Source organism: Tenrec ecaudatus, chromosome 14, assembly GCF_050624435.1.
Source record: "Tenrec ecaudatus isolate mTenEca1 chromosome 14, mTenEca1.hap1, whole genome shotgun sequence".
Lineage (NCBI taxonomy): Eukaryota > Metazoa > Chordata > Mammalia > Afrosoricida > Tenrecidae > Tenrec > Tenrec ecaudatus.
In genome coordinates, this window is record NC_134543.1 from 82,362,910 (window position 1) to 82,494,013 (window position 131,104).

At 53.5% G+C, this 131,104-nt stretch overlaps 16 protein-coding genes across 38 annotated transcripts in view; 8 read left to right on the forward strand and 8 right to left on the reverse strand.

Annotated features, from left to right (window-relative positions):
* TGM1 (transglutaminase 1) overlaps window positions 1-2,147 on the forward strand; it is a 13,854-nt gene extending 11,707 nt beyond the window's left edge. Inside the window, exon 14 of the mRNA XM_075531182.1 lies at window positions 1,808-2,147. Coding sequence (XP_075387297.1) covers window positions 1,808-2,033 — 226 coding nt within the window. The 3' untranslated portion in view covers window positions 2,034-2,147. The remainder of the gene's footprint in view (window positions 1-1,807) is intronic.
* Window positions 2,148-10,939: 8,792 nt separating this feature from the next.
* TINF2 (TERF1 interacting nuclear factor 2) lies at window positions 10,940-13,611 on the forward strand. Of its 2 annotated transcripts, XM_075531714.1 has the most exons (9): window positions 10,940-11,398; window positions 11,555-11,659; window positions 11,772-11,873; window positions 11,946-12,053; window positions 12,140-12,236; window positions 12,405-12,861; window positions 12,951-13,018; window positions 13,117-13,208; window positions 13,335-13,611. In XM_075531714.1, the coding sequence occupies exons 1-9, from the start codon at window positions 11,207-11,209 to the stop codon at window positions 13,467-13,469; spliced, it is 1,356 nt and encodes a 451-aa protein (XP_075387829.1). In that variant the 5' UTR covers window positions 10,940-11,206; the 3' UTR covers window positions 13,470-13,611. The 2 variants fall into 2 exon arrangements, with proteins under 2 accessions (XP_075387829.1, XP_075387830.1); XM_075531715.1 differs by lacking the exons at window positions 11,772-11,873; window positions 11,946-12,053.
* A 413-nt stretch (window positions 13,612-14,024) lies between these two features.
* On the reverse strand, window positions 14,025-20,265 carry GMPR2 (guanosine monophosphate reductase 2). Its single transcript, XM_075531723.1, has 10 exons — window positions 19,827-20,265; window positions 19,354-19,474; window positions 19,103-19,222; window positions 16,847-16,930; window positions 16,553-16,726; window positions 15,758-15,839; window positions 15,569-15,675; window positions 15,436-15,478; window positions 14,743-14,902; window positions 14,025-14,567 (listed from the first exon to the last, which is right to left on the reverse strand). The coding sequence occupies exons 2-10, from the start codon at window positions 19,438-19,440 to the stop codon at window positions 14,378-14,380; spliced, it is 1,047 nt and encodes a 348-aa protein (XP_075387838.1). The 5' UTR covers window positions 19,441-19,474; window positions 19,827-20,265; the 3' UTR covers window positions 14,025-14,377.
* Window positions 20,129-29,834, forward strand: NEDD8 (NEDD8 ubiquitin like modifier). Its single transcript, XM_075531724.1, has 4 exons — window positions 20,129-20,423; window positions 28,509-28,556; window positions 28,724-28,806; window positions 29,454-29,834. Exons 1-4 carry the CDS (start codon window positions 20,406-20,408, stop codon window positions 29,551-29,553), a joined length of 249 nt encoding a protein of 82 aa, XP_075387839.1. The 5' UTR covers window positions 20,129-20,405; the 3' UTR covers window positions 29,554-29,834.
* Window positions 29,835-30,642: 808 nt separating this feature from the next.
* On the forward strand, window positions 30,643-35,965 carry LOC142426252 (magnesium-dependent phosphatase 1-like). 8 transcript variants are annotated; one of them, XM_075531720.1, is made up of 10 exons: window positions 30,662-30,727; window positions 30,838-30,898; window positions 30,967-31,077; window positions 31,329-31,436; window positions 31,532-31,617; window positions 31,856-31,935; window positions 32,442-32,560; window positions 34,848-34,962; window positions 35,128-35,263; window positions 35,585-35,965. In XM_075531720.1, the coding sequence occupies exons 1-10, from the start codon at window positions 30,691-30,693 to the stop codon at window positions 35,641-35,643; spliced, it is 912 nt and encodes a 303-aa protein (XP_075387835.1). In that variant the 5' UTR covers window positions 30,662-30,690; the 3' UTR covers window positions 35,644-35,965. The 8 variants fall into 8 exon arrangements, 6 of the variants coding, with proteins under 6 accessions (XP_075387836.1, XP_075387835.1, XP_075387831.1 ...); XM_075531716.1 differs by having other exon boundaries at window positions 30,676-30,727; window positions 30,947-31,077; window positions 31,202-31,436; XM_075531719.1 differs by having other exon boundaries at window positions 30,676-30,727; window positions 30,964-31,077.
* Window positions 35,966-36,648: 683 nt separating this feature from the next.
* On the reverse strand, window positions 36,649-46,186 carry TSSK4 (testis specific serine kinase 4). Of its 2 annotated transcripts, XM_075532010.1 has the most exons (4): window positions 38,846-46,186; window positions 38,258-38,472; window positions 37,504-37,912; window positions 36,649-37,094 (listed from the first exon to the last, which is right to left on the reverse strand). In XM_075532010.1, the coding sequence occupies exons 1-4, from the start codon at window positions 39,068-39,070 to the stop codon at window positions 36,891-36,893; spliced, it is 1,053 nt and encodes a 350-aa protein (XP_075388125.1). In that variant the 5' UTR covers window positions 39,071-46,186; the 3' UTR covers window positions 36,649-36,890. The 2 variants fall into 2 exon arrangements, 1 of the variants encoding a protein (XP_075388125.1); XR_012779750.1 differs by lacking the exon at window positions 38,258-38,472 and having other exon boundaries at window positions 36,971-37,094; window positions 37,450-37,610; window positions 45,852-46,186.
* A 116-nt stretch (window positions 46,187-46,302) lies between these two features.
* TM9SF1 (transmembrane 9 superfamily member 1) lies at window positions 46,303-51,601 on the forward strand. Its single transcript, XM_075532007.1, has 6 exons — window positions 46,303-46,624; window positions 46,908-47,269; window positions 47,932-48,553; window positions 48,767-48,952; window positions 49,735-50,008; window positions 50,963-51,601. Exons 2-6 carry the CDS (start codon window positions 46,925-46,927, stop codon window positions 51,354-51,356), a joined length of 1,821 nt encoding a protein of 606 aa, XP_075388122.1. The 5' UTR covers window positions 46,303-46,624; window positions 46,908-46,924; the 3' UTR covers window positions 51,357-51,601.
* A 203-nt stretch (window positions 51,602-51,804) lies between these two features.
* IPO4 (importin 4) lies at window positions 51,805-59,523 on the forward strand. 2 transcript variants are annotated; one of them, XM_075532005.1, is made up of 30 exons: window positions 51,805-51,963; window positions 52,044-52,130; window positions 52,210-52,289; window positions 52,376-52,417; window positions 52,787-52,916; window positions 52,996-53,175; window positions 53,431-53,496; window positions 53,592-53,693; window positions 53,779-53,862; window positions 54,069-54,233; window positions 54,335-54,388; window positions 54,533-54,642; window positions 54,813-54,921; window positions 55,019-55,148; window positions 55,287-55,400; window positions 55,495-55,608; window positions 55,742-55,862; window positions 56,030-56,141; window positions 56,237-56,358; window positions 56,441-56,518; window positions 56,591-56,648; window positions 56,741-56,846; window positions 56,932-57,125; window positions 57,211-57,258; window positions 57,548-57,673; window positions 57,764-57,972; window positions 58,074-58,206; window positions 58,294-58,398; window positions 58,946-59,015; window positions 59,110-59,523. In XM_075532005.1, the coding sequence occupies exons 1-30, from the start codon at window positions 51,895-51,897 to the stop codon at window positions 59,238-59,240; spliced, it is 3,249 nt and encodes a 1,082-aa protein (XP_075388120.1). In that variant the 5' UTR covers window positions 51,805-51,894; the 3' UTR covers window positions 59,241-59,523. The 2 variants fall into 2 exon arrangements, with proteins under 2 accessions (XP_075388120.1, XP_075388121.1); XM_075532006.1 differs by lacking the exon at window positions 58,294-58,398.
* Window positions 59,524-59,574: 51 nt separating this feature from the next.
* On the reverse strand, window positions 59,575-65,447 carry REC8 (REC8 meiotic recombination protein). The gene is made up of 19 exons (XM_075532008.1): window positions 65,392-65,447; window positions 65,228-65,296; window positions 64,973-65,106; window positions 64,816-64,891; window positions 64,587-64,707; window positions 63,299-63,371; window positions 62,860-62,939; window positions 62,534-62,645; window positions 62,337-62,409; window positions 62,167-62,258; window positions 61,997-62,046; window positions 61,582-61,734; window positions 60,907-60,973; window positions 60,681-60,826; window positions 60,486-60,534; window positions 60,202-60,268; window positions 59,967-60,098; window positions 59,782-59,888; window positions 59,575-59,666 (listed from the first exon to the last, which is right to left on the reverse strand). The coding sequence occupies exons 1-19, from the start codon at window positions 65,445-65,447 to the stop codon at window positions 59,575-59,577; spliced, it is 1,749 nt and encodes a 582-aa protein (XP_075388123.1).
* Window positions 65,448-71,040: 5,593 nt separating this feature from the next.
* On the reverse strand, window positions 71,041-75,856 carry IRF9 (interferon regulatory factor 9). Its single transcript, XM_075530501.1, has 9 exons — window positions 75,751-75,856; window positions 74,937-75,117; window positions 74,432-74,615; window positions 74,071-74,216; window positions 73,882-73,972; window positions 73,697-73,768; window positions 72,499-72,840; window positions 71,675-71,790; window positions 71,041-71,522 (listed from the first exon to the last, which is right to left on the reverse strand). Exons 2-9 carry the CDS (start codon window positions 75,114-75,116, stop codon window positions 71,337-71,339), a joined length of 1,317 nt encoding a protein of 438 aa, XP_075386616.1. The 5' UTR covers window position 75,117; window positions 75,751-75,856; the 3' UTR covers window positions 71,041-71,336.
* Window positions 75,857-76,307: 451 nt separating this feature from the next.
* Window positions 76,308-86,047, reverse strand: RNF31 (ring finger protein 31). Its single transcript, XM_075530500.1, has 22 exons — window positions 85,929-86,047; window positions 85,101-85,458; window positions 84,884-85,030; window positions 84,595-84,750; window positions 84,330-84,389; window positions 84,173-84,248; window positions 83,532-83,709; window positions 82,723-83,110; window positions 82,295-82,582; window positions 81,824-82,072; window positions 81,531-81,716; window positions 81,207-81,413; window positions 80,007-80,180; window positions 79,824-79,922; window positions 79,647-79,736; window positions 78,470-78,584; window positions 78,265-78,383; window positions 77,944-78,057; window positions 77,743-77,800; window positions 76,968-77,064; window positions 76,521-76,689; window positions 76,308-76,436 (listed from the first exon to the last, which is right to left on the reverse strand). Exons 2-22 carry the CDS (start codon window positions 85,290-85,292, stop codon window positions 76,383-76,385), a joined length of 3,216 nt encoding a protein of 1,071 aa, XP_075386615.1. The 5' UTR covers window positions 85,293-85,458; window positions 85,929-86,047; the 3' UTR covers window positions 76,308-76,382.
* PSME2 (proteasome activator subunit 2) lies at window positions 86,038-89,467 on the forward strand. Its single transcript, XM_075530502.1, has 11 exons — window positions 86,038-86,402; window positions 86,709-86,741; window positions 87,178-87,240; window positions 87,463-87,549; window positions 87,656-87,686; window positions 87,774-87,871; window positions 88,408-88,476; window positions 88,603-88,670; window positions 88,820-88,874; window positions 89,162-89,248; window positions 89,341-89,467. Exons 1-11 carry the CDS (start codon window positions 86,355-86,357, stop codon window positions 89,419-89,421), a joined length of 720 nt encoding a protein of 239 aa, XP_075386617.1. The 5' UTR covers window positions 86,038-86,354; the 3' UTR covers window positions 89,422-89,467.
* A 1,237-nt stretch (window positions 89,468-90,704) lies between these two features.
* Window positions 90,705-93,340, forward strand: EMC9 (ER membrane protein complex subunit 9). Of its 3 annotated transcripts, none has more exons than XM_075531397.1 (6): window positions 90,705-90,844; window positions 90,959-91,168; window positions 91,286-91,362; window positions 92,696-92,765; window positions 92,862-92,956; window positions 93,108-93,340. In XM_075531397.1, the coding sequence occupies exons 2-6, from the start codon at window positions 90,971-90,973 to the stop codon at window positions 93,286-93,288; spliced, it is 621 nt and encodes a 206-aa protein (XP_075387512.1). In that variant the 5' UTR covers window positions 90,705-90,844; window positions 90,959-90,970; the 3' UTR covers window positions 93,289-93,340. The 3 variants fall into 3 exon arrangements, with proteins under 3 accessions (XP_075387512.1, XP_075387513.1, XP_075387511.1); XM_075531398.1 differs by having other exon boundaries at window positions 90,716-90,848; XM_075531396.1 differs by lacking the exon at window positions 90,705-90,844 and having other exon boundaries at window positions 90,856-91,168.
* Window positions 93,337-96,117, reverse strand: PSME1 (proteasome activator subunit 1). Its single transcript, XM_075531395.1, has 11 exons — window positions 95,955-96,117; window positions 95,295-95,327; window positions 95,084-95,146; window positions 94,843-94,953; window positions 94,704-94,749; window positions 94,526-94,623; window positions 94,228-94,296; window positions 94,080-94,147; window positions 93,915-93,969; window positions 93,742-93,828; window positions 93,337-93,557 (listed from the first exon to the last, which is right to left on the reverse strand). Exons 1-11 carry the CDS (start codon window positions 95,991-95,993, stop codon window positions 93,477-93,479), a joined length of 750 nt encoding a protein of 249 aa, XP_075387510.1. The 5' UTR covers window positions 95,994-96,117; the 3' UTR covers window positions 93,337-93,476.
* Window positions 96,118-99,462: 3,345 nt separating this feature from the next.
* On the reverse strand, window positions 99,463-101,157 carry FITM1 (fat storage inducing transmembrane protein 1). The gene is made up of 2 exons (XM_075531435.1): window positions 100,476-101,157; window positions 99,463-100,075 (listed from the first exon to the last, which is right to left on the reverse strand). The coding sequence occupies exons 1-2, from the start codon at window positions 100,733-100,735 to the stop codon at window positions 99,463-99,465; spliced, it is 873 nt and encodes a 290-aa protein (XP_075387550.1). The 5' UTR covers window positions 100,736-101,157.
* Window positions 101,158-102,805: 1,648 nt separating this feature from the next.
* On the reverse strand, window positions 102,806-114,859 carry DCAF11 (DDB1 and CUL4 associated factor 11). Of its 11 annotated transcripts, none has more exons than XR_012779678.1 (17): window positions 114,718-114,859; window positions 114,040-114,236; window positions 113,193-113,366; window positions 108,924-109,051; window positions 108,547-108,683; window positions 108,263-108,327; window positions 107,905-108,005; window positions 107,539-107,685; window positions 107,316-107,370; window positions 106,910-106,978; window positions 106,545-106,602; window positions 106,261-106,446; window positions 105,668-105,821; window positions 104,754-104,906; window positions 103,680-103,786; window positions 103,409-103,593; window positions 102,806-103,372 (listed from the first exon to the last, which is right to left on the reverse strand). XR_012779678.1 is itself a non-coding variant. In XM_075530762.1 (16 exons), exons 3-16 carry the CDS (start codon window positions 113,339-113,341, stop codon window positions 103,459-103,461), a joined length of 1,644 nt encoding a protein of 547 aa, XP_075386877.1. In that variant the 5' UTR covers window positions 113,342-113,366; window positions 114,003-114,236; window positions 114,718-114,859; the 3' UTR covers window positions 102,806-103,458. The 11 variants fall into 11 exon arrangements, 1 of the variants encoding a protein (XP_075386877.1); XR_012779677.1 differs by having other exon boundaries at window positions 113,193-113,393; XR_012779681.1 differs by having other exon boundaries at window positions 108,924-108,996; window positions 113,216-113,366; window positions 114,003-114,236.
* Between the last annotated feature and the right edge of the window lie 16,245 nt (window positions 114,860-131,104).

Genomic DNA, 131,104 nt, shown 5'->3' on the forward strand with positions numbered 1-131,104 from the left:
ATCAGGGGGTAGAGAAAGAGACACGGAGTGGTCAGGGAAGCAGGCTCTAAGCCAAATGCTGTGCCCAGACAAGAGCCCCTGAGTACTATGGTATTTGCCTGCCACCTGGCAGCAAAGGGCCCCCAGGTAGGTTGGGGCCAAACAGGCGGCTGGAAATGAGCATTTAGTCCGAGACAGGAGAGGCCAGACTCTGACGAGGAAGCGCATTTGCAGTGAACGTAATCGTGCTGGGAGCATAGAGTGTGGGCAGTGCTGCGGGAGGTGCGCTTCTTTTTCCTGGGGCAGGGATGCTTAGGGAAGGCTTGAATGGGGAGCAGGCCCACAGAGGGCGCCTGGGCTGTCTCCTGGGAGGGAGCACTGGGGGCAGACGGTCAGGATGAACAATGGAGGGAGGGCTCCGTGGGGCGGGAGGCAGAGGCGTGGTGAGGATGGAGGGGCTGAGTTAGAGAGCCCTCTTCAGAAGCACCAGGGAAGACAAACCTGTGAAGGATCCGTTGACCTCTGACGGGAGGAGATGGGGGAATGAGACGGGCGGCAAGGCGGGCAGTTAAAGTCCAGTGAATGGTTATTCCCAGCGAGCAGTTAGGGACAGATGGTCAGAGGTCTACAAAAGAACGGGAGAGGTGGCAAAGAGACTGGGGGGCGGGGTTGGTATGTGCGTGTGTGCTGGCATGAGTCTCCCTTTCTGCCTCGGGGTCTCTCACAAACACTAGTTTTTAAAACTTTTACGGGTGAAGGTTTGCAGAGTGGATGATCAATTTACACATTCTGTTTGTCTCAGTCCTTACAATCCCCGGGGTTGGACCACCCAGCCCACCTCCTGTTTCCTGGCTCTCCTCCTCGTCCTTGCCTCCCCACTTTGGACTGGTGTACTTGAGTGCATGCTGTCACCTGGATCCCCAATGACTCTAGGGTGTCTGCCCCCTCAGTCACAGCACTGTTCCCTTGGTAGACTCTTGTTTGGCTCTGGATTGAGCTGAGTTCAGTTCCAGATGGCCGGTGATCGAGGGCCAGAGTCTCAGGAGTTCTGCCACCCTTTCCGACCAGCAAGTCTGATCTCTCTCAGATTTTGAGTTTTGGTCCCACACTGTCCAGGACCTTCTCCTACTGTGACCCCCTTCAGGGCAATCACACACACACACACACACATACATACACACACATGCGCACACACACACATATGCGAGCACACACACACATATGCGAACACACACAGACTCACACAAACACACACAGACTCACACACACATACATACACACATAGATACACACAACACACACATATATACACACACAGACTCACACACACACACAATTGAAGTTGCCATGCCATGTATTCTTGGGAAGAACTTGCCTTCTCTTCTGAGATAATCTGTTAAAATGTGGGTGCATTACAATGCTTTCTGCTTTGGAATGATGAGCAGCGCAGAGGATAATTAAGTTTCTTAAACTTGCTTTCCTGTGTTGACACTACTGTGTGGGGCCCCGTCTGGTTTGGGTGGCTCCTGCGTCTTGGCAGGCCCCAGGTGAGGTGGACGAGGCTCCCTGGGGTGGCGTCCACCGTCTTCGTGCAGGTGGAATGGGAGCAGCGAGGGAGGATGCCAGGAGACAGGGAGGACCCAGTTCAGGCAGCTGAGTGGGTGGCTGGCTCTGCGAGACTGCCCTGGACTCGGAGTTTTTCCTGGTTGTGGGTGTGGCCATGCCGGGGAGCCCAGAAATACCTGCTCCCTCCTTCCTGGCCGCCCTGGATCGTCCTGCCCTCCCCTCTCCAGTTACTGCTGAACCATGACCCTGTCTCTGCCCTCAGGGACATCGGGGGCAACGAGACGGTGACGCTGCGCCAGACGTTCGTGCCTGTGCGGCCAGGCCCCCGCCAACTCATCGCCAGCTTGGACAGCCCTCAGCTATCCCAGGTGCACGGCGTCATCCAGGTGGACGTGGCCCCGGCCTCTGGAGGCAGGGGCATCTCGGACGGCGGAGGGGACAGTCACTCAGGGGAAAATATCCCTATGGCATCTCGAGGTGGGGCTTAGCACTGGGCCAGGGGCCAAGGAACTGGCGTCAGATGAACAAGGACACTGCCCCACGGGCGGGCTTCCCACGGAGTGGCTCCTCCTCTGGGGGGTTCAGGCGGGGAGGCCCTGGGACCCGGGAGGGGGCTGGTCTTCACTTACATTTGGTGACACTGACACTAATAAACCGCTTTTTTTAAAAAATAAAAAAAAAACAAAGCCTCTCTTCTGTCCATCTGCCAGTCCGTGCCATGAAAAGGAATGTGGGTCCATGGGCTGTCCTAGGGACGGACATGGCACTTCTGCCGCCCCTGGCGTGGCTGGCAGTCTCAGCAGGTGCTGGCTCAGCAGGTCCTCGGGGTTGACGTCCGCACCAGTGCAGCCTCCTTCTGGTTTTTGTTTTTTAAATCTACTTTTAATAGATGATCCCAAGTTATGCATGCATCTATCACTGCTGTGAGTAGCAGTCAGTTAAACACAGACCTAGAACCCTCACTGCTGTCTGTCATCAGCCGCAGGACCCAGCCTTCAACAGCCTGTAATCTTCGCCTGGCCCAGGGGCTGCTGTTGACCCAAGCCTTCCTGAAGCCACGCCCCACCTTCCGGGCCATCCAATGGGAGGCAAGGGCCGAGACTCCTTTTTGTAGGCCTGTGTTAAGGCAGAAACAGCAAAAGCCACCTTCCAGTATTTTCATCCAAGTTTTTTTTTATTTAATAAAAGTAATATATCTTTAGTGTTGAAAATATAGACGATGGAAAAGAAAATAGAAGTAACCTTCCACCACCACCATCCAGAGATAACATTGTTTTATAGCAGTTTCCTACATTAAAACATTTTTGAAAACATCTTCTTTTTGAGCTTTTTAGTGTGAATTGGGCGGCGGTGCACAGAGATCTTCGGTTTTACACTCAGTGGTTCACACACATTTGCTTTCCACTCCTCCCCTGCAATCTCTCCGTGCAGTCCCCACCGAACCTACTTCCTCCTGTTTCCTGCTTTCCACCTCTCCTTTGTTCTGACCACCCTGGGTTTTGTTCTTGGGTAAATGCTGCCCCTTTGATCTTAAATGGATGATGATTCTACCACAGGTGAGTTCACTTCCAGACTGGGGGACCGGAGTTTGGGGGTTCTACCAGTCTTATGGTTTGAGTTGTGTTCCACCTTTTTCTCTTATCCAAATCAAAGCAAGTCAAACCAAACTCACTGCCAGCAAGTTGGTTCTGACTCATCACCCCTAGAGGACAGGGGAGACCTGCCCTGTGGGACCTTCAAATATCCTTTTCAGAGTGCTTGGCAGTGGTAGGTGGGCACCACCTAATTCTGGTCTTGGATCGTGGAGGCTGATGCTTGTCCCCCGAGACTATGGTCCCGATCCCCCAGGTCTAACAAGCTCATTTCCTCAAGGTGTTTGGCCTGAGTGTTCATAACTTTGCCCCTTGTGTATGCTACCTTATTTATTCGTGCATCGATGAAAACATGCTTTTTCACGATTAGATCATAGTTGGCTTCCTGGCCACCTCTCCTCTGGCTCTCCTCAGATCTCCCCCTCGTCAGCCTCCTGGGCTGGCACTGCCTCCTCGGTTCGTTCCCAGAGTGCTCAGTGTCAGTAATTCCTCCCGAGGTTCATTTTCTCAACCAACTTCACTCTTGCTGGATGATCTCATCCAGGCTCAAGGACCACTGGCTTCTCCAAAACAGATTTTTTTTTTTAATAAAAAAAAGTTGCTGTCACGTCTGTCCTGACTGGTGGTGACCCGTGTGTGTCAGAGTAGGGCTGTGTTCCACAGGGTCTCCAATGGCTGTGTTTCAGAAGTGGTTCACCAGGCCTTTCTTCCAAGGGGCCTCTGAGTGGACTCCACCTTTCTGTGAATAACCCAGCACTCAGCTATTTGTGCACCAGCTCTGATTTTTTCCCTTGCATTTCAAACTTGGATCTCCATCTGCTCCCCATCTCTGCTGGACTTCTGATAGATGTCCTAACCCCAGAGCAGCACGGCCTCCAACACTGACCTCCCGCCAGTGGGTCCTGCTTCAGCCTCCCCATCTCGGTAAATAGCAACGCCATCGGCCCAGTGGTCTCAGAGTCCTTCTTGCTTTCCCGCTCATCCCATGTCCGATCTGCTAGCAAATCTCGATGGCCCTATCTTTCCCCTCCATGCCCCACATCTGCCCGTCGCCTACACGCCATCGCCTCCAGCACCCTGCTCAACCACAGCTGCTGCTGTCCTTCCTGACCTGCACGATCACACTTCCTCCTCAGTTCTCCTGCTTCCCGCCTTGCTTGATGCGCTGGATGATCAGATAAATCGGATCGGGTCCACCTTCTCAAACCTTAGGGCCGTCCCAAGAGCCCAGAGCCTCACAAGAGCCTGTTACCTGTGTCCGTACCTAGTTCTCTCCTCCAGGTTAAGTCCATTCCAGGCCCCTGGCCCCGGGCTTCCTTGGCCAGAACCAGGGTGTATTTCAGCTTCTGGGCCTCAGCACGGCTGAGCCCTTGGCCTGGGAAGCTCTCTCCACACTGTCTCTACGGCTGCTCCCTCATTCCTTTCAGTCTTTGCTTCAGTAGCACATTTCAAGCTTTACACCTGCGATACCTTCCACACGCCCTGTCTCTCATGGGTGCTTTATTGCTCTCCACAGAGCATATTAGCACCTAATAGTTTATATATGAAATTTTTGTATTATTTTTCTACTTAAAAAGGTATTTCTTCTTTTGGAGATTACCCCTAGCAGGGCAAGCTGGTATGCCACTTCAACAAGGTCTACATGAACAACCCCCCAGCATCAATCACATTCATTGAGCTGGGCAATCATTCTCTCCCACCCTCACCCGGTAACATAAGCTTGTCACTCCTGACGCTTCCGATGTAATTTTCTGGAGTTGTTGTCATTTTGATCCCACATAAAACCAAACTCGTTGCCATGAAATCAATGCTGACTCCCGGTGGGTGTCTGAGACTGCATTTATGGGAGTAGAAAGACCAGGCTTCCCCCCAATGGGGCTGCTGGTGGTTTCGAACTGCCGACCTTATGGATCACAGCCCACCGTGTAACCACATCACCTCCGGGGCTCAAGGCAGACGTTCATCCGTCACTAATTAAGCACAGCTGTTACTATGAGGATGCTGCAGGAGCAGGTGGTGGTTCGTTCAGCTGTGCATAGACAGGGCCGCGCGGTGGGCTGAAAGTGTATGACTTGAGATTATCTCCAAGTGATGGTTTCAGAGGTCCCTCCAGCCCCGTGTCTCCGGGACATCTGGCCTCCGGGAAGAGGTGAGGTTCCGTTCTGCATTTCCCCCCTTTGCATCAGGAGTCCTTGCTGTCATACCCTCTAGGAGCGTGATCTCCTAGTCAACTCTCTCTACTTCCGTCCCCGTCAAGAGTCGCTCTTCTCTCGCTGCGGTTGGATTCGAGCATGAACTTTCTCCTTTCCCCTCCCCCTGCCCAGGCCACTTGGCCGTCAGTGTGTGCATGCTTGTAAATGTCAGTCAGATCATGTCCCCGCACTGCTGGCCACCTCGTGGGCAGCATCCATTCCCTACCCTTGAGGCCTGCAGACACTAGTCTATTGATATAGACATCGTTTAGTCTTTACTTCTTAAGGTAGGCTGGGGTCTTCTTTTGAAAACAGTTTTATTAGCACTTCATCCACGTCATACAATTCAATAAGTCAATCATATCAAGAAGAGTCGCACAATCGATTGTCACCATATTCAGTTCTAGAGCATCTTCTTCCTTGCACTCATTGGTAATCATGTAATTATCTTTCCCCCTAATTTTGGCAAAAACACAACAAAACACTCTCTAGTTCCACAGCTTCTACATGTACAATCAGTGCCTTGGTCATACACTTCGTGTTGCGCATTCATTATTGACATGTAGGCTGTATTCGTACAGCTACTTTTGCTGATGAGAAACACTGAGGCAAAGGAATTAAGAGACATCTAAAATCACACAGCTGTTTCGAATACGATGGAAACCCAGAGGATCTGCCTGTCCGTTCATTCTCAAACTGCGTGCCGTCCCCGGGAGCTCTTACTCCCACTCCCAAGCCGTTGGTACCCTGTTTTCCATTTCAGTGTTACTCTGATGGCCCAGGGAAACCCAGGGGTGCTTTCCCCCTGGGAAAAAGGTGAGGCTGTGAGCTCCATTAAGATTTACAGCCTTGGAAACCCGATACAGGGTCACCCTGGGTCAGAATCAACTGGATAGTCTATGATGGATGACTCAGCTGCTCAAGCCCCCATTAACCTATAAATCACTCCGCTTCTCCTTTCTCATGCCCGGCAATGTCCAACCCCTCCCAAATCTTATCATCTCTACCATGCATATAACCGTGTGTGTGTGTGTGTGTGTGTGTGTGTGTGTGTGTGTCTCCATCCTCTCTGTCTACTGCCACCGTAGCCTTGGCCTGAGAACTGCCAGAGCCTCCTGGTGGGTTTTCACCCTTGTTCTTAAATCAAAACAAAACCCACTGCCATCCATGGGATCAAGTCCAACTCATAGCAGGCCCATAGGACAGAGTAGCTCTTCCCTGTGGCTCTCAATCTCTAGGAGAGCGGACAGCCTCCTCTGTCCCCAGTGGCTTGGTGGGTTGGGTTAGAAGCCAACACAACCGATTCTGCCACCAGGATTCCAATCGCTACACAGGGATACTTGAAATCATAGGACCAATTCCAGCACATCCCTGCTTAAAATCATCCCATGCATTTCACATACCCTTGGAATAATCCAGACGTCTACCTTGACCGTCATTTGCCATCAGGTTCACTTGGACTTACCGTGACCCCCCTGTGTGTCAGAGAAGGAGATCGCCAGGCTTTTCTTCTGAGGCACCTCTAAGTCAACCTTTGGGGAAGCAGCCAAGCACATGAACTATTTGCATCATCCCACCCAGGACTCTCCTGGCCTGCCTGGTCCCTAACTTACCTGACCCTTGCCCACTCCAATCTCATCTGCACACACACCCTGGCTCCCTCTACTTCTTAAACTTACAACCGGTCCTAGAGAGATGCTGTTGTCTGCCTCAAGACTGTCCCTGCTGGTCCCCCTGCCTGGAAAACTTCTCCCCCAAGTTGCATGACAGGTGCTCTGCTATTCAGCTCTGAGCTCAAATGCCACCTGCTCTGGGACAACTCTCCTGGCATTCAAGCTGATTAGGGTCCTGCCTCTGATCTCATGAAGCATTTTCCTTTGTGTCCTACGTAGTAGTTAGGTTTAACATTAGCACGTTTATTAAATTCTGTTCCCTCTAAAACATGAGCTCATTCAAGATGAGACCTTTCCTGTCTTAGCCGTTACTCATGTGTGTCCCCAATGCCTAGCACATACATGTCCAATACACGTTTACTGATGACACATTGTAAAGCTGAGACGTGATTTATAATTTTCTCAGCTTCATGAACTGGACTCCAGTGGTGGCACTTCATTTTTATAACAAATGAGCAAACTTTGTCTTATGCGTGTGACATGGTTTATTTACCTAATTCTCCATTCTCAGAATGTAACTTTTCCCAGTGTTTTGCTACTAGAAATAAGGCTGTGATATTCATCCTATACCAAAATGCAAATCTTTGTGCTCGTCTTTCTTTTTTTTTACTTAAAAAAAACTTGTGAATTAGGTGGAGGTTTATATTTCAGATCGTCATTTTTGTACTCAGCAATTTAAACAAATTGCCAAGCCTCCCAGGAGCTTACCCTGCTCCCTCCGTTTTTCCTCCCTCTAGTAGATTATCGTCCCCTTCACTCTGCTTAACACCAGTCTGCTGTCTAGCCCACTGCGTCCCCTCTCTCCATCCCCTGCCCATCCTGGTAACTATCAAAGTGTGTTGCTTTGGGTATGGAAACCTGTTGTCTTGATCCCCCCCCCCCATTTATAACACTGGTGCCACATAATAGTTATTCTTTTATGATTGAGTAACTTTACTCAGGGTCCTCCAAATCCATTCACGTCATGAGGTGTTCCACAGTTTGCTTTCCGAAGATCAACTTCTAAAGTAGAATTATTATTAGATAAAGGGCAATGAGCATGGCTCAGGCTATTGATGCCTTTTGTTAAGTGACTTTCGAGAAAGACTGAACAGCCACACAGCAGTATCCGGTGTCACTGACCATCTAGGGGACAATTGCTCTTGTGCTCACACGACCTTGCTTCGCTTTCCTTCATTTTACTCTGATCCCTGCATTTCTTCAAGTTCAAAAATGCTTGAAACACTCAAAAACAAAACAAGCTAGCAAAATCCCCTGGGACACAATGTTGCTAGCAAACAGCTGGAGAGAAGTGAACATATTTATATGTTGAGCTTCTCTGTACCTTTCACTTAAACTTGTTGCCTTCTGTGGATCCTCTCTTTTAGTTTCCTAGGCTGGGCACTTTGATCCCTGCTTCCCCAAGGTTCGTCTGTCCCCAACCCAGGTCTCTACACTAGAATGTACCTTCCGTGAGGACAGCTACTTTCTCTCTTCCTTATAGAGGCTGTCTATGGCACAGAGTAACCCAAGCCCAAAGGAGTTGGCACCAAGCAGATTCCACCACATAGCGACTCCCTAAGGTTCAGGCTAGGAATGCTCTGTCTTAAGGCTGCGTTCTCTAGAGGAGCAAAACCGGTGAAATTTACATATGATGGTATACGCTGAGAAATCTTTCATCAGAAAAATGGCTTGTAGGGTTATGGAAGCAGAGAAATTCAAGCCATGCCAGATGTCAGATGAGAGGCTGATCTTGACTGGTTTAGCTGCAGGGTCTGAGGATCTCAAGGCTTCTGACTGCAGGGGCAACTGAATTTAAGGTAGGCGGGCTGTTGGTGACTCCTAGAATTCACAGGCAATATGGTAGGGCGCTGAGTCAAATCCAACGAAGCAGAGGTGGGAGCATGAGCCAGAATGGAGGATCCAGACCCAGCAAAAAAGCACGCAGCTTTTCCATAGCGTACACATATATTGGAAGGAGTCCACAGCCCCGAGAAACTTCCTTTCAGCTGACTGGATCAGCGCTGCTGGCTGAGGAAGGGTCTTGCATCCCCAATCTTACGATTGGTGGGCTGCTTATGGCAGATGCCATTATGGAAGTGATTACATTGTATTAGATGACATCATGGGTGATTACCAGGTCTTAACTGCCAGACCACTAAGAATCTTGGTCCAAGTAAGTTGGCACAAGACCTTCACTATCACAGATGCTGAGGTGCTGAGATCATGACTCTGCCTAGCCTTCGGACGAGCTATGAAAGATGAAAGTCCAGCCCCAAAGAAATAGGGCAGAGGACTCTCCAGTAAGTGTGAAGCCCAGAAATGCGAGACAACAGTGTAACTGGAAATGCAAACAGTTTGACCAGGACTGACATACAGGTGAATAATGGGGCAAAGGCGAAAGGAACAGGGCCGCAGTGGTAAGCGTGAGACAAGTCATTCAACATCGACCTTGTCTACGAGATTAGACTTCCTTCTAAAAGTAAGGGGAAGAAGCTATGACAGAGCTTTTGTTGGGGGATCAGGTTTGCAAATGACCCGAGTCATAATGAGGAGGACACGGAAATGGAATAAGGGGGTGAGCTAGAGGTAGAGAGACCTTCCCGAGAGACAGGAAAACCTAAAATAGAAGCAGTGTGAATGAAAGTGGGGTTGCGTTAGAGGGTTCTATCAGAAATAAAACTGATCAGATTTGATGATGGATTTGGAGAGAGAAGGCAAAGGTGAATAGAAATCCCATGTACCACCACCACCAGCCCAATTTTTTTAAAGGTAAGATACCTAGACTTTGCTTCTTTTAAGAGAACGTTGAGGCCTGAAGGAGATATCTATCCTACAGGCGGGTGGATTTGTGTGGAGACCAGCTCAGAACACTCATCTGAGTAGACTGGGGCCATGGAGCCATTGTCTGGGAACAGAGAGGACCCAAGTCATGTCAGGTTCATTCAGCCCCTGTGAGGTTGACTACCGAGGGTCATGAAGATGGTTTCTTGTTCCTCATCTATAAAGTGGCCATGAGTCGCAGCCCACTGGGCTCTACCACAACTGACAACAAAGCAGGCAGAGCCAGAGACTAATTCAGCGGATTAATTCCAGCATTCATTCATTCATTCATTCAAGAATGTGCATTGTGTGCCAAATTCCGTCCTTGGTGATGGAAACAAAGAGGGGCATCATAGAGGGCAAGCCAAGCCAGTTACATTTGGGAGTAAACGAACAAAAGAAACTTGAAACAAAAACATTTTTTAAAGTTTTATAACTAAATGCTTCAGGAAAGAACAAAACAGTGAAATGTATAAGATTATAATCCCCCCACTGGAGGTGTAGGAGTAACAGAACTGTAGGTGAACGGATACACTGGATGGTGTAAGATACGGTAAAACAACAATAATGATAATAAATAATAAAATAACAAGGGTTCCTGGGGGATAGGGTGGGGATAAAGAGGAGCTCATACCCAAAAATTCAAGTAACTGTTTTGAAACCGATGGTGGCAGCAATTGTACAAGTGCGCTTGGTCCAAATGAATTATGGCTTGTTGTATTTTGTGAGAGGCCTCAATAAAATGATTTAACAAAAGAGAACGATGATCCTCCACCACGCGGAGGAAGGCGGGTAGCGGCTCAGCTAGGTGTCTACAAAGTCTGTTTTGGAGGCGGGCGCCCTCTTCGGTTGGGTTGAACGCTGACAGGACGCGGCGGGCTGCCCGAGAGACGCTACGAAGACGCGGCTGGGCACTGCGTGTCCGGAGCCGCGCACGAGGCCGAGCCGTGGAGAAAGTGCGGGCCCGCGGAGCAAGTCCGAGCCCCGCGGCGGCCTGCGGACCACCGGGGACCCCCGCGGACGGCGGGAGCAGCGCGGGCACCGCCGGGGGGGCGCGGCTCCTGGCGTGACGTCACAGGCGCGCCGGCGGCCCATTGGCTGTTACCGCTCTTCCGGCGGCGGGAAACTAGTAACGGAACCGGAAGTGGCAGAGCACTCCGTCCGGAGAGCCGAGTGGCGCTTAAAACCGAGGGCCCTGAGGCCATCGGGGCCGGCTGCCTTTCCCCTTCAGGCTCCGGCCCAAGGTAGAAGATCCCCCAGATCCTGGCGGCCTGCGGCAGCGAGATGGCTCGGACGCCGGGGACCCCGCGCACGCCCGTCTAACGGCGCGCTGGAGCGGTTGGAGCCTCACTTTGGGGGAAGGGCCGCCCAAGGACCGCCCCCGGGGCCGAGCCCGCCGCCCATGGCCACACCCCCGGGAGCCAGTCCCGCCTCCCTCCGTTTCGTGGCCGCAGCCTGCTGGCGAGTAGTCCGTGGGCGCCAAGTGGACCTCTTTCCGCGAGTGCTGGATTTCCTGGGATCGCTGCGCTCCGCTGCCCCCGGCTTAGTGCACTACCGGCACCACGAGCGCCTGTGTTTGGGCCTAAAGGCCAAGGTACTGGCGCTGTAGCACCAGGGTGGGGTGCGGGGGACGGGACGCGAGGTGGGCGATGGGAGTACCTGACGAGAGACGACTTGGAAGTGGGATCGGGACAAAGAGGGCGTTGCTGGAAGTGGGGCCTCTGAGCTGGGACCGTACATTCGGCCCTAGGTGGTGGTGGAGATGATCCTGCAGGGCAAGCCTTGGGCCCACGTCCTGAACGCCTTAAGTTTCCACTTCCCAGAATCTGCCCCTCAAGTGAGGGACCCCAAAGTGGTAAGTGACCCCTGCCTGGGGCCAACTGCGCCTCTGGTTGACTTTGATGCCCCTCGCCCCCAGCCACAGACCGCGAGGCCCCTAACTTGTCTGCCTTCCTCACCCTCCGCAGACGGAGCAAGATTTGAGGAGGACTTTGGAAGCACAGAGAACCTTTTGCCAGCAGGTTAAGCAGCTGGCAGAGACGCCTGGGGATTTGACCAAACAGCTGCAGGTGCGACCGGTTGCTCTGAAGGCCTTCGTGTGGAGCCCATCTTCATTGTCCTAACCGCCCTTTCTCCCCCAGGAACTTGACCGAGAGTATGGGGAACCCTTTGTGACTGCCTTGGAGAAGCTCTTTTTCGAGTACCTGTGTCGACTGGAAAAAGCATTGCCTCCAGCACAGGCACAGCAGGTCCCGTTGGGGTCAGACACCTAAGTGCCCAGTGCAGGGGGTTGTCCCAAGGCCTGTGGTCCTCATCGCTCTCTCCCTGCCCACAGCTTCAGGATGTGTTGAGTTGGATGCAGCCTGGGGCTTCTCTGACCTCTTCGTTTGCCTTGAGCCAATATGGAGTGGATATGGAGTGGCCACTTCCAGGTACCAACCATCTGGGGGAACCAGGAATTGGACCGAGGGTGTTATTGTAGCATGAGGTTTTCCAGGGCAGCCCACTGGAGTGGCTGCCTGGGCCTGAGGTGAAAGCCAGGCTTGGGTTCCTATGTTACTGTCTGTTCTCTTGACAAGGAGCCTCACTTTGTCTTCCAGAGTGCCCTGTTACAAACTCAGTGACCATGACTGAGCCAGTGGAGCGGAGTTCTCCTCAGCAACCAAGAGGCTCACTTGGCAAGTCTCAGCCAAAAGCTAAGGCCAGCCCATGCCTCCCTCAGAAGCCAGCCTCAAGGAAGCACCCAGAACCCTTATTGAGTGGCCAGCATTTCAATTTGGCCCCAATAGGCCAGCGAAGAGTCCAGTCTCGATGGCAGTCCACTAGAGGAGCCCAGAAGGAACGCCCCACAGTCTTGCTGTTCCCCTTCAGGAACCTGGGCTTATCAGCCCACGTTGTGTCTAAGCCTGAGAACAGGACGCACACAACAGATCTAGCAGAGGCTGTGGGCTCAAAGGCAGTGGCTGTCGGGAAGCCCAAGAGTCTGTTCCAAGGCCTGGAGGAAAGTGCCCTAATGGAGAAGCCAGCTGTTGTCTCCTCTGCCTCCGAGCCAAAGGAGTGAGTAGAATAGTCACAGCTCCCTACTGGGGCCACGTTGCCTGTCTACTTGCCCTTCTCTCCAACTTCTCTGCTTTTTCTTCCCTCAGAAATTGCTTGGACTGTGCCCTGGACCCCCTGAGACTGTCACTGTCTCCTCCTAGAACCAAGCAGCCAGGTAGGGATGGGGACTTACAAGATTGGCTCACACTGCCACCTCTCTTAAGGCCTGTGTTCGCAACAAGCAGTAGTTTAACCCTGCTTATCCTCCTACAGCTAGCTTGCTGGGTCTGTTCAGCCCTGTCATTACTGTGGGGGACCTGGTTCTGGACTCTGATGATGAAGAGACTGGCCAGAGGGAAGGGAAGGTGAGTTGAACAGAAAGGTGGAGCAGGGGATAGGCAGAACCTAGACGGAGAAGTTTACTAGCTCCACAACATGGAGGACTCAGGAAATAGGATGATGATCGGCTCTCCCTGCTGCCTTCCCTGCAGGAGTCTTTGGGAAACTATCAGAAGACAAAGTTTGACACCCTGATCCCCACCTTCTGTGAATATCTCTCCCCTTCTGGGCCACGCACCATACCGAGCCCTTCCCATGACCATATAGACACACCTAGACCCCGATGATGGGGCTTGCCCCCTGCGCATTCAAGCCAGATTAAGCACTTGAGCGGGGATGAAAGGGAAACCCAGGATTGGATGACTTGACGACATTGCTCCCTTCATAATTAAATGCTCCCTTCGTAATTAAATTCTGAATTTGTTCAAACATTGTCTTGATGTGAGGGAAGGAAAATAAGGACTTCCAAGTGGTCAGTGGAAGTCAGTCCTTAGTAGCAGAACCGGCCGCTAGGGCTTTGCTTTTCCCTTCCCTGCGGAAATGTTCACATGTGCCCAGAAGTGCTACCAGACCAAGAGTCTGGAAGTCAGAGGGCCTTTGGTGATGCCCAGAACCTGTATACCGGAATGAACTTTGGAAATTCTCATGCTGCCATATTCTCTGGGGGTAGTGGCAGTAGAACAAGGATACTGCCCTGCACCCCATGGCAAATGGTCTGTGCCATCGCTACCTCGCTGCTGCACCTAGATGCCTGCATCTTTTATGGGAAGCTCCTGTACGTTTGGGGGATCTCTTTACCGCGTATTTCAAATAACAAACGCTGTAACTGAGCAGCAAAGGTCTGAGTAGTCAAGTCTCATTTAATGAAACCGATGACCAAATCATGATTCTACAAAAAAACCTGCCTCGTCCAGACCAAGGTCATTATAACTCAGCGTCTTTTCCTGTCAGTAATCCTCTGGCTGCCACCACCCCAGCTTGCCATTTGATTATTTTCATTTCCTCAGAGCCTCGTCACCCCTTGCTTTGTCCCCAGGGAGCACCCTTGGAGTTGCATGTGTAGGCAGAGATGTGCGGAGCTGTTGCAGACGCCTTTGGGAGTGGGAGGACGAGAAACGGCTCACCGCGAGTAGCAGGAGGGACTGGAACTGGGGAGGGATCCTGGTGTCTTGGGAGGGTGGGCAGAACTCCAGGTCTAGCGCTCTTCACTAAAGATTGGATTCACCTGCTGGGTGACGCGGATGAAAGTAGTTCTCCGGCTCAACTCCTTCAGCTTCTCCGCTCCCACATAGGTACACGTCGAGCGGACCCCTCCAAGGATGTCTCGGATGGTGTACTCCACGTCCCCTTTAAAGGGGACCTCCACTGTCTTGCCCTCTGAAGCCCTTGGGAGTAGGAAAACAGGATTGACCCCTTCTTTGCAGATACCTTAAATGTAGTACCACATCCCCAGGATCTAGTACCTGTTCACTCCTTGCCCCCAAGAGTTGTACCATCTGTTTCCCACCCTGCTCGGTCACGCTGCCCAAGACCCCTCAGCTCCTAGGCCTCCATACAGACCTGTATTCGGCCACACCCCCAGCGTACTTCTTCATGGCCAGTTCAGAACTCATTCCATAGAAAAGCTTGTATTTCTTGCCATTCCTCTCGATGAGCTCGCCACCTGACTCGGTGTGCCCTGCCAGCATGCCACCCAGCATCACAAAGTCAGCCCCGGCCCCTGTTGGCATCAGCCAGGGAAAGAAAGAGATGTTATTCCGATCCCCACCTTCAGAAGTCAGACCTCAAATGCTCAGCCCTCAGGGAGCTAGGCTGCTTCCTGGTTCTGTTTTCCTGCTGGCCCAGAACCCACTCAAGCATCTTGCTTTGGTTTCCAGCCCTCAACAGACCTAATTTCCCCATGTACAGGGAGCTCCTGGAAGCTTACCACCGGTTCGTGTTCTCACTGGGGCAGCTTTTTGTGTGACCCAGAAGCAAAGCCACTTTAGTGCAAGGATCACTTCGGAAGCAAGTTGGTTTCTGCCCCGTTCCCTGACGGCCTCGGGGACTGCAGTTCAATAATTTAGGGACAGTGTGGTGGTCCTGGCCTCCACATGGAGAATTCTGTTGGCTTGTCCCAGGTGACACACCACAGTTTTCAGGGGGCTGAGTGGGCTATCTGAGCCTGCCCTAGCCTCACCTCGCCTCAGCCCCGGAAAGGTGATTTATCCCTGTCTACAGGATCCTACTCGTGTGTCTTTCTAACCCCCTTACCAAAAGCCTTGGCCACGTCTCCAGGACAGCTGCAGCCGCCATCCTGCAAAGAGACAGAGTATGAGAGAGAGCCTCCGTACCCAGCAGAACCCAGCTGTGTGGCAGCCACACACCCGCCCTCCATGGGCCTTACTGAAATGATGTGGCCCTTAAGGCCGTGAGCGGCATCCGCACACTCCATCACCGCACTGAGCTGCGGATACCCCACTCCCGTTTTCTTCCGGGTGGTACACACCGAACCTGGGGAGGGCGTGCAAAGACTGAGTCTGAGGGGCTCCACAGGGGCTGGCCACAGATGGCATGCCACACAGAAACCGCTTACCTGGCCCAATGCCCACTTTGACAATGTCGGCCCCGGCGAGGATCAGTTCTTCCACCATCTCTCCCGTTACCACGTTCCCTGCCTGTGACAAAGCAATCCAACAGCATGCTTAGGGTTCCCAATGGAGAGGCTGTGGGTTACTGCACACTGTGCCTGGACCAGGACCTCCCAGCATTGCACTATAAACGGGTCCCTGGGACCCTCTGACCCTGCTCCCCACCTCCAGCTTCCCTGAGGAGGGCGGGTGAGAGGCAGAGGTCCACGATGCCTTTGACTGCACTCAGGCAGCAAGGTCTGTGAGCAAAGGCAACATGGGAGATGAGTTTTAGGGCCCAAGCTCAGGCTCCTCTGCTAGCAAGCCCAAAGGTGTCCAAACCATTCTAATACAGAGCTGCTCTGGCTTCAGAGGAGGAGGTGGGAGGCATGCGGGCTTCCCACTGGTTTGCCTAGTTACATCTGCCTTTTGCAGGATGGACAGTACAAGGAGAGAAGCTTCAATGCTAGGGATGAAAGGAGACCTTGTCATCAGACTCAAACTTGTTCATTTCCTCAGGCAGTTGTTTATGTAAAAGGTGTGTGTGGTGCGCCGAGTGTAGTAGCAGAATCTGCTGCGTGATGTCTGAGGCATTGGGTTTGCAAGGGTTTAAAGAGGCCACGCAAATCAATAAACATACGTTAAGCAAGAAAAACCTTCCCCAGGACAAGATGAAGTGGACTAGAATTATCCAGGCAGCAGGGAAGAAATGAAGTGATGTAACAAAATGGAAGTGGGAGGCCACGAGTGTGGAAACATACCATGATGGTGTGTTGGGGGAAGCGCTTCCGCACGTCCTTCACAAATTCAACAAAGTGTTCTGAGTAGCCATTTGCCACATCCAGGCAGATATATTTCACCTGGGGGACAGCATCCAGGATCTGTTCCAGCTGTTCAAAGTCGGAGGAGCCTGTGCCTGAGCTGGCAGCCAGGTGCTGGAGGGAAAAACCAGCGTTGACGGAGGGGGTGCTGGGCGGGACGTGGAGGTGAGGCTTGGTCCCCAAGAAGTTCTTGGAAGGAGACAGGAATAGAAGTAGGGTAGGCCCAGTAATTACCTCAAGACAGTCAGGATTCTGAATGGCGAACTCTTCCCACTGCTGCAGGCTGTAGTGCTTATGGACAGCAGTGAAGAGGGAGAACTGGAGAGGGCGGAGCAACGGAAAAGAAGAGAATGTCTTTAAGGGGTTTTCCCTAAAAACAGACCCCCAAGCTATCCTGTTTGGGAGCTGGAGAAGAGAGGGGTCTGTTTGGAAAAAGCAAGTGTAAGTCAGAGTCTGCTGAGGTTCAACTCAAAGCTTCTCCCTACAATGCCCACGAAAGCCTTTCACTGTACACTAGGACTTGTCAACAGACTCCCACCACAGAGTACTGCATCTTCTGGGTTGGATTTCACTTGGCCAGCACATAACGCTGTTTCCTAAAGCGACATGGGGTAAACAGGCTGAAGGGAGCCGGTGTTGGCCCGCACAGACTCGGCCCCGCACAGAATGGACCCCTCGTTCTGAACCAACCTTTTGTTGTATTTTTCCGGTCCCTTTACCAGCAGCAATTCAGTGAGTCCAGCTACTTAGAAAAGGTAAGGCTTTCAGGGTGATGGACTCAAAGTACTACCCAATCCTTCCTTGAATATTTCCCTGGACCATGCTGTAATCATTTCATTCCGCCTATCTTATTTTCAGAACAGACATTTATTGAACTACTTGATGCAAGGCACTGCGCTAGACCTGGAAAGGGAGTAGTGGGGTCGCCCTGTCCCCACTATTTTAATCCACCAAATTCAAGAATAGTGACTCGTCAGATCACATTCACAAGCTCAATAAATAAGCAGCATTCCTGTATTTTAAGACAAGCACTCAAACCTTGCTGTCAATGCCAGAATTTGTGTTTCTAGAGTGCACACAAGCAAATAGACAAAGGACATCAGTTGGCTGAGTGCTCGTGTTGCAACTGACAAACTCAAGACACATTCGCCTAATCAGCCAAAACAGAGTGCTGTGCTCAGTCATCAGCCTACCTACTTATGAGTGGGAACACTGCGTTTGGGAAGCCACCCTGTAAGTCCATCTTGGAGCTTGACTGGCACAGTAACATGCTGAGCACATTTGAATACATACCAAGCTAGATCTCTAAAAAGTTTGCATCGTCATTTTATTATCAATGAGATTCTCAAGATACTGAAGGGAAGCGCCATTCTCAGCATGTGTCAAGACAGGGTCCCCAACAAGAACCAGCCCGGTATATCTGGTAGCACCGGTTAAAAGTCACCATTCCACAACTGGACAAGACAGGTGGACAATGGCAGGATTCTTAAGCAGTTAGTAAATGGAAACCGCAGTAAACTCCACTGAAGCAGCATAACCATCAACCTCAGAAAAGTGACAGCACATTCCACAGAGGCAGCAAGCAAAAAGACACGAAGGTAGATGAAGTCCTCTACAGTAACAGCCACAAATGTTAGCGGGATACACCAACCAGGGCTACATTGTTAGAGCAGCGTGCGTATGTCTCAGGGTGCCTGGGTAACTGTCTACCTTCTCAGCTACAAAGACAGAGCCAGGTAGTAACACAGAGAGGAGCAGCTTCTTCCATTTTGAAAGCGAACAACCTGTATATGAGAAAAGCAATTTTGAGCACACCCCACAAACCTAGGACTAGAGATGGGGGAAAATCACTGGCTGGCAGCCAAAAAGAACAATATGGAAGCTGCTGCTCCCTAGTATCTTCTAGTTTGGAATGTTTAATGCCCCAAGTGTATACAGTTTTGGGACTAAAACAATAATCACTTGGTCTGATGCAAAAAGTTGGCAGTGTGGATGAACTGCTGGGTAGGGCACAGGGAAAATAGGGTCAAGCTTAGACTTGAATTTCACATATGCACAGGGTTCTGTGATTAACTTTTAATGTAGAGATTCTTACACACATTTGTATATGCACTAGATATTTGAAGGAGCTATCAGTTGGTTTTGACTCAGCAGTCCCATGTGACAGGAGCAGGCCTGCTTGGGGCGGGGGGAGGGGGGGGTTGGTGTTCTTGGCTGTAATCTGAAGCAGATCACCATGTCTGTCTCCCACAGAGCTGCTCCTGGCCCTCACAGCACCCACCTTTTGATTAACAGTTGAGTGCTTAACCATTTGCGCTACCACAGCTGCTTTCTCATGGCCATTTGAACCTCTGGGATAAAGGAACTTTAGTAGTGAACCATATTATAAATTGCCTGCCGAAGGCCAGAGAGCTAAGGGGTGGGTGTGGGAATGCAAACACCTGGGGCAAATGGGTACCACGGAGAAGGGGTTGACTAGGGAAGCCCTACCTTACAAAGAATTTTGGCCATCTCAAAGGTGCCCACGGTGTCCATATTGGCAGCAATGATGGGAACCCCTGTGTACATCTGTTTTGAATTCCGAAATTCAAAGGATCTTGTGAGGTCCACCTGCAGGTAACAAAAGGAAACAGCAATTCATTCAAGCAGAAAAACGTGCTGCAGGAACCAGGTACTTTAGTGCGGCCTGGCCCTCCAGGAGGTTGGGGCGTCTGACAAAACATGGAAAGGAGCAGGCTCACTTCACTTCGAGACTTTAGGGTGCTGCGCTTGGGCCTCAGCAGGACATCCTTGAAGTCCAGCTTCACATCGTTGTCGATGTGAGGCATGGTGAGGGTCTCAGGACAGCGATGAGTCTGAGGGCTGGAAGGTAGGCAGTGTCAGGAGGCGACGGAACCAGTCTCCCCCTGCGCCTAGAAGCCGGCAGGGCGGGAACAGCGCTGGTCCCCCTTCCTCCTGTTAAGTTGAAGGTCCGGGCATGGGTCGAGGTGTGGTTCCTGAAACTTGTCACCTCTGCCCGGGCCGGTGGTTGCGGTGACTCTCCGTGGAGATCTCCGTACCAAGTACCTGCTTGTGAGGGAGAATTGGGAAGCGGTTGCGAGAGAAGCTACGAGGGCACATTCCCTAGCCAGCAGTGAGTAAATTTAGGGTAAGAGCTGTGGTGTACCCAGGACAGGGGAGTCCTAAAGCCAGTTTCCGGAAGAGGGGTACTCACTTCCTGTTGCCGGGGCCCAGGTGGCCGTTGATCCAAGTGCCCTTTGCCTAGCAACCGCCCTCGAGCAGGCTCTCTCAGCCCGCTGCGCCAAGCCGCCGGAGTCCGCAGCTGGAGCGCGAGAACGCCACTAACTGGGGGGGGGGGGGGGATTTCCAGCCGCGCGAAGCCTTCTGGGAAACAGAGTCCACCCAGCGCCGCGGCCATTGGACCCGAGGGCCAGGAGACTACATCTCCCAGGTGCGGCGGGAGGAAGGGCCTTGTGGCACATTGGGAGACCCAGTCCGCCCCGCCCCTCCCTAAACGCTCCCGAGGTTCCGTAAGACCCCCGGGGCCGCGGGGGCGTCCGCCTGTGCTGTCACGAAGCCGGCCTCCTACTTCATTACCACGCCGCTCAAACGAAGCGTGGGCAAACTCCCGAACCTTTTCGGGACGCCCCCTAAAGGAAGAGGGGTGGAGCCTAGCCGTGGTGACCCGGAAGCAGAAGTGGTTTTCCACGGGCGGAGCGCTGGGGAGCGGCAGCAGCGGTCACAGCGGTAGAAACAGCAGTGTATCCGTGTGCAGCCCCAAACTGGGACGAAGATGCTAATTAAAGTGAAGGTGGGAGCGTCTCCGGCCTGGCCCGGACGCGGGGGTACTCGGGCCGGCCGCGGCGCCTCGTACGGGAGCAGGGGGACCCACAGCCACGCCTTTCGCGGGCTCGGAGGGCGCTGACAGCCTCAGGGCTCCGCGCGAGGTCTGATGGGAAGTGTGGGCGCCCCTGGGGGTTGCAGAGCTTGGGGTGGACGCTGTGAGAAGGGCCCAGGCCTCTCCTGCCAACCCGGGACCCTGGCCCAGAAGGTGGCCGCCTTAGTCTGGGGGTGTATGGGCGCCTCAGTGGTTAGAGAGGAGGTTAAGCATCAACTTGAACCCCACCGACACCGGGCTCAGACTCTGCCCTCCATCCTTCAAGACCAGACGGACTTCTCCCAGCCCCCAACGCTGGCCCTCCCGGAGCTCAGTGCCGGACGTTAGCAGGGGGGAAGCGGGGGGTGGGGTGGGGTGGGGGGCACTCGACCGCGAGCGTTTGCAGAGACAGTGTCGCAGCGGGGCTTACTTCAGGGACCCAGGCTGAGAGGGTTCGTTCAATCGTATGTACCTACGTTTCTGAGTCGAGCTGCTTGGAATTTGACCGAAGCCGTTTTCTTATCGGTGCCCGAGTCCTTGAGACTAGCATCCGACTTCGGAGGTGTTTCCTTCATCTCCACTTCTCAACTTGAGTTTCTCTTCATTTCCTTCACCTCGTTCTATTTTTTAAAATAGTTTTATTAGGGGCTCATACAATTCTTACCACAATTCCATATATACATCAGTTGTGTAAAGCACATCTGTACATTTATTGCCCTCCTCCTCAAAACATTTGCTTTCCACTTAAGCCCCTGGCATCAGGTCCTCATTTCCCCCCTCCCTCCCTGCTATCCCCTCATGAGCCTTTGATAATTCACAAATTGTTATTTTGTCATATCTTGCCCTGTCTGACATCTCCCTTTACCCATTTTACTGTTGTCTGTCCCCCAGGGAGGAGGTCACATGTAGATCCTTGTAATCTGTTCCCCCTTTCTTTTCTTTTTTTAAATCATTTTATTGGGGGCTCGTACAATTCGTATCACAATCCATACATACATCCAATGTGTCAAGAACATATGTACATTTGTTGCCGTCATCATTCTCAAAACATTTGCCTTCTACTTGAGCCCTTAATACCCGCTGCTCATTTTCCCCTACCTCCTATTTCACTCCCCCCTACCTCCTGAACTCTTCATAATTCATAAATTATTATTTTGTCATATATTACACTGTCTAATGTCTCCCCCCTCTCCGCCTTCTCTGCTGACCCTCCCCCAGGGAGGAGGCTATATGTAGATTCTTGTAATCAGTTCCCCCTTTCTTTTCTACCCCACATTCTCTCCACCCTTCAGGCAGCGCCACTCTTACCACTGGTCCTGGAGGAGTCATCTACCCTGGATTCCTGTTTACAGTTGCTATCTGTACCAATGTACATCCTCTGGTCTAGCCAGATTTGTAAGGTAGAATTGGGATCATGATAGTGGGGGGGAGGATCTGTTCCCCCTTTCCAACCCACCTTCCCTCAACCCTCCCAGTATCACCACTCTCACCCCTGGTCTTGAAGGGATCATCTGCCTGGATTCCCTGTGTTTCCAGTTCCTATCTGTACCAGTGTACATCCTCTGGTCTAGCCAGACTTGCAAGGTAGAATTGGGATCATGATAGTGGGGGGAAGAAAGTTGTATGTTTCATCATTGCTACGTTGCACCCTGACTGGCTCATCTCCTCCCCAAGACCCTTCTGTAAGGGGATGTCCAGTTGCCTACAAATGGGCTTTGGGTCTCCACTCCGCACTTCCCCCTTGATTCACTATAAGATTTTTGTTCTGATGATGCCTGATCCCTTCTACACCTCGTGATCGCACAGACTGGTGTGCTTTGTTGCTTCTGAGCTGGATGATGCTTGTTTACCTTCACTTCTTTTTTTTAAAATCATTTTATTGGGGGCTCGTACAGTTCTTATCACAATCCATACATCCATCCATTGTGTCATTACCTTCAATTCTTCACCTATTTCCAGCCTTCATTCTTTTGTTTGCAGTTTCCTCTTTTGCACCGGCTTCACTCACTCACTCACTCACTGCCATCAAGTTGATACCAACTCATAGCGACCGTGTTGGACAGGGTAGAACTATCCCCGTGAGTTTCTCAAACTCACTGTTTACGGGAATAGAGAGTAGCCCAGTCTTTTGCCCTTGTATCTGCATAGAGGGAGGCAAAAACAAAAAAAAAACCAAGGTCAAGTCTACTCTTACGTCTATTGTATTTCCCCAGAGTTCGCTTATGTATCAGTCATCCTTAACTTTCCCCTGATTCTCCTTAACCTATCTCTTGACTAAGGAATGAAGTCATACAACTCGTTATAGACCATAATTTTTCAGATTTTGAATGGTAACCTATAAAAGTTGTGAAATCAATATGTCTGCATCACAACCAACATTAAAAAGAAACAAATAGAAAATATCAGGGTATGATGCTGGTAAAGGTAAGTGTACATTGTAGAGATTTTTTTCATTTTATCTGCGTTTTACATGAATACGTGTTAACAGGTCTTTTGTATTAATAATGTAGGCCAGTGTAAAAAGTGTTTGAAAAGCACTACCAGATAAGTGAGTATATCTTCTCAATGCATGTGGTTCCACATGTCCTAACCCAAAAGAAAGTACTTTCCCTGTGTGTGGGGGGGGATGGAGGTCAGACACTTACAGACATCCTCCCAGAGGGCAGTTAGTCACCAGAAGACAGGGTAGGCCTCTAGGGCACTTAGTCACCAGACTACAGGGTAGGCCTTGCTCCCCACTACTGGGGACAATAAACTATTTCTCCCTGAGGCCTGCGGCCAAGCGTTCACACCCTACCAGTAATGGTCTCTATCAGTTGAGCCAGGGGACAGGCCAGACTGGCTCTGTGACAGCCAAAGTTAAATTGCCATCCTAAATCTAGGATCCAACTATCTTGTCACATGTATGTCCCCAATCCCTCCTCTCCCTATTGCATGTCTGTCCCTAGACCACCCCCTCTCATTACTGTATTACCTATAGCACAACCCCTTCCCGTGACGTATGTCCTCACCTGTAATTAGGGGGCTTGCATGTCCCCAGAGAATATAAAAGCCTGGGCTAGCATTAACGCTCTCTCTCTCCTCCCACGTGGACCATCCAGCGGGGTTGAGGTGAGCATGCTACCATGAATCGTGTCTGACTCAATTTAATTCAATATTTCTCTTCTATCTCTCATGCTCTCTATAACTTTACTATGATCTTTACTTATTATCGCTGTACAATTGTGCCTGCCGGACCCGTAATGATGTGTTAGGGCTGGCTTCCCCTGACACCTGTGTTCAGTGTTACTTGTTTTTTTAGTTTTTATTTCAACCCACAGGATCCAAGTATATTCACAACAAACCTACCTTTACTCTGTGTGATAGCTTCTGATATTTTCCGTTCATTTCTCCGTTGACTTGGTGACCCGCTGATGAGGGGAAACCTGCAGTTTTAAAATACTGTGTGCAAGAGGAGATCTTAGTGAATGCTGTTTCTGATTCAGCGAAGCTGAGTGAGACCCAAGAGCCTGCCTTCCTGACACGCTCGCTCTTAGATAATGCTGATGCATCTTGTCGAGGGTTCACAGGTTTCCTTCTGCCCTTAGAAGCTCTGAGCCTGTTTTATTTAGGATTTCTCTAAAATTGCCAGTCTCCTTCCCTCTGCCCCCACAACACTTGGCTTTTTGTCTTTATATAGGTCTTCCTTCCTTCCTTCCTTATCTCTCTCTGTCCTCTCTCATTTGCGACACTTAAATATACATATAATGTATTATTTCCTTATATAATTTATACATATATAATATTACAATGACTTAATTATAGAGATGATGAGTTTTATTAGCTGAGTTCCTCTGTGATTTATTTAGTCTTTCACTGTTGTCTCTGTGTAGCCAACTTCTTCCATATCTCCCTCTGTGACCCTTTACAACGACATGCCCACTGAGTGACATCTTCTCCTGCTATCTCAATCTCCGTGGCCCAGAACTTCATTGCATCATGTCATCATCTTCCCACTACCTGTCTCAAATCAATTACCAGGGATCTAGAACCCAGTTCCTGAGAGTCATCACCCTTCTTTGATAGAACATAGCTTTTCTTTTTCATTTGCTTTTTCTTTCCGTTACCTTACCCTTCATTCATCATTTTATATCTTTATTTCGTTGTGATACCAGAGTTTTCTTGCTGGCCTTCTAAACTTTAGAGTCTAAACCAAGGCATACTGTGTAAGATCAGACAGATCTTTCTTCAACATCTTTTCATCGTTGTATTTTTTAGTTGGTCCGAAGGTTTGGGTTATTGTTAAACTGTTTGGCATTGTATTTTTTAACTTCAGATTCTGCATTGATTTCTCTTTCCAGAGCATCATTACTCTGGGCTGCTTTCTTAGAAAACAGTAAGGATATTGTTATGTCCACACCAAGACTCTCTGTTCCTCAGCCTCTGAGCCATGTAGTCCCTTGGCCTCTAGTCTTATGGGCCAGGAGACTGCTGCTCTGCCTTAGCACTGCTCCTCTGCTCTGATTCTTGCTTTCCTCACCCTGGCTTCTGGTCTCAACGTGGCCTAGCCTCTGTTACCCTCTGGCCTCCACCACTTCGAGGGGAAGGGATCTGAATTGTGTTCCACTAGCAGTGATTCTTCCTTAGTCCCTTTGTACACTGCTTTGTTCTATTAATTTTTTATCTAGCTGTGTGTCGATTGGTTGGTGAAGGCTGGATCACATTTTAAGTCCCCACAGTTGCCTCGAGCAGTTGTTGTACTTAATTATACTTATATACTTGATAAATAGCCTGGGATGAATTGTCAGGTCACAGTAACAAGATTTGAAGGGGGCGTACTCAGGGTATCATGATATATCTAGGCATTTTTAAAATTATTCAAGAAAATTTTTTGTAAAAGTTTTAAATGCTTAATTGTGGGAAATATTAAACATTTAATAGCAGTAAGTAAAGTATGATGTATTTTTCACCCAGCTTCGAAAATTATCTCAGAAAAAAATTATCTCATACCCAATTTCCATTGACACCCACCAAAGCTCCCTAACTGAGGTTCTTAAGGCAAATTTCAGACAGTCGACCATATTGTCCCTACATAACTAAAAGGGGAAAACTTTTTTCCTGATGTAATCATAATGTCAAGGTGCCTTGGCACAGGTGGTTTGCACTTGACTGCTAACCTAAAGGTTCGTGGTTCGAACCTACCCTATAGTTTTGTAGAAGCAAAGACCTGGCAATCTGCTTCTGTTAACTGGCACAGTCTGCTCTGTCACACTGAGTCAGGTCGGCTCGATGTCACCAACAGCAACAACCCAGGGTCCCTCCTCTTTCCAGCTGTGCTACTTCGCACAGATGACCAGTGCTTTCAGAGATGGAGACTTCTGTCTTTTCAAGTGCATTGTGTGCTACATGTGTGCTTGTGGGCCATTGATTGTTATGTAATTACAGAATTGTGCCTTCTTGCTACCTTTCCGTGTTCATGTATACCCTGTTGCGTAATGTACCCCACCGAGTAGTACATGGCCTCAACTGGAGGGAGTGACAGCGCAGCTGCAGCCATGGGCTCAGGCATAAGGACTGCTGGGATGATGGTTCAGGACCGGGCGGTGTTTCCTGGTGCCGGGCAAGACTCGGTGGCCCCTAACCCACCAACAGCATGATGCACTATAGGGTCATAATCTATTAGTGGACGTTCAGGCTGCCTCCAGTTCTGTTTTTAATAAACAGTGTTACAGTATATCTTGCATACCTGTTCCTCTTTGGATATATGCCCAGTGTTTTTCTCCCAAGTTAGTTACCTAGAAATGGAATTGCCTACTTAAGAACCTTGGCCTTGTACACTGTTAAGATCAGATTCAAACAGATGGCTGGACACCAATGTATATAGGAGCACTATTCACAGTTGCCAAAAGGTGGAAATACAAAAATATTCAGGAGCAGATGAAAGAAGCAAAAGATGATATACACATAAAATGGAATATTATATCGTCATGTAGTTCTGATAGATAGTCCAACAGAGATGAACAAATAGCAAATTCACAGAGACAAACAGGACAACAGGGACTGTCGGGGAAGGACAAGATGGTGTTCATGGGTAATAGGCATAGCATTTCTATGTGAGATGGTAAAGATATGGAAATAGAATAGTCATGACAAACATACTAATACACTGAATTGTACACTTGAAAATGGTTAAACTAATAAATGTTATATATATTTTAACACAAAAACCTAAGATCAACAAAGTCAACTAATTGTGTACAACAGAATCAAAAACTTTCACTTCGTCAGATCAAGTCCAAGTCCGCTACAGGTCGTAGCTTCTGACTGCAGGGCAGAATAGAAAGGCTCTCCGGGTCTCCAGGCTGGCACCGGGTGGAAGCAGACCGCCACATCTTCCGCAGAGCAGCTGGAGAGCGTCCAGAATTGGCCATCATTTCCTGAAGGGACAGCTGAATACTGGAGTTGGTAGAAATCTCACTGTTGTCAGTATTTTCCTTGTGCTGCCACAGGCTGGAAAGTGTCTCGCAGGCAGGCGCGGTCTGTAGTGGTAACTTGAGAATCGCTGTTGTAATTCTTCTGGGTCTACGTAGAAGTTGCGTCTGTGTTTTTGGAAACATAGTGAACCATATTCTTATGGTCAGGAAATTTCCTGAATACTTCATTCATTCATTCTCGAGCCCCAGAGATAGAACCACCTGCTGTTTTGTGACCTGCCGCAGGTGTACTCGCTGGCCCACTTCTAGACCAGGCAGATCTGGTCAGTGCAGAGTAAAGAGCTGAGGGGATAGTCTGGGACTGAAGAATCTAGGCTGGCGCTGCTCTGCTTCTGACGTGGCAGGCATGCTACTTAACCTGCCCAAACCCCATTTTCCTCATGTGTAATGGAGAGAACAGTAAATAGAGGGACTTGCAAGGATGAACGATTGATGCATGTAAAGTCCTCAACATAGTTTCTGACTATGGGAAAACAGGTCAGTCAGTCAAGGTGGGCTGGGATGATTGCGTGATCATCCAGGTATTTCACCCTGCCACAAAGATTGACAGTTGACATGACACACCTCTCTGTTTGGGATTAAGTTAATGAATAAAGCTCTTGGGAAGCTGGGATGGGCATAAAGGAATAGGAATAAAGGGGAGGTACTCAATTGCATTGGGAGCGAGATTCGTAGTCCTTGGGAAGTACTGACAGTTCTATGCTCAGCGGCTCAGTGCGAGACTGGGAGGTTCTGGCCCCTCCACAGGCCCCTCTGAAGACAGGCCTGGCCATCTGTTCCCCCCAATCAGCCACTGAGAGGCAGCCTGGTGGCGCGCAGTTCTGCTCTGACCTTAGGGCATCTCCTTGAGTTGGAATCAACGACAGTTTTATTTTGTGAAGCTTTATTGACATGTCAGTTCTATACCATACAGTTCAATAGCTTAAATATTGAATTGTGCATTCACCAGAGTCCCCTTGCCAGCACCCTAAGAAACTACTAATGCAGTTACTACCTCGATCGATTTAGCAGCTGTGTGTTTGGAGGGTTGGAGGAAAGTTGGAGGTGCTCCTAACTTAGACCACTGTGGTGTGTCACTGCCTGGGCCATTGTGAAACGTGGTGTGGCCAGGGTTTGAGAAAGGGGAGAGCGGACAGGGTGGAGCACAAGATAAAATGATTGTAAATCAGTGGGCCCATACACTCTTATCACAATCCACACATTGAAGAAGTTTTTCTGGCTGGGATGTAGCCTTGCCTGGAGGCACCTCTCCCTACAGTTGTACCCAAAGGGATGCCTGTTATTCTTACTCATTTCAGAAAGGGCTGGGCATGGGGTGAAGATGATTACATGGTTCAGTTTTTTCCTACAGTGTTGTCCACAGACTAACATGTTTGATGAATCGATGGGGGCAAAGCCTTCTGATTCTTCAAAACAATTTTCCTGAGAATGTGCTTCTCTCAGAAGGCACTAGAGCCCCACATAGCCAGAGAGAATGTTCTAGGGAGCAGGCAATTTAGAAAGTGCAGTGTGCTCTGGGACTCAGGAAAACCCTTGCCTGTTTCAGACGCTGACCGGAAAGGAGATTGAAATTGACATTGAACCCACGGACAAGGTGATGTATTTATTCTCAGCACCTCTGTATGCCTTTCACCCTGCCATGGACATTTCTTATGAGCGTGGTCCTTGCCCTTGCTGCCTGCATGCCCTTGCTCTTCCCACTTCCACAGCCCACCCTGCCGCAGCAGTCCCTGACCACTTTGACCACTTGTTCTCCTGAAGGTGGAGCGAATTAAGGAGCGCGTGGAAGAGAAAGAGGGGATCCCCCCACAGCAGCAGCGCCTCATCTACAGTGGCAAACAGATGTAAGTAAGGGGAGGCTGGGACTGAGGCGGGCGATCTGTGCCGATGCGGAGGGTGCCTCGGTCCAGGCCTGCCTGTGTTTGGGTGCACTGGGGCTTTGGGCCGCTTGGCGAAACCTGTGTACCCATTTTCAGGAAGGTTTTTACAGTCATAAAACACTTGTTTCCATGAAGAAAACGAATTACTATTGAAATACAAAGGGGCTTCCAAAAGTTTGTGGGTAAATTGAATTTGTAAGAGAAAGGATTTTTCTCCATGAGCTTTTTGAAGCCTCAATTCTCAAAAGACAATAACAGCAATTTTGTGATAAAGTAATATATGTGCTTTATTAATGCATCAAATAAGATTTAATGGCGGGCTTATTAACTTCCACAATTTGAAATAGTTTCAAAATACTGCAATATGATATGAAAAAATTGGAGTCTTGGTAGCAATTTATCCATCTTGCTAATATTCTGTGCTATTTGCTTATGTTCAAGATTAAGTGTTCTATGAGTATTTTTAGTTAGGAGGTTAATAAAAATGAGGGTATAATTTTTCTTCCATCTAAGTTTACAGACACCAACTCCCGCCCCCTCAGAAGAGTCATGATGGAGGTTTAAAATGCCTGCGGTTGATGGGGTTTTCATTCTTTCTTTGCCCCCTGCAGGAATGACGAGAAGACAGCAGCCGACTACAAGATCTTAGGTGGCTCCGTCCTGCACTTGGTGTTGGCTCTGAGAGGAGGAGGTGGTCGTCGAGGGCAGTGATGGACCCTGTTACCTCCTTCCTCACCCTGTCACTGGTCACAAGGCACCATAGATCCTCTCATTCTCTGGGACCCCAGAGCCACTGGCCCCTCCCCTGGATGCCCAGTCCTGTGTATCTACTGGGGGTGGGAGTGGGGGGGGGGGCGTGAGGATCCCAGGATGCAGTGTTTCTGGCCCAAAGGGCCCTTGCCGGCTATTGGGTTTTAGTTGGCGTTCCTGTGTGCTCCCCTCTCACGGCCCTGTCCCTGGTTGTCAATAAAATGTTTCCTGGCCTCCTAAAATCTTCCTTGTGTCACAAAAATGCATCTGGTGCTCACCCACTTTCCTGGGCAGAAGGAGAAGGGTGGTGGGAGGCAGCGTGCTTTATTTAGAGGGACTGTCTCAGGAAAGCCTGCTCAGGGATGTGCTCGGCCCAGCGTGTTACCTGTCACCATGGTCCTTTATTGGCATCTTTTCTCAACTCCACAGCAAATGTCTTTTTTGTTGGTGTCCTGAAATTGGGGTCGGTGGGAGAACAGACAGATTGGTAACCACTGCAAATCAGTCCTTGCCACAGGTTGGGCAGCTATCCAGATGGTCAGCAGTTTGAAACCACCAGCTTGCTCCTTCAGGGCTGCGGGGAGTGGGCATTCTACTGTAGCAGGCCCCACAGTGTTACCATGGGTAGGCAGCAACTCGGTGGCGGCAAGTTGTGTTTGGTTTTGGTAACTGGGGACATCTGGCCGGGGTTTGGAGAATGGCTTCCAGGGCTTTGCCGGAAGGAGCTGCTGAGGCCTGGTATGGACAAAGATCGAGAGCAGTGACTAGCTCTGAGAGATGACTTCCACAAGCCAAACTGCCAACTCCTGGTGACCTTCCCGATAGGATAGGGTAGTTAGACCTAACACCGCGGAAGTCAAAGCCTAGCCATCTCCCTGGAGCGGCACTCATCACCAAGGCTCCATCTCAATAGAGGGGAGTGTCAGCAGAAAGCTTGCTTCCATTCCCTTCCCTGCGAGTGCACCCTAGTGAGGCTGCCTGGCGGGACGGTTAAGCCAGGGACGGGCACGCGCGGCGCCCTAGGGCCCTTTCTCTGCGCGGGCACGGGACCGCAGCGGGCTCAGGCTCCGCCTCCGCGCGCGGCCCGCGGCTCCGGAAATGGCGCGGCTTCCCAGCCTGGCCGTGTTTGACCTGGGTGAGAGGCCGCCGGGAGTTTGTAGTGTCTCCCCTTTCCAAATCCCCCTCGGAGTCCTCCGAGGCCTTGCGCTCACCGAAGCTGAAGCTCCCCGCCCCTCTGTCTCACAGATTACACGCTGTGGCCGTTCTGGGTCGACACGCACGTAGACCCCCCGTTCCACCGGAGCAGGTGAGGCCGGGGCGGGTGGGGCAGGGCCGGGGACGGCGGCCAGCTCAGTGCACTCTCGCCCGCAGCAGCGATGGAACTGTACGAGACAGCCGGGGCCGCACCATCCGACTGTACCCAGACGTGCCGGAGATCCTGGGACGACTGCGGGACCTGGGGGTGCCTGTCGCGGCCGCTTCCCGGTAAGAGAGACCGACCAAAAAAAAAGGTCAGGTGCGGAGTGATGCGTGAGAAATCTTTTCGTGGAGGTATTTGCACGTCCCCCTGATTTTTAACCCTCTCCCGTTCCTTGTGTTTAATAAACAGCATTTTGTCCGCCTAAAGGAATAAGGAGTTACATAAGGGTCGAGATGGTGTACCCATCCCGGGAGAACAGCAAGTTGACCCCCCGCTCCGTGCTACTCCCGATGCCATCTTTTACATCTGCTTGCAGGACAGGGGAGGTGGAAGGGGCCAACCAGCTGCTGGAGCTCTTTGACCTAGTCAAATACTTCGTTCATCGGGAAATCTACCCGGGCTGCAAGGTCACGCATTTTCAGAGGTACGCAGAGCTAAGGGCCGGGGCTGGGAGAGAGCATGTCCAGCAGCGGGGCAACGCAGATGCCAGCCCGGTTCCCTCTGCCCCGCCCCGCGCAGGTTGCAGCGGCAGACGGGCGTTCCTTTCTCCCGGATGGTCTTCTTTGATGACGAGAAGCGGAATATTGTCGATGTCGGCACACTGGGTACTGAATGAGGAGCAAGGTTCCTCAGGAAAGAGACGTTAGGGAGATACGAGGGGGACTGGGAAAAGTATGTGCAAAGTTGGAATTAAAGATTATGGGGTTTCTTCCAGCTTGCTGAAGCCCCCTTATGTACTTTGGGGGTGGGGGGATGGTTGGCGCGACAGGCGCTCCTCACAGAAGGGAAGTGCAGAGTGGAGAGCCCCGAATGACTGGTGAATGTGACTTTTTTTCCTCTTAGGTGTTACCTGTGTTCACGTCCCGAATGGAATGAATCTGGCAACCCTAATGCAAGGACTAGAGACATTTGCAAAAGCCCAGGTTGGGGGCCCGGGGGCCCAACCCTGTGGATAATTCTCAGTGGGGACATCAAGAAGGCAGGCATTTTCACGTGTACTTGTAAACTATTAAAGCGTATGTGTGTGAGACCGAGGAGATCCCAGCCACAAGGTGGGCTGTGTCATTTTGCTGATGTTGGCAGACCGTCCAGGCGATGTGCTTCAGAGAGAGCACATCCTTCAAGCCCCATGGCGTTCGACTGGGCACTCATGAGGTCACTGCGAGCCCAAAGGACTCAAATGGCACTGCAGGGTGGGAAGGGATAACGGGGTGCAGAACTCTTCCACTGGCCCCGTTACCTGGGGTGCCATTGCCCTGCACGTCGCCTCCGGGGTACAGACTGATACTCCGAGGTTGGCTGGGAGAACAGGCCGGTAGCAAAGGTGAAGGCGAAGCGGTCACTTTAAGAAGCACGCCGGGCGTTGTAGTACCGCAGGTTCGGTCACGTGGTAGCAGTGGCCGCGTGTTGATGACGTCTCACCGCGCAGGGTGATTGGCCGGAGCGGAGGCCCCGCCCTCCGCGGAAGCGTGGCAGACGCCGTGGGGCGGAGGCCGGCGGGCGAGAGGAGAGGCGCGATGAGTGGTCTCGGACGGCTCTTCGGGAGGGGTGAGCCGGGGACACGCGTGCTCGCGGAGGTGCGGGCACCTGGGGGCGGAGCACGGGGCCCTGCCGCAGCCCCGGGCCGGGAAGCGCTCCGAAAGGCTGCCGAGGGCCGTGCGAGGCCCGTCTTCGGAGCACGGAGACCTTGCTCGGGTCTGCCCGCCCTCTCCCGGTGGTGAGGGAAGACGCCAGTCGAGGGAGTGGAGGGCGCGGCCCATGGTGGCGGCGCTCAGAACACAGCTTGGGGGACAAGTCTCCACCTGTCCCAATCCAGTCTTTTGCTGAGCACCGATGCTGGCCGAGTCGGGCCCCGCGTCCTTCCAGCGCCTGTGGTGGTGGTGGTGGGGGGGGGGGGAAGAAGTCTAACAGGATTTACCGTGTAGTAGAGCAGTCCCTGGACCATGCACTCACTTGTAAGGTAGAGCTTCAAGGCCACCCAGAGGTGCCTCAAGAATGGCGGGCTGGCTATTTCAGAAAAACCAGCCACAGGAGATTCAATGGACACACCGACACATATGGGTTTGCCATGGGCCATGTCCAGGCGAAGGCCTCTGGTCATGGTAGTAACTCAGTGGTGCGGTGTTGGTAAATCCCCAGGGTACATAAAGGAGCCAATGGAGCCGTGGTCCAGATGGTTCCCAGAAACCTAGGCAGTTGAGGTGTTTCAGGAAGTAGGAAGAGTGTGCACGGGCCAGAGAGGAAAGTACTCAGGGAGAGGGGAGTGCTGGCTTGCTGGGCAAATGTGGATGGAGAGGCCAACAAGAAGAGCCTCGCTCTGGAGGACCAAAGGCATCTTGCTAACAAAGGTTTGCGTTTTACCCTATAGGTAATGGAGAGTGGCCGGGTTTTATGCAGACAAGGGTTATTTCTTGGGGTGGGGCGGGGCAGGTATAACTGTAGAAGGTGGAGAAGGAATGTCCTCTTTTTCTCTCGTCCCTGTAGGCCATTGAGTGTGCTTCTGTGTAGTCACTATCTGAGCAGCTAGGACCACCATGGGGCACTGAATAGCAAACGAACTGTCTCTATAGGAATCCATTTGCCATCCGCCACTTGAAAGATACACCTTAGGGGGCAGTGAGTATATGAACGAGGAAGGAGGGACATTTCAGAAAAACAGCGTGACAGTGGTTGCCCAGTTTGAAAACTGCAATCAGTGGCATGAATTGTACATGCAGAAATTGGTATATGGTTTGTGTACATTCTCAACAACGTGGATTTTTCTTGAAAGGGATAAAAAAATGGCTGGAAGTGACTCAAAAGGCAGCTTGAAATAGCTCAAAGAATTCTGGCTTTGGAAAGCCACACTGCCCTGTTTTGATTCCTACTGAATCTCAGACTAGTTAGGATTCTGGACCCCAAAATTAACATCGGTGAGCCTGTTTCCACATTTGTAAAGTGAAGAGAGTGCACTCATTGTAATGGAGTCCCTGAGGAATTAACAGTAACACGGTATACCGCGTCCAGCACTTTCTGTGCACTCAGTGATTGGTACACGCAATGTTTTGCCTTCACACAATATGGCTCCATTGGATTCTTCAGGGAAGAAAGAGAAGGGGCCAAGCCCTGAAGAGGCAATACAGAAACTAAAGGAGACGGAAAAAATACTGATCAAGAAACAGGAGTTTTTGGAGCAGAAGATCCAACAGGAGCTACAGACCGCCAAGAAGCATGGAACCAAGAATAAGAGAGGTAATGGTGGGGAGGGGGGCCACTAGGGAGGGCCCAGGTGGGAAGCAAGTGGTTCTGGCTGTGATGTTCAGAGTTTGGAATGGGTCAGCTGCCCTACAGGCTTTGCGGAGGAAAAAACGATTGGAACAGCAGCTGGCACAAACCGACGGGACTTTATCCACCTTGGAGTTCCAACGTGAAGCCATCGAGAATGCCACCACCAACACAGAAGTGCTTCGGACCATGGAGCTTGCTGCCCAAGGCATGAAGAAGGCCTACCAGGACATGTGGGTACGGGGGGAGGAGAGCTACAGGCTGGGGAGAATAGCTTGGGCTCATGCCTTGACCCTGAAAGCCTCTCAGAATGAATCTATAGGGACTACGCCTCAGCGCTTCCTTGCTGGCTGTGATGTTCAAGGGAGGAGTGATTTATCTGATTCGTAAAGATCCTTCAGGGAAGGGAGTGCAATGTATCCTCAAGTGTGCTTTCTTTCCATTTCTCAGCCGTTACTAAACCTTTTTACAGTTTTCCAAAGATGTCTTCTACCTGGCAGCCACAGGCTTCCTTCACTGCAAGATGAGTACCAGGGATTGGTGTCTGATTTCTTGGCTATCTTGTTCTCAGGGACATTGACAAAGTGGATGAACTGATGGCTGACATCACAGAACAGCAGGAGTTGGCCCAGCAAATCTCAGATGCCATTTCACGGCCCGTGGGGTTTGGAGATGATGTGGATGAGGTGATTGGGAATGAGGAACCTAGGAGTATCAGAAAGCCTGGAGCACCCAGAAGCAGTGCCTCACCGAGGCCCTCAGGGCAGAGTTTGGGAGGGAGCTTTGGAAGCAGTGAGCTCTGGGAAGCTTTCATGATCTTGACCGGTCTTGTGGTCCGGTCCTGTGCCTAGGATGAACTGTTGGCGGAGCTCGAGGAGCTGGAGCAGGAAGAATTGGCCCGGGAGTTGTTAAATGTGGGCGACGAGGAGGAGGAACCCCCAGGCGGATTGCCCAGCGTACCCTCCACACACCTGCCTGCGGTGCCAGGTACTCGGGTGTTTTGTGGTCCACAGGGTGGAGAGGGTGGGAGCAAGGCAGAGGCGGCTACTGCTGCAGTTGTGCAGGCTATGGGCAGTGAGGGCTCCCGGGGAGTGCTGCTGTTCTCTCACAGAGCTCTGCACGCTGGTTTAGGGCCGGAGAATGGAAGGAGAAAGCTGCCCTTTATCCAACTTGCACAGGAGTACATGGGCATTAGCAGCACATGGAGGCCCGTCTCCAGGGTCTTTGCTAGGCTCGGAGTTGTATGGCAGGGATGACTGGAAAGATGCCGAGTGCTGAACCGTCCTCCCTCTGGTTATCTCCCCAAAGGTCTCGACACTGCCGAAGACGCCGCGGCACTAAAGCAGTTGGCAGACTGGGTATCCTGATGTGTCTGGATAACCTTCCTGGCTTTCTTTTCCTCAAGTGCCAACTGCTGAGTTAAAGGAGCATGGCCTTTGTAGGAGGGCCTGCTGAGGGCCACAGTGTAGCCCTGGCTCAAGTCGGCAGAGAGATCTGGGTGTGGGAGCTAGAGCAGTACTGGGCCCTTGTTTCCAGTAAAACTGGGCAGCTAGAAAGAAGCCTGGTGTCTGTACCGCCTTGTCTACACTGTAGTCCTTGGAGCCTTGTTTCGAGCATTTGATAAAGAGTGACGAAGGCAGGGTTGGAACATGAAATAAACAAATGAGCTTTCCCCATTTCTTTTACCTATTTTAAGGCAGGTGTGTTTTGTCTTTCAAATTGGTTTGCCCTACAGTTGCCCAGTGCTGGGGTTAAGAATGCCAGTTATCTGATTTTCATGTTCCCCCTCCCTAGTCATGCCCTGGCAGCACAGCCCATAATTTTCCTTTGGGAAAACACATTCGGGAGACAGAGGGATGGCATTCTATTATGCAGACTCCTTAGCTCAACGTAGTGTGCACCATGCCAGGGCTGGGTGGGAACGCTGCCACTGCAGCCGAGAGTAACAGTGTGAGGGCCGCAATTCCCTGGGCTGGTGCCAACAGTGGTTAAGGGAGCATGCAGAGGGAAAAGAAAACAAGGTTTTGCCATACACTCTGGTGCCCATCCCTCTGAAAGGGGGATGGGTGGCATTCCTTTGGCCTATAGACAGCCACAGCCCAAGGGCCTTTGTCTCACTGTTTGAACCTGTAGAGAGCAGACATGTGACAAGCATGTGCTCAGACTGATGAAGCTTGCCGACTCTGACCCTAAAGGACAGGCTGAAACTGCCCCTGGGAGATTCTGAGGCTGCTTTCACTCTTGACTGGAGTAGGAAGCTCCATCTTTCTCCCACAGAGTGGTTTCAAGCTGCTGACCCTGAAGTTAGCAGCTCAATGGATAGTTAACCATTAACCCAGCAGGGCTCCTGAAGCTTCCCAAAGTTGGTGTTAATGTGAACTCACCATCCCTATCCTCCATGTGAGCTACATGTGAACTGCGGTGTCCACAGAGAACCAAGATGACTGGGGTGCAGGGGCTGGAAAAAAAGCCACTTAACCTCAGCAGACGTCCTTGCTAAAGTTCCCCTGAAGAAAGGCGGTCATTGATTCCCGATGATGAAACTAAATCAGAAGTAGATTTATTTTTCTTGTAAAAAATTTTAGCCCTAAGCCCTCCTCCTGCCGCTCCTCTCTCATCCTCCTCCCTCAGCCGTTCTAGCCTTGACTTCCAAAGATGAGTGGCGATTACTGTTAGTGGGAGGCTGGCACATGGTCTCAAGCAACTTGATCTCATGGGTGGGTAGCTCAGGCTGGAACTTCAGTACCCAGGGATCCTTGATGATATCCAGGATGGTGGCACGCTTGGTAGCTTGGCGTAGCATCTGGAGGATCAGGTTCTAGGACAGGGAGCGAGAAGCCTTGGCTGGGGTGCCACACAGGCAATGAGCAGCAATAGGGTAGGTAACCCATCGCACCCCTCTAGTGAAAGGGGCCTGATCCTGGCTCACCCTGCAGAGCCAGGCTTTGGTGTGCCACAGGAAGGGAAGGGACAGGACCATGGGAGTAGTCCCTTACACAAGCTATGTAAGTTTTAAAAGGGTAGAATTCCTGTCATTCACATTTAAGAACTGGAGCCCAGTGATTGGTCCTGTTTACCCCCTTTTACTCTACCCCCCCCCCCAATACAGACCGGGACTGGAGCACAAGATGGATCTGCTGCGGGAAGGACCTCCCCCCAGGTTGGGTATTCACCCCTCTCCCTGCGGGTCATCCATGAGGCCTCAGCCTTTCCAGGGGAGCCACCACCTTGCAGTCCTGGGAGATGCTGTAGTTCGATGGGAAAGTGACCTCCTTCTGAGTCTCTCTCAGCAGCTTCTTGAGATTGGTGTCATCAAAGGGCAGACGGGCGACCACTAGGGTGTAGAGGATGACCCCCATGCTCCAGGTGTCTGACAGGAAAGGGTTATAGGGCAAGCCTAGCAAGATCTCGGGGCAGGCATAAGCAAAGCTGCCACAGTAGGTCTGGCTGAGGTGGCCAAAGCAGCTCATTTGGCGGAAAGAAGAGCTACTGCGTGCAGTAAGCTGGTTGGGAATCACCATCTTGGAGAAGCCAAAGTCCGATATCTTCACGTTCTCCCGCTTGTCCAGCAGCAGGTTCTCCAACTTTAAGTCCCTACCAGCAGCAGAAAGGCTGGGCGTCAGGTTGAGGAGAGGGCTTAGTATGAGACCTGGAGCTGAAGGGTCAGAGGTTAGAGGAGGAAAAGCAAAGTGGCGGGGAGACACCATTATGAGGACAGGGCAGAGAGGAAGGAGGGCCATGGAGTTGTAAGCTGACCCAAAGGGAGCTCACTAATAGTCCCTGAGGACCACCACTGGATAGTCAACCATGGATTTCAGACAGGGTTTTGCCCCAACGGGTACTTCAATGTTTTTGACCAGATGACTGAGAGAGTAGGTAGATGATTGGGCCTAGATAGGGGAAAAGAGGCTAAAAAAAGGTGGGGGGGAGACATGCACAACCGCCCTTGAGAGGCCCTAGGTCCGGTGGCAGTGCCCTCACCGGTGCACAATACCCTTGCTGTGCAGGTAGGCGATGCCCAGGCTCAGCTGGGAGAACCATTTGCCAGCAAGGGGCTCAGAGCAGGCCCCGTAGCGCTGGATCCACTCAAGGACATCGCCACCCTGAGCCAGCTCCAGGATGATGTACACTCGGGATGTGGTCTCAATGGCCTGGTAGAAGTTGATGAGGTTCTTGTGCCGCAGGACCTTCATGACCTGGCCCAGGAAGAGGGGCTCCTCAATCCCCCGAAGGGAGAATGCTGGCTGCACTACCAGCCCTCTCCCCACTCCCACTGCTGCTTAACTCTGAGAGCATGTTCATGAGCCATGCTGAGCTAACAGCCAAGTGCCGGGTAGCCTACAGGTAAACTTAGGTTTCGCAATTTGTTCTATTTGAGGGGCTGGAGCTGAATGGGTGGGTAAGTGGGTCAATTGAAATCGGGGATTTTCCTAGCTAACTGGTGAGTTGGTCTGTTCTAAGAATCCCTGGCCCTACCTACCTGCTCCTAGCCATAGCCTTCTCCTGAGAGAAACCTCAAGTAATTTGGTACAAGGCTCCAGTTCCCGCTCTCTCCAGCCCCTTTCTAACCTGTATCTCCCGAGGTAGAAACTTGTTAAGGTAGTCTTCAGAGGCCTTCTTCTTTGAGATGATTTTGACAGCCACCATGACCTTCTGCTTTGTGTAGTAAGCCTCATACACTGTCCCATAGGAGCCATTGCCAATGACCTTGCCTACCTCATAACCATACTCCTCCATGACGGAGCGGTAGGCTGAGGTAGGGGGTGCCCCCTCCAAGGTGTCTCCCTTCCCCATGATGTTGGATTGCGGAAAGTTTTGTCACCCGAGAGAGAGCCTCCTGTCACTTTAAGCCACGGAGGGATAGGGCACCCGAAATGAAGCAAATCTTTGAATGCTGGCCTGTAAAGCACCACCCAAGACTGGAATGCTGGGCTCTGCTCTCCAATAGGAACTTTGAGAGGGAAGAATGGGAGGTGTTCTTGTTTCCACTGGCTGTTGTTAATTCTTACTCCTGGTTACGGAATTCCCCAAGGACCGACATTCTACACATCACAATCCACCTCCTACTCCCCGTTGGTAACACAGCTGGAGAACCAAGTGCAGTTTGGAATATATTCATTCCTGCAGGCATCGTCCACCGGCTGGTAAGATTCCCACCCCATAAGAGACCAAGCGCACTCGTGCATCGGTGTACCGGACGCGTGCTCTGTGCCAGGCAGTGTGCAGAGTACTAGGATAAAAACAACAGGCCACTAGAGACCTGGATTTTATCTCCCTGTTGTTTCTAGTCCAGCATGAGACACACAACGTGTGCGTGTCGGCGTTACAGCGCATTTGGAGATGAACTTGGAAGCATGTTCTAACTTGACTCCCATGGCTCTCAATTCTCTAGTTTTCCTCCTTTACCTCTGGCCATTCCTGTTTTCATTGGAGGCTCATCTTCTACCACCCAACCCTTAATCCTGTCCCTTTCACAGGTCCTCTTTCCTCATAACTTCAAATCCTCCCTTCTGGAGCTCATCCATCGAAGGCTTCAGCTACCACATGTGTGTTGTGTTGTTCCTAATCTCCATCTTGGTCCCAGCTAGCTTTAGAGTTCCACAGCTAGCAGCCAAAGCTCCATGAACATCCCATGGATGTGTCTCGCTCACAGTTGCTGCTTTAAACTTTCCCTAAAACAGAACTACTTATTTTCTCCCCCCTAAGAACTTTCTGTAAATTCTATACCAATACCAACTGGCCTCCATTTAGATATCAGTGTCATCTCAGACCCCTTCTTTTGTCTCATTCCAAATTCAATCTGCGACCAAATCCTGTCTCATCTCTTTACCAAGTACATTAAGAGTTCTCTAAGCCCACTTTGAGGACTCAGGTGCACCTGACCCAAACCTCCTATGCATATGAAAGCTGGACAATGAATGAGGAGGACCACGGAAGAACTGATGTACCGGAGGGGGAAGGGGGCAGCTGTTAGCACTGATAACTGAACAACCCCACTTGAGAATCGTATGTGAGTGGATAAACTGGAAGGTGTAAGAGTAGAAATAATACCAGTAATAAGGGTCTCGGGGGTGGGGGTAAGACAGGGAAGGGGGAGATAAAGTGGAGCTGTTATCAAGGAGTTCAAGAAGAAAGAAAATGTTTTGAAACTGACTGCTTGATGTGATTGAACTGTGCAATGTTATGATATCTTTAAGAGCTCCCAATTAAAAAAAAAGCTCCCGATACAATGATTAAAAAAAAGAAAGAATTGGTTCACCTGAAGTATGGTACTGGTGAATCATACTGAATATACTACAATCTCCCAGAAGAACAAGCAAATCTGCCTTGGAGGAAGTGCTCCTTAGAAGCAAGAATGGCAAAAAAAAAAAAGAAGCAAGAATGGCAAGACTTCATCTCCCAAGAACCTGTGTAAGCAGAGATTAGCAGATAAGGACCCTAAGAAAGAGGTCACTGAAAAAGAAGAACCTCAACGGAATGGACTGATAGTGTGACTGTCACTTGAGGATGGCACAGGACCAGTGCTACACTGTGCTGGGGCCACAATGGCTCTGAACCCTCTCAAGAGCACCTCAACGAGCCCACTGCTACTGCTGTGTCAGTCTGGGCACACTAAAGAAATGGATCCACAGAAACGCTTGTGCATGAGTGAGTTGTAGATCAAGGAACACCCCAACCCAGTGCTGCCCAAGCCCACAAGTCCAACATTAACCCATATTTCCGACACCAATCCACAAAGTCCTCCATCTCACAAAACACACACTATGATGCAGGAGGTTTTCCACACGGCTGCTCCAGCACCCAGGGCTGCATCAGGGTAGGTCCATGTGGCTTCTCCTCAGGGATGTCTTGCAGGAAGTTAGCCTTGACAGCTGAAGCAGGGAACTGGCTACGGCAGCTGCACTCTGGACCATTGGAAAGGAAGAGACCTAAGAACTAGAAAGGTGAGGCTCACCAAGCCAAATTATCTCAATCTCACATGTGTTTTATCGGCCAGGTTGGCACAATAAACATCAATTATGTCAAGTACCTTCGGTCAAGCCTCCTCTGGCAAGCTGTCTGCTCCCTTCCAGTCCATTCACCTTGAAGTCCAAAGGCTTCAACCTGATTTTATTCCCATTTAAAACAATTCAAAGTTTTCTATTCTTCAGATGACAATGTACATAACACCCCACCACCCCTACCCCCATCCCCTGCAGCCAAACGGGAATTGCTTCTCTTTGTTCCCTGTTTGTCTCTGTTCTGTTGGCAAATTCCTACTGATCCTTGAGGGCTTAGTTTAACAAGTATTTCAAAGAAGCCTTTAGTGATCGCTCAAGCCCAACTTCTGTTTTCCCCTCCCAGCTGCTCCCACAGTCTCCATACTTTCTGTTACAAGACGAGGAACATAGTGCTTGTGACTGCTTCCCTTACTTGCATCTCCTGCACGGCTGTCATCAGGAGAGAACAATTGCCAGAAGATGCAGAGGTTTGAGAATGGAAGAGAGATTTAGAAACAGCACCATCAGTGGGGTTGAGGTTGGAGGCTACAATTACAGACACAAAATCTTAGTAATGATATTTTCTTAACACCTGGGTTAGAGATGCTTACGTTTTGAGGCTTGAATTGACCCCAAATTAGGTTTTTGCTAGGTGGCATCAAACAACTGGAGATATCAAGAACATCAAAAAATAAATGTTAGTATGAGCTTACCCATAACCACAATCCCTGCTCTCAACAGTTCTTGTGGGATGGCCCTGCTCAACACTCACCTTCATGACATAATCACTGAGGCTATGGACACTACAGCCAGGTGTGGGGATGAAATCAGGTGGTGCCTGGCTAGCTGAAAGAATAGCGTCTGGGGTCTTAAAACAAGCAGCCATCTACGTGAGCTTTCTGCCAAGTATACACAGAAGGAGCACACTAACCCACGAGTATCCAAGGACGGAATAATAAAATCCAAAACCACGGGGCAGTTATATTAGTTTAAATTCTGCAAACCTGGTTTGCAGGTTACAGAGGACAGTGAAAGCTCACAACCCATTTGCAGTATTCACATGGATGAAGGCTCCACTGAACTCCCTGACCAACGGTGCGGATAGTCTTGTCCTCAAACAGTACGCATTGGAAAGTAGACTACTGCAGATATAGTTAAGATTCAACATTTTGCCATTTTTGACCCATTTATATCTTATTCTATTTTTATTTTGTTATTGTTAGAAGTCTTGATTGGTAAATCTACAGTGAGTAACTAAGCTCTTTAAGGTTAGGGTAGATAATATAATGAAGTAACTTAACATTGATTACGGCGGTTGCCCAAGTGTGTTGAAACATATTTAAACCATTGAATTGTTTGGTACCTGATTACATGCCAATAAAAGTTAGGGGTTTTTTTGTGGTTGGAATGTGGGATCTATACTGGGTAGATAAGGGAAAATAAGCTAAAAAGAGGCCAAGGAGAAGAAAGGATCCAGTCTCAGTGGATTGTTAAGTACAAGTTTGATAGATGTGAGAGGGAAAAGGAAAGGAGGGTGTGGTCAGAGAGGGAGTCTTCCTTTCTGTACAGTGCATAGAACAAGGGGAGGATGCAACCCTTATTCTTGTATTTCTCATATTGCCACTCACTGTTATTGTTAGGTACTCTCAAGCTGGCGCTGGCTCCACCTCAGAGACCCTGTGTGCACCGGCGTGAAACACCACTCATAACCACTGACAAGTTCGAGCCCATCATGGCAGCCATGGTGTCAATCCTCTTGTTAACGGTCTCCTTTTCACTGCCAGTCTACTTTGCCAATGTTGATGTCCTTGCTGATGACACGACCCAAGTAGAGCAGATGAAGCCTTGCCCACCTTACTTCTAAGGAGCATTCTGCCTGTCCTTCCAAGGCCGATTTGTTCTCCTGGCAGTCCGACAGTCTTTGCCCAACCCTAACTCACACCCACCCACCATGTCCGCTCTCAAAATACAACAAAAGTGCTAAGATTATACTAGCTACCAGCAAATTCCCATGTATGACAGTACTGGTAGCATGGTTTCAAAGTCTTAATGTAAAACATCAGATCTATACTCTCAAATCTAGCAAGATGGGCAGTGGTCCAGGGCACATCGTGGTAAGATGTCCAGTCAGTTATGGCCAAATCCTACTCCCATACTCTGGCCCTTACAGATAAGTATCCAGGTAGCATTTCTGTAGTAATCACGTATGTGGGGTGTGTGTGTGTGTAACCAGCTCATTCGATGAACCTGTATTTAACTGCCAATTATATATAAAACACTGCCAAGTTCCAAACACACAAGAGGAATAAATTACGCTCTGTGAGCAGTTAGCAGATATCTAGATTGAACTGTGTCCCCCTAAAATGTGTGTTGTAAATCCTATTCTCTCTATGCCTGTGGCTTAAAGAACCACTGGGCTTGCTAACCACAAGGTCAGCAGTTCAAACTACCAGCTGCTTAGATGCTTGGAGATACAGATGAGGTTTTCTATTCCTGTAAAGATGTACTGCCTCAGAAACCCAATAGGGCACCTCTAACCTGTTCCATAAGGTCACTGAGTTGTAACCCACTGAGTTTGTCAAATGCCACCTGGGAATGTGTTGTCTGTGTTAACGATAATTATGCAAGATTAGTAGAAAGTGGTTTTTGCATCCATCTCTTCTGAGTGATAAAAAGGCTACACATAAGCTAGCACAGAGAAAGGACGCGCACACGGCGACAGCTCAGGGGCAGAGGCTCAGATGAGACCGGGCCCTTCCTTCAGAGGGAGCACAGTGAGAAAGCCCTGCAATTTCCCCATCAGGTTGGACCTCTAGCCTCCCAATGGGAAGACAATGCATGTGTGTGTTGTACAGTTTCCCACTCATGGTATTTATGTTTTAGCAGCACTAGATAACTAGACAGCAAAGGAGGCACCAAGATATTGCTGTACATTGGAAAAATAGGATATCAACAAAACTTTGAATGAGATGTAAGGGGAGGCTTCAGAGAGAACATGACATCTGCACTGTGTCAAAAGAAGGCATTGTCTAGGCAAGTAAGAATGGCAGATTGGGCAGTCTGGGCAGAAAGAACAATAGGATCATAAATGAGAGAATATGACATCCAGGTAACTTCAAGATTCTAATTTGAATACAGGTGCTTCCTGAAGGGGAATGTACATGGAGACGTAATTAGGAGCCTGGTTTGAACCGCTTCATACACCAAGCTATTTTGACTTCCATCTTTATACTCATGGTCAGAACTTCTGGGTGTATCCAAATGAGGATTGCTTAAAAAGATAACCCTGAGGTTCAGGCATCTCCTCTCCCAAGAGCTTAACGTGGAAGAACCTAAGTGTTTTTATTATAAACTTTTCGCTGAATCTGATGGATACCAGTTCAAGAACTGCTGCAGACAACAGAAAAGCTTTTGGATTAAAAAAAAATTAATAACTCCTTCCAGCAGCAGGATATAAATAAACCCATGGGAGAAAGTGACCAGAAGATGAAACACGGTAGCTGAGACAGAATTTTGGCGCCTGAACCAAGTGAGGGGTAGAGGCCAGACATTTGAAGAATAATAAATAAGTGGATGGGGGCTTGGTGACATTGAGTAGATGCCCACAACGAAGCCATTTCTGGATTTCGGAGCCAGGTGGCTATCAGAGATGATTTCAAAGCCATTTTAAGTCATTTTTCTAATGGCAAAATTCATTGTTTAAAAAATGCAACTTCTGACATATTTTTGCATACAGAAAGGCTAGGCCAGGAAAGCAGAAATCATAGGTGTGGTGGGGGTAGAGACCAAAACAGCCATTTGGTCAATTTTTTTTGGGAGGGGTGTCAATTGGAACTCAGGACACACGGGCTTCGGGCACTGGACCTTTTTCCTTGGAAGGGCCCTAGTGGCACAGTGGTTACATGTTGGGTTGCTAACTGAAAGGTCAGCAGTTCAAAACCACCACGGGGTCTCAGCATCCACTAGATGGCAGTGAGTTTGTTTTTGTTTTTCTTCCTTTGGAGAGGAAAAGCTAAGTACAACGTCACCATGCCTAAACCCACCATGCCTAAAGTGGCCCTCAAGGACTGGGTACAATTTGTCCATTGGATTTCCAAGACTTAAGTCATTAGGAAGCAAGCTGCCCCTATGAAGTGGCTGGTGGGTTCCTAGCTGCTGTAACACCTGGGCTCCTTCCCTTGGGACGAGAACCTCCCATGGGCTTCCTGACCCCAGGGAAGTCATCTCCTTGATGGCAGGTTCCCCCCCCCCTACCACCACCCCAAAATTAACAAATAACAGAACAATCTTCAAACTAATCTGCAACACGTAATTCAGCCAGATACACACAAAAAGCACTAAAGAAATAAATGGTGAATGATGGCAACAAATGTACAGATGTGCTTGACAACAAATGTGCTTGACACAATGGGTGGATGTACGGGCCCCCAATAAAATGATTAAAGAAAATAAAAAAACGGATTTTTACCCCCAAAATGAACGTAATTAATAGTTTGTATGTATATATATAATTGCAAATGTATAATAAATGAAATTAAAATGTTCTCCACAACAACAAAAAAAGGAAAGCAAAAATGGCCGGCAAGATTCTTTACCTCCGCCTTGCAGTTCCCCCGTCCGCGGCCCACTCCCGGGAACACGGCGGAAACCCGGTCTCGGCAGCCTTCAGCTCCAGACCGGCCTCCCTTGCCGCCCGCCAGGCAACGAACCGGGCACGGGATTCGGCGGCCCCCGGGCAGCCGCGGGCGGGCACTTTTACTCGCGTGTGTCTCGGGGAGGCATCCGTGACGGGGGAGCGCGTGCGCCCGAGGCTCGGACGCGCGTGTCCGGCACCGCGAGCCCGCGCGAGCCCCGCAGGGCCCGGCCCGGCAGCCCGGGCGTCACTCCCCCGCGGGCGTGGGTGCCCTGCGGCCAGGCCTCGGCGGCAGCCCCGCCCCACGCCCCGCGCCCCGCGCCGGAGGCCCGGCGCCACCCAGGCTCCAGGAAGCTCGCCGCCGGCTGAGGGCCCGCCGAGGAGGGCGGAAGTGGTCAGACCGACGTGTCTCGGGCTGTCCCCCGCGCGCCCGCAGGAGGAGTCTCCGCCGGAGCCGGGACGGCCGAGCTCGCGGGGCTCCGGAGGCGCACCGGGCCGCCGGCCGCAGAGGGCGTCCTCGGAGAGCACCTGGCCGGGCAGAGGACGGCGTCTTGTGGGGGCGGCCGCAGCCGCTGCCGTCAGGCACCGCGGCGGACAGCCCAGCGGCGGCCGGTCGTCGGGTCCTCGCAACCCGCCGCTGCCGCGCCGCTCTCGGGAAGACCCCGGCCGGAGCCCGAGGGCAGCTACGGGGTCCCAAAGGCCGCTGGCGCCGCCCCGGCCCGCCCTCCCCGCGCGGTGAGGACCCCGGGGCGGGGGCGCCCGGCGGCGTGCCGTTGCTGTGGGAACGGGCGGGGCCTGCACTCGCGGGCCCGGGGGGGGGGGGTCGCAGGAAGTTGGAGCCCGGGGCGGAGGGGAGAAACCCGACGTGCAGGGAGCCGGGATGTGCCTCTGGAGGGCAGGTCGCAGAGGCCAGTGGGAGGACGTGCAGTCCGTGGTGGCAGCGCGGTGCACCTGACGTGGGTCGTCCGGAGTTGGTTCTGGTTTCCGTAACCGCTGCACTCCCCGTCCGCCCCAACAGGTCTCGCTGCTTTCAGGATGGCCGTCTCAAGGCACCCTCGAGGTTGGCGCTGTCCATGGTTGCCAGTCCTGCTGCTGCTGCTGGGCACTGGCCGTGGGCCAGGCGTGGAAGGCGTGACTCACTACAAGGCTGGCGACCCCGTCATTCTCTATGTGAACAAAGTGGGACCCTACCACAACCCGCAGGAGACTTACCACTACTATCAGCTTCCAGTCTGCTCCCCTGAGAAGATTCGTCACAAAAGCCTGAGCCTGGGTGAAGTCCTGGACGGGGATCGCATGGCGGAGTCTTTGTACAAGATCCGATTTCGGGAGAACGTGGAGAAGCGGATTCTGTGCCATCTGCAGCTCACTTCTGCACAGGTCAGCCTTCCCCCAGGGACAGTGCTGTACCGTCTCACAGGGTAGTTACGGTTTTCAGGCCACCTTGGTGGGAATTCTCTGAGTTGACCCTACTAGTACAACATTGAGTGTCTGGGAGGTCTGGCAGGATTACTCAAGATGACTGGATAAAGAAACTGAGTTGTGGTAGCTTGGTTAAGATTACAGGGATAGTGAGTTGCAGAGATAAAAGAGCGCAGGGCTCCTCACTCCAAGGTCCCTCCCCTGGGCCCTTCCATACCCACCTCTTGACTTTCTTAACTGGGTACTTCTCTCTACTGAACCTGCCTCAGCCCTACTTTCTCTAGGAGAGTGTCCGTTAGCTTTAGTTCACAGCAGATTTTCTTAAACACCTTACTTTGCTTGCTTGTTTTTTTAAAGAACCGACACACCGGACCAGGTATGATATGATAATGCAATGGTCAAGAGGGAAAACTTTACCGCCCAATGGATATTTGACAAGATCTAGAAACATCTTTGTGACACAGGAGGGTGCGGGGCCAAGGCCAGGGTTGCTGCATCCTACAATACACAGGGCAGTTCCCACAGCAAAGGATTCCCTGGCCCAAGAGGGGCGGTAGTGCAGCAGTAGAGAAACCTCTCCCTGGGGAGGCCTTGTCTGACGCCTGACTTACTCTTTGTAGGTAGAACAGCTGCGCCAGGCCATTGAGGAACTCTACTACTTTGAATTTGTGGTTGACGACTTGCCAATCCGTGGCTTTGTGGGCTACATGGAGGAGAGCGGCTTCCTGCCACACAGCCACAAGATAGGACTCTGGACCCATTTGGACTTCCACCTGGAATTCCACAGGGATCAAATTATATTCGCCAATGTCTCCGTGCGGGATGTCAAGCCCCACAGCTTGGACGGGTTACGGACCGATGAGTTCCTAGGCCTCACCCACACTTACAGTGTGCACTGGTCTGAGACCTCTGTGGAGCATCGGAGTGACAGGCGCCGTGGGGATGATGCGGGCTTCTTTCCTCGAACACTGGAAATCCACTGGTTGTCCATCATCAACTCCATGGTGCTGGTATTTCTGCTGGTGGGTTTTGTGGCAGTCATTCTCATGCGTGTGCTTCGTAACGATCTGGCTCGATACAACCTGGATGAAGAGACCAGCTCTGGAGGCTCTGGCGATGACTTTGACCAGGGTGACAATGGCTGGAAAATTATCCATACAGATGTCTTCCGCTTCCCACCATACCGTGGCCTGCTCTGTGCTGTGCTTGGCGTGGGTGCCCAGTTCCTGGCCCTTGGCACTGGTGAGGTGATAAGAATTAACCAGGGATTTTTCTCAAGGGAAATTATTAGGTAGGTAGCCTATTCAGAAAAGGCCTGTGGATCTTCTCTTCTACCCAAGAGGAGGGGCAGACCTGAGGAGTGGGATTTTCTGGTTGAGTTGGGGGAACCGGCTTTGCTAGAAGCCGTGCGTTGGGGAGGAAGGGAGGACCTAACCTTCCACTACCACCCTGCAGGTATTATTGTCATGGCGCTGCTGGGCATGTTCAACGTGCACCGACACGGGGCCATTAACTCAGCAGCCATCTTGTTGTACGCCCTGACCTGTTGCATCTCCGGCTACGTGTCCAGTCACTTCTACCGGCAGATCGGAGGCGAGCGTTGGGTGTGGAACATCATTCTCACCACTAGCCTCTTCTCTGGTGAGGACTTCCCTCTTTCCTGGGTGGGTCACCTGGACTTAGGAACTTGGAGCATATCTTGTAACCCAAAGTAGAGGGAGGCTTTAAGGGAATGCATGAAGCTAGGTCAAAGAATACATCCAAAAGACAAGGAGGTATTCAGTTTAAATAGTTGAAAATTACTAAACCCTTGAAATGACCTAGGCATTGTATTGAACTTCAGACAGCCAAGGGGCTTACCTAAGATCATACTTCAGGTTTCAGACCCAGAACTTGTGTTCTCCACCACTATATTGAAATACTAAGCAGCTCTCTTGAATTTACTGATTTATCCTCCACTTTTATTTTGTAGTAGGGCAATCCCACTGCAGTCTTCTAAGCCAGCTTGCCTTTTCAAAGGCAGTAGTAGTCTACATCTAGAACCGTTGTTTTCAATTCTAAGTGTCTAATTTATATCCCATTAGGTTATATGTGAACCAGGACCTTCGGAAAACAGGCCCTTAATGCACAGGAATGTCTCAGGCTAGGAATTACAGGTCCCTGGGACCAGGTGTCACTCTTAGATCATCAGGTAGAAGCTGCATTGCTCCTGAATGACATGGGGTAGAGGAAGGGGTGTTGGTAAGATAAGAAACAGTAGGACATGAGTGGGAGCAGCTGAGGGCAGTGGGATCTGCCTGGCCATCCAGGAGCACCGATTGGCAGGTTGCTTCACCCCTGCTCCCTTCCAGTTCAGTCAGAGAGGGTGGTCCTAGGAAGTAGTTCTCAGTGCTGACCCTCCCTCCGGGGACACATCCCTGCAGTGCCCTTCTTCCTGACGTGGAGTGTGGTGAACTCAGTGCATTGGGCCAATGGTTCAACACAGGCGCTGCCGGCCACCACCATCCTGCTGCTGCTGACGGTGTGGCTGCTGGTGGGCTTTCCCCTCACGGTCATTGGCGGCATCTTTGGGAAGAACAACGCTAGCCCCTTTGACGCACCTTGTCGCACCAAGAACATCGCCCGAGAGATCCCACCCCAGCCCTGGTACAAGTCTACTCTCATCCACATGACCGTGGGGGGCTTCCTGCCTTTCAGGTATGCCCCTTTATTACACAGCATCACTCTCGGGCTGCTGCCTTCTTTTCTACCCTGAACCCTAACCCAATTCAGTGACAATGTCTGGTTCAGCTGTGACATTAAGGGGTCCTGGTAATTACATGGTTCCCTCTAGCCCCAGGCAGGACTGAGCTGGGATTGACTCAGATATGGGAGTGGTTCACTTTTAAAGCTCTCTAGAGCTACTGCTCCCTTCTCCGTCTCTCTGGTTTGACTCTTCGATCTGTAAACATCATAGGTGGGTGGGTGGGTGGTTTAAAGCAAATTATTCATTGGTGCCTCAACTTGTTTGTACCAGACATAAAAATCCAAACCAAACTCACTGCCATCGAACCGATTCCTCCTTTACCCCATAGGGCAGAGAACTGCCCTGGTGGGTTTGAAATTGTAAATCTTTACAGGAGTTGAAAGCCTCATCTTTCTCCCTTGGAGTGACCGATGGTTTTAAACTGCTGACCTTGTAGTTAGCAGCCCAATGCCTAACCCAGTATGCCATCAGGGCTCGTACCAGACAGGTCGGACAGTGGAAAATGAGACAAGATCCCTGCTCTTAATCCAGCTCATAGGGCCCTGAACTTATTTGGTCTCCCATTCCTTTTCAGGAAAAAAAAAATTACTCAGTACCCCAATATTTTTTTTTAAACTTTTGCATTGTAGTCCATAATCCAGGATAAGGTGTAAGTATCTGCTCGTTGGCAGTCCCTGGATCATTCCAGCATCCCTAAGGGCCGCATCAACCACTTTGGGAACATTGATCCAACTCCTATTTGGAAATACTAGGCAAAGGAATCCCCTATAAAGCCAGGAAATTAGGGCAGGGAATGGACTTTCTTTCCCCAGCGACCCCGCACACACACACGAGGAGGCTGCGCTTGCTGGCTTGCCAGCCACGCCCAGCCGTCTTAACGCGGTGCACGTTTCTTGTGCCGGCAGCGCCATCTCCGTGGAGCTGTACTACATCTTCGCCACGGTCTGGGGCCGGGAGCAGTACACGCTGTACGGCGTCCTCTTCCTTGTCTTCGCCATCCTGCTGAGCGTGGGCGCCTGCATCGCCATTGCGCTCACCTACTTCCAGTTGTCCGGGGAAGACTACCGCTGGTGGTGGCGGTCCGTGCTGAGCGTCGGCTCCACCGGACTCTTCATCTTCCTCTACTCCGTTTTCTACTATGCCCGTCGCTCCAACATGTCGGGCGCGGTGCAGACCGTGGAGTTCTTCGGCTACTCCTTGCTCACGGGTTACGTCTTCTTCCTCATGCTGGGCACCATCTCCTTCTTTTCGTCCCTGAAGTTCATCCGTTACATCTACGTTAACCTGAAGATGGACTGAGTCCCGAGTGCGCGAACTGCTGTTCCTCGGCCCTTTCTGCCATGCCCCACTGGTCTCTGCCCAGCGTCTCCTGTCCAGTGGCGGCACTGTGTGATGGCCCGTCGCCTTCCCCTTCGTCCCTAGAGGGCCAGCAAAAAAAGTCCGGATTATCTGCCGACGATGTAGTCGGACTTCTAATTGCCATTAGGTTCGGTCCCTATTTTTCTTTTTACATATATCAAAATAAAATTTATTAAGAAAAAGGATCCTGTCGTTGGAGGGTTTGGTCGCGATCGAGGCACTGGGAGCCCTGCCTAGCAAGCACGGGGTGTGGGAACTAATCGCACGCGGAACCGACATTGTCAGGGCCCCGTTTCCGCGGCTAAACGGCAGCGCCTCACGGAAGTGCAGGAACCGGAACCCTGTGGGACGCGAACTGAGTTACCCGGGCGACGGGAGGAACGCAGAGCAAAGCCCTTTCCGCCGGAAGTCGGTGTCAGCGCCTCCACGTGCAGTGCCGGCTCCCTCCCGGCCCGGTAGGGGTGGCTCCACTGCTGCCATGGCGCCCACCGGCCTGGAGCAGATCCTGCGGGAGCTACTCCTGCCAGACACCCAGCGCATCCGGCGGGTACGGGGCAGGAAGGACCGGGCCGGGGCGGGCGGGAGGGGGCGGGGAAGGCCCGCCTCTGACCCTCAGCCTTCCCCCAGGCCACCGAGCAGCTTCAGATCGCTCTAAGGGACCCTGCCGCCCTGCCCGCGCTCTGCGACCTGCTGGCCTCGGCGACCGACCCCCAGGTGAGCGCGCCCCAGCGCGCCCCAGCGCCCGCCGCCTGCTCCTCGTGCCCCGAGCCTCACACTTGTTTCCCCCGCGTAGATCAGGCAGTTCGCGGCAGTGCTAACCCGCAGACGGCTGAGCACCCGCTGGCGGCGCCTGGCGACGGAGCCTCGGGAGAGGTGGGCGGGGCCTGAGGGGCGGGGCCGGGGCAGGCGGTACACTCCTAGGCCCACCTGTCCTCAACACCCGCCCCTTCGTCTTCCAGCCTCAAGTCCCTGGTCTTGACGTCCCTGCAGAGAGAGACGGAGTAAGTGCGTCTGCCTTCTGTCTGGATCCTGCCCGACTCCGGGCTGAGAGCAGTGACTGGGGGGGTGGTGGTAACAACATCAGTTCAAGACCAAGGGTAGAGGGAGGACCCATCTCAAAGCTGTATTGAAATAGAAAGTTCTTGAGGTTGGTCTGTGGTGACAGACCAAATGCGAGTCAGATGAATGGGATGGAAATACAACCTGAGAGTGAGCTCACCGGCTTAAAATCCCACTCACCCCAGCCTGCACCCCACTCTCTCATATGCCTGAACTTGGCAAAGACCCCGTGCCCACACCTCCTGAGCGGCCTTGCAGCATGTGCGGAGATTGTGATTGGAGGGTGATACGGGGATCGCTCCTGTTTGCAGGCATTCTGTGACCCTCAGCCTGGCCCAGCTGACAGCCACCATTTTCCGGAAGGAAGGCCTGGAGTCCTGGCCTCAGCTCATGCGGCTCCTTCAGCACAGCACCCAGAGCCCTCATCTCCCCGAGAGAGAGGTGCTTGCACGGTTGGCGGGAGGGAGGGACTGAAGGCTGGATAAACCAGGTAAGCTTCTCCCTTTTGGCTCCTGGGCAGAAGGGGCTTTTGTTGCTGAGTGTGGTGGTGGCCTCCCGGCCTGAAGCTTTCCAGCCCCACCACCGGGAGCTGCTTCGCCTTCTGAATGAGACCCTGGGTGCCGTGGGCTCCCCAGAGGTGCTCTTCTACTCCCTGCGCACCCTGACAGCCATGGCCCCCTACCTCGGCAGTGAGGATGTGGTGAGCCATGAACCCCTGCTTTCCCCATTTCACCATCCTTGGGCTGTCACACCCTCCCCCGGCAGGCTACAGAGCGGTGTGGTCATTTCCCTGCCTTTGAGGCTAGGCTATTGAGAGGGGAGATGGGGAGGCTGGTCTAGGTAGGGTGCCCGACCTCCTCCCCCCAAGTTCAGGCTGTGAGGAAGCTGCCAGCTTCCAGGACCTGAGGTTAGGTGGCACCGTGGTGTCTGATTCAGCTCATCCTGTGCCCTCCAGCCTCTCGCTCGGACATTGGTGCCCAAGCTCCTTGTGGCTGTGCAGACTCTGATTCCTGTAGACGAGGTGAGGACAGGTGGGCAGGGCTCTGTTGGGAGGAGTGCCCCTGCTGGAAAGGAAGCACCCAGCTCAATTTACAACGTCTTCCTTCCATCTGTCAGGCAAAGGCCTGTGAGGCCCTAGAGGCCCTTGATGAGCTACTGGAGTCAGAGGTGCCCATCATCACCCCCCACCTCTCTGAGGTCCTCACGTTCTGCCTGGCGGTGAGCCTGGGGTGGGCTTGCTCCTACTGTATACTCTGCTAGGTGTTTGCTTGCCTGTTTCTGATTCCCCTGAGTCTCTGGCCAGGTGGCAGGGAACGGAGCCTTGGGCAATGCCATACGCGTGCGGATTCTCTGCTGCCTCACTTTCTTGGTCAAAGTCAAGAGCAAGGTGAGAGCATGTCCTTGACCTCCATCCTCCACTACCATCACCATCGTGTCTCCAGGTCTCGTCTCACAGCTGGGCCTTTCTGTCCACTGTGGTTGTCCAAGCCTTGACCGGGAATCACTCTTGTGGCCTGGATGGCTGGATAGATTTAGTGTGAGCCCATCTTGGCAGCCGTCTCCTAGGGTCAGTCTTCCGCCCTCCCTCTCCAGGCCTTACTGAAGAACCGACTGCTGCCATCCTTGCTGCACACCCTGTTCCCCATTATGGCTGCCGAGCCGCAGTCGGGCCAGCTGGATCCTGAGGACCAGGATTCAGAAGAGGAAGAGCTGGAGCTTGGGCTGGTGGGAGAGACACCCAAGCACTTTGCCGTTCAGGTGGGACATGCCCCGGGGCCAGTATGGGAGGGGTTAGATTGCTGGGGCAAGTTGTGACATGCAGAGACGAGTCAGGCAAAACCTCCCCTCCACTCCCTCAGGTCGTGGACATGCTGGCACTACACCTGCCCCCCGAGAAGCTCTGTCCCCAGCTGGTAAGTGCCGCTCTGCCTTGTGGCACCCTCATTAGCAAGCCAGCCTTGTCCCAAGGTTTGGGCCCAGTTGGTGTGAAGGGCCTGTTGCTACCAGACTGGCAACCTCTGGGTGGCGCTTCAGGAGAGGGCTTTGTGCCTCCTCAGATGCCCATGCTGGAAGCGGCCTTGCAGAGTGGCAGCCCATACCAGCGCAAGGCCGGGCTGCTGGTACTGGCTGTGCTGTCTGACGGAGCTGGCGACCATATCAGGCAGAGGTACGGGCTGCACCTGTTCCTGGCAGCGCTCAGCCGGTGATTAGCAGTGTCCTCCACGCTCTCGCACGTCCTGGGTTGGAGGACAGGGGTTGGCTCTCACCCTCAGAGGGAGAGCAAGCCAGCCAGGGCGCTCGGGTCTGACTCCACCCCCTGCTGCTGCCCCCATCCAGACTGCTGTACCCGCTGCTGCAGGTCGTCTGCAAGGGCCTGGAGGACCCGTCCCAAGTCGTGCGCAACGCTGCACTGTTTGCCCTGGGCCAGTTCTCTGAAAACCTGCAGGTCAGCCAGGCCGAGCAGGGCAGTCCCCAGCCAGCGTTCGGCTTGCTGTGCCTGCAGCCGAGCCTGACGCGCGTGCACCTCCTTTTCTGCCTCCCAGCCCCACATCAGCAGCTACTCAGGGGAGGTGATGCCACTGCTCCTTGCCTACCTGAAGTCGGTGCCACTGGGGCACACGCACCATCTAGCCAAGGCCTGCTATGCCCTGGAAAACTTCGTGGAGAACCTAGGTAGTGATGGAAGGCGTGCCGTGGAGGCTGGGAGCTGCCAGGGGTGCCGCTGCTCCTCTAGCCCCTGCCTGTGTGGGACGGGCAGGGCTGGTGGGGAGCCCTGCTGTGGCGGTGAGGAGGGAGCACTCTTTCTCACAGGGTCCAAGGTGCAGCCCTACCTTCCGGAGCTCATGGATTGCATGCTGCAGCCTCTGCGGAACCCCAACAGCCCTCGGGCCAAGGAACTGGCAGTGAGCGCCCTCGGGGCCATCGGTGAGGACAAGGAGGCTGGGGCACAGGGTTTGTCCAGACAGCCTGTGTAGGCCCCGGGCCCTGGCCAACCCCGGTTCTTCCCCTCCCCCTGCAGCCACGGCTGCCCAGGCCTCTGTGCTGCCCTACTTCCCTGCAATCATGGAGTGCCTGCGGGAATTCCTCCTGACGGGCCAGGAGGACCTTCAGCCTGTGCAGATCCAGAGCCTGGGTGAGTGAGGGGCCAGGGGAGGGGCGCTCCCTTGGCGATCCGCAGGCACCTTCCTTCCCTGGGCCCTGCAGCTGCCCTGCCCACCTCCCGCTCAGCCACATGCCCCAGTGCTAACCAAGCCCTTGCCTCCCAGAGACACTTGGGGTGCTGGCGCGAGCCGTAGGGGAGCCCATGAGGCCCCTGGCTGAGGAGTGCTGCCAGCTGGGGCTGGGCCTGTGCGACCAGGTAGACGACCCTGATTTGCGGCGCTGCACGTGAGTGACCTGACTCCTCCCATGTGCCCGCCCACTGGGCCCCCCTTCCCAACCCTCCCCATCGCCCACCCCACACCCTGTTTCTCTGGTTCGGGGCCCTCGCCGGCATTCCCCCACCCTGCCCAGCTATGGCACCCAGAACTGCAGTCTTCACCTGCCTCCACCAGGTACAGCCTGTTTGCAGCCTTATCCGGGCTCATGGGGGAGGGCATGGCCCCCCACCTGCCCCAAATCACCACGCTCATGCTGGTGTCGCTGCGCTCCACCGAGGGCATCGTGGTGAGTCAGGGACTGAGCTGCAGGTGGGACAGGGCCAGCCTGGGTGAGCCGCCCCCAGCCCAGCTGAGCGGCTGCCCGGTGCGTCCTGCACGCAGCCCCAGTACGACGGCAGCAGCTCCTTCCTGCTGTTTGACGAGGAGAGTGACGGCGAGGAGGAGGAGGAACTCATGGACGAAGATGGGGATGCGGACGCAGACTCGGACTCGGAGATCTCAGGGTACGAGGGCTACTGCTCGTTTCTGGTCGGGGATGCGACCCAATGCCGGTGCCTGATAGTTGCCGCCGCCTCCTCCCTGTAGGTACAGCGTGGAGAACGCCTTCTTTGACGAGAAGGAGGACACGTGTGCCGCCCTCGGGGAGATCGCGGTGAACGCCAGGTGAGTGGCGCCCCTCTTCTGGCCTAGGGCACCTACCTGCGAGCCCTTCTCCATGGCTGTGTTTGCCCACAGCGTGGCCTTTCTTCCCTACATGGAGAGCGTCTTTGAGGAAGTGTTCCAGCTGTTGGAGGTGAGTGGCCTGGTCCAGGGCAGGGATGCTGGGGGCCGCACCTAGGGGGCCTGGGTTCGCGGTGTACAGGCCCTGACCCCCTCGCCCCACAGTGCCCTCACCTGAGTGTGCGGAAATCGGCACATGAGGCCCTGGGTCAGTTCTGCTGTGCGCTGCACAAGGCCTGCCAAAGCTGCCCCTCGGAACCCAACCATGCTGGTGAGGTGGGCAGGCTGGGTCTGGGCAGGGCAGGAGGCAGTGGGCTGGCTGAGCCGGCCCAGGCCTCAGCCGGTGGTGTCTGCAGCGCTGCAGGCGGCCCTGGCCCGGGTGGTGCCCTCCTACATGCAGGCGGTCAGCAGGGAGCGGGAGCGCCAGGTGGTCATGGCTGTGCTGGAGGCCCTGACGGGGGTGCTGCACCGCTGCGGGAGCACCGCTCTGCAGCCCCCCGGGCGCCTTGCCGAGCTCTGCAGCACGCTCAAGGCTGTGCTGCAGCGGAAGGTGAGTGGGGCGCAAGGGCCCCTTCATCCCCATGGGAAGGGGCAGGCAGGCGAGCAGGGCCGAGCTGAGCTGCTTCTGCCCACAGACGGCCTGCCAGGACACGGAGGAGGAGGATGAGGACGATGACGACCAGGTGAGCACTTCAGTGGCCAAGTTTGTCCTAGAGGGCGTGGGGCCACAGCCCCTTTGGCTGAGCCTCGGGGAGTCGGAGCTGCTACAAGAGCGGGGTGAGGCCCGAGAGTGACTCCGCTGGATCCCACCAGGCCTGTGGGAGTTCAGAGGTTTCCTGGAGCTGGGGGCCTGGAGTGATGATGGGCATGGGTGGGCGGGAGGTGAGATGTGAGAGAGCTCAGGCTAGCCCCCTGTGGCCTGAGGCAGCAGGTAGTCAGGAGGTGAGCTTGGACCCCACCCTGGCCCCGCAGGCCGAGTACGACGCCATGTTGCTGGAGCACGCGGGAGAGGCTATCCCCGCCCTGGCCGCTGCGGCGGGGGGAGACGCCTTCGCCCCCTTCTTTGCTGGCTTCTTGCCATTACTGCTCTGCAAGACGGTGAGTGCTCCAAGGCCCACTGACCTTAAGCCCTGCCCCATGCCCGCCATGTGTGCCCTGCTCACCCACCTCCCCACGCCCCCCCTCCAGAAGCAGGGCTGCTCAGTGGCGGAGAAGTCGTTTGCGGTGGGGACGCTGGCAGAGTCTATTCAGGGCCTGGGGGCCGCCTCGGCCCAGTTTGTCTCCCGGCTGCTCCCTGTGCTGCTGAGCACCGCCAGGGAGGCCGACCCCGAGGTGCGGAGCAACGCCATCTTTGGGCTGGGTGTGCTGGCGGAACACGGGGGCCGCCCCGCTCAGGAGTATCCTCTGTGTCCAGGATGGGCCTTGGGGGGTGGTGGGCCCCAGGGCAGGAACAGCCCGGCCTGTGTGCACACTACTTGGCTCCTTGACTGTCTCCCAGACACTTCCCCAAGCTCCTGGGGCTTTTGTTGCCCCTCTTAGCGCGTGAGCGCCATGACCGCGTCCGAGACAACATCTGTGGGGCGCTCGCCCGCCTGCTGATGGCCAGTCCCACAAGGACACCGGAGCCCCAGGTCAGGGAGGACTGGGGGTAGTGGGCAGGGGTTAAGAAGCTGAGGAGCAGGCAGGGCAAGTGGACCTGAGGCCTAGACTCTGTCCAGGTGCTGGCTGCCCTGCTGCATGCCCTGCCGCTGAAGGAGGACTTAGAGGAGTGGGTGACCATGGGGCACCTCTTCAGCTTTCTCTACCAGAGCAGCCCTGACCAGGTAACGGTGGTTCAGGTGGGCTTCTGGGCCCACTGAGACTGGGGCTGAGGCTCAGCTGGCGTCGTTGATAGCTGACTGTGACACTTGCCGCACCCACCTGTGTCCTCATTGTTCACCTGCACAGGTGGGCAGCCCGCCCTGTGCTTCCTGTCCTGACAGCATTTTCCTCAGGCAAGCACCCGCCCCCCTGGCCATGTCCACTCTGGGCTGCGCCAGACGGGCTAGCTTTCCTGGGCCCTGCAGTGCTCTGGCCCACCAACTGCTTGCTCCTCAGCCGCAGAGCTGCCCCACGTGGCTAGATGCACACTCGGCCCAGGACTCCTTCCTGCGACCCGTCTGTCTTTTAGAAAGAGTCTGTAGGCTTTTACTTTTAAGGCCACAATTTCCGTCACCTTGGGCCACCCCTTCCTGCCAGAGCTCCAACAGCCCTGGGGGGAGGCAGCCTCTCCCTGGGGTCAGGGTGGGGGTCAGCCCCGCCTCTGGGACCTCTGCAAACCCCCTTGCCCAGCAGGAGGTGCCGAGGTGCCGCTGCTCTCCTCCCCTGCAGGTTGTGGACGTGGCTCCTGAGCTTCTGCGCATCTGCAGCCTGATTCTGGCTGACAACAAGATCCCCGCAGGTGAGAGTGGGAGGTGGGGGGCAGGGGGGCGAGGGCGGGGAGCCCTTGGAACCCATTGCCCTGAGACCTCTCCCTCTGTCCTCACTCTGCCCAGATGCCAAGGCCGCACTGCTGCTGCTCCTGACCTTTTTGGCCAAACAGCACGCCGACAGCTTCCAGACAGCCCTGGGCTCACTGCCTGGCGACAAGGCTCAGGAGCTCCAGGCCACACTGGGCCTCAGCTAGACCGAGCCGTGGCCAGTCTGGAAGAACGGAGCAGCCCGGGCCTCGGCCCTTGCACCACTGCTTGGCCCACTGCAGCTCACATGTGCACACCAAAGATCCTGGGCCTCAGCCCACTGCAGTCCCGCCCTGTTTGCCACCTTACAGGGCGTCCCTGGGGCAGGACTTTTCACAACGCAATGACACCAGACTGCAATAAAGGCAGGCTTCTGCTCAAACAGCGGCTGTGGGCGGCGGGAAGGCTGTAGCGGTGCCGTCAGAAAGGAAGCAGACCAGACCCAGTGAAGCAGGACGTGGTTTATTGAGGCTGCCTTCTCAGCAGCTTTGTGCGCGTGTTCTAACCGCTGTGGAACCGAGGCCCCGGCTGGATCAAGAGGCGCCCATATGGCGTCTCTTGTTTTATACAAAGGATCCGCTGCGCTGAGAGCACTGGGGGGAGGGGACAATGAGACAGGGTCAGGGGCACGATCTCCCTGCTCCCACTTCAGTTCCTACCGCAGCCTCTGCCCTGTGTGCCCCCCACCTGACACGTGTGTACACTCACCCAAGAGCAGGTAGAAAACCTGGGCAGCCGTCCTGCGGGAACTGAGCGGCGTCACCAGGCTGCTGAAGTCGGCCTCCCTGTTGGCCTGCAGCTCCAGTGCTACAGCCCTGGAGGGACCAGGAGCCCTGAGCTGAGGCCACAGCCTGCGTCTGTACCCCGGTGAGGCGCACCCCCCACCCCCATACCTGTGCACAGCCTCCAGCGACAGCAGCTCGGGCTCTGGGGGCAGCTGGGCCGGCATCTCCACCGGGAGCTCGGGGAGCTCAGGCACCACGGGCAACACAGGGGGCTCTGGCTGCTCTGCCTCAGCCCATGCCCTGGAGAACGGGAGCCAGGGTGAGAGCGAGGTTCCCCTCCCCTCAGAGGCCATGGGCCTCGTGTCCCAGCGCCACCCCAAGCGCACACAGCCAGGCTGCTTACCACCGTTCTTCCGGGGGGAGGAGGCTGGTGCGGGACTTCTCCTCCTCTGCTGCTTCCAGGGAGAGCTCTGAGGGGGGGACGGGGAGGCGTGGAGGGAGGCGCGCTGGGGAGGGCTTCCTGGCTCTGGAGGCCCAGGTGTAAGGGGAAGGTGGGGGGTGGCAAACTGAAAGCTGCCACACCTGGGGGGTAGGGGAGTGTCTCCCATCTGTAGCACTCGCTGCTGAGTCAGAAAGCAAGTTTCCTGGGAGTGCTTAAAGGTCTCCACCGCCCCTCCTGCCCCTTACCTGAAGACAGCATAAGGGGCCCGCTGGGCTCCTGGGCCTCCCTCAGGACCTGGAGAATAGGGGGAGGAGAAGCAGTTGGTGGCGAGCATGCCTAGAGTGCAGACTGGGCACACCCACGGGGTGCTGGCCCGTGGAGGCTCAGGGCAGAGAGCCTGCTGGGCAGTAAAAGCTCAGCACAGGAGTGGGTGCGGTTACCTCGATTTCACTCAGGGTTTCCAGCTTCCTCCTCTCCTCCCCTGCTGCCGCCTCAGGTGCCAGGGGCGGCGTCTTTCTAAGCACACTCGGGGGCGGCTGGGCACAACGGGTCCAGAGAGCCAGCAGTTCCGGAGGCAGCCAGCCAGCTGGGGGGCGGGGAGTGAGGGATGGTTGGTGAGGAATGTGGGTTCAGAGGGTCCCTGTGGCCAGCCCCCGCTGCTCTTACGTTGAGTTGGTGTACGGAACAGCTCCGCTGGGCTTACAGTTGTCCACTCAGGAGGCTGGACCATGGGCTGCCGGGGGAAGGCCAGAAACTCACTCAGTTCTGAGCAAGTCACCCTTCCTCCCTTGGGTGTCCTTTCATGAGCCTCAGGCCTGCAGCCTCTGGGCCTTACCCCCCTCTGCTTGCACCACTCCTTGCGAGGGGGTCGGGAAGTGCTCAGAACATTGTCTTTGAGGCTCAGCTTGTATCATCCATTGCTAAAGCAGGATGGAAAGGGCCATGGGATTCTTTATGGCCCTGGGTAGGGCTTTTAAACCTGATTGGAGCCCTAGGATGGGAAGGAGCCCTGGTGCCAGGCATAGTGATTACCTACTGGGTCGCTAAACACAAGGTCGACAGTTTGAAACCAGGCATGGGAGAAAGACAGGCTTTTTCTTGCAAAAAGTTATCTCGGAAACAAGATCATCTGTCCTGTGCGTCAGAATCGGCTCGCCCTGAGATTTTTTGGGGGGGTTGCCTCAGGTCATACGAGTCAGGGTCACTCAAGGAGCATGGTGGGTGTACAAACTCGTCACCCACATTCTCTGAGGGATGGAGCCTGAGTTTCCCATCAAATTCCCCGTGGATTCCCAGGCTCCACCCACTCCCCCCCTCCGTGGGACCTGGGCCTGTACTCACACATTCCCGGCATTGTGCTTTGGTTTGCAATTGTTCCTGGAACTTCACCCGGGAGATCTGAGTCTCCTTGTCCCAAAACAGTAACTGGCGTCGACGGCGGCGGCGGGCGGGAGCAGGTGGGCTCCCAGAAGGGGAGACTGGGGGCTTCTTGGGCTGAGTGGGGAATGGAGGCAGGGCAAGGCTATGTCTTAGCTCCTGTCCTGTAGACTGCAAAGGACCCCAAGCACCCACCCATCCAGGGGTCCTGGGAAAGGGTTGGAGCAAGACCTCCACAGCCCTATGGTAGAGCCCTCTGGTTAGGCGTGAGCAGGCTCTGGATGCCAAGGGTTGGGAAAGGGCACCTTTCATTCACTTCAACCACTGTAGACTAGCAGTGGCCTGCCCTTGGGGATGGCTCCGAAGGGACAGGACTCACCCTGGGGCTGGGTGGGGCCGGCAGACGCAGCTCCTGGGGAGGGGTCACCTCTGCAACAACAACCAAGGTCTACAGTCTGTCCCTGTCCCCCTTGTGGTCATCCAGACAGAAGCGGGAGGGGAGGGCAGGGCCTCTATCTGAGAAGAGACCCAGCCAGGACAGGCACTCACCCATCGGCAGAGCCCCTGGCTCCCAGGGAGCTCGCTTAAGCTCCTCAGGGCCTACTTCCTGGCCTGGAGGCAGCTCTGCTGCCCCTTCTGCCCTGAAGGGAGAGGCACAAGACAAATTAGCACCCCCAAAAGCAGCATGAGGCCCCACCCAGTCTAGTCCTTGCTCTTACTGTGCAGAGATCAGAGGCGAGGGCGAGGGTACTGGGGCTTCACCCTCCGGGCCCCGGGGCTGTTCCTGGGCTTCTGCGGTCACTACAGAGAGAGGACCTGGGGTTAGTGGGCAGAAAAGAGATCGCTGCACTGCCCAGTCCTGGGTTGCTGGGGGGAGGGGGGGTCTGACCCTCAAGTGCTGGGTGGTGGGGCTCACGCTGCTGGCGAGATCTGGCTCGTAGCTGTTCCTCCAACAATATTGCTTCATCTTCCTCAGCCATCAGCAGGTCCAGGGCTTGGCGGGTGACCTCAGGGAGGTCCTGCTCTCCCTGTTGGGGGAGATGAATGCCAAGGGGAGGGAATATGATGACACCCCGTTTTCTGAAAAAGGCAAGTAGATCCAGGAGGGCTCGAGGCATGATACAGAGCCAAGGGGAGTGCAGAAATGGGCGTGGATAAGTAGTCCTGGTTTGGGCCAGGGCGAAGGCCACGCGGAGGGGCGGGGTGGCGGCTGTCAGAAGCAGGATGGAGGAGCCCACTCACCTCGATCTGCAGCACGTGGATGGGCTCGGGCTCCTGAAGGGTGATGGCCTCCGGAGAGACCACGGTGCCCAGCCTCTGCTCTGCAGGAGCAGGGAGTCACACTAAACCTCTGTTCCTGTCCAGGACCCTCCCCGGCCAAGGAGGTAGAAAGCACACAGCCCCTCCTGCCCAGTCCACCTATGCACTAGTCGGCCCCCGAGCCAGTCACCAGCGACCTGACTCGTACGGAATGCCAACTCCGCTACCCTCACTGGCCTCATCTGTGAACAACGGGGATGGAGAGTCTGACCTAAGACTTTTGGGAGGTAGCCGTGAGTTTCCACGCAGAGCGCCCCTCCTGGGGCCTGACTTCCGGGAAAGAGCTGTCTCAGGTAGCCATTTCCACAGCTCTTGGGCCTTCCTATGTCTTCCCACAAGAGCGGAGGGTCTCTGTGCTCACCTGGTTTCTTTGGGACTTCAGGTGAGATCTCAAGAGCTCTTTCTGGGGTCACCGCCTCCAAGAGGTGTCGAATCTTTGGGAAGGGATGGAGGGAAAAAGGATTTGGTGTCAGCTTCCTTCTCTACTTTTATAACCTTATATATCCAAACCAAACCTGTTGCCGTCAAACTGATGCCAACTCAGTGACCCTAGCGAACAGTAGTCTCCAAGGCTGGAAGTCTCGCAGGAGCAGACTGCCACTGTCCTCCCAAGGAAGTGGCCAGTGGGTTTGAACCACCGACTTTTTGGTTAGCACCCAAGTCCTTAACCACTGCAGCACCAGGGACCTTGGACACTGAGGCAGTGGATGGTAGCATCCTTCTGTTCGGTTCTCATGGCATTAACACCAGTTTGCATTAAGTCCATTCCCCATCCGGTGTTCTCCATGCCCACCAGGGCCCTTGCATCTGACTTTTGTCCGTCTGTCTAGGCAACAGGCACTATCTCCTAATGTCAAATGTCACGAGGGACAGAGATGAACAGAAAAGAGGCATACAGTCTAGCAGGGAGACAAGTTTGTATATGACCTCAATAATCAGCACAAAAGGTAAAACATGGCTTACTGATGCTTGAAGTCCCGGAGCAACATTTAATTCCGGCTCCAAAACCAAACTCACTGCCATTGAGTTCATAGTGACCCTGTGGGACAGGGTAAAACTGCCCCTGTGAGTTTCTGAGAGACTGACTGGGAGTAGAATGTCCCATTTTTCGCCCTCGGAGCAGCTGGTGGTTTCAAACTGCTGACCTTGCAGTTTAGCAGCCCAACCGCTATGCTCACCAGGAGCATGAAGGAGGGCGGCCTGTGAGCCGGGCCTGCAAGGACGTGCAGGACACGGGGAAGTAGAGCATGCGAGAGGAGCATTTGAGCTAGGGCGGGGGAAACACATGAATGTGGTTCACGGGGCAGACTGATGCCTGGAAGGCAAGGCTGCTCAGACAGGATGTGCTGAGAGTTGTCTGGAAAGGGCTGGCAGTGAGGAGCTGAAGTTTGGAGGTAGGGCTGTGGACAACGGGGAGAAGCCCTGTGATGAGAGCCTGGATTGTGGCCTTGGTGGCGGCAGGAACAACGTGGAGGTGCACGGGGACAGGAACTCTGGCGTTCTAGCAGCTCGTAGTGACCAGGTGAGTGCAGGGGGCCTTGCCTGTAGGGGAGAACCAGGGCGGCCCACTCTCCCTAATGCACTCCCAGACTGGCCCAGGGACAGCCCTTTTGCATTGTCATGAGGTGCTTCAGGACACTGGGCTCTACCTGAGGGATATCAAAGGGGGCAGGAAGTTGAGGATCCACAGACATCATTCCAAAAAACGGGTCAGGAGCATCTTCCAGCGTCTCCATCATAGTCAGGATGTTAGGCAGCAGCAGGCTGGGCCTGGGGGGGAGAGGGGGCGATCAGGGATGGCAGCTGGGGTGTGCCGAGAGCAAGCAAGTAGTGGCTTCACCAAAGGCCGGGTGGGCTCAGCCCCAGGGGGACACTCACAACTCGGTCTCTGCCATATCGATGCGGATCTGCTGCTGGGCCCGATGCAGATGATCCAAGATGTGCTGGATGTCCTCTGGGTAGGAAGGGCAGGGCGGGTCAGCACCAGGAGCCAGGCACCCCGGCTCTGCCCCCTTGCTTGGGCTCCCCGCCTTACCGATGAGGTACTGGCACTGTTGGTAGTAGACCCGGATCACGCCGATCTGGAGCTGGGCTGACAGGTAGAGAGAGAAGCAGGGCCGCGGCAGGCCAGGCGCCATTCGGACCAGGACGTAGTTGAGGATTTCCTCGCTGGGGCGGGCGGGGAGGTAGGAGTTCAGTGACCTTTTCACCACCGCCCCCAGGGGTCCAGTCTCCCAGCCTGGCCGGCGCATGGAGTGGGGGAGCCTCTTCCCACCTCTCGGAGCCTTACCAGATCTTCACCACGTTCACCTTCAGGTATTCCCGCTTCATCAAGCGGCTCCCGCGCGTGGCGGCCAGCCTGGAGCGGGAGTGGGGGGCGTCAGGCGGAGCCCCCCCCCCGAGTCCCGCCCCTCCCGGAGCGCAGCTCTCCGCCCCCGGGGGCGCGGCGCTCACCAGATGGTGGAGAAGCAGCCCGTGTGCCGCTGGAGCACGTTGGGGTAGTAGAACATCTTCGCGCGGCGCTTTCAGCCTCCGTCCGCGGGGATGTGGCCAGGTGGCGCCGGGGAGGGTGGGTGGGGAGGACCCGGGAAGCTAAATGCAGGAGCGCGCACACAATACGCGGATCAACCAGAGAAGCGAGCCGGAGACGCACGACCCCGGTCCGCGGACCCCGGTGGGCTCGCGCCGCGTGGGCACGAGGAGCTCACCTCTCTGGGCCCTTCCGAGTTGGGGTCCAGGCTGGGGATGCTGCAGGGCGGAGGGCGTCCTCCTCGGTCTGCCGATGGCTGCCTCCTCTGCGCGCAGGTGGGTGCCCGTCCGGGGATGCCGCCGCCGGGAGTGTCCGCCCAGGGCTTGCCAGCTCGCTCCTTATTTGGCGCGGCGACCCCCGGAGGAGCCAATGGGGACGCGGAGCCGCGCGTCCGTGCGGGAGACCCCGGGGCGCGGGCGGCGGCCGCGGACCAATGGGCAGAGCGTGCGCGCGCGGGCGGGAGGCGCGGGGACATTGTGCGCTGTCCCGACCAATGGGCGCGCCGCCTCGTCCTAGTAACAAGCGGCTTCCAGAGGCGCGACCCCCGGGCCAATGAGCCGGCGGCAGGCTCCGCGTCCCCTCCCGCAGACCTGGTAACAATAGCCATTCGGGGGCCGGGCGGGTCGGGGTCACGTCGGGGGCAATCGCGCTCTCCCGGGTCAGGGTGCCACGGTGGAAAATCCCTGACCTGTGCGACGACCCTGCCCCTTTCCCGCCAAATCCGCTTCGGTTAGCAGGTGATGGGTGCGCCGCCGCCCCGCCCGGGAGGCAGCAGAAAGGAAAGGCGGGGTGAACTTGGTGGGCCGTGGGGGCACGCGGTCAGAGGACAGCCCTGGCTGGGTCTTCGTGAGACGGCACGGCTTAGGTGGTGAGCCCGCCCGCCCGCCCCATGTGGTCGTCCTTCGGAGTGGGTGTTCTGAACGCCCTTGCTGGGGTTCAGGGCCGAGTTCCCGGCCTACAAGGGCCACCCAGTTGCCGCGTTCATTCTTGGTGGGAAGTTAAGTTCTGTGGTTGTAGGGACAAATCTCCCAGCACGCCCAGCCTCCTGCCTCGGCAGACCTCCTGCCTCCTTGTTGCATATCCACTCCTGGTCATGCCCCCTCCCAGCTGGAGGCTCCTGTGTTCTGGGGACCTGACCTTTCCAGAAAATACCTGGCACTTAGCTCAGAAAATATTTGCCAAGTGAATGTGCATTTGCCCCGAGTCTATAGCCACTGAATGGGAGAGCTGGGAGCAATTTAGAAAACAACTAGCCCCAGCTTTGCCCGTAAGAGAAATCCACACAGGCTTCTCCCAAGCCTGAGTTCTCTGAGAGCTTGGTTGGGAACTCCAGTGCTCCTGGTCCTTGTTCCACTGCCCTCGGCTACGTTGACTTCTACGGTTTGCAAATGGATTTGCTCGCTCTACACGTTGGCAGCCTTTTTTAAGCGCTCGACTGGGGCCACAAAGATGACAGTCCGGACATCTACCTTAAGGTGCTGAGAACCTAATTTTTAAAAATCATTTTATTAGGGGCTCATACACCTCCCATCACCATCTATACATACATCAGTTGTGTAAAGCACATCTGTACATTCATTGCCCTAATCATTCTCAAAACATTTGCTCTCCACCCAAGCCCCTGGCATCAAGTCCTCATTTTTCCCCTCCCTCCCCGCTCCCCCCTCCCTCATGAACCCTGATAATTTATAAATTATTATTTTGCCATGTCTTGCTCTGTCCCATGTCTCCCTTCCCCCACTTTTCTGTTGTAAGGCCCCCCAGGGAGGAGATCACATGCAGATCCTTGAAATTGGTTCCCTCTTTCCAACCCACCCTCCCTAGCCCCTCCCAGTATCATCACTCACACCCCTGGTTCTGAGGGGATCATCCACCCTGGCTTCCCTGTGTTTCCAGTTCCCATCTGTACCAGTGTACTCTGGTCTGTCTAGTCAGGCTTGCAAGGTAGGATTTGGATCATGACAGTGGGAGGGGGGGGAAGCATTGAGGAGCTAGAGGAAAGTTGTATTTTTGATCATTGCTACATCGCACCCTGACTGTCTCGTCTCTTCTCCAAGACTCTTCTGTAAGGGGATGTCCAGTGGCCGACAAATGAGCTTTGAGTTTCCATTCTGCACTCCCCCTTCATTCACTATGGTAAGATTTTTGTTCTGATGATGCCTGATACCTGATCCCTTGACACCTTGTGATCGCACAGGCTGGTGTGCTTCTTCCATGTGGGCTTTGTTGCTTCTGAGCTAGGTGGCCGCTTGTTTACCTTCAAGCCTTTAAGACCCCAGACGCTATATCTTTTGATAGCCGGGCACCATCCGCTTTCGTTGCCACTTTTGCTTATGCACCCATTTGTCTTCAGCGATCCTATCGGGGTGAGCACAAAATGATATATTTTTGTTCTTTGATGCCTGATAACTGATTTTTTCAGCACCTCGTGGTCACACAGGCTGGTGTGCTTCTTCCATGTGGGCTTTATTGCTTCTGAGCTAGATGGCCGCTTGTTTATCTTCAAGCCTTTAAGAGCCCAGACGCTATCTCTTTTGATAGCCAGGCACTATCAACTTTCTTCACCACATTTAGTTGTTCACCCACTTTGTCTTCAGCAGTTGTGTCGGGGAAGGTGACCATCATAGAATGCCAATTTAATAGAAGCTAGTATTCTTGCATTGAGGGAGTACTTGAGTGGAGGCCCAATGTCCCTCTGCTACCTTAATACTAACCTTATAAATATATGCACATAGATAACTTTCCCCATCTTCATGTATAAATATATTTGCATATGTACATGTCTTTATCTAAACCTCTATAAATGCCCTCTGCCTCCCAGGTCTTTCCTCTATTTCCTTTGACTTCCCTTCTGTCCCACTATCATGCTCAGTCCCCACCAAGGTTTCAGCAATTCCTCTTGGTTACATTACCTTTGATCATGCCCAACCAGGCCTCCCACACCCTCTCACCACCAATTTGGATTGCTTGTTGTTCCCTTGTCCCTGGGTTTATAACACCACTACCTTAGCCCCCACCCCCCCATCTCCCATGTCCCCATGGAAATCGGTCCCCTTGCTTTCTCCTCTGATTGTTCATCCAGCCTATCTTATTTAGACAGACGTGCGGAGATAGTAACATGCATAGAAACAAGACAGAGCAAAACCAAGCAACAATATACAACAAAACAACAAGCCAATGACTAAAACAAGACACAAGAAGGAAAAACTTGTAGTTAGAGGATTGTTTGTTGGCCTTTAGGAGTATTTTCCAGTCCAGTCTGTTGGGGCACCACACCCTGGCCGCAAAGTCCACCTTCAGCTTTCCCTGGGGACCTTGCCACTCCATTCCCTTGCTGTTCTGTTGCACCCCCTTGATGTTTTGCCTCGGTGTGGTGGATCCGATTGGGTGCATTTCCCTCACAGTGTCTCTGGTGTTGTCCCCTGTAGGGCTATGGGTTAGTGAGGAATGTCATGTCTCATAGTGGGGCTGGCCATGTGGTCCTCTCTGTGGACTGGCTGCTCTAATTGGGAACATCAACCTCCTGGCCTGGTGGGCCATGATGTGCTCCACTCTTTCCTCCTCCCCCTTTATCTGCTCCCGTGTGCTCCGATCAGATATGCCCCTTTTCCAGAGCTGTAGATTCAGCGCCATCCTTTGATATAAATTCTGAGGGGAGGGGAAGATGTCCTTTTAGTAGTTGGGGTTGGGGCCGGCCCCCCAGAGAACCTAATTTTGGAAGCTAAGCCAGGGACACAAATCATTTATTCACTTGCTTATCCATTTCTTCCACGAGTAGGTTCCAGGCGCCCCTCCAGGTTCTTGGGACGCAGACATGCGTACAATCGGGTTCTATCCTTAGGGAGAAGGGAGCGGTGATAAGCAAGTAGAAAAGTAGACTGTCTTTCGGGTGGGGATCAAGTGCTCCAGAGAAAAAAGGGGCTGTGGAAGACCTCTCAGGGGAGCCTTTCCTAAAGAGATGCCATTTTAACAGACCCAACTTCAGTGAGGGGCCAAGTCTGTGTGTACGTGGAAGGGTTTCACACAGAAGAACCAGCAGGCACAAAGGACAAGAGGCGTGTTTGGTTGAATTCAAGGAGCCAAGAAAGTGACAAGGGGAGGATGGCACAGGCTGAAGAGGGGACGGGAGCCACATCTCAGGGACTTTGACCCCAGTTGGAAGCCAATAGCCGGTTTTGAGCAGAGGTGTGCTGAGACTCAGGGAGTCGGGCTATTTCGAATCGGATGGAGGTGAGTGAAGAGTGGGAGCAGGGAGACTAGTTAGGAGGTTAGCTGGGAGAGCGGAGGGTAGCTTGTTCCAAAGTGGTGGTGGCAGTGATGACAGCAGAGAGGACTGGCCCGAGTGTGTGTTGAAGAAGCAAGGATAGAGATGCCGATGTCTTGGACATGGGCCATGAGAGAAAATGGAAGTTAAGGAGGTAGCTTAGAACCTGGTACCAAGAAGGTTTGCAGGACGATTTCGGGAATTGGAAGGCACAGCAGGTACTTGTGCTGCTCAGTAGCGGAGGCTTTCTCTGGCAGCAGAGATGCCTGTTTAGGTCCTTGGCTTCTTAGGACAATGGGCAAGACTGAACCATCCCAGGAGGCAGGGAGGCTCCGAGGCAGCATTCATTGGATCAAAGGAGAGCGCGAGAAGATCCTTGGAGAGGCTGAGGCATTTGGATTTGGTCCTGCCAGTGAGCCACTGACAGTCTAAAACAGAGTGACAAGACAGGAAGGTGTCTGGAGAGCCAAGCTGCCCTTGGTGTCAATGAGAGGGCGGGGAACGGAGGCTGTGGCCATCAAGTGGCGTGGTGAGACGTCAGGTGACAAGTGGCCTTGTAAAGATTGTCGGGTGGCAGAACGGGACACAGGAAAGTGTTGGCTGACTCGGCCCCCTCAAATATCAGTGAGCAGGTGTTGGTGAGGTAGCCTCGGCAGCATCATTTTTGGTGAGGCTCAGGTTGGGTGAGGGATTCGGACTGAGAGTAACCTTCAGTTGAAGCGACCGTGTACTCTGATGGGAGGAGGTACTCAGGGACCATGTGTCGCAGCCCAGACAGGAAGTTCAGGAACTCTTCCATTGGATTTCCGCCTTCCCTCTCAGGCCTCCAGTGCCGCCTGTTTGTTTGCAGAACTCCAGTCCAATGCGGGCCTGTCATCGAGCCTCTAATCCCAAGCTATGCCCCTTGCCAGCAAGTTGGTTCCGATTCACAGCGTTTCCGAGACTGTCAGTCTTCCTGGGGCAGACCTCCCCATCTCTCTCCCGGGGAGAGGCTGCAGGGTTTGAAGCACCGACCTTGCGGTTAGCAGCCAATGCCTACACCACAGCGCCACCAGGACTCTTGAGCAAAAAAATACATACGAAAAAGGGAGCACAATTTTCCTCTGGGAAGTAGGTGGCTGCAGTGTCTGCTGTCATCTCAGTGCCCCTCTGATCCTGGTTGTCTAGAGGACCCAGAGAGCCAGGCCCAGGAGCCACAAAGCCAGAAGCCCTGGGCAGAGAACAGGATGTTGGTGGCAAGAGAACCCGAGTACTAAGCTCCCAACTCTCCATCCATGCCATCTACTTTCTTCTCAGCACATCAGATGACTCCGCTTTTCAGAAACAGTTTATTAAAAAACAAAAACAAAACAAGTTTATTTCAAACACACAATAAAGATGGGGGAGCACCAGTATAAAGTGCTTGTCCTTTGAGTTGGGGTGGGGAGAGGGAGGAAAAGGGATAGGTTTTGTGAGTGAGCTTCTGCCACATGGGATTCCCTGGTCCTTGGAGATGAAAGATGGTCTTGGGGGTATGAGGATGGGGTGGAGGTCCATCAATCCCGCTTCAGTATCCCACCACCCAGTGTACAATGGAAAGTTCAAGGAAGTAGCAGTCACATATAATCACTGAGAATGAACAGGGAGGAGGGCAGGTCCGCAGTGTGTACAATGGATTTCTTCAGAGGAAATGAACAAGATAAAAGGAGAGGAGTTGGCGGTGTCCTCCTCCAGCCTCTGCACCAGGGACAGGGCGGCTGTCTGCTCCTCTCTGGTCTCCTGAAGTAAATGGCGGGCAAAGGCCTGCTCCAGCTGTACAGAGGTTGGGAGGGGCGGTCAGTGAGTGGGCAGGGCAGGCACTGCCACCTGGGTCACCTTCTTCCAGACACTCCCCTTCCTCCTGGAAACTCTACCCACCCACCCCCCATGTCCTCTCACCCAGTGCACCCTAGCCCTGAACTCACCTGTACTGTAATCAGATTCTGTGAGGTGTGGTTAGGGCCAGGACTGTCCTCCCAGAAATTCAGGGTTACCTGATACTTGGGTGGTGGACCCAGGCCTTGCTTATACTTGGCCATGTCTGAAAGAGCAAGTGCCAGAGGTTAGATAAAAGGAGAGAAGGCAGGCAGGGTGACAGGCATCGACAGTAGGGAAGTGGCCTTGATGGGGAAAGAGGTGGGAGTGGCGCCACCTGGAGGCCAAGAGAAGAAGTGGGGCTGTGGGTGGGTTGGAGGCTGTCGCCTTGGGCCAGGGGAAGTGCTGGGCACTAGGCACAGAAAAAGGGCCCTTTGCGCGGAAGTAGCTACAAACACCTTTCGGGTTAGCAGGTTACTACACTGCCTGACAAGCAACCTCTAGCAGAGTTCAGAGTCCTCATAGGTGACACAAAAACTCACCTCGCCCAACCCCCTATGCCAGCTCCCACACTCTGCCACCGACAGTCAGATTTAGAGTGGGCTCCAGGTGGGGACTGGAATTCTGAGGGAGGGTGGGTGGGCGAGAACAACCTTAGGGGGTTCCTAGAGGTGGGGGTCAGTGCGGCACAGAACTGTTGGATGTGGCGGGAGAGGGCCCCTGTGTGCCGCTCCCTCCGCTGAGAAGCTCGGGTTTGGCTCACCCTGAGCCCCATGTCCCGCAGACTTCCCTGAGGAAAGCCAGGTGCCAGGCAGCTGTGTGCATGCCTAAGTTCAGGGGGACCCCCTGTGCAGGCTAGTGGGGTGGGGTGGGGGAAGGCAGGGGCCCACCCAGTGGGGCGGCCAAGAAGCAGGGGAGGGGCCCAGGTGCTCACCTTTGAGAAAGCAGTCTGTCTTGAAGAGATTCACACACTCCTTGCTGGGCAGCAGGTGCGGGCCCTGACCAGGTGGGTTCTGGGGCGCATCCCAGGAGATGTGGACTGGGCACAGGCGCTGCACAAAGAGCCCCTGGGGGTTGCTGGCCACCATGACGCCCTTCTCGAGCTGGTTCAGCAGGTGCTGGGTGGGCTCCAGCGGGTCGGGCCTGGGGAAAAACACCTGCTCCATGTTGCTCTGGAAGCTCAAGGGCTCGGCCACCAGGCGGCAGTCCAGGGCATGCACCTGGGTCTCCCTCACCACGCGTCCATTGTAGATGAAGGTTATCAGCAGCGAGTAGTCTGGGGACAGAGAACGGCCCCAGCTGCACCGGTGCCATGGGAGCTCACACGCCAGCAGCAGGACCGTTCCCTGTCCCCCAGGGGTACACCTGACCAGCATGAGCCTTTGGGGAAAGGAGATGGAGCCCCTTGTCAATCCAATGTCCTCCTCTTACTGATGAGGACCAGGCCCAGAGAGGTACAGCAAGCACAATCTGGGGAGGACAGAGCAGGCAGTGGGGCTGGGGCTAGGCCTGCACCTGCCGAGGTCAGATAGGACGCCCTTCCCTCCTTATGGTTAGGCCCTGCCCCGCCCTCCCCAGCCAAGGAGGTTCTGCCCCATTCCCTCTTGACTCTTACTGCCAATGGAGTCGATGCCGACTCACCGTGAGTGCTCCTAGAGGGCAGGGCTGAACTGCCCCCATGGGATTCCAAGACTGTGACTCCTTATGGGAGTTGATTTCCTGCAGCGTGGCTAGTGGTTCCGAACTGCTGACCTGGCAGTTAGCAGCCCAATGCAGAACCACTGTGCCAGCGCGGCTCCTTGTTGTCACGGCACAGCTACTAGACCGATTCCTCCTGAGGCCTGTGGGCTTAATGCCCAGGATCCTGTGGTTTGTATCCTACGGCTTGTATCCAGAGACCAGGCCCTTGTTCAACCCAAAGAAAGGATGGTCTCACAGAGGACTCCAGTGTACACAGCTGTCTGGGAGGGGCCAGCTGCTTACAGTCTGGCCAAACAGCTGCGGGGATTCTCGCTGCCTAGAACCCAGTGTGTCCCTGCCTGTGGGCAGGGGAGTCCAGCTGGCTGCAAGCCCTGCTAGATCGAAAACCCGAGGGTTACAGGCAACCGAGACAAGTCAGAAACGCCAAGTACCTGAGTTTTGTGGGAGCTCAAGGTCCCGAGACCCTTGGTCCTCTTGAAAGGGGTCTTCGGCTGTGTTCACTCCTGGAAAGGAGGCAGAGGCGCTGAGCATTCAGAGCGGGATGGGAGGTCCAAGGGCCAGGGAGGTGGCATTGCTGGGAATTGGTGGGGGACACTGGAAGCAGGGGGCACATCACCTTCCTGAGGCTTGGGGCTCTCACTGCTGCTCTCACTGCTGCTACTTCTCCCCATCTCTGCGTGGTCTGCTTCCCTGCTGGCTCCCCTCTCCTGTGGATACCAGGTCTCATTGGCCCACCTCTTCCTCTGGTTACTTACTGCCCAGTCCTCTTGAACCCACCCAGCACCCAGTCCCTTCCAGCTCTCACATGACTTAGGGGCTCCTGGTCCCAGAAGGGCCCAAGTCTATGCTTCTTCACGCTCTCCTTCTCCTCCTCCTCCTCCTCCTCCTCCCCCGCCGAGGGTATGGAGCTGTGGTGTCGCTTTGATGGTGATTTCTGGGTGTCTGGCTGGGCTGTGGAAGGTGGTGGAGGTGGGAGGGAAGTGTCAGAGACGTAAGCAAGACGGCGCAGGGGAAGGGTGTGCAGGGCTGGGGAAGGGAAGACAGCTCCCGAAGGGCAGGAGCAGGGCCGAGTGGAGTGAATGAGCGGCCATGGACGGAGGCCAGCACTCTCCTAGGAGACGCCCCCACCCCTGGGTCTAGGAGTGGCTGAGCACAGCTTGGCTCACCGGCGAGTGTTCCAGGTGGCAGCAGCCGATACACCTTGTAGGGCTCGGCGCCGTCCATGTGGCCTCTCTCGGGGACCTCCTCAAATTCCGGGCTCTTGTTGAGGGCACAGCGCAGGCGAGTCTTCCAGGTGGCGGGGCCTTCCGCGTCTCCCTCCTTGTACTTTCCCTTGAATATAGCCCAAGCCTGGGGCAGAGGGGGGGCGGGGGACAGCCTGCTAAAGACCCCGGCTGAGGGGCTTCACAGGCCTGCCACCCATGACTTGCACGGGGCTCCCCATGCAGAGGGGCCTGTACACGCTGACCCCCCGGGGCTACCCTCTCAGCATCTCTAGAGTTTCTGGACCAGAGCTCTGCATTCTCATCCTGCCCTGGGCAAATCAGGCAGCTGGTTCTGCCCGCCAAGCTCGCCCTAGTCTGCAACCTGGGCCGACCCAGCTCCTTAAGGGTCAGAGCGGCCAGAAGACGCTCCCGTCCTCACTCGGGGGATGCTCTCCAGCCCCCTTACCTTGAAGAAGCCAGCGTCCTGGTCCTGCCTGAAGTCCTGCTTGCCCGCATGCTTCCAGGGAATCCGGAACATGGTCTTGGCGTCGTCATCCCAGCGTACCCCTGGGAAGTTTTCACTCTCCACCTGCTCCACCACCCAGTTCCGGAGTTTCCGAGTGCAGCGTGCCTTACCCGACGCCATCCTGGAGGACCGAGGGCACAGGAAGCGTCAGGAACGCCTGTCCAGATCCAGGCCCTTGGGGGTCACTCTTCCTAGCGTGCCCAGGCCCAACACCACCCACCCATCTGCTTGTGCCTGTGGACACATCCCCGCATCCTCCAAGGAAATCTTAGGTCCTGGTTTGCTTGGTAAGGCCTTTCAGGACCTTCTCTGCGAGAGAAGACCGTTCCCTCCGTGTACTCGTCCTCGTTGCAAAGGCTGCCCTAGCAGCGCTCACTACCCACAGCCCCACAACCTGGGGCACCTTTGAGATCCTGAGAGGTTGGTGGGGGCAGGGGGCTGGAGACGGTTGGCAGAGCGGCACCGGAAATGGGCAGGGCCAGATGGCAGGAAAAACAAAGCTGTCAAACAGACACTTGGAGCGAAGAGCCCATGACTCGAAAATTCTGCAGGATGGCCCTCCTGTCCTTTGCCGACAGGGCCTAGAATGCTGACCTCTGGTCAGTTTCTTAGCGCAGGACCGGTCTGCTTCCTGATTCACAGGCCTGCCTAATCGGAGGTACCCTGGAGAGGTACCCTGGGGCCTTCCCCCTGCCCCCACCTCCCCAGGGCTCCCCCAGGACCCAGACTTGGCTCTCCTCTGAGCTGACCTTACCTGAGCTGACCGTGCAGGCTGCCCTGTGCGCCGCGGCCCTCAGCTCAGCACCCGGCTAAGGCGGCTGTGTGCTTTCCCCGCCCCTTCCTACAGTCCCCACCCTAAGTTTCAGTTCTGAGGGAGAAGGCCTTTTCCCAGAAGTCACGTGGTCTGAGCTGCAGGGCACCCAGCTGCCAGCAGGGGGAAGCAGCACCCGAGGTTCTGGCTGTCAGCGGCAGGACTAAGTCAGCTGGGAGTGGGGGTGGGCCTGCACAGCGCACCTGCTTCCTCCCGCAGGCCTGCACTGCTTGGGGCCTCGGGGCCTCTGTGTAGTCTGCAAATGCGTGTGCCCACTGGGTAGCCCATGAGGTGACATCAAAAGTCATGTGAGTGGAATGAAAAGGTAGGGGGGCCGCCTGCTCCGCCCCCAGCCTGGGTTAGGCTAGGGACCACCTGGGGCCACCTGCATGGTGTGCCAGGTCCTTCCTGGGCCTGAGGCAGTGGGGAGACCTTCCTTCCAGCAGAGCTCTGCTCACCCCCCTTTCCCTGAGCCAGAAGAAGGACCACCAAACAGCCCGGGGGGGGAGATGCTGCTTTATTTGGTGCTGGGGCAGTTCCTGAGGGGGCGGGCCCTCAGCAGGGTGGTGCCACAGCTACTTCCTCCTGCGGGGGATGCTCTGCCCCAGAGGCACTTCTTCTGTCAGCTTCTGCAGAAGCAAAGGGCAGGTGGTACCCCTGGCAGCCGGTGGCAGACACAGGCTGGGGGTCCGGGCAGAGGGGTGAGCCTTTACCTGTAACAGGCGGGTGTGGTAGGCAGGGGCATCCTCGCCAGCGAGCAGCTGAGGGCGTGCATGCAGGTAGCGCTCAGTGGCTGTCTCCAGCTCCCCCACTTCATACAGAGCAGCCGGGTCCAGAGAGTGGGCGTTGATGAGGCTCACCAGATACTCCTTGTAGTGTGCTCTAGGGAGATGAGGGGACGAAGGACTAGTCTTTATCGAGTGTGCCTAGCACCTGCTGGCCAGTGGGATGCTCAAGTGGCGGGTAACAGACAAGCTGTGCCTGTGCGTACGCTTTTAGACACCGTCGGCTACTACCATCCGCGGCCCTGTCCAGAGAGCCTGCCAGCTCTCCTCAGGACCTCCTACCCCACAACCCCCTCTACTGCTGGGCAGACCCTCACCACTCTTACCCGCCCCTCCTCCCCCAACACCATGCCCCAGGCCCAGCCTGGCACTCACTGGCAGAGGCCGGCATGGCCAGCAGGGGTTTCCTTGCCACAAGCTTCATCCCTCAGCCCATTGGGAACTTCCTTCTGCTCCATCACTCGGCAGCCACCTAAGGGCGAGGCAAAGCGGGGACCTCTTGTTGGAAGTCAATGATCCCCTAAGCCCCAAATAATGACACCCGTGGGGACAGGAACCCCATCAGCTTCAGGGAAGTGACTGAGACAGGAACCCAATCAGCTGCAGGCCAACTCGGATACGGAACTAGGGACCCTCAATGAACCTGCTTTTATCCAAGCTGGCATTTGCCCCCAACCACAGACCCTCCTGGGACAGCTCTTTGGGTTGTTACGGAGCCCCTTCTGTCAGTAACTCATTCTGCCAAGGATCTTACTCTGGCCGATGGGAAGGGACAAAGAGGTAGGTTGGAGCCGTACATAACAACTCTCTGCAGCCCTCCTAGAGCCCAGAGCAGTGCCCTGCGAATACGGCGGGCCATGAGCTACTCATCGAACTTACTAAATCACTCTCACCTGGGAATGGGAGAGGTAATTAGCACTGAGGGCCGCAAGATGCCAAATACCTTACAACCGGTGTACGGAACAACTCAGATGAAAGGGGGCAATTATCTCTCTTGTAGAGAAGACACAAGGTCCAGCCCATTAATTAATGAACTTGCCCAGGGGAGCAACACAAGGATGCCAAGGACGGGCTCGGAGCCCTACCCCCAGCACCCCAGAAGGAGCCCAGCACACTGGCTCCCCTTCTCTATGGCCTGGTCGGCACTCACCTCCGGGGACTGCCCTGGCCCCAGCTGGAGGCTCGGTATTAAACATGACGTTATTGTCCTGAGAAGGAACAGAGAGACACATGGGGGTGATGTCCCTTGATACTGGCTCCTGCTGGGCTTCTTCACCTTTTCCCTGAACCCACTCTGGACACTGCCGCCACCTCAGGCAAGCTGCGAGGCTGGCCAGATGGCTGTCCTGACCTGCAGCAGCTTCTGCAGCCGGGGGGCACTCCAGTCCCGCAGGTAGAAGAGGCAGTCTCGGGGGTGGTGGCCATGCAGGGACTTCTTCACTCGGCAGTTCGGCTCTGGGCATTTCTAGAGGATATCCAGAGGGGCGACGGGGAGGTTGGAGACCACTCCCAGATCCTGACCACTCAGGCACCCCTGAGTGAGGAGGACACAGGAGCTCTGGAGCAAGCAGGGGAAAGGGCACAGAGGGGCTTTCTCTCCCACCAAGCCTCAGCCCCTCAAGCCAGGGCAGTCTCCAGCCCCCACCCCCTTCCATCCCCACTCTGGGCTCACGTTCTTGGCGTAGAAGGCGTTGTAGCAGCCACTGCAGAACTGGTGGCGGCACTGGGTGCAGTGAAAGTGCATGCAGCCTCCTCGGGCCAGTGCGTACGAGAACTTGCACTTGGGGCAGTCTGCAAAGGACAGGAGATCAGAGCGGGGACGGCCACTGCTCCGCTAGGTCCTCGAGAGGAGAGCCTCAGGCACCGGGCAGCCTTACCAATTCCATTTTCCTGAAGATACATGGCCAGGCCCTGCGCCTGGTATTCCGGGTCATTGGTGCGTTTCCAGTTCTGGAATTCCTCGCAGCTCCGGCCTCGATGCTGCTCCTCCCACTGCAGGAAGGAGAGCAGGCCCCTCGTGGAAGTGCCATCTCAGGTCCAGCCCTCTTGCCGCAGGCCCTCCACCCACCCCAGGGGTTCCCAGCCTGGCCTGACACTCCGGACTTGCTCCTTTTCTCAAGTACTCCATGTCCACCACCCACCCCCGTCTCAATCCTGCCCCCTTTTCCTTCCCCCTCCCTCCTGGCTACCACCTCGCCCCTAACCCTCATCGTCAGCAAGCCTCGCCTAGATGCGGAGCCTCCTGGCCTCTCCTCCCACTCCTCCACACCCATCCTCCATGCTGCAGCCAGAATGGCCTTCAGGAGACCAGCAGACTCAGTGTGACCCGGGGCATCCCAGCTTTGAGAGCTTGCGACTGGGCCTCTGGTGCTCACTTCACCCGGGGTCTCCCCGCGTAGTTGAATTGTTTGGGTGTGGAACTGCAAGTCTCTCCCTTGTCCCACCTCAGAAGAGAGCAAACACCTTCCTCAACTGGCTTCAAGGCGTCTCAATGTGGCAGTCAGCAACTCTCAGACCCCCTGCTGCCCCGGCTCCGGAGGCTCCAGCAGCATGCAGCACCTATTTTCTGACTTCCCAGGTGCTGTTCTTTCTGTCCAAATACTCCCTGCAGGCTGGCTCTGTCTAGCCTTCAGGCCCGAGCTTAAATGGAACGGTGGCCAAGCAGACTTGCCTGACCTTCCAGCCCTCAGCAGGTCCATTCTGTTAGTACTGATGGGTTTCCTATTGGTTTTCTTTATACAATTTACAGAGCCAGACGCCCACCTCACGGCTACTGCCCAGGACAGCGCAGACCAGTCCCCATGCGTTTCAGAGGCTGTACCTCTTTACCGGAGTGGAAAGCCCCGTCTTTCTCCCGCATCGAGCTTAGACTTAGGTATAATTATCTCCCCTCTTTGCTTCCCTACCTCCCTCTCTCCCTGTCTTGGCCTCTGACGAGTCTGTAGGCTCTGTGAGCTCACAGATCCTTTTGCGTTTCGTTCTCCACTCAGAGCCTTCCCACAGTGCCGGGCAGTCGCTCAGCAAATACTTCTGAAAGCCTGTCGATGTCCTCACCTGGCGCTTGCAGCGTACACAGAAGGTCTGGTGACACTGGGGACACGTTGCCTCCAGCTGCTCACGCTCATAGATGAAGCCAAAGGAGCACTGTGGGTACAGGGCACAAAGTTATCTGAGGCCCAATCGGACCACCTTCTGGCCCTCCCCAGCCGGCGCCCAGGGCCGGCTACTTACCTGAGCACACCACAGGAACTTGGGGTCCCGCATCAGCACACCCTCAGTCAGCTTCTTGTGGAAGAGTGCATACGCATCTGGCTCTAGACTCTCTCGAAGCTGGGGAGAGGATGCAGGGGTGGGTGGTGGTCAGGGTTTCCTGCTCAAAGCCCAGAGAGCCCTGAGGCCTCGGGGCTGCGGTACCTGGATGTCAAGGGTGGAGAAGTAGCTGAGCAGCTGTGTGTCGTCGGTAAGGTCGGGGCGGCCACAGGCGGGGCACACCATGTCCGTGATGTGCTTCTCCTTCACTGCGATGGTGAAGTGCTGGCGGAAGCAGTCGGGACAGATGGTGCACTCACAGGAAGTTAGGGCCTGCATCTGGAGGGGCGGCAGGAGGACAGGAAGGGCTCACAAGCCACAGCTGCCAGGCTGGGCAGGAGCAGCAGCAGGTCTCTACTAAGGCACCAGGCTCTAATAACCGGGCAGGGCGAGCCATCTCAAATGCCAACAGGCGCCAGGCAGGCAATCTAAACAGATGCAGGCAGCCAGGTGGAGGGACAGAGCTGCTAGAGCTGGAAGAGGACACGGTCCCTTTCGGCAGCAGGGGCGGGGCACGCCCAGCCCACAGGCCTGAGGAAGCATCAGCACCAGCCAACATCACAGGCCTCACCAGAGAGGCCATTCCAGCCATCGCATTCCGGGTGAGTTCACTGAGTATGGGACCAGCGTGGCCCACGGAGGCTGTCTGTCACAAATGACCCTGGGCAGGACGAAGGTCCTCCACCCCTACTCTACAGACACCCTCATTCGGTGAAAGGCAGCCTTCCACAGAACATCACTGAGATGACCAAACCAGAGAGATGGAGAATGGGGAAGGGCTGGCCGGGGAGCAGGGAGTGGGGTGGGTGACAAATGGAATGAAGGGGTAGCAGGAGGGAGTTCCCGTGGTGGCAGCCCAGCCCCTCTGTATCCTGACTGCGTGGTGATGACATGAACATATGCATGGGCTAAAACTGCACTGCACTGCACACGTGCGCGCGCATATAAAGTGGTGGAAACCGAGCAGCGTCTGGTATCTAGCTAACACCGCACCCAACGCCCAGGCCTTGGTCTTGTTCTATGGTCACAGGTCACTACCTCGGGAAGCTGGCTGAAGAACACACGGGCCTCTGTGCTGTTTGGGGACTTCCTGGGAATTGCCTCAAATAAAACGCTAGCGGAAGTACAGGGCCTGCCTCACTAAAGGGGACTGCATTTGGCCTCACAACTGAAGATCTGATGCGACAGACGGTTCACAACTAGTCTGGTAGCTTTTGTTTATGAAGTCTGTCTTTCAGAGACACATCCCTGACAGGCTACCTGGGATGAGGCAAGTCTCAGGGCAGGGACCGCGCAAGGGATTACCCGGTTTCGGGGCAGCATCCAGCCACACACAGCACACTCCTGGGCCAGCAAGCGGCGCAGGAAGGCCCGGTCGTGGCTGTGCCTCACAGCTTCCACCACGTCCCCCAATTCATAGTTCCTGGGTGTCTCCTGCAGGAGCGACAGCGCCAGCTCGGCCCGGCCCCAGCTGGGGAGTGCGTAGACGGCCAGCAGCCGTCTGACAAGGCTCTGCAATGATTTTGGGGAGAGGGGAAAGGCGAGAAGTGGCTGTTAGACCCCCGGGGTCCCCCTCTCACTTGAATGTGGGGAGTGGGCCTCCTTGGGCTGCCCGTTTCCTCCCAGCACCTGCTTATCTGAGCCATCCCATGACAGGGTGGGCTCAGGGCCACTGTCCCAGAGGCGCTGGTGAAAGGGCTCCAGGCGCTGGCGCTGGAGCTCCGTCAGGGCCCGAGCCACGTCACCGCCATGCTGGAATAATGCCTGCAGAGACCCTTCCTCAGGCCCAAAACCCAGGGACTGGAGCTCCTGCACCTGCGAATTTGGGAGGGATGCAGAGAGGGGAAAGCAAGAAGGAGGATGTCAGAGGGCGCCAGGGCCCCTGACCTCCCACCCTGACCTGCCTCCAGCTTGGCTGGTACCTTGCTCCGCCGGGCCCTCACACACTCCTCCACAGCTTCGTCGAGGTTGCCGTGACGATCCAACCAGGCTTTCCGGGCCTCCTGACAGGAAAAGGCACCCAGGCCCGGGTCCCGCTGTCCAGCCAACTCAGCCACCATCTCCAGAACGTAGGGCAGCTCCGACTGCAACCACTGTAGGGGCACCTCGGTGCCTGAGTACTGCAGAGCTGAGAAGACCTCTTCGGGACTGGCGCCTGCCGCTTCCCCTTCCTAGAACACAGCCCCACCCAGACGAGATCGCCCATCAGCCGGAGCAACCCCCACCCAAGCCAAAACGCCAACAGTGGCTGGGCTCAGACATATGGACATCAGGGAATCATCCCCTGCAAAGCAGCAGTGACAAGTTGGAAAAGAACCTCTTTACTAACAGCAGCCTCTCCCTCTCCCACCAGCTTGGCCCGGCCTCATCTCAGCTTCAGTCCAGTCCTTTACCCGGATCATTCTCACGAGCTGGAGGCCTTCCTCTCGCATCTGGTCTTGACGCTGCTTCTCCAGATCCCTGCTGGAGCTGGGCAGAGGGGCGCTGGGGCGCTGCAGGGGCCCTGGCTCAGGAGGGGTCTCTTCCAAAGAGCTGGCATGGGGCTGTGGAGTGGGCTGGGCTGGGCTGGGGCTACTGGTCCGGTTGCACATAGCACACACCCAGCCGGGGCCCGTGTTGCAGAAGGTACAGTGGCTACAGGACCAAACATGAGCCTGTTGAGAGGAGAGCAGCGCTTCTCCCTGATGGGAAGGCAGAGAGCATCATCCCGTTGAGTGTCAGGCTGAGGCTCAGGGTGGAGAAGCAGGGAGCTGGGAGGAGACACATGCCAAGAATGGCCCCAGCTAATAGGTAAAATAGAGGAAGGTCAGAAACAGGGTACCTGAAGGGGCTGCAGGCAAATTCCAGAATCCAGGGAGTCTAAGACCAAGCTGGGAGGCTGAGCCAGTCGAGGTCGCTCACATATAGAGCACAGCACGGCTGCTGCCTCATTCTCGAAGGTGCAGCTCTGGCAGGTCCACTGGCCCGGGGCCAGCTCCGGTTCTGGGCCTCCAGCTCCTTGGGAATCTTCAGCCCTCAGTCCTATCCCTTTACAGCCCCGAGGCCGATCACAGGCCTCACAGAGCACTGCCCAGGGTTTGTTTCGCATGGTACAGGCAGCACAGTGCCAGGGCAGGCGGGCACTTGCAGGGTCAGGAGAAGGAAGGGCACTATCCCCAAGGGCCAGCAGAGAGGTCGGCTGGGGCTGTGGTGGAGTAGGAGCAGGTAAGCTATAATGGAAAAGCAAACATGGCCTGCTGAGCTGGGACCTGGGACTCCCCACCCCTACCCCAGCACCATCCCCTGTGGAATGACACTCGACTCTGGCTTCAGACACATTGTCCCCTCTGCCCGGAACACCTCCACACCCATGGCCTGTTGAGTGTGTAAGTGACGGCATCAGGCTCCCTTCTGCCTGGTAGCTCTCCTTCTATAAGCTTGCCCCATCCTAGTTACACACGCAACATGCCTGATCTCGGGCACCCTGCAAACTAGGTGCATCCTCCCACTCCCTGTCTGCATACAGAATAACCTGCTCTTTGCTTGATGCATGTTCCTATAGACACTGTGAGGACAGCCATGGGCTGCTGGTCCTCTAGACCTTAAACCCCCTCAATTTCACTCCTACCTAGAAGAAAGGGCCTTTCTCACCTGGGGATGAGGTTGGTGGTCTGAGGAGTCCGAGGCAGCATCTGGCGGAGGTGATGGGCACGGGATGGGTGCCCATGGAAGAGATAGTCGCAGGCTGAGCACAAGGTCTGCTTACAGGCTGGGCAGTGCATTGTGCCTGGGGCAGAACCACAGAGGAAGCAGGGACCAGGAGTGGAGCCTGGAGTACAGGGGAGAGAATGTGCTTCGGAAAGGGGCCAGCTGACGGCTAAACCTGCTCTGAGAAGGGAGGCAAGTGACGAGACTACTTTTCAATGTGTCAGGATCCACTTTATCATTTTAAAGGAACAAAGAGAGGTGACCGGGAAAGATGACCAAAAACCAAACCAAATCCACAGCCATGGAGTCAAAGCCCACTCCTGCAGGGCGACCCTACAGGACAGGGTAGAACTGTCTCTGGATTTCTGAGGCTGTAGTTCTTTACAGGAGTAGAAAGCCCCATTGGTTTCCTATGGATCACTCTGGTGGTTTTAAACTGCTGCCCTTGTGGATCACAGCCCAATGCCAACTCTATGAAACCAGGGCTCCCTAGGAAAGATGTAGAGGAGCCCCAAATGGCCATCACTGGAAATCTTTGGCACAGATCACCTCCCCTCCTCCCTCGACCCCATCAAGGCCAAGACCTTGGGCTGAGGGTGTGTTGAAGGCTCCGGGAGCAGCATCACTCAGGATGGGGGTGAACTCCGAAAGCTGCAGCATCTGAGGAAAGAGGGTGGCCAAGAATGAGCAACGGTTTGGAACAGAGTCCCACACCCCCTACCTGCTTCCTCCCTTCCTTACATCATCTTCAACCTTGCTGTTCAGCAGCTGCTCCAGTGCCTGCTGCTGTGGGTGAGTATTCTGCAAATAAGACAGGTAAGCGTTCCTACCTGGAACCCCTGCACAAAGCCTTCCCTCTGTCGGAGTCCAAGTCTTCAACATTGACAGCGGGGAAGAAGGGTAGGGTAGGGGCTCCCAGATTGCTGTGGGGCACATGCCCATGGTTCAGCATCAGGGGGAGGTGGTAGAGGGGGTATGAGGCCTCAGGAGGAGGGGTCAACCTCACCTCCAGCAGCAGGTTGAGCTCTGTCCGAAGCAGCAGCACTTCCAGTGTGACTGTGGCGACCTGGCGCTCATCCGGCTCCTCCTGCCCCTCGGGGAAGCTCAGCCCATCCTGCTGCTCCTCCGTGTAGCCGTACAATCGCAGCACATCCCGGCCCCCCTGTCGCACATTCACAGCCACTCACCACCCGGCAGGCTCCCTCTCCCCAGAGGGCTGGACCGCCTCCCAATGGGCAGTCTCCGCCTGGTCCGTGCCCCATCTCCCGCCAGGCTCCATCTCCCGCAGGCTTCACCTGCACAGCATCCACCGTAGTGCGAAAGACCGGGTTATTAAACTTGACCCCGCGCCAGTAGCGGGGCCGCTGCGGGCTGAGGAGGTTGCGGCCGTATTTCTCCAGGATGTTCAGGGCCGTGGACAGGCTGCGGAGGTAGTTGCGGGGCTGGAAGAAGCAGAGCAGTGAGCCGGGTGCCGGGTGCCGGGTCCCTCTCCCGAGCCGGGCTGGGCCTTACCTCCCCGTGCGCGTTGCCGCGGACCAGGCGGGCAGCGTCCAGCTGCAGGTAGCGGGCGGCGAGTGGGCGAGACGCGGTCAGTAGCGGCCGGAGCTGCTCGGGCGAGAACGTCTGCGCGTAATCCCTCCTCAGGGCACCGGCCAGTTCCTCGCGCGCCTCCAGGAAGGCCCGCTCCTCGTCCTCGCCCGGCATCCTGAGACAGCGAGCCGCCCGCGGGGCGCCGGCCGAGCGTCGCCCTCCCGCCGGCGGCCCGGCTTTGCAGCCGGTGCGGATCCGCGCGGCGACTCCCGGTCACGGAGGCTACGGTCTCTCCTCAGCCCCGGGTGCCATGCCCAGGCTTAGCCGGGAACCGGAAGTACTGGGAAAGAGGGCGGGACTGCGACCAGGTTTCAGGGGAAGGGGAGGGGCTTCGAGGAAGGGGTGTGTCCAACGCCCAGGGGGCGTGGCCACAACAAGCGGCAAGGTCCCGACCAATGAGAAGGAAACGTGCACTCTGGCCCCTCCCCCAGGGCGTCCCAGTTTTGTTTTTTTTTAAGGTCCTTTTCAAGCGCTTTCCTTCTGCCTTCTTCCAGGCTGGTTCCGCCTCTTCCCGGACAGCTGGGGTGCAGGGTTAGCCCCCCCTCCCTCAATTCCCTCTTGTCTCACGCTCTCCTCTCACTTTTCACTCCCTCTCCACCCAGCGTAGCGCCCCGACTCCGGCCGGTCCTAACCGGCTCGCGCGAGTCCCGCCCTTGTGTTGGTCCCGAAGGCTGGGCTGTCCCGGGGGAAGCCCTCCCTGCGCCGGCTCCTGCCGCGATCTCTGTCACCCACCCCGATCACCCTTCTTACTTGGTCCGGCCCCTCTGCGGTCTCCTCCCGGGGTCGCTCCTTCTTCGGGAAGCCCCGCCCCACCCGTGGACAGCTCTTTCCCCTCCTTCTTCCTCCTTTCTGGTCCCAACCCCGTAACTCCCCGGGACGGCCCTGGCTCCACGCCGCGAACCCCGCCCCTCTCCGGGGGGACGGCCCCGTCCCGGCCTCCGCCGACTCCCAAGCCCTCGCCCCTCCCGCGAGCCGCCCCCGGGCGTGGCGGAGCCCGTCCGCGTCCGGGCAGCGGCGGCCCAGGCGCTCTCCAGGTTGCCGCCTGCCTGGGGGCGGGGCAGAAGGGGGACACGGAGGGGGCGGGGCTGAAGGGAGCGGGCCTGGACCCGAGGAGTGAAAGCGAAAGCCCTGCCGGTGGTGAGTCGGAAGACTGGAGACCTCGCAACTGTTAGGAGCATGGCCAGGCCTTGTGGGGTGCGCCTGAGCGGGGACGCCCGCAAACAGGTAATGGGGGACCGGGAAGGCAAGGGAGCGGCCAGGAAGCCCACCTGCATGGAGGCAAAGTTGGGTGCTCCCGGGAACCGAGGCCATACCCCAGAACTCCTCTATCCCCAAACTTCATGCTTTCACTTCTGTTTGGGGATTCCCGGATTCCTGCCCTTTGGCCAGGCCTCCCTAAGCCAAGGGGTCCCAGGAAACAACTGGCGGCCGCTGGTGGGAAGGGCCAGGGTCTCAGGTGGAGGGCACCCCGTTCCCGGTGGGCAGCCGCTGAGACCCTTAACCAACATCCGGGCTCTGCTCTCTGTGTAGGTGGATGTCTTCAGGCAAAATCTCTTCCAGGAGGTAAGTCTCTTTGGACGTGTGATTTCTCTCGGAAACTCAGATCAGCCCTTGGGGGCCTTGATCTCGTGGAGTGATTTCCAAAACCCACCCTCCACCTGGACCCTGCTTCTCTTTTAAAGCCATCACCCAGATAAGCTCCTAATCAGGAGCCTCTGCCTTTCATCTCACCCCTCTCCTCCAGCCATTTTGCCACCCCTCCTTGGGTGTAGACTGAAAAATCATGGTTTCCCAGCAGAAGTACCATAGTCTTCACCGTGGTTCTGCCACTGGCCAGCATGGGCAAGTCCCTTAACGTTTCAGGGCTCCATTTCCTCATTTGTCGGACTGGAGCTCAATGATTTCCAAGGGCCCTTCTCGCCCTGCGTCTCAGTCTCACTGAGTGGGTGAGGGAGGGAGCAGCTTCTGGGATTCCCCACCTTTGCCATGTAACCCACAGGCCGAGGAATTCCTCTGCACGTTCTTGCCACAGAAGATCACCTACCTGAATCAGCTGCTGAAAGTGAGTGGCGTGGGCCCTTCCTCTTTCATCCCATGGCCTCGCTTCCCCACAGTATTGATGACTGGGTAGCAACCAAGCAATACCTATACGAGGTGGATGGAAGCCTTAGGATGGTGTGAGGCCGGAGCCTGGCCTGGGAGGGGAGGGTGGGTGGAATGAGTGGAGGGGAGGCTGTCACTTAGGGAGGACACTGGGCAGCACCTGACGGTGAGCTCTGTTTAGGAGGACTCCTTCAATGTGACTGACCCCGCTTCCATTCGGGCCCCACTGGACATCCCTATCCCAGACCCCCCACCCAAGGATGATGAGGTGAGCCACCCAGGGGGCGGACCTTGGACTTTAAGACCCAATAAAGCTGATGGCCCTCCAGCCTCCCAAGACATGTCTAAAGTGGTTTCCCTCCATTTTGCCGTAGATGGAAACGGATAAGCCAGAGAAAAAAGACGGTAAGGGCGGAAAGGGTACCCAGGGGAGGGGAAATGGCAAATTGGCAACTGGCTGAGAAGGGGGGGCCTGAATCTCCTTTCTCACAGTTCCCAAGTGCGGCTTTCTCCCTGGGAATGAGAAGATTCTGGCCCTGCTTGCCCTAGTGAAGCCAGAAGTCTGGACTCTCAAAGAGAAATGCATTCTGGTAAGTCTGGGAACGGGGGGCAGAAAAGTGGAGTTAAGCAAAGTTATGCCCCTGCCTTCTTCAGAGACACAGCCCTTCATCCAGGGACCTAGTTCCCAAACCAGGAACTGGCTTCTGTGACCTTTAGTCCCTTCCTCCTTCTGCTAGACCCCAGTATCATAATGGTGCCCTGACATCAGAGACTGTGCAGTGTCCACCTCCGATCTCAGAATCCACCGTTGCACCGGGTGCACAATGGAGGGGAGATGATAGCATGTGGACCTTAGAGGAAGACTATATGGCCTCAAATCCTGATTCTCATCACTTACCTAGGTGGTTATCTTGAATAAGGCCCTTGGACTCTGTGGCTCACTTCTCTAATGTGTTGAGTGAGTATAGGAAACATAAGAGGCCTTGAATGGTTTTGGTGAGGATTACGGGACACAATGTCTAGCAGAGTGCGTGGCACATAGCAAGCTCTCCATTCACTGCAGTTGTCATTAGAAAGGAGCAGTATGTGTGTTGAATGGTTCCTACACAATAACTTCTTAACACAGGTGATCACATGGATCCAACATCTGATTCCCAAGATTGAGGACGGCAATGACTTTGGGGTGGCCATCCAGGTGAGTGAGGACACTGAGAGTGGGGAATGCGAGCTAGGACCCAGGCTTGAGCTTAGTGGGGGCAGTTGGTGAAGGAATGAGGACGAGGTTTTTTCCTTTGCCGCATTTGGGCTTCTGTCCCCACAGGAGAAAGTGCTGGAGAGGGTGACTGCTGTCAAGACCAAAGTGGAAGCCTTCCAGACAACCATTTCCAAGTGAGAACAGCTGGGCGCTGCAGGCACATTTCTTGGGGACTCATAAGACTGGCCAGTCTCGTCAGGACAGTGGAGGACTTTGGGGAGGGACTGAGAGAGGCCTCCTCCCTGAACACCCATACCTAAGCCTCCTTCCCTTGTTCCGGCAGGTACTTCTCTGAACGTGGAGATGCCGTCGCCAAGGCCTCCAAGGAGACCCATGTGGTGAGTAGACGGTCCGTTAGCAATCTGGTTGGACGGGAGAAGGAAAGGAGGCTGTCTCCTCTGGAACCTTCCTGGTACAGAAAACATCAAGCCCACAGCGTTCTCTTGGAAAGATGTGGGCTTCAAAAGCCTTGACCCTTTTCTCTGCTTGATCCTGTGAGATCCTATTTCTTGGTGCCGAGAAGGGATTCATCCATCCAGTTACCTAATTTCCTATATGAGGAAACCAAACTAGTGTCCCAACCTCCTCTGAGAGGGCCGACTCAACTTTGCCTCCCACATCCCAGATGGACTACCGGGCCCTGGTGCATGAGCGAGATGAGGCAGCCTACCGGGAGCTCTCTGCCATGGTGCTGAACCTGAGGACCTTCTATGTGAGTGAGGGATAAGCCCCTGAGGGAGGTGGGTGAGGTGAGCAAGGGCGAAAGACAGAACCTAACTACTGCCCCTCTGGTTTTCTCCCCAGGCTGAACTTTATCATATCATTAGCAGCAACATGGAGAAAATCACCAATCCCAAGGGTGAAGAGAAGCCATCTATGTACTGAGCCCAGGGCTGGAAGGGAATAAATGACCTGTACTCTGGGTGGGTTACTTCTGGTGTGTGTCATTCACTTACAAAGCACCTACTAAGTGCCACCTCTGTCTAAACACTGTATGCATGGGTGATAAAGGGAACAGGGTACCAGGAAGACAAACATGAATGAAATGTCCATCCTAAACAACAGAGCAGGCCTGTTATATGCTCACTGCCATCGAGTCATTTCCAACTGTGTAGAGAGTTTCCAAGGCTGTAAATCTTTAAGGGAGCAGGTAGTTCATCTTCCAAGGAGTGGTTGGTGGGTTCAGACTGCCGAACTCCGAGTAACCCACTGTACCACCAGGGCGCCTTTTTTGAGCTCTTAGAGGGGTGCATTGTGGGAAAGGAAAGAGCAAGATGCTAGAGGACGGGCCACGAGGAGCTTTCTGATGCTCTTTGTCCCTTCGTTAGCCAATTGCTGATTTAGCTCCACCTTTCAGGATTCAGGCCTGTTCAGAAGGTAGCGGCAAAGTTTCCTCCACTGTGGCCTTCGGCAGAAACTCCACGGGATTGTTTGGTAATCCAGGGCCTTGTCTCGTTATTAAATATGGGTCGAGAATGTTGCATCAGATTCAGCAGTTTAGAAACCTGCTTCTAACGATGACCTTATTTCATTCTGAAGCGCCATGGGCAACAGGTACTGTTTTAAAGAAACCAAGGGCCAGCTGTGCCATACTTGTGAAGGTGACAGCCCGTAAGCAAGTCAGGCTGGGGCACAGATGGGTTCACTTAACAGGAGCAGCAAGGCCTGCTAAGCCTGCCTGTTTGACTATACTACTCAGGACATGTTGGGCAGGCCCCTTGACACGGTTGGCTCTGCCGGCAGCACAGGTAAGCACCGGACTCACCCTTACGTGCAACAGTATGGAACATGGCCTGGTTACCCATGCTCAGTCTTTCCCGTGTTTGCAGCCACTGCCCATCCATCTCACTCTGGATCTTCCTCTTTCCCCCACACGGTCAAGCACGTGCTAGGGGTTAGTTCCTCCTGATAACAGGTTCAAAGTACTGACACATCTCAGCACCAGGCTTCAAAGGCGCCTTCTGCGTGTACTTCCTCCAAGACAAATTTGTTCTGGTCGCCCAGCCAATAAGCTGCGGACAATTCTTAAGTTTACATCTGTGAGCGCTTTCGGTTGGATGGAAACAGAGGCCTCTGATTGGATAAAAGGAGAACCTCTAGGCCTATCGAAGAGTACCCTGTGGGCGGGACTCCAGAAGTGGGTCAGCTTGGAGCAGCTGGCGCTGGGGGCCCAGGGAGACTGGCATCCGCGCCCGCCTGCTGGGGACGGGGTGGGGGGAGGAGGCGGAGCTCAGAATTGAGGGGTGCAATCGGGACTTCCTTCTAGGCCGGGGCGGGCACCCGTGCTGAGTCAGCGTCACAGCCGCACGTAGGTGAGGGTGTCAGTAGTCCAGGAGGGCACGGGAGCTGCATGGATGGGTCCTGGGGGCTGGCCGGGCAGGGAGGGCCCAGCACCAGCTGTGCTTGTTTTGCTCCTGGGCAGGCCCCGCTTGCCATGGGAGAGGTGGAGATCTCAGCGCGGGCCTACGTGAAAATGTGCCTACATGCTGCGCGGTACCCACACGCTGCTGTCAACGGGTTGTTGCTGGCACCGGCGTCGCCATCTGGTGAATGCCTGTGCCTCACGGACTGTGTCCCCCTATTCCACAGTCACCTAGCCCTGTCCGTCATGCTGGAGGTCGCCCTCAACCAGGTGCTCCTGCTGGACCCCCACTGAGCATGCCAATGCCCCTAGCCTAAGCCCATCCCCAGCCCTTTGGCGGTGATCCTGGTCTTCATTTCGTTCCTGAAAGCCCCTTTCCCATGGCAGGTGGATGTGTGGAGTGCCCAGGGCGGTCTAGTGGTGGCTGGGTACTACCATGCCAATGCAGCTCTGGATGACCAGAGGTGAGTGGGGTAGCCCCCAAACCACAAGGCAAAGGGTTATGGGGTGGAGGTCGGAAAACCCAAGGTCACTCCTGCCATCTCTCCTTTATCTAACACTAAGAAGCAGGGTCTGCCCATCCTGCCCTAGGCCCAAACCGGAGGGAAGAAACAGAAGGGTGAGTAAGGCAGCCCTGCGCTGGAGGAGCTAGGGCTGGGGAGGGAACGTGTGTTCTCGGGAAAGGACAGGTGATATCCCCAGGACTGAGAGACCCAACCAACAGCTTAATGAGAAGGAATGCTTCTATGTCAGGGGACTTCAAGATGTTTGTGGAGAAACGAGGAAAACTAATGCAATTTGTTAGTTTGAAGTACATACAGCTCCAAGTTATGTATACACATACATGAATCATTTCAATGGGCTAAATTAGACATACGACTTTGTTCTTCTTTACCTATAATTCTGTATCCAGAGTTGGAAAATATTGGGGAGACACAATTAAGGGGCCAAAGCCATCCCTCAAAGGTTAGGCGAGAATGTAAGTTATTTTAGGGATCGTAAGTGATTTAGAGATGATGTGTTCAGGGAGGCAGTGGGTGAAGAGAGACAGCAGTTAGTGTAAGACATGAAAAAATAATAATTTATAAATTATCAAGGGTTTAGAAGGAGGGAGGGAGGGTGGGGGAGAGGGGAAAAATGAGAAGCTCAAGTAGAGAGAAAATGTTTTGAGAATGATGATGGCAACAAATGTACAGATGTGCTTGACACAATGGATGGATGGATAGATTGTGATGAGTTGTATGAGCCCCCAGTAAAAATTTTAAAAAATAGTATCCAGGAAGTTCTGCTTAGGCTTATGCAAACATGCTGGCATTTCAAATGAGGGGCTAAAGCACCCTCAAATTTGGGGATGGTGAGGGTCCTGAAACCAATCCCTCATGGAGGGGTGCCTACTGTTTGTAACTCACTCCCACCTCCCCTTAATAAATATCCGGTATTTTCCCATGGCCACACCAAGATCTGCCTTACCTTAACAGCTACTGTAGTATCTATGACTGTCTAGGGTTGATTACATTAAACATTGGAGGTGCTTTCCAATCATTTGCTAACACATGCGCTGTCCTATTCCTATAGAGAATTCTGGGTAAGTGGCATTTTTGGGTCAGCACATGTGGTTCCGGTGCCCACTTTCACCAGCAGCCAACACCATCTATTGGCTTCCCATAGCAAGCATCCGAACACCAAGCATTGTGCATTAAGGAGGGGTCACTTCGCACGCCTTCTCCCGCAGGCCCAGCTCAGATGGGTGGCTCCTGCCGAGTCAGCTTCTTATCCCTCTGATATTTGTCTCTACAGTCCTGGGCCCCTGGCCCTGAAAATTGCTGGGCGAATTGCAGAGTTTTTCCCTGCTGCAGTACTCATCATGGTGAGCTCGGGGATTCAGGCGGTGAGGGTGAGGGTGGGAGGGAAAGTGTGGAGTGGAATCCCGGCAGCTCTTCCCTCCCCATCCTTGTCTATGCAGCTGGATAATCAGAAACTGGTGCCTCAGCCTCGTGTGCCCCCAGTCATCGTGCTGGAGAACCATGGTCCCCATTGGCTCCCCAAGGACAAGAACTTGTGAGTGCCCCACTCCCTCCTTGGAAGTGCAAGGCTCCTGGGCACCTTATGCCCTACCCCAAGGGCCCTTTTGTCAAAACCTAACCACTACCAAGTTCTGTGTTTGTCCCCGGTGCCCACCGTTTGACTTCCATGGGGGTTCTGATCGCAGGGTGATGTGGAGGGACTGGGAAGAGTCTCGGCAGACAGTAGGTGCACTGTTGGAGGGCCGGGCCCACCAGCACCTCGTGGACTTTGATGCTCACCTTGACGACATTCGGCAGGACTGGACCAACCAGCAGCTGAACACACAAATCGTCCAGGGGATCGGTCCCACTCATGGCAATGCATGAGCCAGGGCTGGTAGGCTCAGGGCCCAATAAAGAGATTCCGGCTGACGGGCAATGCGTGACTGTATTTATTGCACCTGGGCAGCAAGGTGAGGGGAAACCCCTTAGAAGAAACTTAGGAGACAAGTCCCCAATAAAGGCAGGAGCATCTCTGCTGTGCCCATCACAGAATGAGAGCGAGAGCGGAGGCCTCAATAGATCATGCCCTTTGTCTCTCCCCTCGGCTTCTTGAGCTTCTCGAAGTTCTTCAGGATGATGTCATACAGCACAGCCTAGAGGGCGGGGGAGGAGTGGGAGTCAGCTGCAGGTCCCAACGGCTCTGTGCCCCATTTCCAGGCTTGTGAAGAAGCCACATCTTGCCACCCTTCACCCATAGCCTGCAGGGTCAGGGAGCATGGATAACCTGGGAGAGCTGCCCTCTGCCCCCCCCCACCTGCCCTGCCCTGATCTCCTCACATAAGCATTCCGGATCTCCATGACCATCAGTCGGATATCCCGGTACTCTGCCTCATCCAGCTCATGCACCAGCTGCCGGAAGTCACCCTGAGGGAAGTTGGGGGATCAGCCTGTCTTCATCCCCCATTGTGACCATTCCCCTCCCCCACCCCCCTTTGCCCTGGGCCACCTACCACATGGGGCTGCTTGGCTGCCTTCGCCACTGCATCGCCCCGCTCAGAAAAATACCTGTGGGAAGTGAGAGAAGGGTGTAGGTCCTGTAGGAGGAGGTGACAGTAGTTCCAACCTCTGTCCCTAAACCAAAAGCAGGCATGTGGCATGGGTGGGTGGCCACTCACTTGGAGATCTGGGTGTGGAAGCCTTCCAGCTTGGTGTGAAGGCTGGTCATCAGCTCAAACACCTTTTCCTGTTGGCAGAGCGCGAGAGGGTGACATAGCACGCGGCGCAGACTGGAGGGGGTGTCAGGGCCATGGGGCAACCTCTCACCTGAACGGCAACTCCAAAGTTGTTGCCATCCTCAATCCGAGGGATCTGTAGCTGCAACCAGGTGGTGACCTGAGACCAGGGAATGACATCTAAGTCACAGACCACAGCCAGCCCTACTTAATTCTAACAAGAGGGGGAGGTGTGGCGGGACCAGCCTGAGCCCCAGGTCCTAGACTTCTGCCTTCACTGGACGTGCCTTTCCTGCTAGGACTTGGTAGGTGTCATGTACTAACTGACGGGGGCCAAGGAGGGCAAAGGGTTCAGCCTGAAGCCTGGGTGTGCCAGTGGGAGGGCTCACCAGGTTGAGCTGTTCAATGACATCTTTAATCTCTGGCTTCAGGAGCTCCAAGAGCCCCACGATCTTCTCATTGCAGTTCACTGGGCCACAGGGAGGACCTGGAAAGAGGACCAGGCGTCAGGCTGAGCTCTGGGGGACTAGGCCTCCACCCCCTTCCCACGACAGTGCTTTCTACCACCTTTATCTTCATCTTCCCCTTTCTTCTTTTCAGCCTGATCTTCCTTCTGTAGGGAGAGAAGGCCCATGGGAATCAGGCCCGAGTTTAATTGTCCTTATGAGGGGTCCCCTTCCCCAGCCCATCTCCAGCTCCAGCTTGCCTCCTGCTGTTTCCTCCGCTCCTCCTTCTCCTTCTCCTTGACTGGATCAGGCACTGGGATGTCCAATGGAGCCTTGAGTTGGCTCAAGTTGGCTTCATTGAGAGCTGGCTCCTGGTATAGGGTGGGAGGAAGGCTCGAGGCAAGCGTGTCCCCTGCCTCCTCATCCTTATGTCCGCCATCCCCATCTCCCCTTGCCCTCGACCCTCTAGCCCGTTGCCTGTCTCCCCCCCCCCCCCTGTACCTTTAAAAATGCATCCAAGTCGGAAATCTTCTTGGGGAAATAGCTCCCTAGCAGGTTTTCTGTCTGCATGTGAGGTAGGGGTGGGGGAAGGTTAAATGTCAGAGCCAAATGCCTTTCCTAGCCATGGCAGCAGGGCCTAGCTTGCCCAGCAAGGGAGGACTGAGTGGTGGCAGTTGGAGACTGGTGGGAGTGCTGATGGGCTAGGTCTTACCTTGGTACACAGGTCTTCCCGGAACACATCCACCTGTGGGGGCACAGACCACCCTTGAGAAGCCTGCCTTCATGGCTAATTCATTTGAGGGCGTTCCTTTAGGATTTGGGGGAAGCGTGGAGTGGATGGGGTGGCAGACAGTGTATCCCTGTGGACCCGGGGAGAGTGTGGATCTCCGTAGGGCTGGATTAGGGAAGTGAGAACCATCTGGCTAAGAAGGGTGGGTGGTCCAGGACAGCAGCCTGGGTAGCCCTGAAAAAGGCTTGGGTGAAAGCTACGGCAGAAACTGAGAGCCCGTTGGGGTGGGCCCTGGAGCCCTGGTGAGAAAGCCACGAGGTGGCAGGAGCTGGTCCTGTATGCGCCTGTGGGTGGCCTGGGCCCCCCGCCAGCAGACTTCCCCTCCACGCCAGCTCTCTGCTTCACCTCCCACCACTGAACCACAGCCGCCTCACCACTCCCGGCAGGCATGCCTGACCGGTTTCCAGGTGGGCTCAGGTGCTCCGGGAGCGGGAGCGTAGCCTCCGTCGATTGACCCCCTCACCCCACCCCACCCCACCCCACCCCACGCGCGTCAGGGGGCCTGGGGCTAGACAGATTCGCCTTCACCCTCTCGGAGCCACGCCTCCCTAAAGGGCCCTTGCTAGAACCTGCTGCACTCACCTTGGCTTGGGCATCAGGCTGGACCCTGAGCGTGGTCATGGCTGGGGAGGGGGTCCTTATGCGGCGCGAGGAGCAACGAGAGGGCACGGGGAAGGGAAAGTGAAAGCCGCCCGCACCGCCTTCCTGCGGAGTGGGGGCGTGGAGGTACTGGAGGGGGCGGGCCGATCAGAGAAGAGAGAGGAGGGAGGAGCAAAGGAAACTAGCCCAATCGCGGCTCCGCCTACAGCCAGAGAGAAGCGTTTCTTAGACCTTCTCCGCCCCGGCCCGCCTCCTCGCCCCGGCCCCGCCTCCACGTCCCGGCCCCGCCTCCACGCTCCGGCCCCGCCTCCACGCCCCGGTCCCACCTCCACGCCCCGGCCCCGCCTCCACGCCCCGGCCCCGCCTCCACGCCTCGGCCCCGCCTCCACGCTCCGGCCCCACCTCCACATCCCGGCCCCGCCTCCTCGCCCCGGCCCCGCCTCCACGCTCCGGTCCCACCTCCTCGCCCCGGCCCCGCCTCCACATCCCGGCCCCGCCTCCTCGCCCCGGTCCCACCTCCACGCCCCGGCCCCGCCTCCACGCCCGGCCCCGCCTCCACGCTCCGGTCCCACCTCCACGCCCCGGCCCCGCCTCCACGCCCGGCCCCGCCTCCACGCCCGGCCCCGCCTCCACATCCGGCCCCGCCTTCCCTCCCGGCCCCACCTCCAGCCCGGCCCCGCCTCCACTCCCCGGCCCCGCCTTCCCGCCCGGCCCCGCCTCCTCGACCGGGCTCTCCTGGTGATTCTCGGGCCCTTCCATTCCTCTTCTTTTTCCCACTGCCCGCTTTCCTACCTCCCACCTCCTGACGCCTGCATTTCCCCGTTCTGTCATCCAGCTTCTGGCCTCCCTGCCTCCCCTCTCCTGGACCCTCTGGCTCCAGGTTCAGCCATGCAGTGGCAGCCAGGCGCTGGCCCCATCCAGTTCTGAGCCTTCCTCCGTTCTCTTCTGCTCTAGCGCCGTTCCAGGAAGCCCACAGAATGATGCCCCCTCGCTGCTTAAAGCATTCCAGAGACTCTTGTGGCTCTTCCAATGAATCCAAAGGGATCACCGGGCCCAGAGGCCGACCCTTCAACCTCACTTTCTACTGCTTTCCCCACCTCCATTCTTCCACTTGGACATACCTGGACTTTTTGTTTTGCCCAATGTACCGTGTTCATCCTCTGGCTGATAACACTTGCTGGAGACAGACACCTCCACTTGGTTCATGTTATCTGCTTTCTTTCTGTTCTCACCCCAAAACGCCCCTCTGCAAAGAGAGCTCTCTCTACCTCGCTTGTAGAGCACCTGTCTCCAACTGCATGACACGCTTCCGTTCCTTCATGACACTTGAACTCTCAGTCATTCAAAAGAGAACAAACAGCCCCTGCCATGGAGTGGATGCTGTCCTGAGTGACCCTATAGGACAGTGTAGAACTGCCCCTCTGAGTTTCCCAGACTGTAACTCTTCCTGTAAGCTCTTTCTTTCTCCTGAGCAGTGTTGAACTGCTGGCCTTGCAGGTCACACCCCAATGTGTAACCGCTACACCATGAGGCTCCTTGCAGCTGTTGGCCAGCATATTTGAGGAGAGAGGAGAATGGGGTGGCTTAGACCACGGTTGTACAGCAAACTTCTGTGTGTGCACAAGGCCAGATAGGCTCTGTGAGCTGTTCGGTCGTCTTTGTAGCAACTCCCGTGCCATTCATGGTTGCAGGGAAGCTCCAGCGAAACTTTCTGGGCACCAGCATTCAGAATTTGATGTAATTTCCATGATTCATAAAATACAATATTGAGCTTTTCAACCACTTCCAAATGTAAAAATCATTCTGCGCTTACAGGCCACTGCAAAAGCTGCCCACAAATGGACTGTAGTTGACTGACCCCTGGTTTGGTGCACAATGGACCCGTATTTTCCTATTTTTAAACTGTGAACAAATGAATCGATGTGCCTCAGTTTTCCCAACTTGACAATGGGAACAAGCTAAGCCTACTGGCAGTGCTGTCATGAAGATGAAATCAGTTGAGATACAGAGCTTAGTCACTGAGAGCCTTGTATTCATACCAGGCTTGTATACAAGTACGTATACAAGTGCTTGCTATTAGTATGGGTGTGTTTATCATCTGTCTCCCCCAGTGGTCCATGTGCCCCAAGAAACCAGACATCTTGTCTTTCTTATTCGCATGGCCTGAAGCTATGCTTGGCTTAATGAACACTTATAAATGAGCAGGGGACAATAACCAAAACCATGGGGGAAGGGAGACAGCAGTCAGTGTAAGGTATAAAAATGATAATAATTTATGATTTATCAAGGGGTCATGAGGGTGGGGGGCGTGGAGGGAGGGAAAAAAGAGGAGCTGATACCAAGGGCTCAATAGAAAGCAAATGTTTAGAAAATAATGGTGGCAACATATGTACAAATATGCTTGATACAATTGATGTACGAATTGTTATAAGAGCCCCCAATAAAATGATCTTTTAATTAAAAAAAAAAGATTTATAGAGCAGCTCTCCTATGTCCATAAGGTCTCCACGGGTGGTAAGTGATTCAACACTAATGGGCTTGGGGCTTTTCTAGATCATGGGGTTGGTAAGTTTCCCAACAGAAGAGCCAGTCCTGTCCCTCACAACAATTTAAAAGTTATTTGCGAGCCATAAACATATTTTACCAACAAATGGAATCACCATTACCTGAATAAAATCCTTTAACATTTCCCGAATGACTTCAGAGGCATTCCTGGCCTACCCAAGTCCTGGTCTAGGTCACTCATGGCTGTTGTGTTGGACTGTGGGCCTTCTGTGGGTGGGGCTCTTCACCTGCTCGGTTTCCCACTGGGAAGGAGACCAGGTGGGAAAGTGGTTACATGTTGGGCTAATATATATATATATATATATATATATATATATGTAATAAATGAGCATACCAGATGCCCTCTGGGAGGACAAGGTCTGACAGGGCCCCTGAGCCAGGTGCTCAGATGGGCAGGGCCCAGGGGCAGGGGAGAGACCCAGTGGGGGAGGCTCATTACTATAAAGAAGCCACTAAGTTGCTGTCAACGAGTTGATGAGGACTCAGTGACTCGGAGGCTAATTTTTATGGGAGTAAGTAGAAAGCCCTGTCTTTGTTCCACGGAGCGGCTGGTGGCTTTGAACTGCGTACCTTGCGGTTAACAGCCCCGTGTGTGGTGGGAGAGGCAAGGAAACCCAAACCACCTGGTTGGGCTGGATCTCCTGCCCTGATTAGGTGTGGCCAGCACCTAAGGGGACCATGGCCTGCCTTCATAGTGCTGTTCCTTGTCCCCAGGAAGCGCCAGAAGTCTCCCAGGGTAAGAGGCTGATAGCATGGCAGGGGTAGGGGTGGGTGGGGGTGGGGAGGTGTAGAGGTCAAGGTAAGGATGAAGGACTAGAACTGAGAACTCCCAGGACTACCAGACCCTCTTTCTATGGCTTCCCCTTCCCTCCAGACGCTGAATGAGGAGCCGAGCCCGTGGCAGGCCTGCTGTGCCTTTATTTCTTCAGTTGTGCTTACGGCTGGCGCGGGGGCGAGGGAAGAGCCCGTGGCCGGGGCTCCCCGGGGACCAGGGCTGATGATACCAGCTGCCGTAGGTGAGGTACCAGGCGAAGGTGCCCACCGCGGCCCCCACCACCTTGTGAGTGTACTGGTGGAAGTAGATGACGGTGCACAGCAGCAGGAAGTTCCAGAGGCCCAGCAGCAGCACGTTCAGCAGGAAGACCAGGCGCAGCGGGGCACCGGCAGGCAGGCCGTGGGCCAGGTACTTGGCAAACACGGCCGCTTCCTCCGCCATCAGCAGGCAGCAGAAGGTGAGCAGGAAGGTGTGGGAGGAGACCGTGTAGCCCCGCCACTGGTGGCCGGCAGCCAGGCAGCTGCGCCGGTCGGGCAGCTCATGAAGCAGCAGTCCCTGGGGCACAGGCTCAAAGCATGAGCCCGTCAGGTCCTCAATGAGCAGGAAGGCCCGGCCAGCCCCCCGCCACACCGCTGCCCCCACCACCAGTCGGCTCAGGTGCCGCGCGGTCACGGTCACTCGCCTGGTGGCCAGGAAGACCACCAGCAGCACGAAGCCCCCGAGGAAAGTGCACGTCCAGCCCCAGGCTGAATTCACGAATTTTCTGTGGGGGGAGGAGGGAGGGTACTGAGATGGATGTGCCAAGCCTATCACCCCTGAGGGATGTGGCCGGTGTCCCCCACTCAGTTCGGCCTCCGTCCTCACCCTTCCATTCCCACAACCGCCGCCCATTTGGACATCAGCATCTCCTTGGCAGCCCCCCTAGCCTTCTAGGGTCCATGTTTCCTCTCTCACTGGGCTTGGGTTCCCGCTGTCAAGCACGGCCGCCGCCCCCCCCCCCTTTGCCCCAACATTCTTCCCTTCCCCCTCCCGACCTTCCCTGCAACCTCCTGATCTATTCTTAGCTGCTGGCCTGGCTGGCAGGGCATCAGAGCCTGGCTGGCAAGGGGGAGCCGGGCTCTCAGAGTGCAGGGGACCGGCTCCCATGCCTTGCGTGGACTCACATGTTGAAGAAGTTGCCGTGGCTGGCGAAGATAGTCCGTGGGTTGACATGGAATTGGAGAAGGGGCCCGAAGATGACCACTGCCGCCAACCAGGCGTGGTAGAGGCGCCGTAAGCAGGGGCTACCAAGGAGGCGGGCGGCCTGCTCGCTTCCAAAGTACAGCAAGGCAGAGGCCAGCCAGAGCAGCGCCTTCAGCAGACAGCCCAGCAGGGCCCGGATTCGGGCCCCCGCCCCCGACCCTACCACCAGCCCCCGCTCCATGTTCCCTCCCCTCCCCACGAACTGCTTGCTCCGCTGGGCAGCTGAGGAGGGGCTGATGGGCCCCCTGGACAGGGACAGGCAGTGACAGGTGTGGCAGACACAGGGCAGAGGCCTGATGGCAGCTGGCAGGCAGGGGAGAGGGGCGGGGGGCAGTAAGGGGCCAGGGTGGAGGGCTGCCACGTCAGCAGGCCTTGGGTGTGTGGTTCCTGTGTGTCCTGAGTGACCTGTGTCCCCGTCACCCCCTGGGTCTGTGTCCTCAGCTCGATGCTCACATCGGACAGCCAGGCCTACTGCCCAGGGCTGCCCTTGTCCACGGCCTGCTTGGATCTGCCTGCAGTTGGTCAAGAACCACCGCCTCTCCCTCCCTGTTTTCTGTGGGTTTGCTCCACAGGGGAAATCAGGGATCCTAAAGAGAAAACCAACCACATCTTAGACGTCATTATGGAACAATCTCCATCGGTCTCATCACTTGTATGATCCCCGCCCTTTCCCGGGGCCTGAGCACAGAGCCTACCATTTCAGGACCCAGCAGGCTCGTTGTGCATGTGGTGCTGTGCCCATCTCAGCTGGTGGGAGGTGCATCAGCTGGGGTACCTACCTACTCAAGTCACTGGGGCCCAGGTGTGGTCCAGCCCCAGTTCTTGAATGGTCTGATGGGGCTTCCTGGGGCAGTCTGGCCCCAGGACTGCTGTGTGGACAGACTGCACAGTGCACACTGTGTCACACTTTTATGTTCCTTTTAAAAAAATCATTTCTTATCACACTCTATCCATCCATCCATCGTGTCAAGCACATGTGTACATTGGTTGCCATCATCGTTCTCAAAACATTCGCCTTCTGCTTGAGCCCTTGGTATCTGCAGCATAGATACAAGTTTGCTTGATATATATGGAATGTCATAATATTTGTAAGAGGACCCAATAAAATAATTTTAAAAAGTTTTTTCACCCAAGTGTCAATAGTTGTGAAGGACACAGTTTCCCTGTTTCCAGTTCCTATCTCCACCAGTGTACATCCTCTAGTCTATCCAGGCTTGCAAGGTAGAATTCGGATCATGATAGTGGGGGGGGGGGGGGGGGAGGAAGCATTTAGGAACTAGAGAACTAGAGGAAAGCTGTGAATTTTTAAAAGTATACTGTAACCAAAAAATCAGAGTATTATACATATACATATATATATCCCTCCTGGATTGACTTCCTCTTACACTGTGGGCAGTAGGGCAAAAGATACTATTATTAGCACAACAAGCATTTACAAGTTTAAAAAATTAAGTAACAAATTAAAACTACATGGAAAAATGCATCTCTTAATGAGAAGCGTGGCTGGTGTGTGGGGCCTGGATTAAAGGGGGCTTTGGGGACACTATGGGGACACTGTAACTTACCCCTGGGCCTGGTGCCCTACAGGTATGGAGGGAGTGGAGCAGTGGCCCTCAGAGAGGCAGGCAGGGACCTTTTCAGGGCTGGTGGGGAGACGTTATCTGGCATGGCATTTCCACGGGAGGCGGCACAGCAGGAGAGAGAACACACGGAGTCCTTCTAAATCACAGACTGCACAGGGCATTCTGCTGAGAAAGTCTTCGAGTGCCCTGCGGGTGCACGACCTCAGAGACGGTGCATGTAATGGAAGGACGGAGACAGAGGTGGATGAGAGGCCCAGCTCTCACAGACCACCTGTGGCTCCGGGGCAGGTCGGGACCTCTGTGTGCACAGGCTGCCTGTGAGCGTACACCATGTTGTCAGTGTGAAGGGCTCAGGGTGGAGTCTGCCTGTCAACTAGGTGTCCCGGCTCTGCGTTCAGGCGCTGCCTCTGCAGGGCCGGACCCAGAGCAGAGGCAGGCACACCTTCCTGGGCTCCAACTTAAAATGTGCTCATCTCCCTGCTACCTTGATGTCTACTTGCTAGGAGTTCTGAGGTTGGTGAGGGAGGTGTAGAATTTCCCTTCATCGGGGGGTGTCAAGACTGTTTTCTCCCATGAAAAGGCATACCTGGAGGCTTTGTTAGAACTGTTTCTTAAAGAGAGGCTGTAAGGCCTTGTAAGAAAAACAGAGTGTGACAGAGACGCTGAGACAGGTTCCCACAGGGAGTTTATTGAGGGAGCCAAAGCCAGTGAGCAGCCCTTCCTCCTGGAAGCTGCTGGCCTCCTGCAGGGTGGGGCTCTGGGTGAGAGGGCCCGCACTGTGGGAGGCCTCACGGAGCTCATGCCCTCAAAGACACAGGCAGGGGAGCGAAGACATCACTGCCGCCCCAGGAGGGTGCTGAGAAAACTCCCTTCCCTACCCCCCTCCCCACTGAAGGGCTAGGACTCTAGCCATCAAGACCTGTGCAGGAACAGAGGCCAGGATGCCCAGTCACGGGACTGGTCACGTGACACCTGGCCTCAGGCACACTACTCTATGAGCCAACACCTACCATCCACCCAGGATTCAAAACATCTGGGCTGGCAGTCCTGCCAGAGATAAGGACCCAAACCAATTGGGGGTGTATGTGCGCGTGGTGTGCGAAGAGGCCACTCTGTCCTGAGGGGCAGATCCCCCCAGGGCTCAGCGGGGAGCCCAGAAGCCTAGGCTTATTTCTCCCAGTCCAAAACCAGCAGTTCCTCCAAATATCCCCCAGAAGAGAGAGAGGGAGAAGGAGGCAGAGAGCTTGTGGAGAGGCTCCCCCCAACAGGAGGCAGAGAGCTTGTGGAGAGGCTCCCCCCAACAGGAGGCTGGAGGTCAGCCCTACTGAGGAGAGGAAGAGGCCATGCAGGAGGGGGGTGCTGATGGAGGGGCACGGGGGCCTTCCCTGGACTCTGGCATGTCATCTTCGAAGTACTCAGCTTGGCAGTACTGCCACAGACGCAGGTTCCTGTCCCACTGCAGGGCCGAAGGTGACAAGCGGTCAAGGGGGTGCTGCCCCATCCCAGACCCGGACCAGGCTCCCTGAACCCTCGCAGCCTCACCGAACTGCTGACGATCTTCTCCTCAAAGGGGTGCCAGCTGACGTCGCGCACGCAGGCCTTGTGGTGGGTCAGCTTCTTCACGATGTGGCCAGTAAGCAGGTCGTACACTGTCCGGGAGAAGGCAGAGTGGAGGAGGACCGTCAGAGGACCCCCCAGGCCACCCTCCTCCCCTCTCCCTCAACAGCAGTGTGCACTGGCCCTTCAAGCAACTTTCTTTCCTGGGGGAGCAAAGCCCAGGCCAGAAAACACTCATTCCTCGAGTTTCTTTTCCCTGGTCCTTTCCCAAGCTTGGGTTGAGGGGTGGCTAGTGGAAGGGAGGTATCTTGGCCCTTCACTACATTTCATAGGGTCTACGGTCGAGAGAGAGGGGGGTGGGGGGCAGGCTCTGGTGGTGCAGTGGGGTTAACCAATCAACTGCTATCCAGAGAGTCGGCAGTTCAAATTCACTAGCCGCTCCGTAGCAGAAAGCTGTGATTTGGTTAGAAAAGCCAAGGAGCCCTCTAGGGCAGTTCTAAATGGTTCTGTAGGTCCCCGGAGGAGAGACAGACTCAACAGCACACACGCGTTTACAACATGGAATAGGGCTTTCAGCAGAATTTGCTAAAAACCCACCCTATTTGGAAGGCCAGACAATCGTAAACAGTGGGCCGACCCTGCAGATGTGTGAGCTGACTGATGTGTACCTGGAAGGGGTGCAAACTCCTCTTTCTCTGCAAGGGCCTCATCTGAGGGCCTGTCTTTGGCTCAGCAGCATGGTGCCTGTGTCGGTGGGTTTTGTGTCTGTCTGTCTGTCTGTCTGTCTTTTTCGATGTGCTGATGTCTTCTCTGTTCCCTTCTCCCGTAAGGTTATCAAAAGGAACCGAGTGTTCTTGGTAATGTATTATACTGACTGACTAGAAACCTATGTTCCTTTTATCTAAAATGTTTCTTCTTTCTGCATTTAAACCTCCCCTGCTCCAGCATGCAGTAAATTTCACCTGTAGCTGCCACTGGGCTCTTTCAAGGTGGTTACAGGGATAGGGCCAGGGAACCAGGCTGCCTTCCTGACGCCCCGGGTTCTGATACAATCCTTACCAATCACTTTGCCAGTGGAGCAGCCGCTGTAGATGAACTGCTGCCCGGTGCTGTGAGCGGGGGAGAACCGGCAGCGGATGAGGGTGTGCAGCACTCCGTGGCCACGGTAGGTCATAAGCGAACTGTCTCCTGGCAGCTTCAGCTTCTGCCACACTGGGTGAGGATGCAGGGAGAGGCTGAGGTTAGGGAGTCTGTTTCCGGATGCCTCCATACCATTGCTCCTTGGCCAAAGACCAGTCGATGCTCACAGCCAGTGGCCTGTTCAACTCTCCACTGGGGGTTTGCCCTCCTACTCAACTGGGGCACTGGCAGTTCGGTGGTGGGATCCTTGCCTTCTGAGGGGAAGAACCAGATTCCGTTTCTGTCCCGGCCAACATACGTTACGCACAGCCACCACCCCCACCCTGTAAGTAGAGGCTTGTGTGTTGGTGTTGCCAGGATACTTAGCAGGCTTCGGCATTGCTTCTGGACTAAGACAGGCTTAGAAGAAACGCCTGCAGATCTACTTCCAAAAACCAGCCTAAGGAACCCCTAGGGATTGCAAGAGTCCAATCTGGAACGAGTCACGGGGTGGTGCACGACAAGATGGCATTTACTTCCACTGTGGAAGGGGTCCCGATGAGCTGGGGGCTAACTCGACAGCAGCTAATAGCAGCAACGTCAACAAACCACTCGTGTAGTCTTGCTGTTTGAAAATCCTTACTTCCGATGCCATCCCCCCACCCCGGCCCCACCCACCGTCCCAGCCATAGAGGGTTGATGCTTGGCCCAGCAGAATGGGGGTGGGGGCCCTCCAGGACTCGGCTGCAAACTGCAGTCACACCCCGGTGCCTGTACCAACCAAGCCTTACTGCATCCTGGAACTGCTGCCCCGACTCACATCTCCAGATCTCCGGTTCCCCTGTCACGCTCACCTTTTGGGGGCACCTGCTGCCAGCGGTAGTCCCAGTTTTGCTGCGTGGCAGCTTGGCGAGAGGCTTCCATGCCTTCGCGGCTGGAAAAGCGCCGGATGTCCCAGAGCTTGATAGTCTGGTCTTTGGAGTTGGAGATGAGATACCGGGCATCGCCCTGAGAATGCAAAGATGCAGATGAAGCAACCACCAGAACTTCTGAGCGATGGCACCTGGCAGCCGGCCCCTCCTCTAATTGAGGAATCAGGAACACCAGGCTGTGGCTTTCTGCTTCCTTCTTCCAGGTGAGCTCACCTTTGGGTCTCAGCTCAGATCTGTCCTTTGCCCAGGCCACTGGTTGGTCCTTCTATGCTACATCTGGATTAAGGTCTCTTCTACTTGACTCCAGCCCTGCCTTGTTCCTGGTGTAGGCCTGGTGGGTCTACACGGATCTCACATTTCCTGCCACAAGCCCCTTCCCTACATTAGAGCTCTTGTCAACCTTGGCAAGCTCCCGTGCTGGTCTAGTTTCACCCCTACCCTCACCCCCACCCCCACGACAAGTGGAAGCTGGGCAAGCAGCTGGGCTGCACCAAGTCCTGACTCCCCCTGCCCACCTTGCTGTCAATGAAGGTGATGCCGTCCTGGTGTCCGGCCAGCGCGCCCACGGGCTTGGGGTCATCCTCTCGCATGGTGCGTCGATCCCACACTTTGCAGACAGCATCGTCTCCCCCAGAGAACAGGATCTGGGAGCTTATGTCAGCAAAGGCCACCGCGTTCACATCATCCTCATGGGACTCAATCTAGGGGAAGAGGAGGGCGGGACACCTAGGACCTCTTTCCGGGTCTTCTAGTAGGCTGTACAACAGGAAGCAGAGGCTCTAAGTCTCAGGAGCAATACCTGAAGGGTACGCCGGTTCTGTTCTCGGTCAAAGACATAGAGGCAGCCGTCGTTGGCCCTGAAAGGGAGCAGGTAAGGAAAGTCTTGAGGTGAGGGCCATGGGGAGTGATGCCGGGCATGCTCCAGAGAGTCTGGATCTGATCCTACTGGGGGGGGGGTGAGGGGGCAGCGCTCGTCTCTCCCGCAGGAGTCAGCGGCCTTACACAGAGGCTTTAGAACTCTGTCTCCTGCTGGGGAGAAGGCAAGCAAGAGGTGAAGGAACTTGTAAACCCTGACCTTGGAGCAGGGCTCCTTGTCCTTCGCAGATGCCGGGAGAGCTCCTATTCATTTCCCTCATTCAGGGGTCACGCCCTGCCAGTACTCACCCTCCCAGCACCTCTCGTCCATCCGAGGAGACGGCGATGGAGAAGACGGCAAAGCTACGATCATCCGGCCTGAAGAGAGCCAAGAGTGAGTTGAGTGAGCAGGCTGCCCTTCAGCTTTAGGAATCTACGTGGGGTCTGACGAGGGTCGTAAGGAACACTTCGAAGGGGAACGAGAAGCGCTGCTAATTCATGCTGGAAGGTGGGCCACTTCAGTTGGGATCCCAGAATTACCCTGCAACCATCTCCTTTACCCGGTTCTCGGGTGGGCAGGCCTGGTGGGGCCCTCCCAGGAATTCAAAGTGGAACTTGAAGCTAGTGGACTTTTCCCTCTAGCCGGAGCTCCCGTTGGAGAGGGTTGCTCCTTCAGCAGTTCCTGAGGAGTCTGACCAGGAAGGGAAGCCAGTACCTTAGATCCAGGGCCGTGTGTGTGTCTCCCTCCCCGTGGATGTTGCAGATGTGAACTAAGAGAAGAGAAACACCGTTGTTGAGGGCTGGGGCAGGGAGTGGGAGCATTCATAGGAGGACAAGGAACCAAGGCAAGGGTGTCAGAGCACCCTGGGAAGGGGGTGTGGTGTTCTGCTTCAGAGGAGAGGGAGTTTGAAGAGCTCCGGCTCATGAGGCGTACTCACTGTAGTCAGACCAGCTGGAGTAGAGGAAGTGGTTCCCATCAGGAGTGAAGGCCACATCCAGAATGCTCCAGCCTACGTCCCGGGCCTTGATGCTCTTGAATTTGTGGAAACGGCCATACCGGCAGTCGTACAGGCGGATTGTCTGGTCTGTGTGAGCGGAACACTCTCCTTGGGCTATCTCTCGATTAGACCTCTCTCACCCCGTGACGTGTGGGCGCTTTCTCGTATGGGATGCAGGCTATGGGCAAGTATCCCACAGCCAGGGTCTGGCTCTTTCTAGCTCAGTCAGTGGGCGGTGGGGCGGGGTGGGGGGTGTTTCCACTTCCTTTCCCAGGGATGGGTAGCTTGTGACACCGGGTCTGGTACCTTGGCAAGCAGACATGAAGATCTGACCATCTTTGCTGTAAATGCCACAGAAAACCTTCTGAGTGTAGGTATCCGTGAAGCCCAAATAGTTTGGGAAAAAGCTGGAGAAGCAGAGGGCATGGAGGCCCGTCAGTAGGATTCTCACAGGGCTGGCTGGGGTGTCACCAGCAGCTTCTTCTCCCCTCTGGCTCTGCGCAAACCGCCTTTCCTTCACCCACTCCACCGTCCTCTGACTTCCTCTCTCCGCGTTCCTCTGGTCAACGCTGCAACCCCGCTGGATGCAACTGTCTTCCACGCAAGGTTGGGGTGATAGCGCCTGTCCGGCCCTTAGAGGGTCTCCACCAACCCCCATACTCACTGCGACATCACTCGAGACTGTTCTCCGAGAGAGAAGCTCCCCTGGTGGCTGAGGCCTCGTTCTCTCTAGATGGAAGCAAGTGGGGAACACTGGAGGGCCCCTCCTCCCAAGATACTGCTCTTGCTACAGAAAGGACCCCCCACACACAGAGGAAGTCTGTCTCCCAGAACTCTGATGCAGGTGACCAAGGGCTGCCTGGCTCAGGCACCACACCTTTCCGTGGCGCCGTTTCTCCCCTTGGCTGTGGGGCTGGCAGGGTGGTGGCTCGAGGGGGAGGGGCCTACCTGGTGCAGCATCCGAGGAAAGCTGAGCTCCAGGGCGGCACGCCTAAGCCCCAGTCGTCCCGTGGCCAATTCCACTTGGGTCTTGATCTCATTGCATTCCAGCTCCCGGGTGTCGGGGTTTACATCCACGGTGAGCACTAAGAAGAAGTTTGAGCCCGTCTTTTCCAGCCCCAGAAGACACTTGACACAACTGGACCCAAAACGTGGGAAGGTGGGTCCCAACCCATGGTGGCTTTATATATTGGGGGTGGCAAGGACCCCCTCATTCCATTTTCTTCTTTGAACTTAACTCGTGGTTAGTCACCCCTGATGCCCAGAAAAAAAAAAAGCCTTCAAATGAATCTTCCAAATTTAGGACCGTACTTTTTCCTTCTTACCAGGTGGGCTGTGTCGGTTCCCCAGGTGGCCATTCCAGAAACTGTCCGGTTCGTCCTCCGAGTCAGAGAGGGCCTGGATGAGTTGTAAATTTGCTGCACCTCCACCCTGCATCAACCTCACTTGGCCTCTGTGGAGAGACCCCCGCCGCCCGTGATAAAGGGGGAACCCCTCTCCCCAAACCAACCGGCTAGCCAGTTCTTACATCACTTGGTCCTCAAGCTCTCCTACTGCCCCAATTTGGGGGTTTGCGGCTGTCTACACTTTGACTGTGCTTTTCAGTCACCTACAGGACCCAGTGGGAAACGGATTCTCGCTCTCAGAGCAGGGATCCGTGCCGTGGAGGCTGATGGGCCCAGAGAGCCGAAAGTTGTGAGAGCTTTTCCTCCAAGCTTCTGCCTGAGGGACCCAGTGCAGAACTCGGCATTCTGAGGGGCCCCTAGCTCATCGGACCCTAAGGATCCCGAAGCAAAGAAGCAGGCTGTTGGACCCTTTCCCTGTCTGCTCTTTGCGGTGACGTCTTTCAAGCCATTCTGTCCGCAAGAACAGTATTAGTGGCAGGTCAACTTAAAACTCGTTTTTCAAGTAAGCCCACAGGATCTCCTATCATATGTCAATGGCTTTACCCAAGTGCAGCTTTTCTCTACCACTTTAATTCGTTCCCACCAGGGCCCTTTCTTTATACTTGTGTATTTAGAAAACAGACTACACTGACATAGTCATAACCAGAGAAGATGCCTCAAACACAAGAGTGGGTTCTCTGGGCAACCGCTCTCAGTGGATGGAGAGTCATGGATGATACTGTGGGATGCACTCTCACCCTCAAAATCTGTGCTGTAAATTCTAACCTCTAAGCCAGTGGTTAAAATCCCACTGGGGAATGGCATGCTTTCCTTTGTTATGTTAATGAGCCAGGATGAGTATAGGAGGTATCTTGCTTCACTCTTTTGAAATATAAGAGATAAAAGCAAAAAAAAAAGAGAGAGAGAGATAATAGCAAGCAAGCAAACAAGCAAGAGAGAAGTGGGCTAAGGTAGATGCCAAGAAAGATGGAGACCTCCAAGGAACTGACCAACAGAAGTCAAAGAAGCCCGGAGCATCCTCTAGAGCTGACGGAGAAGGCATCCCTTAGGCTGGCACTGAATGTGAACTTCCAGCCTCCTTTGACCCATAGGATTGCAGAACACGTCCTGGGAAGTAGGATGTTTGGAGTAAGAGATACATATGGTTTAAAATCAGCAGAGGTGTGCGTTGAGGTTGCCTCCTTTCACAACACTCAGTTTTTCCGAGGAGCAGGACTATGCGAAGACTGCAGCCATCAGTACCTGTGACGTACTGATGACACAGCTTTGCTTGCTCCAAGTAAGGAGGGCTTGAAGCACTTTCTAATGAAGATCAGAGGTTACAGTTGTCAGGATGTATTACACTTCAAAACAGAAATCCTCATCACTGGACCAGCAGACAGCATGATAAACAGAGAGGACAGAGGCTGGCAAGGGTTCCATTTTGCTTGGACCAACAATCTTTATGACAGCAGCAATCAAGATATCAAACCAATATACCGTGTTTGGCAAACCTGCACAAAGAGGTCACTCTGAGACTCAGATGTGCCTGACTCAAGCCAGGTATTCTTGATCGCCTCATCATGCAGGGGAAAGCTGGACAATGAAGAAGGAAGCCCGTCGGAGACTTCATTTGAATGACGGCATTGGCAAAACATACCGAGAAGTATAATGGGCTATGCCAGAAGGACAAACAAATCTGTCTCAGAGGAGGTACTTCCAGATGCTCCTTAGAAGCGAGATGGCGTGGCATCATCTCACCTATTGTGGACATGCCATCAAGAGAGTGAGCGCAGTCCCTGGAAGAGGCGATTACATTTGCCAGAGCAAGCGAGTCAGTCCTCATGAGCTGGACCGAGACAGAGCTGCAGCAATGCACTCAAACACGGGCTGTGAGGAAGGAGCAATAGCAAGCAGTGTTTAGCGGGGCTGCTGAGCCAGGGGCGACTAACTGCACCTAACAACAGTCTTCTGACCCATGAGAAAAGACTTGCTGAAGCCTCTCCCTGTGGCTGCTCGGCTATAGCAGGACTAGATAACCAAGACAGAATTTGGAAGTGGACAAGTGGGCTGTTGCTCAGACAGATACCCCAACTGTGGAAGGAGCTTTGGAATTGGGTAATTGGGAGAGGCTGGATGACTTCTTCTTCTTTAACTTTCTGTTATGAATTAGGTGATGGCTTACAGAGCAGACCACCAGTTTTACATTCCACAATTTATACACATTTTGTTTCAACATCTCCATTGCAACCCCTTCAATGTAGCCTCACTTACCCCACTTCCTCCTCATCTAGTAAATGCTTAGCCTGTCGTGAAGAGCCTACCGGTAAACTTAGGATTGTCAAAGGCAATTCTGGTGAGGGCTCAGAAGGAACCGAAGAGAGCTGCAGAGTTTTATCACCTCAGAGTACATACCGTGCCAGAAACAAAATGCTGCTACGAATGTGGATGATAAACGTTTCTGATGAGGCTTTAAACAACAATAACAAAGACAAATGTGTTGCCGGTCAATGGAGGAGGGAAAAGGATTTTTATGATTTTAAGTGGTGAAGAACTTGTGTGAATTATGTTCAAACGTTGGGTGGAAGGTAGAATTTGTAAGTGATAATGTTGGAGATCTGACTGATGAAATTTCTAAGCAAGATCTTAAGCAGCTCCATGGTTATTCTTTGCCAATTACATATAGCAAAGGCAAGGAAAGTGATGGTCTTCCAAGAAAGCATTGCCAAATGAAAACAGAACTTGAAATCTTTAGTACAAACTAAGAACACGTGTCCTAGAATCCGCACCCAAGACGGCTCTACACCATCTTTGGTTAGAAAGATTAAGGTTGCAACTGATGGGGCTGAGGACTACCACAGCAGATAACTCTCGAGCTTGAAGGCAGGGAGAAAAAGGACGGGAGAGAACACTGCCTGTCTCTTGTCTGATGTCCACCAAGAAAAGGGCCATCCCTGAAGCAGTGGAGCGATAAGCACCAACTGTTGGGAGGAGAACAGCAAGCCTTCTCTGGTTCAAATGGTGGGGCCAAGGTCTCCTGGTTAGGATTTTGCCAACTTGGTGCGGAGTGTGGGACTTCCATTATAGAATGTCATAGGGAGGGGGCCACTGCCCCAAACGGAAAGGTTAAGAGCTGCCCGGCCCAGAGACGGAAGAATGGGGCTTACAGAGGCTCAGGGCATCTGGTGGTTACTTAGATCGAGCAGGAGAATGGGCCATCTGAACCTAAGGGAGTGGACTGCTGCCCCAGAGAGCCTGGAACACAGAGTGGAAGCCCGAGCTGAAGGACCATCACTAAAATTCAGAGGGTGGGGCCACTGTCCGGGTTGTTTCAGAGAAGAAAGGCTTATTCTCAAGTCTTCAGAGCTAATAAAATTTTTTCTGCTAGGTTTTTTACATGCTTAGTGCTTCTCCTCACCCCCCCCCCAATTTCTCCTATTTGTAATAAAATGTCTACCCCGTGCCTGTTCCACCGCTGTACTCTGGAAACAGATCATTTGTACTCTGGATTGCACAATGAGGAGAGATTCTGTTCTTGCACAGAATACACCTAAAGCCTCACTCAGATTTGACTGAGAAAACTTAGAAGATTTTGGACTTGGAGCAAATTTAAGACCTTTTGGATGATGCGATGGGGTGACAGCGTTTTGCACGTGGCAAGAACATGAATCTGGGGGTGCCAAGGATGGAATGTTACAGCCCCAAAATGTGTGCTGTCAATCCTTACCTCTACACCTGCCCTGTATTTGGGAATGGGTTGTTTTTGTTAAGTGAGTGAGGTATCGGGTATTATCTTGAGTGAGTCTTTTTTGAGATCTACACGAAGAAGGTGAAGGCCAAGACTCATGGAGATCTCCAAAGAACCCGGAAGCAGAAGCTGAACAGACAGGGTCCTCCTTCCAGAGTGGACAAAGACAAAGAGCCTTTCCCTAGAGTTGGCATTGTGCATTGATCTTTTAACCCCACCCACCCCCTACGCTGGGAGAAAATAAACTTGCTTTTAAAGCCATCCACTGTGCCATTTCTGTTACGGGAGCAGTGGCTGACTGAGACAGACAGGCAGACTGCCAGTATGGAGAGACTCTTCTGTTCACGTAGAACAGTTGTTCGGGGCTAACTGCTCCCAATCCACAGTAACTTCCCTGCCTGGTGGTTTGATCAAGGAACTGTTGGTGGCGCCTGGTGGGGCCACACCAGAAGGTAAGTTACCTGCGGAGGAGATAGGCCAGTACCTGGGCCAGATCCACATCTTCATCCTCCTCTTCCTCACTCTGTCGCAGGCCAGCCCCTCTGCGGGGCAAGCCCTCAGAGGGGTTTCCGGACCCGGATCCTGCACTGTTGCTGTTCCGTGATCCCATCTTCTGCTCACAGCATCCTTAGGACCTGTGCAGGGACTCTTCCTGTCAACTCCTTGGGTTTAGGGAAAGCAAAACCTGTTCTAGAAATACCAGGATCCCCTGAGAGGGGGCGGTGGCTGGCTCTAGCAGAGTGACCCCCGCCTAGGGACTAAGATCCCCTTGTTAGCCAGTTAACAATTCTAAAGGCTTTAGGTACACAAACCTTCCTTAATCCTGTGAAGGAAAGAAAGAAAAGTGCAGCCTGGGGCGCGCTACACTGACTCGTCAGTAAAAACCCTTTGAGGTACAATTTCTGTTTTCTATCCTAAACTCACCTATCAAAGTCCCTGGGGAAGGTGGGGTCTCAGGTAACCTCCCCGGCCCGCCAATCAAACCTCTTCCGGAAGTAAGTGTCTCACTAGCTTATCTCATCTAACCAATCAGAGCCTTAGGACTCAGAGACCACCAACCCCCGACGCCTCCCTTATCGACCAATCAGAGTGCTCGCTTGACAGAGCCAGCATTAGTGACAGCCAATGAGCTTCGAGTCCGGCCTACCACCCCCCCTTCCTTGCCTAACGCCCACGTGGGGTACCAGGGGCGTGGACACCAGAGGCTGGGCGGAAGCCGGGAAACGCCTCCCGCGAAGCCGGCGGTTGCTGCCCCGTGCGGAACCACCCACCAGCCAGGAATGGTCGCAGGACGTGGCCGCGCGAGACCTTGTTTACACCGACTGTCGCTGTAGCATCGCCAACCGCTGCTCCGTCACGCGCCTCTTCGTCACGCAACGCCCGGCTTTCCGGCCCGCGGGGCGCTACGTCGCCCGACGCGCGAGACGGTCCCGCCCACCTGGCCCGCTGACTGGACGGAGGGGCGAGGTGATTGACAGGGGGGCGGGAGAAAGCGCCGGAGGGGGCTGAAGGAAGAAGAAAGTACAAGATAGGGGAGGGACGTCCGAGTGGGAGGGGAGGGTAAAAAGGAGAACCGGCTGCTATCCGAATTTGGGAACCGGTTCAGACCTAACGGCGGAGAGGCGGGTCTTAATCCAAGAAACCGTGGGTGCTTGGTGATTCGCGAGGGATACAGTTTGGTGCCGGTCCCTAAGGTGCCTGTAAACTTGGCACATTTCAGACAGCCCCCAAGCCTCCCTTGAGCCTTTCTCTTTTAACAGGCTCCGGCTTCAGTTAGCTCTGCCCTAAGTACGGACATTACTTCCCGGGGCCTCTGGGCTTTATCTGCTTTGCAGGGTGAACTGCAGGCCTCGACATCCTCCCCAGGGTTAACTTCGGGAAGGCTTGTTTGTGTGGGGACGGCCCTCTTGCTAGACGGTCCCTTGCCTCCGGGCAACTTTCGATGACCTCTGGCCCCTCGTGATTTGCCGACGCTCCCTAACTCACCCGTCGGCCTCTGGGTCTTTGCGGTTCCGCGCGTCCTCTTGGTCGCCCGCTTTGTACTTTACGATTTGCAGACCTTCCCTAGGCTGTGTGTCCTTGCAGGGCGCGCCCCGCCCCAGGCTACGAGTCCGCGTCGTGCACGCGCGCCGCCGCCCACGCCGGGCTGATTAGTAACCCCGCCGCGTCCAGGGCCAGGAGTTGCCACGTCTTGGGATCCTTGCCCAGGCTGGGGCGGGGGAGGGCCGGGGCAAGTGACCTTACTGCGCCGAGCTAGCGCAAAGTTGGAGTTTGAGCCACACATCAGGTCCCTGCTTGCATCCCTCAAGCTTGCTGCGAACTTCTCTCTGCCCAGACCCCCAATGGCGGGGAGCGGCGGGGGTGGGGCCCCTAGTTGGATGGGGGGCTGACTTTTTAGGTTGACTTACCCTGGGAAGATAAGGGTATTTTCAGTCCTCTGGGCGACACCTCCTAGCTCCTACACCCTTAGGCTAGAAGGGCAGCCTCCTGGGGCCTGAGCTTGGCCACTTGGTTTAATGCATTGCTCTCACCGTCTTTTAAGTTCTTAATGCTAGTTTTTAAAAAGTGCCCGCATTTTTGTTTAGTGCTAGACCCAACACATTTTGTAGGCAGTCGACACCCATCCCTATCATCGGAGCCCACCGTATCTGTACTCTGTACCATTCATCGAAAACTTAGGGTTCCAACCTGCATATGGCATCACTCTAAAAAAAATCCCATTCCTCACGTTTGTCGTGGAAGCACTATTCATAAGCAAAAATATGGAAACTGTAAATACCCTTCCAGAGAAGCATAAAACTATGATACATACACCCATGGAATACTATAAAGTGTAGGAGCCCTTGAAGCACCTCATAACAGAGGAACCTACAGGACATTAAGTTGAGTGAAAAAAAGTCGATCACAAAAGCACACATAGTGGATGAGGTCATGGTCGTCAAAAGTCAGGAAAAGATTTTCACACTAAATGAAACACTCACTGATTGTTACCTGGGCAGAGGGAAAGGGACAGTGAAGTTACTGACTAGAGATGAAGGAGAAGATAATATACAATGAGTCATTTTTAGAAAGGGGAAGACACCGGAAGCAGTGTCAGAGTTAAAGGCAACAGAGGTAAATATTACACACTCAATCCTGCAATACTGAGGCATATAAGACACTCAGGTTAAACGGGTCTGAGAGACAGTGGTGCTGTACCCATGAACATAGAGGTTTGACAGAGGATATGGTTATCAATGTATTTGCTGTAAATATATCTGTGAACGTAGTGCCGCATACAGGGGGCAGAATCATGAGAGCTTCTTAGAGACAGTCAAACACCTTGAGGAAATGAGCCACTGGCCTGGCGACTCAGGACCATAATTTGGGGAGACATCAAGTTCATAGCAGTCAAGGCAATGTTCTCCTTCCTGCTTTGATGAGTAGTGACTAGGGTCTTTAACCCTCGTGAGCAGCCATCTAGGGTGCGCCTTTTGATGTCTCCCTGTGTGCAGGAGAGTGAAGACAAATGGAAAAAATCAGTCCAACAAACTATTGAACCACTTTGAACATCAGTCTCCTCAACCCTGAGACCAGAAGGACTGGTCTGAAAGGAATCACATTGAAAAGGTCCTCGATAGAGTGGGATAAACATTTGGAACAAACTCCCAAATTATAAATAAGGCCAGGCTTCCTGCTCAGAGCCTGGTGGAACCCCCAAGACTATGGACCTTAGCCCCATCGGATCTTAAACTGGACTCATCTCTGTGGCTCAATGTTTAGTCAAGCAAGAGGTCTTCAAGGGGAACGGTTACACTAGGGAGATGTATGTTCTTTAGAATAATCACTCATTTTGCATGAAAGGGCAGCATTTCCCCCAGGACCACATTCAGGAGGCTTAGGGAAGGAGCTGGAAAGGGCAAGGGACATGGGAAGGCAGTGAGACGGGTGATGGTACGTGGTGGAGATTGCAATCAGCATGTGTATGATGCGTAGACTAGAAAACTGATTTGCTTTCTAAACCTTCAACACAATAAAAAGTTAGAAAATAAATACCCAACTCAAGCCCATTGCCATCCAATGGGTTCTGGTTGATAGCAATTCTATAGGATAGACGAGAACTACTCCATCGGGGTTACAAGGCTGTAAGCTTTCCTCAACAGTTTTATTGGCACGTAATTTACATATCATACAATTCAATAGTTCAATCATATCAAAATTGTACAATCATTACTATATCAATTTAGAACATTCCCCGCCACCAACCCACTTCAAACCTCGCTCCCTTCTCCCACCTTCATTGTTTACTGCCTCAGTCCCTTTCCCTCCCTATCCTCCCTCCCCTACATCCCCTATAAACCCTTGTCTCAGTTATTATCACTATGCATCCACTCCTCCTGTGCTTCACAAACTGGGAAACCCAACAGAAACAATAAAAAACAATTGAAATAAGATGGCACAGCCTAAACAATAATAATATAATGACAAAAATATAAATAATAAGAAAAGACCCCTGTCAACATTCAAGGGAAGAAATTTCTGTTATGGAATAAGTAAGAGAGATTTGCACCCGGAACATACTTAGGCCGAGCCTATAGAGGTCAACTGTCCAAGCATCCAGCACAATCAAGATCACAATTGCCTCTGCCTGATAGTGAGGCTGTTCGAGACTTGCGTGTATCTAGAGTGCCTTTGCCAGCAGCTCAGTTTGAGCAGACATTTTGTATATGGGTTTGGGGCTCCCACTCTTCTCCATAGGCTTCTACAAATTGAGTGTTCATAATTTTAGCTCTGATACTTTCCCCTTTGCCAGATTCATATTTTGTAATTGTCATTTTTGGATCACACAAGCTGGTGTGCTTCTTCCGTGTGGACTTAATTTTGTCTCCACGCTTAGATGGCTGCTTGCTTGAAGATAAACCTTTAAGATCCCAGACACTATTCTGATGGATAGCCGAGCACTATCTACTCTCTTCAGCACACTTTGCTGTAGCATCCTACCTTCAGTGATCATTTCCTGAAGGTGAGCATTGAGCAGGGCCATGTTGTCAGAACTAACTGTTCTTGAATTGGGGTTAGAGTTAAGGAGGAGCCCAGAATCCATCAGTTTTTTCTAAGAAGTTTGCACAGCTCAGTTGTAATATGACACAATCACAACACTATAAGACCAACTGCATCAGTAGCAGCCAGAAGGCTGCAAGTCTTTATGGAAGCCAACTGCCATGTCATAAAGTGCTTTAACCACCGTGCCACTAAGACCCCTTGAGTCCTGCCTCAGTCAAACCCACTGCCGTAGCGTCAGTTCTGACTCAGCAACGCTAGGCGATGACTGTAAATCTCTACCCGCACAGCCTCTGTCTTCTCAGAGTGGCTGGTGGGTTTGACCCACTTACCTTGTTAGTAGCCCACTGATTCACCCGGGCTGCTACTTTCCATTTAAAAGTTCCAGACAGATAAGTAAAGGGCCCTTTGTACACTTGCAGGCATCTCTGTACTCAGGTAAATTTGTTCACCTGCGTCTGTCAGCGTCTGCCTCATTGTGTTTCCCAGTTGTTTTTAACAACCTGGAGAGCAACAGTGCCATCCCGGAGTGCAGCTCTTGCTTCTGTGTATCGATTGAGGGTGACTGCCGGGCCTCTGCCTGCCAGAGCCACAGAGCCTTCTCTTTCACTGGATCTAGAGACGCTCGTCCTGAGCGCAATTTATCCACTTATCTTGCATTCACTTCTCAATTACAACATTTTTTATGTAAAACTCATGCCTGTAAAGAGAAATAAATGTCTTCTTTAAAAATCATTTTATTGGGGGCTCATACAACTCATCACAGTCCATACATCCATCATGTCTAGCACATTTGTACATTCGTTACGCTCATCTTTCTCTCTCCACTTAAGCCCCTGGCATCAGCTTCTCCTTTTCCCCCTCCCTCTCTTCTTCCTCCTCCCTCATGAGCCCTTGATAATTTATGAATTATTGTTTTGTCATATCTTAAATTGTCCGACGACTCCCTTCAATAAATGTCCTTTTGCCCTTTAAACTCAGTCGCTGGAGTTCTGCAGAGGAGTGGAAGCTGTTTCCCGCAGCTCAGGTCAGACCTTCGTGACGTCATTCTTCTCTGACAGCATTGTGTTCTTGCAAAACACCATTGTATTGGGGCTCTTAGAGCTTTGATAACATTCCACACATCAGTTGTCTCAAGCAGATTTGTACATGTGTTGCCATCATCCTTTTCCAAACATTTACTTTCTACTTGGGCCCTTGGCATCAGTGCGCCCCCCCCACCCCCCCGCAGCATTTCCTTTTTAAGAACCTACAAATGCTTTACTGTTGTCCCTTATTTTAAGTAACAACCTTCCAATGCTGCCTCCAATCTCATTTTTGTTTTTTTCTGCTGAGCCAGTATGTCAACAAGTGCCAGGCCTATTTCCACCTTCGCCCCTTTCCTGGAGATACTCTTATCTGGGAGGTGCTTGCCTTTTCTAGTCGGACTCTCGTCCTGCCCTGAGACTTCCACGTTGACCCAGAAGCGCCATTTTCAGGAACCTAACCCAGACCTGCCTAAAGGTGAATGTGCAACACGCACGTGCCGTGCAGCACAGGCCACAACAGCAGGAAGCCTGCATAAGGGAACTCTGGTGCACACACACACCACCGACCCACCGAACACTGGGTGTTGCCAAAAATAGTGATGCAACCACGAGGCACCTCGTGACCTGGGCGGATCTGATGAATATCTTGCTGACTGAAGTGAGACAATCACCAAAGGACAAAGAGGAGACTGCTGATGTGAGGGGAAGAAATACTAAAAGACCAAGGGAAAGACTTTCATGCCAAAGGAACAGACTGGAGACTACTGAGGAGGGAGGAGGGCCAGGGGAGGAAGACAAGCAGTGAGCTAGAGCAGAGGCGTCAGACTCAATTACAACGCGGGCCAGTGGGTAAATTAGGTGAGATTAGGCCACATCACATTTACAAATTTTGTTAAATTTTTATTTTGAAGTGAGGATTCAGGAATATGGATAATATAATTAAAACACTATATAACAAACGATCCTTGAACTAACTACAAGCTTTTCTTTCTTGATGTGTTTTGTTTTGTTAAGTGGTTTGTTGTTGTTTTGCTGTATACTGTTGCTTTGTTTTCCTCTGTCTTGTTTTTGTGCATGTTATTATCTCCACAGGTCTGTCTAAATAAGACAGGCTGGATGAACTATCTGGAGGAAAAACAACGGGACCGACAATTCCGGGGGGACTTGGGATAGGGGGAGGTGGGGGGAAGGAAGTGGTGTTAACTAACCCAGGGACAAAGGAACAACATGGGACCCAAATTGGTGGTGAGGGGGGAATGGCAGGCCTGGTAGGGACTGATCAAGGGAAAGGTAACATAAAGAAGAGGTATAGCTGTAACCCAGGTGGGGACGGAGCATGATAGTGGGGCTGGAGGAAAGTCAAGGGAAATAGAGGAAAGAGCTAGGAGGCAAAGGGCATTTATAGAGGTCTAGATAAAGACATGTACATGCAAATACATATATGAGGATGGGGAAATAGATCTATGTGCCTATATTAATAGGTTTAGTATTAAGGTAGCAGAAGGACCTTGGGCCTCTCTACTCAACACTCCCTCAATGCATGAATACTTGCTTCTATTAAATTGGCATTCTGTGATGCTCACCCTCCAGACACAACCGCTGAAGCCAAAGTGGGTGAACAAGTAAATGTGGTGAAGAAAGCTGATGGTGCCCGGCTATCAAAAGAGATACCGTCTGGGATCTTAAAGGTAAATAAGCGGCCATCTAACTCAGAAGCAACAAAGCTCACATGGAAGAAGCACACCAGCCTGCGTGATCACAAGGTGTCGAATGGATCAGGTATCAGGCATCATCAGAACAAGAAATCATGTCATTGTATGCTCACCTCCCTGATACGATTGCTGAAGACAAACGGGTGCATAAGCAAATGTGGCGAAGAAAGCTGATGGTGCCCGGCTATCAAGAGATAGTGTCTGGGGTCTTAAAGGCTTGAAGGTGAACAAGCGGCCATCTAGCTCAGAAGCAACAAAGCGCACATGGAAGAACACACCAGCCTGTGCGATCACGAGGTGGCAAAGGGATCAGGTATAAGGCATCATCAAAAAAAACAAACAAACCCAAAAAACATCTTACCACAGTGAATGAAGGGGAAGTGCAGAGTGGAGACCCAAAGCCCATTTGTCGGACAATGGAGATCCCCTCACAGAGGGGCCTAGAGGAGGAGATGGATGAGTCAGTTAGGTTGCGACACAGCACCGAAGAAGAATAGAACTTTCCTCCAATTCCTAAATGCTTCCTCCTCCCCCCCCCCCCACCATGATCCGAATTCTACCTTGCAGGACTGGATAGGGCAGAGGTTGTACACTGGTACAGATAGGAGCTGGAGGTCCTGATACCTTCAGGACCAGGGGTGTGAGGGGCAGTACTAGGTGGGTAGAGGGTGAGTGGGTTGGAAATGGGGAACCGATTACAAGGATCTACATGTGACCTCCTCCCTGGGGGATGGACAACAGAAAAGGGGGTGAAGGGAGATGCCAGATAGGGCAAGATATGACAAAATAATAATCTATAAATTATCAAGGGCACTTGATGAGGGAGGGGGGAACGAGGAGGGAGGGGAAAAAAGAGGACCTTATGCAAATGGCTTAAGTGGAGAGCAAATGCTTTGAGAATGATGAGGGCAAAGAATGTACAGATGTGCTTTATACAATTGATGTATGTATATGTATGGATTGTGATAAGAGTTGTATGAGCCCCTAATGTTTTAAAAAAATAAAAAGATAATGGTTAAAAAACACTATATAATTACTTTTATTTAAACATTTTATTTACTGTATTTATAAAACTAAAATTATCCCTTTTTTCCTAAAACTTGCCAGCGCTTTCCTCCTAATGGTTTTCACATACCTCTTATGTTGTGACCGGGAAATATAACACAGTAACTAATAAAAAAACACAAAATATTGGACAGCTGACAAACGTGATGCACAATCGTAATAGCTTCCCTCTAAACATGTCAACTAGCCCTGCCACCAGGTATGATTTATAACAGCACAACGGAGAGAGCACTTTTTAACCTTTTCGCTACTGGGATCTGTTTACATTACGTGACACTGAGGGTGGCAGACATATCGCTTCCAACCATTGCGGGAACTGAGCGTGTTTATCCATGTCCACAGGCCCCCAGGAAGGGCACTGGGCCACGTGTGTACTCCTCTTCAGTAGTTAAAGGGTTAACTAGGAAATTGTGTGTACGGTATTGCCTCCACCTCCCCTAAGTGCTATTTTCTTCTTAACAATTTCTTCGATTTTCATTTTTTTTCAGAGCTTTTTGGGCCACAAAAAATTACCTTAAACTACGGGCCGCCAGTTTGGCAGCCCTGAGGCAGACAGTTGACAGGCGCTAACTTGGGTGAAATGGCAGTGAGCCGTCCACAAGAGGAAGGAGACACATCTAGGATGAGGGGTTTGATCAGTAGTTTAAACCGGAGGATACAAAGCTAATGATATGAAATATCAGCCTCCATCTAAAAAATTGAAGGAAAAAATAACCCCAAACCCAAAGATTTATGTTCAGCAAAGCAATTATTTACAACAGTGAAATACTGAAAACTAAATATCCTACAATACAGTCTTGGGTAAATAAATTATGGTCTACATGATAGAGACAATGAAATGGCATTGAAATAGTGTTGTAGTCTTCTATTTTCATGCCATGGGAAAGTGTGCAAGCTACATTGTAAAATTAAAAACAAAACAAAACAGGTGGTGGCCAGTCATTTGGGTGATGCCTCCTAGTGGATGCAGAAAACCCAAACAAAAAACCCGTCAAGGTTTTGATTTTGCAAAAAATAAAAGCTAAGTGATCTGAGTTCCTTATATGATTAAGTAATAAGTGACCTTACATCAACCGGTAATGAAGGTGCAGCAAAGAACAAAGGATTATGAATTTAATTTGTGCATCTGAGATTAAAAAAAAAAAAGTTAAACCATTTCCTCAATAAGGAATTTTTTTATTGCTTTTTACTTCTCAGAATTTACTTATCCAGTTTAAACCTAACTAAATTTATTAACTCAAACCTTTGTAACATGTAACATGTACATTATTAAATAAATTTTTTTTTTTTTACACTTCACAAGAGAAAAGCTTGTAGTTAGTTCAGGGATCATTTGCTGGCCCTTAGGAGCATTTTCCAGTCCAGTCTGTTGGGGCACCACGCCCTGGCCCCAAAGTCCACTTTCATTATTCCCTGGGGACCTTGCCACTCCATTCCCTTGCTGTTCCACTGCACTCCCACAGTGCTTTGCCTCGGTGTGGTGGGATCAGGTCAAGTGCAATTCCCACACTGTGTCTCCGGTGCAGTCCCCTGTATCGCCCTTAGTCACTGATTGGCATCATTTCTCATAGTGGGGCCAGCCATGTTGTTCTCTCTGTGGACTGGCTGCTCTACTCAGGAACATCATCCTCACGGCCTGGTGGGCCAGGCTGTGTTCCACTCTCTGCTCCTGCCCCTTCGTCTGCTCCCGTGTGCTCTGATCAGATATGTCCATCTCCCGGAGCTGCAGAGTCAATGTCGTCCTTTGGAACAAATTCTTTTCAGGGGAGGGACAGGAATCCACTTAATTTATGGTGCTGGGGCCAGCCTCCCAGACCTCTCCACTGGTTCCCTACTCCACGCCGGGATATTGCATTCATACCTTGCGGCACTGGGTTGAAATCTAGTCCCACTTTCCCTGTGGAGATATAAACAATACCCTCCCCTTGGGTGGGTTAGTGCCCCATGCCCCCCCTACCCTTTTCTTCCTTATATTCATCCTTTTGTTTTCCTTCCCCCCCCTCCTCCACCATTAAATACAAATTTAAAAGTCATAGTAAATGATTTTAAAAAGAGATTCTGAGCCGGCCCCAATCCCAACTACGTGGACTCCCCCCCACCCCCACCCCCCACAGAAGAATTTAATTCAGAGGATAGCACTGGGAGAGGGACATGTCTGAGCAGAGCACACAGGAGCAGATGAAGGGGGAGGGAGAGAGAGTGGAGCACATCCTGGCCCACCAGGCCTGGAGGACAATATCCCACTCAGAGCAACCAATCCACAGAGAGGACCACATGGCCGGCTCCAAGTAGGAGACACGGCATCTCTCACTGACCTATAGCCCTACTGGAGATACAGTGTGGGAATTGCACCCCATCTGATCCCACCACACTGAGGCGAAACACTAAGGGCGTGCAGCAGAACAGCAAGGGGAACAGAGCAATGAAAAAAAATAGACTTTGGAGCCAGGGCTTGGCACCCCATCAGACTCAACCAGAAAACACTCCTAAAGGCCAACAAACAGACCTTGAACTATTTACAGGCTTTTCTCTTTTTTTGGTCATTTTTGTTGTTCTGTTTTGCTCTGCTTTGTTTTGTATTTGTGCATATTATTGTCTCTGCAGGTCTATCTAGATAAGATAGGCTGGATAAACAATCTGGAGGAGAAAACAACTGGACCAATGGTTCTAGGGAACCTCTGGGAGGTGGGGGGTGGGGGGTGGGGGTGGGAAGGTAGTGGTGTTAAGCCCAGGGACAAGGGAACAAGAAGTGATCCAAATCGGTGGTGAGGAGGGTGTAGGAGGCTTGGTAGGGCTTGATCAAGGACAATGTAACCGGGAGGAATTACTGAAACCCACATGAAGGCTGAGCATGATAGTGGGACAAGAGGAAAGTAAAAGGAAATAGAGGAAAGAACTAGGAGGCAAAGGGCATTTATAGAGGTCTAAATACAGGCAAGTACATATGTAAATATATTTATATATGATGGGGAAATAGATCTATGTGCATATATTTATAGGTTTAGTATTAAGGTAGCAGATGGATATTAGGCCTCCACTGAAGTACTCCCTCAATGCAAGAACACTTTGTTCTATTAGCCTGGCATTACATGATGTTTACCTTCCTGACATGATCGCTGAAGACAAAGTGGATTCATAAGCAAATGTGGTGAAGAAAGCTGATAGTGCATGGCTATCAAAAGATATAGTATCTGGGGTCTTAAAGACTTTTAGATAAACAAGCAGCCATCTAGCTGAGAAGCAGTAAAGTCCACATGGAAGAAGCACACCATACTGTGTGATCATGAGGTGTCAATGGGATCAGGCATCAAAGAACAAAAAAATCATTGTGAATGAGAGTGAGTGCAGAATGGAGACCAAAAGCCCATCTGTAGGCAACTGGACATCCCCTTACAGAAGGGTCGAGGGGAGGAGATGAGCCGGTCAGGGTGCAATATAGCAATGATGAAACATACAACTTTCCTCTAGTTTAATGCTTCCTCCCCCGCATGATCCCAATTCTACCTTACAAATCCGGTTAGACCAGAGGCTATGCACTGGTACAGATAAGAACTGGAAACAGGGAATCCAGGACAGATGAACCCCTCAGGACCAATAATGAGATTAGTGATATAAGAAACTGATCACAAGGATCTACATATGACTCCTTCCCTGGGAAATGGACAACAGAAAAGTGGGTTTGTTGGACAGTGTAAGACATGACAAAATAATTTATAAATTATCAAGGGTTTGTGATGGAGGGGGCAGGGAGGAAGGGGAAAATTGAGCTGGTACCAAAGGCTCAAGTAGAAAGCAAATGTTTTGAGAATCATGATGGCAACAAATGTACACATGTGCTTGACACAGTGGATGTATGTATGGATTGTGATAAGAGTAGTACGAGCCCCCAACTATTTTAAATAGAAAAAAAATTCTGGGTTTTATGACCAAAGTGAGTTCCTCCTAATACCAGATGAAGTGCTAAATAATATAAAATGATACAGGATTTAACCTATGGTTCCATTGTTTCTTTTTAAAAGCAATTTTATTGGCATATAATTCACATATCATACAATTCAATAGTTTGATCATATTGAGAAGAATGGTGCCATCTCCATGTTAGAGCATTTTCCTCTTTCTTTTTTTTTAAATTAAAAAAACTTTTTTTTAACATTTTATTAGGGGCTCATACAACTCTTATCACAATCCATACATATACATACATCAATTGTATAAAGCACATCTGCACGTTCCCTGCCCCAATCATTCTCAAAGCATTTGCTCTCCACTTAAGCCCTTTGCATCAGGTCCTCTTTTTTTTCCCCTCCCTCCCCGCTCCCCCCTCCCTCATGTGCCCTTGGTAATTTATACACTGTTATTTTGTCATATCTTGCCCTATCTGGAGTCTCCCTCCCCCCCCCCCATTTTCCTCTTTCTGTACACATTGCCCTGCGCTCCTGTTTCCCCCCCACCTCTCCTACCGAGAAGCCATTCATCTGGCTACTGTGTCTCTATAGATTTACCTAGCCTAGGTTTCACATACAGAAAAACGTAACCACCCCCCCAAAGCAAACAAACAAAACACAACGAATAATAACAAAGTAACACACAAAAACTTCAACTGTAACGAAAGCAGGAAATACTAAAAACCAGGACAAATTTGAAACGGATTGAAAGAGAGATCTAAGGATAAAGTGTGAAGTTTAAGCTAACCGCACTGCGGGAGGCCCCTTCCCAATGCATTCTGCGGGATGGCGGGTGGTCACGCCCCTCGTCTCTGGTGGGAGGGGACGCACTTTTTTAAAAACGCTGAGATCAAATGATAAGATAGTACCTTTTAACCTAACTACACCTGCCATAATGGGCTACAATTCTCTCTGATAGCAAAGCCATTCGTATTCACCAACTATGGTCTAAGGCAGGGGTTCTCAACCTTCCTAATGCCTCGACCCTTTAATACAGTTCCTCATGTGGTGGTGACCCCCCCACCAACCATAAAGTTATTTTCGTTGCTACTTCATCACTGTCATTTTGCTAGTTATGAATCGGGCGACCCCTGTGAAAGGGTCGTTCAACCCCCCAAAGGGGCCACGACCCACAGGTTGGGAACCGCTGGTCTAGGGATTCGCTGGAAGCTTAATCCACGTGTGGACCCTGCAGATGGGGGTTAGGCTTCCAATGCCATCCACAGCCTTCTGCAAACCAGGTGTTCACAATTTAAGCTCTGTTACCGTTTCCGCCTTTGGATTTGGAGCATATTGTTAACAACCCTTGGGTCACCCAGGTTGGCATGCTTCTTCCATGTGGACTTAGTGGACACTTCGCTTAGTGGGCTGCTGCTTTTAATACAAGCATTTAAGACCCCAGGTGCTATTCCTCCTAATAGCCGGGCAATATCTAGTTTCTTTACCACCCCTTGCTACTGCACCCATATTTTCAGTGATCTTCATGAGGGCAGACACCAAGCAGGGCCATGTCAGAAGAATTAGTTGTTCTTAGATTGAGGCTAGAATTCGGTGTGAGCCCCAAATCCATTCATAAAACTGTGGTTTATATATGTCTCTGGTTCGCATTAGAGACACCATTGCCATTTTATGTTAGAGAACATCATCAGTCATCCCCCAATTTGATAACCAAAACTCAAATGTAACTTCCATCAAGTCAGTGGTGACCCACAGCAACCCTGTAGGACATGGTAGAAGTAACCCTGTGAGTTTTTGATTCTGAAGTTCTTATGGGAGTAGAAAGCCTTGTCTTTCTACAGCAGCTGGTGGTTTCAAACTGCTGACCTTGAGGATTACAGCCCAGTTCAAAACCTCTATGCCATCAGTGTTTTCATTAATTCAGCCAATGGTGTAGAATTTAAAACACGGTTGAGAAAAGGAAATTATACACGTATAGATCAGCTATGAACTTCATTACATGAATTGTCAACGTGTACAGATTAAACTTTTTTTATCATGTTGTTCAAGTCTTCTTTTTATCTTAAAAAAATCATTTTATTAGGGGCTCATACAACTCTTATCACAATCGATACATACATCAGTTGTGTAAAGCACATTTGTACATTCATTGCCCTCATCATTCTCAAAACATTTGCTCTCCACCCAAGCCCCTGGTATCAGCTCAGATTAAACTCTTAAGTGACTGGGCACTAGTTAAACAAAGGGGGTTGATTATAGGGAAATCCATTGATGAATTATTATAAGTAAACAAATTTTATGTTTATCAACTGGTTCATGTAACCATGATCTATAACATTTCCCACACTGTCATCACATGTATATGTTAAGGTATATTATGTGTTCTATTGAATGACATTTCTTTAAAAAGTATTGCTTAATATATAATTAAAATGTAATTTTTATAAGTTCTACTGGCCTTCGCTTTACTGGTTTCTAAACTTGCCATGTGGCTTGGTGACCGTTTGTATAAAGGGTTTTTCTCCCGGCAGCCTCCACTCTGCTCGACTGCACTTGAACTACAGCGAGGTTTTCCGCCTTCAGGACCCATTTTAGAGTCCGTTCTGGTAATGGCTAAGTAAATGTCAGCAGGTTGACTCTGTTTGCTCAGCCCTGGGAAGTTTCCTGTTCATGACCATGTCCTCTAGAGGGCGGGCTCAGCTGGACAACAGAGAAAACACCCAGACTCCTGCCAGCAAGTGGATTCTGACTCACAGTGAACCTGTCAGAAAAACCAGTTTCTCTTGCTCTCGCCAGCCCCTTGCCTGGCGGCTGCACAAAGCTTCAGGAACCTGTGGATAGCTCTGGATAACATGAGGGGGAATTCTGTCTTCTAAAGTGTCTGATGCCCATCCATGTGTTTGTACTGTCTTACAGCATGCATGAAAAGAAGAAAGAGGGGCATTCTGATTCATCTTGGGATTTAAAATAAAACGTGTTAACTCTAAAGCATATGCATGATTACAAGACGCTATAATACTCTCATCTCCTGTGTCCTTAAGAACCAGAATATTTAGTTGGGCAGATAGGAGCTCCAGATGTAATGTGAAGAAGGCTCCTGCCATTGAGCCCATTCTGACTCATCACAATCCTATGGGGGTTCTGAGACTGAAAACGAGTATGAGTATCTAGAGCGCAGAGAGCCCCCTCTTTTCCCTGCCCAGTGTCTGGTAGGTTTGATCCGCTTGCTTTGGGGTTAGCAGTTCAACAGTCAAGAAGAGGGTCAGACCCTGTCGTCCTGCGTTGGCAGCGCCTCAGTATGAGCTCACAAGGCGCTCCCTGGTCCTAACCTCAGGCATTGGTAAGCTCTTGAAACAATGACCAGCCCAGGGGCCAGAAATATCCCGAGCGCTGAGATAGTGGACTTGAAATTGTGGCTGTGTTCACAACATCAAGATGATTGATTTTGTTCTTGGTGAAACGGGTGATTCTAGGTGTGGGGCAGGAAGTGTACAAGATGAGCATGTATGTGTATCAGATAGTCAGGAACTCAGCAAAGACTATTCTGATCATGTCAAAGGACGCCGGGGCCAAGCTCCCATGCCCAAAGGTGAGACGATTTGAACATCAGTAAGGATAATTTCACAAACACGGGAAGATTGAGCCAGCTGCCGCCATGGATTCCAGCTCCCGGCGACCCGTGAGGCTGTTCAGCCACAAGGAGATCGGCACCCTTTCTTCTGAGGCACCTCTGGGTGAATGCAAACACCAACTTCCATCGAGTTGCCGGACACTTAACCGCTTGTGCCACCCAGAGAGCCTCCTAATAGACATGAAATGTCTATTTAAATCCAGGATTTTGCGATGATGTGTGTGTGTGTGTGTGTAGCTAAGTGGATTGATGTGTTTCTTTTTTAAGGTGATAGGAAACCATTACCTTGAAGGCGATAAAGGGAAATAACCATGAAGTTGTTTTGCTGTTTCTGGGAACATTGTAGGAAACAGGGCTGCTGACCACCTGGTCAGCAGTTCAAAGTCACCACCCACACACACGGAAGTTGGACATTGGATGAGGAATCGGAGGAAAAATAGATGCACTTGAATGATGGTGCGGGTGGCGAGTATCGAACCGACCATGGGCTGCCTGAAGAACAGACATCTCTGTCTTGGAAAAGAAGTACAGCCAGGATGCTCCTTCCTTAGAGGCAAGATGGCGAGACTTCATCTCCCCCACTTTGGATATGTCAGGCGGGACGCCCTGCTGGGTAAAGGGGAGGGGCTGTGACAAGAGGAAGGGCCGGCACAGGTGGATCCACGAGCAGTGGGCTCTGACATAGGAACAGTTCTGAGGCCCGGACTGGACTCGGGTGTTTCTGTTGTACACAGGGTTGCTATGCGTCCGACCCAACTTGACGGCACCGAGCAACAACCACAAACACAACTGACCTGCGACCTAAATCAAAACTCCCCTTTTACATGAAGAGATCCCTTTCCACCTTCCCAACACAACTGATACCTACACTTTATCCTGAATCAGGGGCTAAAGTGGATTCAACTTTTCTTTTAACCCAATGAATCTCTTCTTCCATTTCAAGAATGTTTACTAGAATTGATTTGTTGGATGGGTAACCGCAAGATCTCTGGTTCAAACTCACCAGATGACTTGGGAGGCAAGATGAGGTTGTCTTTTCCCAAACATTTACAGTCTCAGAAACCTTATGTAGGCTGGCTATGATTTGGAATCAAGTCCACAGCACTGGGATTGGCTGGGGCTTAACATTGAATCCCAAGACTCCACATCAAAATGCCTCGCAGTGTGCTTTAGAAATATTGCGTTAATCAAGTTATATTAGAAGGAATCAGTGTTGGCAAGGAATACTTAAGAACGTGTGTGATTTGACCATGCCGTGTAAATTTTCCTCCCTTCCTCTGCACTCTTCTTCAGTGTGAAACCTGTTCTCTCTCTCTCTCTCTCTCTCTCTCTCTCTCTCTCTCTCTCTCTCTCTCTCTCTCTCTCTTTCTAAGCCAATTAAAACCTGCCTCCTCCTGCAAGGGAGAACAAATCTTGTGGAACGCTGTGTGAATACTATTTTATGAGATGGAATTATCCCTTCAACAAAATATTTTGTTTTAATTTAGTAAACAAATTTTTCTAATAGAGCATCCATCTAGGGTCACGGCATTAGGAAGGTTGATAACCACTGGCCTAGTGGGACCCAGCAGGGCAGAAATCAGGGGAATCTTAGGGGGACTGCTGAACTTGTGTCTGGCAAGTCAAAGAAACCCCCAGATTGTAGCCACAGGTCGGAACTGAGGGTGCCATCTGGACCCCAAAACTTGCAGTTTGCATCGGCCTATTTGGCAATCTGAAGGACAGTGGTGTTCTGTTTCAGTGGGGCTCTTACAGCTCTTATACCATTCCATACATCAATTGTATCACGCACATTGGTACATATGTTGCCATCATCATCTGCTAGACATTGACTTTCTTTTTGAGCCCTTAGTATCAGCTGCTCTCTTCCCCCCCCCCTCATGACCCCTTGATAAATTGTTATTATTGTTTTCATACCTTATACTGACCGTTGTCTCCCTTCACCCATGTTTCTGCTGCTCAGCCCCCTGGGGGCGGTGTTATGCATCTATCATT

Excerpts from the sequence above, each read along its gene's own strand:
- TINF2 (XM_075531714.1), top strand. The coding sequence starts at position 11,207 with ATGGCCACACCCCCGGGAGCCAGTCCCGCCTCCCTCCGTTTCGTGGCC. Across the intron at positions 12,237-12,404 it reads TATGGAGTGGCCACTTCCAG|AGTGCCCTGTTACAAACTCA; the intron begins GTACCAACCATC and ends TTTGTCTTCCAG. Across the intron at positions 13,209-13,334 it reads CTGGCCAGAGGGAAGGGAAG|GAGTCTTTGGGAAACTATCA; the intron begins GTGAGTTGAACA and ends CCTTCCCTGCAG.
- GMPR2 (XM_075531723.1), bottom strand. The coding sequence starts at position 19,440 with ATGCCTCACATCGACAACGATGTGAAGCTGGACTTCAAGGATGTCCTG. Across the intron at positions 19,223-19,353 it reads CCCTAAAGTCTCGAAGTGAA|GTGGACCTCACAAGATCCTT; the intron begins GTGAGCCTGCTC and ends TGTTACCTGCAG. Across the intron at positions 15,840-16,552 it reads TCCCCCAACACACCATCATG|GCAGGGAACGTGGTAACGGG; the intron begins GTATGTTTCCAC and ends GCTTTGTCACAG.
- NEDD8 (XM_075531724.1), top strand. Across the intron at positions 28,557-28,723 it reads ACATTGAACCCACGGACAAG|GTGGAGCGAATTAAGGAGCG; the intron begins GTGATGTATTTA and ends GTTCTCCTGAAG. Across the intron at positions 28,807-29,453 it reads ATCTACAGTGGCAAACAGAT|GAATGACGAGAAGACAGCAG; the intron begins GTAAGTAAGGGG and ends TGCCCCCTGCAG.
- LOC142426252 (XM_075531716.1), top strand. The coding sequence starts at position 30,691 with ATGGCGCGGCTTCCCAGCCTGGCCGTGTTTGACCTGG. Across the intron at positions 31,618-31,855 it reads TGTCGATGTCGGCACACTGG|GTGTTACCTGTGTTCACGTC; the intron begins GTACTGAATGAG and ends TTTTCCTCTTAG. Across the intron at positions 32,561-34,847 it reads CGGACGGCTCTTCGGGAGGG|GGACATTGACAAAGTGGATG; the intron begins GTGAGCCGGGGA and ends TCTTGTTCTCAG.
- TSSK4 (XM_075532010.1), bottom strand. The coding sequence starts at position 39,070 with ATGGGGAAGGGAGACACCTTGGAGGGGGCACCCCCTACCTCAGCCTAC. Across the intron at positions 38,473-38,845 it reads TTCTACCTCGGGAGATACAG|GTCATGAAGGTCCTGCGGCA; the intron begins GTTAGAAAGGGG and ends TTCCTGGGCCAG. Across the intron at positions 37,095-37,503 it reads GCATCTCCCAGGACTGCAAG|AACCTGATCCTCCAGATGCT; the intron begins GTGGTGGCTCCC and ends TCCCTGTCCTAG.
- TM9SF1 (XM_075532007.1), top strand. The coding sequence starts at position 46,925 with ATGGCCGTCTCAAGGCACCCTCGAGGTTGGCGCTGTCCATGGTTGCCA. Across the intron at positions 47,270-47,931 it reads TGCAGCTCACTTCTGCACAG|GTAGAACAGCTGCGCCAGGC; the intron begins GTCAGCCTTCCC and ends TACTCTTTGTAG. Across the intron at positions 48,953-49,734 it reads CACCACTAGCCTCTTCTCTG|TGCCCTTCTTCCTGACGTGG; the intron begins GTGAGGACTTCC and ends ACATCCCTGCAG.
- IPO4 (XM_075532005.1), top strand. The coding sequence starts at position 51,895 with ATGGCGCCCACCGGCCTGGAGCAGATCCTGCGGGAGCTACTCCTGCCA. Across the intron at positions 54,234-54,334 it reads CCAAGCACTTTGCCGTTCAG|GTCGTGGACATGCTGGCACT; the intron begins GTGGGACATGCC and ends CCACTCCCTCAG. Across the intron at positions 54,643-54,812 it reads GGCGACCATATCAGGCAGAG|ACTGCTGTACCCGCTGCTGC; the intron begins GTACGGGCTGCA and ends GCCCCCATCCAG.
- REC8 (XM_075532008.1), bottom strand. The coding sequence starts at position 65,447 with ATGTTCTACTACCCCAACGTGCTCCAGCGGCACACGGGCTGCTTCTCC. Across the intron at positions 65,107-65,227 it reads GTGAACGTGGTGAAGATCTG|CGAGGAAATCCTCAACTACG; the intron begins GTAAGGCTCCGA and ends CGCCCGCCCCAG. Across the intron at positions 60,269-60,485 it reads GCCCCTTATGCTGTCTTCAG|AGCTCTCCCTGGAAGCAGCA; the intron begins GTAAGGGGCAGG and ends TCCCCCCCTCAG.
- IRF9 (XM_075530501.1), bottom strand. The coding sequence starts at position 75,116 with ATGGCGTCGGGTAAGGCACGCTGCACTCGGAAACTCCGGAACTGGGTG. Across the intron at positions 73,973-74,070 it reads ACCAGGAGCCCCTAAGTCAT|GAGAGGGGAGCCAGCAGGGA; the intron begins GTGAGAGCTGGA and ends TGGTATCCACAG. Across the intron at positions 71,791-72,498 it reads GACAGACTGCTTTCTCAAAG|ACATGGCCAAGTATAAGCAA; the intron begins GTGAGCACCTGG and ends TTGCTCTTTCAG.
- RNF31 (XM_075530500.1), bottom strand. The coding sequence starts at position 85,292 with ATGCCGGGCGAGGACGAGGAGCGGGCCTTCCTGGAGGCGCGCGAGGAA. Across the intron at positions 78,585-79,646 it reads GTGTACGCTGCAAGCGCCAG|TGGGAGGAGCAGCATCGAGG; the intron begins GTGAGGACATCG and ends TCCTTCCTGCAG. Across the intron at positions 76,437-76,520 it reads ACCACACCCGCCTGTTACAG|AAGCTGACAGAAGAAGTGCC; the intron begins GTAAAGGCTCAC and ends TTGCTTCTGCAG.
- PSME2 (XM_075530502.1), top strand. The coding sequence starts at position 86,355 with ATGGCCAGGCCTTGTGGGGTGCGCCTGAGCGGGGACGCCCGCAAACAG. Across the intron at positions 87,687-87,773 it reads TAAGCCAGAGAAAAAAGACG|TTCCCAAGTGCGGCTTTCTC; the intron begins GTAAGGGCGGAA and ends CCTTTCTCACAG. Across the intron at positions 88,477-88,602 it reads ACTTTGGGGTGGCCATCCAG|GAGAAAGTGCTGGAGAGGGT; the intron begins GTGAGTGAGGAC and ends CTGTCCCCACAG.
- EMC9 (XM_075531396.1), top strand. The coding sequence starts at position 90,887 with ATGGATGGGTCCTGGGGGCTGGCCGGGCAGGGAGGGCCCAGCACCAGC. Across the intron at positions 91,169-91,285 it reads TGGAGGTCGCCCTCAACCAG|GTGGATGTGTGGAGTGCCCA; the intron begins GTGCTCCTGCTG and ends TTCCCATGGCAG. Across the intron at positions 91,363-92,695 it reads GCAGCTCTGGATGACCAGAG|TCCTGGGCCCCTGGCCCTGA; the intron begins GTGAGTGGGGTA and ends TTGTCTCTACAG.
- PSME1 (XM_075531395.1), bottom strand. The coding sequence starts at position 95,993 with ATGACCACGCTCAGGGTCCAGCCTGATGCCCAAGCCAAG. Across the intron at positions 94,297-94,525 it reads TCATTGAACAGCTCAACCTG|GTCACCACCTGGTTGCAGCT; the intron begins GTGAGCCCTCCC and ends CCCTGGTCTCAG. Across the intron at positions 93,558-93,741 it reads TGGAGATCCGGAATGCTTAT|GCTGTGCTGTATGACATCAT; the intron begins GTGAGGAGATCA and ends CCCGCCCTCTAG.
- FITM1 (XM_075531435.1), bottom strand. The coding sequence starts at position 100,735 with ATGGAGCGGGGGCTGGTGGTAGGGTCGGGGGCGGGGGCCCGAATCCGG. Across the intron at positions 100,076-100,475 it reads CACGGCAACTTCTTCAACAT|AAAATTCGTGAATTCAGCCT; the intron begins GTGAGTCCACGC and ends CTCCCCCCACAG.
- DCAF11 (XM_075530762.1), bottom strand. The coding sequence starts at position 113,341 with ATGGGATCACGGAACAGCAACAGTGCAGGATCCGGGTCCGGAAACCCC. Across the intron at positions 108,684-108,923 it reads GAACCGACACAGCCCACCTG|TGCTCACCGTGGATGTAAAC; the intron begins GTAAGAAGGAAA and ends ACTTCTTCTTAG. Across the intron at positions 108,006-108,262 it reads CAGTCTCGAGTGATGTCGCA|CTTTTTCCCAAACTATTTGG; the intron begins GTGAGTATGGGG and ends CTGCTTCTCCAG.